Raw genomic sequence first — 144,179 nt, 5'->3', positions numbered from 1 at the left:
GCACCAAAATACGAAAAAAGTCAAGGGGGTGAATACTTTTGCAAGGCACTGTATGTAAGAAACCGACCCAAGCTGACAGCACTGGCACATGGCAGGCCTAGACATCAACGATGAGGTAACCAAACTGTACCATTAACTTCCTACCGGCCCAGGACAAGCTTGGGATCCCGTACCAGGTGTATGAACTCAATGGAGAAGAAAGGAGAAAGAACTCTCCTGACGAAACCAGGCCAACCTAGAACCCATCTGCCCGCATAGCTTCAAGGTCAGAGGCAGTCCTAAGGGTTTCACAAGATCTTAACATGGCACTAGCCAGGAGACACAGGGACTGAGAAGTGGCAAGAGATTAAAGGACCTGTGCAGCGTACATAGCCGCAGCTTATATGTGTGAGCCTGGCTGTAAGTGTGAATGTGGACAGAGGAACGCATCGTCTCTATTGCCGTTTTGTAGCTCCCTGGGTTGGCGTGCAGTGAGGGGAGTCTCCTTCCCAGTGGCGACAGAGGTGCCCTTGAGGGTATGGGTATTAGGTGCAATGAAGGCAGGGTGCCTAATGTTCATGACATCAGCACCATTAGATGCAAATAGATAGAATAGCATAGAAGAATTTAGTTGGGCATAAGTTGACTTTTAGTGAAAATCACTTGTCTTGAGGTAGATATACCAATTTATTACCATAGAAGGGATAGCTGTAATCCATACAAGAATTCACAGCCCAGATGGTGCTGCCTCCCACTATAAAGGGTCCATTCACAAGTCCGCAATTCTGTTCCGCATTTTGCGGAACGGAATTGCGGACCCATTCATTTCTATGGGTCCACACGATGTGCTGCCGTTTCTGAAAGTGTGGATCGCACTTCCGTTCCCGAAAAAAAAAGCGGATGTCCTATTCTATTGCAATTGCGGACAAGAATAGTTGAATTAGTCTTACCGGTAATTCCTTTTTCGCGAATCCTCCATGACGGCACCTTACTTGGAGATTATCCTCCTCCTCCAGCCAGGCAGGGACAGGAAGGTTCAAAAGGGCCCGCCTCCTCACTTATCTTCAGTGTCTTCTGGACTTGACAGGCCCTAAACTTACACACTCATTCGTGACCTTCACCAGTTACTTAACTATTCTCTGTTATACATATTAAATCTCATACATATAACTCTAGACTAATTATTTCATTTTATAACTAGTCTTCCTTTTTTTTTTTTTTGGGGAGGGAATATAAGTGGTGTCGTCATGGAGGATTCGCGAAAAAGGAATTACCGGTAAGACTAATTCAACTTTTCCCCTACCCTCCATGACGGCACCTTACTTGGAGAACTAACAGATTAGTCAATTAGGGAGGGACAACTGCTTGTAAAACTTTCTTAACGTAGGATAGGTCTCTTTTAGAATCAATATCTATCCTATAGTGTTTTACAAAGGTATGAGGACTCGACCAGGTTGTGTAACGGTCGCGTACACACACACACAGGGGGGAGGGAAGTGACCACTGCGCTCCACCCTTACCCCTGCCCCTGCCTACTTGCCTCGCGAGTCCTAATGACAGGGGACAACTGGACGGCAATCCCTAACTTGGAATAAGTGCAGGGATGACAGACAGACAAACAACAGGACGTGAACGGACCGAGTCAATACCAGGAAAGCTGCAAAGTACAAATGGAGCAAGCAGAGAATTGTCAGGAGAAGCCGGGGTCATAAATACCAGGAGAGCAGAGAAGTACAAGAGGAGTCCTAAGAGAGTAGTCAGGTGGGAGCCGAGGTCACAATACCAGGACGGATGCGCAGTACAGGAGGATCAGGCAAAAGGATGGTCAGGGAACAGGATCAGGTATGTATTCAGCAGTCCAACAAATATCCAGGAACCTAGAAATTAACAGGCAACCTGTAGCCAGCAGGCTGCCTGTATTTATAGTGGGGAGTGAGGGTCATGTGACGTGGCCAGCGTCACATGACCGACAGACCAACCAGTCGAGCACCGAGTGATCAGCTCGGCGCTCAAGGCAGACTAGGAGCAGGGAGCCACCCAGCTAGTAAAGCCGCCCTGGGAATGAGGTCAAACACAGAACCTCATTCCAAAAGCTAAGCAACAGGTCTGCGGGCAATGGGGGACCGAGTGCACCTTCGGAACCCTGTGACAGGTTGCTGCCCTACAGATCTGATCCAAGGAAGCGGATGCTTCTTCTGCCCATGAAGTCGATACTGCCCTTGTAGAATGAGCCTTGATATTTACCGGGGGTCGTTCTCCTATTGCTATGTAGGCTTCTGAAATGGCCGATTTTAACCAGCGTGTAATAGAAGGTTTGGACGCTTTTAATCCTTTCCTACCCCCTAAGAATTGGACAAATAGGTTATTAGATTTTCTCCAGTCTTTAGTTTCTGATATATACTTCAGAACACACCTTCTGACATCCAAAGTGTGAAAAACCTCTTCTTTTTTAGAACGAAGGGAGAACCACCTCCTCCATCCTATGAAACTCCGAAACCACCTTAGGTAGAAAGGAATTGTCGAATCTTAGAATTATTCTGTCGTCCCTGATCGTCATGAAGGGTTTTTTTTAACCGAGAAGGCCTGTATCTCATTAACCCTACGTGCAGAAGTAATGGCCACTAGAAATACTGTTTTAAGGGTCAGATATCTGATATTTGCTGACTCCAAGGGTTCAAAGGGGGGTTTAGTGAGACCGGAAAGGACAGAGGACAGAGTTTAAATCCCACGGAGCGACCAGAGGTCTGCTCCGGGGTCTGAGTCTGACGGTTCCCTTCATGAAGCGAATGATCCACGGATTAAGTGCTATTTTTTCATCTAAATAGGCACTTAATGCTTAAATCTGAACTCTAAGAGTGCTAGGTTTTAACCCTTTATTAAAACCTTCTTGAAGAAAATCTAGAATAGACAAAATACTCCCCGCGGAGTTAGAAGCATTTTCTGAACACCAGGAAACATATCTATTCCAGATTTTGCGGTAAATTCTATTAGTGACTTCTTTTTTGCTGGCTAGCATGGTATTAATTACTCTGTCCGATAGACCCTTAGATTTTAAGACTGCCCTTTCAGGATCCAAGCAGAGAGGTGCAGACTTTGTGTGGAGAACTGGCCCTTGACAGAGGAGGTCTTCTGACCAGGGTAGAATCCATGGATCCTTCTTGGACATCTTTGCCAGGAGAGGAAACCAGGATCTCCTCGGCCAGTTGGGAACAATTCAGATTACCTCGGTCCCATCTTCTTTTATTTTCCTGAGAACCCTTGGAATCAGAGGCAGAGGTGGGAAACAATATGCCAGTTGGAAATTCCAAGGAAGAGCTAGCGCATCTGTTCCTGCACTTCTCGGATCCAATGGATCGAGGGAAAAATAAGTTGGTAATTTTGCATTTATTTTGTTTGCAAAAAGGTCTATTTGGGGAAGACCCCACCTTTGTGTTAAGGTTTGAAAAATTTCCTCTTTTAAACTCCACTCCCCCGGATCTAATTTCCTGCGGCTGAGGAAATCCGCTTGGATGTTTTGCGTCCCTTTTAGAAAAACCGCTGATAGGGAGAGGAGATTCTCCTCCGCCCATAAGAAAATCTTGTTGGCTAGGGCTTGAAGTTGCTTGCTTTTTGTTCCTCCCTGGTGGGTTATATATGCTACCGCCGTCTTGTTGGATCTTATTTGTACATTGGACCTCTTTAACTCCTCTGAGAAGTAACTCAGAGCCCCCCACACTGCCAGAAGTTCCCGGTGATTTGATGAGAAATTCTTCTGGGATTGTGACCACTCCCCTTGGGCTGACACTGTTTGGAGATGTGCTCCCCAGCCCCATAGACTGGCATCCGTGGTGAGGATCAATTGATCTCTCACTATCCACGGAACTCCCCTCTGTAGATTTGAATTTAATTCTCACCATTTTAGTGAGGACCGAATGCGATCCGGAATTGTTATTAGACTGTCCAGGGAATCCTGTTTCCGGTTCCATATTTTTAACATAAATGTCTGAAGAGGACGGGAATGTATTTGCGCCCACTTCACTGCCGGGATACAAGCTGTAAAAGACCCTATCAGGGCCATAGTTTGTCTTATGGTGTGGGATTTTTGTTGTCTGAATTGTTTTACTTGGGATTGGATTTTTGTGATCTTCTCTGCTGGTAAAAAGCATTTTTGGCTCACCGAGTCTATGAGAATTCCCCAAAAAACTATTTTTTTGTGTGGGAACTAAGTGAGACTTCTCACGATTTAAAATCCAACCCAGTTCCTCCAGTCTGTCTATCGTTTTGGATAGATTGGTCTCTAGGTCTTTCTGGGAGTCCCCCACTATCAAAAGGTCGTCCAGATATGGAACTATATTTTTTCCTTTCTCAGAGGGGTTATTGCATCTAGCATAATTTTTGTAAAAAGCCTGGGGGCAGTCATTATCCCAAAGGGTAGTGCTTGAAACTGGAAATGTTTCAGATGCCCTTGGATCCATACCGCTATTCTCAAGAAAGGTTGTGACCCTGGATGAATGGGTACGTGAAAATACGCATCTTTTAAATCTATGGATGCTAGAAACACCCCTTCTTGTAGAACTTTGACCGTGGTTCTTATCGATTCCATCCTGAATTTCTTGTACTTTATGGACCTGTTCAGGGCTTTCATATTTATAATGAGACGCATTTTCCCCGTTTGTTTTTTTTACCAAGAAAACCCTGGAATAACAACCCAGACCGACTTGATCCGTTGGTACCGGAACTAAGACGTTCATCTGAACTAGCAGTTCGATTTCTTGCTCCATGCAAAGCTGGAGATGTTCAGAGCTCTGAACTGGAGTCTGAACAAAAAGAGAGGGGGGACTCTTGACAAAGGGAATACTGTACCCCTTGTGGAGGGTATTTAGTAACCAGTGGCTGCATGAGTATTTTTCCCAGCAATCCACAAACTTTCCCAGCCTTCCCCCCACTGGGGTTCTGGCGTCATTTTTTGGGAGTTTCCTCGGAACGGGGAGAGAACATAAAACCCTTCCCTTTCTGTCTTCCTGATCTCCAGTTTTCCGTCTTACTCCTTTTATTTTGAAAACGAACCTTTTTTTGGGGACGAAAAAAAAGGAGCTTTCCTCTTCTTTTTATCCTCTGGGAAGTTCTTTTTGGAATCAGAAGCTTTCTCTAGAATTTTATCTAAGTCCTGACCAAAGAGAAGGTTACCATAAAACGGGAGGTTACATAATTTTGCTTTGGAACCTGTGTCTCCGGACCAAGCTTTTAGCCAAAGTGCCCTTCTAGAATTATTGGCTAGAGCCGTAGCTCTTGCGGCCAGACTAACAGAATCCGCTGTTGTGTCTGCCAAAAAATCTACTGCTTTTAATAAGAGAGGGAAGGAGTCTGCAAAGTTTTCGTATGGGGTATTGGATTTTAATAGTATATCTAGTTGTTCCAACCAACTTTTTAGGGACCTAGCTACGGATGTGGCCGCGATATTAGGTTTAAATAAAGCCGCGACCACATCCCAGGTTCTTTTAAGGTTAGCATCCACTTTTTTGTCCATAGGATCACGCAATGATCCTGTATCTTCAAATGGTAAAGAAGACCCTTTAGCTAGTTTGGAGAGTGAAACATCAATTTTAGGACAATTCAAGAACGGGGATAATTCTTCTTCGTCGAAAGGAAGCCTTTTCCTAATTGTTCGGGGTAGGAAAACTTTCCTGTCTGGGTTTTTCCACTCCCTCAAGATAAGAGACTGTAGATTTTTGTGTACAGGAAATACCCTTTTTTTTCTTGGTTTCTAATACTGAAAACATTCTATCCTGGGCAGACCTATGTATTTTTTCTTCTTTCATTTCCATGGTATCCCTGACCGCTTTCAATAGATCGTTTATATCGTCAGATGAAAATAGATAATTTTTAAAATCTCCATCAGAGTCAGAATTATTACTGTCCTCATCGCTATCTGAAGAAACATCAGAGGAAGATGAAGAGGTTTTTAAGGGGGATTTTTTCCTGGGCCCCTGTTTTGATGTTGATGGAACGCTAGCAGCTGCAGAAAAATCTGAGAAAGCGGATTTTATTTCTTTCTTAATCAGGCACTGCAATTCCTGTTTTAAAGACGGGACTTCTTCCCTGACAATGCTATCAATGCATTTCCCACAAAGTTTTTTTTAGCATAGTTATCGGGGAGTTTGGCCGAACATACGCGACATCTAGGAATTTTAGATTTCTGCGTTATTTTAGGCCCTACAGAACTATCTTTGTCACTCTTCCATACAAAAAAGGGGAAAGATGAGAAAGGCTTAGTAACAGTGCAAGCAGCATTCCATACTCACAACCTGGATGTCACTCACAGCTACAGGTTGGTCCATAGCTTCCTCCTGATCCATATGTGCAGATATCTGAGGCTGCAGGAAAGCTTGCAATCTCTCTGGTCAGAGGCCGACATCCGACTTGACCAGGGCGCCAGTTTTTAAACCTACGTATGGCCGGAAGTCTCCCCAGGACCTCCGACGTCACCCAGGCCGGCAACTCTCCGGCTACAACAATTAGGCCCCCAGATGACGTCACCCACCGGAGCCGAGAATCTCGGGCAGCGGGCGGCATAGAAACCGGAAGTACTCCTTTGAGTGTCCGGTTTGCCGCGGTCTGCCACTACGCGCTGGCGCGCGCGAGTTTTGAACAGGAAGAGGACCGCGGCAGGCCTCCATGGAACGGACTTACTTGCCCAAGGTAAGACCGTGGCTGGCGCAATGCACCCGCCATCCGTGATAGCTCCCGACCGGAGAACGAACGTAGTTCCTATCTTCTGCCTGGCAGGGACAGGAAGACACTGAAGATAAGTGAGGCCCTTTTGAACCTTCCTGTCCCTGCCTGGCTGGAGGAGGAGGATAATCTCCAAGTAAGGTGCCGTCATGGAGGGCAAAAGGCATATTCTATTATAGTGCTGGCGATGTGCGGTCTGCAAAATGCGGAATGCACATTGCCGGTGTCCGTATTTTGCGGATTCGTAAAACACATACGAATGTGTGAATGGACCCTAACAGGTCTGGGTAGGATCTTAACTAAATTTCAGTTCTCTGGTCACACTAATGTTCCTTTAACTTGAGGCTGACCCATACTATCTCCAGGTGTAGAGTATACTATACCCTATAAATCACATGGCCCGTACACATATGTCTTGTACTCCTTGAGTTACATACAATTTCTATTAATATTGTCCACATTGTCCCTGGAGGAATGTGGCTCCAATACAGCTTTGCGCTAAACTGTATATCGTAAATAGGCACTGTAGGCTACTCCTATCACACTGGGTCCTTACCTGAGGTCTTCACCTTAGGACCCCTTTAGCTTCAACTTAACTTTCTGCCTCCTACCTTGTTACTTTTATGTAACATAGTATATAAGGCCGAAAAAAAACATTTGTCCATCCAGTTCAGCCTGTAATCCTGCAAGTTGATCCAGAGGAAGGCAAAAAAAAAAACTGAGGTAGAAGCCAATTTTCCCCACTTAAGGGGGGAAAAATTCCTTCCCTACTCCAATCAGATAACTCCCTGGATCGACCCCTCTCTAGTAGCTATAGCCTGTAATATTATTACACTCCAGAAATACATCCAGGCCCCTCTTGAACTTTTATTGTACTCACCATCAGCACCTCCTCAGGAAGAGAGTTCCATATTCTCACTGCTCTTACCGTAAAGAATCCTCTTCTATGTTTGTGTACAAACCTTCTTTCCTCCAGACGCAGATGATGTCCCCTTGTCACAGACACAGTCCTGGGGATAAATAGATGATGGGAGAGATCTCTGTACTGCCCCCTGATATATTTATACATAGTAATTAGATCTCCCCTCAGTCGTCTTTTTTCTAAAGTGAATAACCCTAATGTTGATAATCTTTCAGGGTACTGTAGTTGCCCCATTCGAGTTATTAGTTTAGTTGCCCTCCTCTGAACCCTCTCCAGCTCTGCTGTCTGCCTTGTTCACAGGAGCCCAGAACTGTACACAGTACTCCATGTGTGGTCTGGCTAGTGATTTGTAAAGTGGTAGGACTATGTTCTCATCACGGGCATCTATGCCCCTTTGGATGCAACCCATTATCTTATTGGCCTTGGCAGCAGCTGCCTGACACTGGTTTTTACTGCTTAGTTTGCGGTTTAATAAAATTCCTAGGTCCTTTTCCATGTCAGTGTTACCCAGTGTTTTTTTTGTTTTTTTTTATTCGCTTTATTGAACACTTAAAGCCAATTATAACGATTCTCATGTACAAATACTTCCATACATTATACATCAGCATAATAAAAGCGAGTTGTACAAGTGACATATACAGTTAAAATGAATAAAACATTTAACACTTGTGCCGTGTCGGTAAGTCAATCCATCCTCCAGAGGGAAGGCTCATATTGCCAATAGAGATATCAGCAGTAATAGCTAAAGGTGGCATATCTAGGTCTACAATATCCCATCTTACCCGTCCTGCCAAACTTTACAAGTGTCTGACTTGTTCCGCTTGCAGTGCTTCTGTCAATCTACGAGCTGAATACAGCGTTTGTGTTGATGAACACCATACCCCCCACACCTTTTGAAATTTAGACATACAGCCCCTGTTCTTAAACACAATATTTTCATATGGGATTACAATATTGACCAATAATTTCCATTGTGCTAGAGTAGGTGCTCTGTCTCCCATCCATCTAATGGCTATTGCTTTTCGTGCCAAAAATAGGGTTTCTCTCAAGAATATCCTTGTATGGTGAGAGTAAAGAATCTCATCCAATATTCCGAAAAGGCATATTTTAGGATAAAGTGGCACTGTACATCCCAATAAATCTGTGAGTAGAGTCACCACCTCCTCCCAAAACCTATTTATGTAGGGGCATGCCTATATAAGATGCCATAAATCAGCATTTTCTGCTGCACATCTATGGCATCCGGAATGGGCAAGCCTGCCCATCCTATGCAACCTTCGTGGAGACATATAACTTTGATGTATTATGCATAATTGTATAAACTTATTGTTTATGGCTGGTGACACTAATGTGGGGGATTCAAGTATTTCCTCATCATCTTCATTAGACAAATCCGGAATCATTGCCTTCCATTTTGACAATGCTTGCATCGGGTTACCTCTTAGCTTGACACATAGGAGATGGGTATAAAGTGCTGATATGAAGCCACGTGGACCTTGAGAACGTATAACTCCAATCATTGGAAATGTGGACAATAGGACTGGGGTATCTCTATAATGTGTTTGCATGGCATGCCTTAGCTGCAGAAACCTGTAGAATGTATTCCTGGGCAACTCATGTCTATGACTCAAGGACTCAAAATCATTGAAGACATTATTATTATATAGATTCCCCAGTGTGACACAACCCCATACTCCTTCCAGAACGCACCGCCCCGCAGTACCATCAGATCAGGAAACATGGGATTATCCCAAACTGGTGTCTCCATTACGTCTGACCCGATTTTATGAAGATGCTTACAAGCCGACCATATTTGGACAGCCACCCTATGAATCGGTAGCAACCTACGGGGAAATAGTTTAGGTTTTTCCAAAATTGGCCACAGATTAGTGAGATCTAGGTATTTTGCAAGATGTTTTTCTTGTCTGCACAGAGTGCCATTCGGCGATAGCCATGAGTTTATATTTCTCAATTGCCCAGATAAGTAATATAAGTGTATATCAGGCAGAGACATGCCACCTTCCTTTTTAAGACGTGTCAGATTTAATATAGACAGTTTCGGTCTATTCGTACCCCAAAAAAAAGGTGACATTAAGGATACAAGCTTCTGGAAAAATGCCTTTGGGACTACATAGGGGGCGTGTTGCAGTATATATAAACACTTGGGTAAAATAATCAATTTTATTAAATTGATTCTCCCGGGTACTGAAAGAGGTAATCCTTGCCACACTCTAAATTTATCTTTGCAATACTCTAGGAGAGGATGGATATTCAGAGTGTGGAAGGATGCGGCATCCCTGGTTATATATATACCTAGGTATTTATAGCTAGGCACCACAGGTAATTCTCCCTGGGGGAATGTATCATCTAGTGGGTATAAAAGACATAAGGTCGATTTGGACCAGTTTATCCTCAGTCCAGAATACTGACTGAATGTTTCGATTATAGTGATTGCTCTAGGCAGTGTGGCTTCCGTCTGTGACATGAATAACACCATGTCATCAGCGTATAAGCCTATCCTATCCTCCTGCTCTCCTATTTTAATTCCATGGAATTGTGAGTCCGCTCTAATTCGCATAGCTAATGGCTCTATAGCCAAGGCGAATAGTAGTGGAGACAGAGGGCATCCCTGTCGCGTACCCCGCCCCAAGCTGAAGCTATCTGACATCAACCCATTAACCATAATACCTGCTTTGGGATGTTTGTATAACATAGCTATCCATTGGATAAAATTAGGACCAAATCCGAATTTATGAAGAACCTGGAACAAATAGGGCCACTCAACGGAGTCGAACACCTTTGCAGTGTCCAAAGACGCTAAAGCCCAGCGCTCTCTTTTCTGCACTCCGATTTGGGTCACCACCTGCACCTGTCTGATATTATCAGTGGTAGATCTACCGGACAAAAATCCAGATTGATCCGGATGAACTAATGTACTAGCCACTTTTCCTAGGCGTATGGCCAATATCCTTGCTATAATTTAATAGTCGATATTCAATAAAGATATCGGCCGATACGACCCACAATCGTCTGGAACTTTGCCCGGCTTAAGGAGCACCACTATGGTGGCGTCGTACATTGATGGTTGTAAGCATCTTTTATGAAATGCATCTTCATACATACGGATTAGCAATGGGTTGATGTGGGTAGCATATTTAACATAAACCTCTAGGGGCAATCCATCGGGGCCGGAAGACTTACCCCTAGCTAGTTGTGCTATAGCTTCTTCCAATTCCTGAGCGGATAAAGGAGCTTCTAAACAGCCTATTGCCTCCTGTGACAATGTAGGAAATTCCAGGTCATCAAGATATTGCATGACGTCTTCAGTCTCATAGTTTACTTTGGTCTCATATAAGTCCTTATAGTATTCTTGAAATCTACCCGCTATGGGCTCAGGGTCTGACAATCTCTGACCATTTGAGGTTTTGATACGCAATACCGTCGGGGATGCCTGATTCTGTCTGACAATATGAGTGAGTAATTTGCTAGATTGGTTGCCCAATTCAAAGTATGATTGTTTTGTGAAAAACATTTTCAGTTGGGCCTTTTCTTTAAGTAGGGTCAAATACTGACTCCCTAGTGTTAACCAAGATTCTCTATTCATATCATTGGGGTCAGCAGCATAGGTTGCTTCTAGTCTAATGCATTCCGCCGCCATTCTATCATCCTGTCTAGCCGCTGATTTTTTTAATGAATGATATAGTAGACCTCAGGCATCCCCTAAGATATGCCTTCATGGTTTCCCAGAGTAATGAGTAGTCTATGACTTCTCCATGTCCCTCTATAAAAACCTTTAATTGGGTAGGAATGCGACCAGAAGGTCCAAACAGGGACAGCCAGAAAGGGTTAATCCGTGTTGAGCGTCTGATCCCACCCCCTTCCAGTCTCAACACTATTTGTATCGGCGAATGGTCAGAAATGCCCCTTGGTCCGTATTCTATACTGTATGTCAAAGAACACATAGCTGGGTTACCAAAGGCATAATCTATTCGTGATAGTGTGTTATGGCTAGTTGAATGACAAGAATACAGTCTAGTATCAGGGTATTTAAGTCGCCACATGTCTATCCAACCTACCTCTCCCATTAATGGAGCTAGAGATGTCATATTACTGGGGCGGCTGTCAGAAGCCTCAGCCAAGTGATGTCTATCTAGGTCCTTATCTAAGGTCGCATTAAAATCACCAAGACCTATTATACGGGCTGATGGATATGAAGTAGCAAAACTCACTGCCTGCTGAACAATCTGTAAGGAGAAAGGTGGCGGAATGTAGATGCCCAGGATAACATATAGTATACAGTTAATATATGCAGCTATAAATACAAATCTCCCAGCCGGGTATATTTGACTGGCTTCCATTTCCCATCTAAGGGACTTATGTACCAGTATCGATACCCCTCTGGACAGACTGGTGTGACACGTGTTGTGCCCATTGCACCCAAGGCTTCTGGGTACGCTTAGTAGTATCTGCCGTTAAATGGGTTTCCTGCAAACATGTGGGTTGAATCTTCTGATTGCAGAAAAGACCATGGTGCGTTTTCTGGTACTGCCCAGTCCCCTAACGTTCCAGGACATTATATGTATTTCAGACATATCAAACTCGTGAAAAGGACCTTGTTGCCCTCCTGTCTCCCTCTCTGTAATTTACCTTTCCTGATCCGGCATATAACATTTGAACAATCAGGTGTACCTTAATGTAGGTGACAAGTGCCTGCATGGTAGAACGTTAAACCAGCTATAACACTCCTAGCTGTTAAATACAAGACGCTTCACCAGTTGTGTGGCACTTCAAATAAACAGGGTGTGCATATGGTGAGTTACCAGTAGCACCATATAACTTGTATCTTACTTATAGAAGCTATATAACATAGTGACAATGGACCCAATCCCTAACTTCTAATGGTATCTAGACCCGAGTAAGTGGCCAACAGGGACACCCCCCTCGATAACACTATCTCCACTTTGCTCAGACAGGAGCTGTGACATAGAAGATCGTTACACGACAAATATAGTGCCCCTGCCAATCTCACATTTCCCTTCTTATCTAACTATGGGCTTTATCATTCTATCACTGGTGACGATTAGCCAAAAAGTGGGATCAATGTTAAACAGTGGTATTAGAAAATACTGATACTTAGTCAGTGTTAGTGTCCCCACAGGTCCCAGAGTCCAGATCCATAGATCTCTTCTCTGCCGATGGTGATGAAGAAATATGCGGTCTTTCATCTTGGAGGTCTGGTGTTCCTGCCCCTGCCATCCAGCCAGTTTGTGGCCTCTTCAGGATTATTGAAGAACCGGCTCACTTCCCCATCTACCACTCTTAATCGAGCAGGGTAAGCCATGGAGTAGGACAGGTTCTGCACCCGGAGTCTTCTTTTCACAGTGCTGAACGTTGCCCTGCGCTTCTGTAATTCGGATGAAAAGTCTGAGGGCTTTTGTGAGGGCTTTTGGTGGGACAATCTGTACTTTTTATGATTCTGGAGTGTGTAAGACTTTTTGAGCACTTTTTTATTAAAATTTTTTGTGGGAGGTGAAGTGACCATTTTGACTTTTCCGTTTCACTATATGGGATACATATTTTTATATTTTAATAGTACGGGCGGTTTTGCATGTGGCAATGTCAATGATGTTAATTTTTTAAAATTTATGGATTTTTATTTTAATTTTGGGGAAAAGGGGGTGATTTGAATATATATATATTTTTTTTATTTTTTTACACTTAACCCTTTCACTACCGGATTTTTTGTGTTTTCATTTTTCTTCCCGATCTTCCTTGAGCCATAACTTTTTTATATTTACGTTCACATTGCTGTATGAGGGCTTATTGTTTGCGGGACAAGTTACTTTCTAATGCCACCATTAATTATGGCATACAATGTAGTAGGAAGCGATAAAAAATTCCAAATGGGATGGAATTTGAAAAAAAAAAAAAAAAAAACACAATTCCTCCACCGTTTTACGAGTTCTGTTCCCATGGCATTTTGTTTGCAGCAAAACTGACTCGTGTCCTTCATTCTCTGGGCCAGTAGGATTACACTGATAACACATATGTATTGGTATTGAATTAGGGTTGTTTCAGGTATCGAACTTTCGATACCCAATCAATAGTTTTAGCCTGGTATCGATACAATACTGGGATTTGGCTTTTATCGATACTAGGCTGTGCTACTGCACAGCCAAGTATCAGAGTATATGGATCGCGCTGCTCTCAGCGTGCGCCATGTTCCCTCAGCAGCACAGAGAAGAAGGAAGCAGTCTCTCCCTCCTGCCCGTGCTGCCTCCAATGAGAGTGCAGAGGGGCGGAGGAGGGGAGGGGCTGTGGCCACTGCGCCACCAATGATAACTAACAATTAATACATTACAAATGCAGGCGGCAGCAGAAACACATTGCCGCACGTGAGGGGTTAACTGCCGCTAATCGCAGCGCCCTGTCAGAGGTCAGGTGCCGGCAATGTGTTTCTGCCGCCGGCTGTATTTGTATATTAAACATCAATTATCACTGGTGGCCTCCCCCCCCTGTATTAACCCCTTAAGGACTTAGGGCGTACTGGTACGCCCTATTTCCCGAATCCTTAAGGACTCAGGGCGTACCGGTACGTCCTAAGTTTAAATCGCGATTGCGGCGCCGCGGGGGTTAATCCGAACAGGATGCCGGCTGAAATCATTCAGCCGGCATCCTGTCAACGCAGGGGGGGGGGTCATGTGGCCCCCCCGTATCGGTGATCACCGCAGGTCAATTCAGACCTGCGGTTTGCTGCGCTTTCTGCAGTTTCTGATCCCCGCGGTCCCTGACCGCTGGGATCAGAAACTTTAAAATGCCCAAAATGTAGATTCTTCACCCCCCCCCCTGCACCCCTGAATGATTTTATGCCGGCGGGTGGTGCAGGTGGGGGGTGTTGCGGGCGGTGCGGGAGGCGCGGCAGGCGGGATCGCGATCCCCCGCCCGCCTCCTCTTGAATATTCATTGGTGGCCAGTGGTTATACCAGAGGGTCAGCACATTGCTGACACTCTGGTATAAACGGCTGACATCTGTGCAGATGTCAGCCGTTTAACCCTTTCCATACTGAGGTCCGTACAGACCGCTGTATGGAAAAGGTTAACAGTCAGGGCACAGCTCCCTCCCTCTCCCATCGGGGGGCTGCTGTGCCTTTGCAGCCCCCAGACAGGATGGGGTGACAGAGGGAGGGAGCCCCCAGACAGCCCCCCTCCTTACCCTTCCACGTCTGCTCAGTTGTGGCCACAACCGAGCAGACGGGGAAGGTTCCCATGGCAACAGGACGCCTTCTCAGGCATCCTGCTGTCCATGGTGCTGAACAGATCTATGCCTTTAGCAAAGTGTAAGTGAAATACACTGCAGTACACTATATAGTGTACTGTACTGTATTATACAGACATCAGACCCACTGGATCTTCAAGAACCAAGTGGGTCTGGGTCAAATTTATTTTTTTAAAAGTGAAAAAAGTAAAGATAAAAAAAAACACATTTATCACTGAATAAAAATAAAAAAAATAAAATACACTACACATATTAGGTATCGCCGCGTCCCTAACGACCTGATCTATAAAACGGTCATGTTACTTTCCCCGCACGGTGAACGCCATAAAAATAAAAAAATAAAAACTATAAGAAAATTGACATTTTGCCCACCTTACTTCCCAAAAACGTAATAAAAGTGATCAAAAAAGTCGCATGTACGCCAAAATAGTACCAATCAAACCGTCATCTCATCCCGCAAAAATCATACCCTAGCCAAGATAATCGCCCAAAAACTTAAAAAACTATGGCTCAGACTCTGGAAACACTAAAACATTATTTTTTTTGTGTAAAACTTAAATAAATAAAAAAAAGTATACATATTAGGTATCGCCGCGTCCGTATCGACTGGCTCTCTAAAAATATCACATGACCTATCGTGACCACCGTAATAAAATAAAAATGGTGTAAAAAAAAAGCCATTTTTTGTCATCTTACGTCACAAAAAGTGTATTAGCAAGCGATCAAAAAGTCATATGCACCCCAAAATAGTGCCAATCAAACCGTCATCTCATTCCACAAAAAATGAGACCCTACCTAAGATAATCGCCCAAAAACTGAAAAAACTATGGCTCTCAGACTATGGAGACACTAAAACATGACTTTTTTTGTTTCAAAAATGAAATCATTATGTAGAACTTACATAAATTAAAAAATTGTATACATATTAGGTATCGCCGCGTCCGTGACAACCTGCTCTATAAAAATACCACATGATCTAACCTGTCAGATGAATGTTGTAAATACCAAAAAAAACAAAAAACGGTGCCAAAAGTTATTTCTTGTTATCCTGCCTCACAAAAAGTGTAATATAGAGCGACCAAAAATCATATGTACCCTAAACTAGTACCAACAAAACTGCCACCCTATCCCGTAGTTTCTTTTGGAGTTTCTACTCTAGGGGTGCATCAGGGGGCTTCAAATGGGACATGGTGTCAAAAAAAACAGTCCAGCAAAATCTGCCTTCCAAAAGCCGTATGGCATTCCTTTCCTTCTGCGCCCTGCTGTGTGCCCGTACAGCAGTTTACGACCACATATGGGGTGTTTCTGTAAACTACAGAATCAGGGCCATAAATAATGAGTTTTGTTTGGCTGTTAACCCTTGCTTTGTAACTGGAAAAAAAAATATTAAAATGGAAAATCTGCCAAAAAAGTGAAATTTTGAAATTGTATATCTATTTTCCATTAAATCTTGTGCAACACCTAAAGGGTTAACAACGTTTGTAAAATCTGTTTTGAATACCTTGAGGGGTGTAGTTTCTTAGATGGGGTCACTTTTATGGAGTTTCTACTCTAGGGGTGCATCAGGGGGGCTTCAAATGGGACATGGTGTCAAATAAACCAGTCCAGCAAAATCTGCCTTCTAAAAACCATACGGCGCACCTTCCCTCTACGCCCTACTGTGTTCCCGTACAGTAGTTTACGGCCACATATGGGGTGTTTCTGCAAACTACAGAATCGGGGCAATAAATATAGCATTTTGTTTGGCTGTTAACCCTTGCTTTGTTACTGGAAAAAACGGAAAATTTGCCCAAAAAATCTAAATTCTGAAATTTTAAAACCATTTGCCACTAACTCTTGTGGAACACCTAAAGGGTTAACAAAGTTTGTAAAAATCAGTTTTGAATACCTTGAGGGGTGTAGTTTATAGAATGGGGTCATTTTTGGGTGGTTTCTATTATGTAAGCCTCGCAAAGTGACTTCAGACCTGAACTGGGCCATAAAAATTGGGTTTTTTAAAATTTCTGAAAAATTTCAAGATTTGCTTCTAAACTTCTAAGCCTTGTAACATCCCCAAAAAATAAAATATCATTGCCAAAATGATCCAAACATGAAGTAGACATATGGGGAATGTAAAGTAATAACTATTTTTGGAGGTATTACTATGTATTATAGAAGTAGAGAAATTGAAACTTGGAAATTTGCATTTATTTTTTTACAAATTTTGGGTAAATTTGGTATTTTTTTTATAAATAAAAATGAATTTTTTTGACTTCATTTTACCAGTGTCATGAAGTACACTATGTGACAAAAAAAAATCTCAGAATGGCCTGGATAAGTTAAAGCGTTTTAAAGTTATCAGCACTTAAAGTGACACTGCTCAGATTTGCAAAAAATGGCCAAGTCCTTAAGGTGAAATAGGGCTGAGTCCTTAAGGGGTTAAAAACATTGGTGGTGCAGTGTGCCCTCCCCAATATTAGAGTCATTGGTGGCAGTTCTGATTGGAGCCCCAGCAGTGTAATTGCGGGGCTCCGATCGGTTACCATGGCAGCCAGGACACTACTGAAGCCCTGGCTGCCATGGTAATCTCCCTGCTGCTGTGTGTACTATGCACAGGGCAGCAAGGAGAGTGTAAAGTCCTATTCACCCTAATAGAGCTCTATCAGAGTGAATAGGACAAGGGAAGAAAAGATCCCAGGTTCTAGCCCCTAAGGGGGAAAATAGTTATTAAACAAAAAAAAAACCACCAAAATATTAAACCCCTTTACCAATTTTACATATAAAATATATAAACAAAATATAAATAGAATATTTCATATCGCCACGTCCGAAAAGTGCAAACTATTAAAATATTAAAAAATATCTCCTATGCGGTGAACGCCGTAAAAGAAAAAATAAATAAAATAAAAACTGCGCGATTCGGCATTTTTTGTCACCTTGTCCACCCAAAAAATAGGATAGGACTTTTCGATTAGGGGTCGGACGTTCCATAAAAATGCGGAATGCATGCTGATTTTTTTGGCATTTAATTTTTTTCACGTGGTATCGAATATCACAATACTTTTTTATGGTATCGAAACCGAATCAAATTTTTGGTATCAAAACAACCCTATATTGTATGTCTAAATAGTGTAAAAATAAATCTAAAAACTTTGTAAAAAAAAAATACAAAATTATTCTTTTTTACATCACCATATTCTGACCCCCATAACTTTTTTATACTTGTGTCTACTGAGCTGTTTGGAGCCTCATTTTTTGCAGGACAATCTGTAGTTGTTATTGATACCATTTTGGAATGTATGTGACTTTTTGATCACATTTTATTTAAAAAAATTTGGGTAAGAGAAGCAATGAAAAAATTGCAAATCGCCTATTTTAACCCCTTAAGGACCCAGGACGTACCGGTACGCCCTATTTCCCGAGTCCTTAAGGACCCAGGACGTACCGGTACGTCCTGACTTAAAATCTGTATTCCGGCGCCCCAGGGGTTAATTGGAACGGGATTTCGGCTGAGCAGACGGGGAAGGTTCCCATGGCAACAGGACGCCTGCTCAGGCGTCCTGCTGTCCATGGTGCTGAACAGATCTGTGCTAAAAGCATAGATCTGTTCAGTGTAAGTAAAATACAGTACAGAACAATATATATTGTACTGTACTGTATTATACAGACATCAGACCCACTGGATCTTCAAGAACCAAGTGGGTCTGGGTCACAAAAATGTAAAAAAAAAGTGAAAAAAGTTAAGATAAAAAAAAACATTTATCACTGAATAAAAATAAAAAAAATAAAATACACTACACATATTAGGTATCGCCGCGTCCGTAACGACCTGATCTATAAAACGGTCATGTTACTTTCCCCGCACGGTGAACGCCATAAAAATAAAAAAAATAAAAACTATGAAAAAATTGAAATTTTGCCCACCTTACTTCCCAATAAAGGTAATAAAAGTGATCAAAAAAGTTGCATAGACGCCAAAATAGTACCAATCAAACCGTCATCTCATCCCGCAAAAAATCATACCCTACTCAAGATAATCACCCAAAAACTGAAAAAACTATGGCTCTTAGACTATGGAAACACTAAAACATGATTTTTTTTGTTTCAAAAATGAAATCATTGTGTAAAACTTACATAAATAAAATAAAAAGTATACATATTAGGTATCGCCGCGTCCGTATCGACCGGCTCTATAAAAATATCACATGACCTAACCCCTCAGGTGACCACCGTAAAAAAATAAAAACAAAAACGGTGTAAAAAAAGCCATTTTTTGCCATCTTACGTCACAAAAAGTGTAATAGCGAGCGATCAAAAAGTTATATGCACCCCAAAATAGTGCCAATCAAACCGTCATCTCCTCCCACAAAAAATGAGACCCTACTCAAGATAATCGCCCAAAAACTGAAAAAACTATGGCTCTTAGACTATGGAGATACTAAAACATTTTTTTGGTTTTAAAAATGAAGTTATTGTATAAAACTTACATAAATAAAAAAAATTGTATACATATTAGGTATCGCCGCGTCCGTGACAACCTGCTCTATAAAATTACCACATGATAAAACCTGTCAGATGAATGTTGTAAATAACAAAAAAAAAAAACGTGGCAAAAAAGCTATTTCTTGTTACCTTGCTGCACAAAAAGTGTAATATAGAGCAACCAAAAATCATATGTACCCTAAACTAGTACCAACAAAACTGCCACCCTATCCCGTAGTTTCTAAAATGGAGTCACTTTTTTGGAGTTTCTACTCTAGGGGTGCATCAGGGGGGCTTCAAATGGGACATGGTGTCAAAAAAACAGTCCAGCAAAACCTGCCTTCCAAAAACCGTATGGAATTCCTTTCCTTCTGCGCTCTGCCGTGTGCCCGTACAGCGGTTTACAACCACATATGGGGTGTTTCTGTAAACTACAGAATAAGGGCCATAAATATTGAGTTTTGTTTGGCTGTTAACCCTTGCTTTGTAACTGGAAAAAAAATATTAAAATGGAAAATCTGCCAAAAATGTGAAATTTTGAAATTGTGTCTCTATTTTCCATTAAATCTTGTGCAACACCTAAAGGGTTAACAAAGTTTGTAAAATCAGTTTTGAATAGCTTGAGGGGTGTAGTTTCTTAGATGGGGTCACTTTTATGGAATTTCTAATCTAGGGGTGCATCAGGGGGGCTTCAAATGGGACATGGTGTCAAAAAACCAGTCCAGCAAAATCTGGCTTCCAAAAACCAAACCGCGCACCTTTCACTCTACGCCCTACTGTGTGCCCGTACAGTAGTTTACGGCCACATATGGGGTGTTTCTGTAAACGGCAGAGTCAGGGCAATAAAGATACAATCTTGTTTGGCTGTTAACCCTTGCTTTGTTAGTGGAAAAAATGGGTTAAAATTGAAAATTAGGCAAAAAAATGAAATTCTCAAATTTCATCCCCATTTGCCAATTACTCTTGTGCAACACCTAAAGGGTTAAGGACGTATGTAAAATCAGTTTTGAATACCTTGAGGGGTGTAGTTTCTTAGATGGGGTCACTTTTAGGGAGTTTCTCCTCTAGGGGTGCATCAGGGGGCTTCAAATGGGACATGGTGTCAAAAAACCAGTCCATAAAAATCAGCCTTCCAAAAACCAAACGGCGCACCTTTCACTGTACGCCCCGCTGTGTGCCCGTACAGCAGTTTACGGCCACATATTGGGTGTTTCTGTAAACGGCAGAGTCAGGGCAATAAAGATACAATCTTGTTTGGCTGTTAACCCTTGCTTTGTTAGTGGAAAAAATGGGTTAAAATGAAAAATTTGACAAAAATATGAAATTCTCAAATTTCCTCCCCATTTGCCAATAACTCTTGTGCAACACCTAAAGGGTTAACAATGTATGCAAAATCAGTTTTGAATACCTTGAGGGGTGTAGTTTCTTAGATGGGGTCATTTTTGGGTGGTTTCTATTATGTAAGCCTCGCAAAGTGACTTCAGACCTGAACTGGTCGCTAAAAATTGAGTTTATGTAAATTTCTGAAAAATTTCAAGATTTGCTTCTAAACTTCTAAGCCTTATAACTAGGGATGTCCCGATACCAGTATCGGGACCGATACCGGGCATTTGCACAAGTACATGTACTCGTGCAAATGTCCCCGATACCACTGCCGATACCTGTGCGCCGCTTCTATGTGTCTGTGTCAGTCCGCAGCCTGCCCCTGCACCTCGCACAGCTAACAGCTTCAGAGGCAGCAGCAGGCACTGTGTAATAGGAGCCGACAGTGGAAGCTAGCTCCGCCCCGCCCTCCAACCAATCAGAGACTCACAGCACAGGGAGCATAGTGCAGGGACTCAGAGAATCGTCTGACAGTTTATTAGTTAAAAGAATCCAATGAGTCACAGACTGTGTCATCGAGTCCCTGCCAGGCCTCCTGCTCTGCGGCTCCCAGTAAGTCCGTCCGGGGGAAGGGGGGGGGGGAGCATTATTAGCATAGCATGTAGTGGAGCTGTGTGTGTACAGAGTGCATGTAGCAGAGCAGGAAGCCTGGCAGGGACTCGGTGACACAGTCTCTGACTCATTAGATTCTTTTAACTAATAAACTCTCAGACGATTCTCTGAGTCCCTGCAATAACTATACATTGTAATTATATCAGTCTGCTCCACTGCATTCACTGCAGCAGAGCTGTGTTTGCCAGGAGCAAGTCCCTGGTGATAGTGTCTGTCTTCTATGGCCCTGGTCCTTCCCTTCCTGCTTGCAAGCTGCACATTGATCTCTAAAAGCAGGCATTAGGGCAAGAAGAAATATACATTACTGTATGATGGCCACAAGACTATTATACTGAGGAGGGGGGCTTCAAAAATTGTTTTCCTGACTCCTTACAGTATGTCTCCTTGTGGCCGCCCCATACAGTGTAACGTCTCCTTGTGGCTGCCCCCATACAGTGTAACGTCTCCTTGTGGCCGTCCCATACAGTGTAACGTCTCCTTGTGGCCGTCCCATACAGTATAACGTCTCCTTGTGGCCGCCCCATACAGTATAACGTCTCCTTGTGGCCGCCCCATACAGTGTAACGTCTCCTTGTGGCTGCCCCCATACAGTATAACGTCTCCTTGTGGCTGCCCCCATACAGTATAACCTCTCCTTGTGGCTGCCCCCAATACAGTATAACGTCTCCTTGTGGCTGCCCCCATACAGTATAACATCTCCTTGTGGCTGCCCCATACAGTATAACGTCTCCTTGTGGCTGCCCCATACAGTATAACGTCTCCTTGTGGCTGCCCCCCATACAGTATAACGTCTCCTTGTGGCTGCCCCCCATACAGTATAACGTCTCCTTGTGGCTGCCCCCCATATAATATAACGTCTCCTTGTGGCTGCCCCCATACAGTGTAACGTCTCCTTGTAGCCGCCCCCATACAGTATAGCGTCTCCTTGTGGCCGCCCCCATACAGTATAACGTCTCCTTGTGGCCGCCCCCATACAGTATAACGTCTCCTTGTGGCCGCCCCCATACAGTATAACGTCTCCTTGTGGCTGCCCCCATACAGTATAACGTCTCCTTGTGGCCGTCCCATACAGTATAACGTCTCCTTGTGGCTGCCCCCATACAGTATAACATCTCCTTGTGGCTGCCCCCATACAGTATAACATCTCCTTGTGGCCCCCATACAGTGTAATGTCTCCTTGTGGTTGCCCCATACAGTATAATGTCCCCTTGTGGCTGCCCCATACAGTATAACATCTCCTTGTAGCTGCCCCCATACAGTATAACGTCTCCCTGCGGCTGCCCCCATACAGTATAATGTCTCCTTGTAGCTGCCCCCATACAGTATAACATCTCCTTGTGGCTGCCCCCATACAGTATAACGTCTCCTTGTGGCTGCCCCCATACAGTATAACCTCTCCTTGTGGCTGCCCCCATACAGTATAACGTCTCCTTGGAATGTTATAGTTCTGTTTTTGGGCCTTTTGGTTGGTCAGTGGTCAGAAAATACATGTGTGTGTATTTTATTGTTAAAATTATTATCGGTAATTGGCATCGGTGAGTACTTAAATAAAAGTATCGGTACTCGTACTCAGTCTTAAAAAAATGGTATCGGGACATCCCTACTTATAACATCCCCAAAAAATAAAATATCATTCCCAAAACAATTCAAACATGAAGTAGACATATGGGGAATGTAAAGTCATCACAATTTTTTGGGGTATTACTATGTATTACAGAAGTAGAGAAACTGAAACTTTGAAATTTGCTAATTTTTTTCAAATTTTTGGTAAATTAGGTATTTTTTTGTGCAAAAAAAATATTTTTTTTGACTTCATTTTACCAGTGTCATGAAGTACAATATGTGACGAAAAAAACAATCTCAGAATGGCCTGGATAAGTCAAAGCGTTTTAAAGTTATGAGCACTTAAAGTGACACTGGTCAGATTTGCAAAAAATGGCCTGGTCCTTAACCACCTCAGCCCCCAGTGCTTAAACACCCTGAAAGACCAGGCCACTTTTTACACTTCTGACCTACACTACTTTCACCGTTTATTGCTCGGTCATGCAACTTACCACCCAAATGAATTTTACCTCCTTTTCTTCTCACTAATAGAGCTTTCATTTGGTGGTATTTCATTGCTGCTGACATTTTTACTTTTTTTTGTTATTAATCGAAATTTAACGATTTTTTTTGCCAAAAAATGACATTTTTCACTTTCAGTTGTAAAATTTTGCAAAAAAAACGAGATCCATATAGAAATTTTGCTCTAAATTTATAGTTCTACATGTCTTTGATAAAAAAAAAATGTTTGGGTAAAAAAAAAATGGTTTGGGTAAAAGTTATAGCGTTTACAAACTATGGTACAAAAATGTGAATTTCCGCTTTTTGAAGCAGCTCTGACTTTCTGAGCACCTGTCATGTTTCCTGAGGTTCTACAATGGCCAGACAGTACAAACACCCCACAAATGACCCCATTTCGGAAAGTACACACCCTAAGGTATTCGCTGATGGGCATAGTGAGTTCATAGAACTTTTTATTTTTTGTCACAAGTTAGCGGAAAATGATGATTTTTTTTTCTTACAAAGTCTCATATTCCACTAACTTGTGACAAAAAATAAAAACTTCTATGAACTCACTATGCCCATCACGAAATACCTTGGGGTCTCTTCTTTCCAAAATGGGGTCACTTGTGGGGTAGTTATACTGCCCTGGCATTTTAGGGGCCCAAATGTGTGGTAAGGAGTTTGAAATCAAATTCTGTAAAAAATGACCTGTGAAATCCGAAAGGTGCTCTTTGGAATATGGGCCCCTTTGCCCACCTAGGCTGCAAAAAAGTGTCACACATCTGGTATCTCCGTACTCAGGAGAAGGTGGGGAATGTGTTTTGGGGTGTCTTTTTACATATACCCATGCTGGGTGAGATAAATATCTTGGTCAAATGCCAACTTTGTATAAAAAAATGGGAAAAGTTGTCTTTTGCCAAGATATTTCTCTCACCCAGCATGGGTATATGTAAAATGACACCCCAAAACACATTCCCCACCTTCTCCTGAGTACGGAGATACCAGATGTGTGACACTTTTTTGCAGCCTAGGTGGGCAAAGGGGCCCATATTCCAAAGAGCACCTTTCGGATTTCACAGGTCATTTTTTACAGAATTTGATTTCAAACTCCTTACCACACATTTGGGCCCCTAGAATGCCAGGGCAGTATAACTACCGCACAAGTGACCCCATTTTGGAAAGAAGAGACCCCAAGGTATTCGCTGATGGGCATAGTGAGTTCATGGAAGTTTTTATTTTTTGTCACAAGTTAGTGGAATATGAGACTTTGTATGAAAAAAAAAAAATCAGCATTTTCCACTAACTTGTGACAAAAAATAAAAAATTCTAGGAACTCGCCATGCCCCTCACGGAATACCTTGGGGTGTCTTCTTTCCAAAATGGGGTCACTTGTGGGGTAGTTATACTGCCCTGGCATTTTCCAGGGGCCCTAATGTGTGGTAAGTAGGTAAATGACCTGTGAAATCCTAAAGGTGCTCTTTGGAATGTGGGCCCCTTTTCCCACCTAGGCTGCAAAAAAGTGTCACACATGTGGTATCGCCGTATTCAGGAGAAGTTGGGGAATGTGTTTTGGGGTGTCATTTTACATATACCCTTGCTGGGTGAGAGAAATATCTTGGCAAAAGACAACTTTTCCCATTTTTTTATACAGAGTTGGCATTTGACCAAGATATTTCTCTCACCCAGCATGGGTATATGTAAAATGACACCCCAAAACACATTCCCCACCTTCTCCTGAGTACGGCGATACCAGATGCGTGACACTTTTTTGCAGCCTAGATGCGCAAAGGGGCCCAAATTCCTTTTAGGAGGGCATTTTTAGACATTTGGATACCAGACTTCTTCTCACGCTTTGGGGCCCCTAGAATGCCAGGGCAGTATAAATACCCCACATGTGACCCCATTTTGGAAAGAAGACACCCCAAGGTATTCAATGAGGGGCATGGCGAGTTCATAGAAATTTTTTTTTTTTGGCACAAGTTAGCGGAAATTGATATTTTTAATTTTTTTCTCACAAAGTCTCCCGTTCCGCTAACTTGGGACAAAAATTTCAATCTTTCATGGACTCAATATGCCCCTCACGGAATACCTGGGGGTGTCTTCTTTCCGAAATGGGGTCACATGTGGGGTATTTATACTGCCCTGGCATTCTAGGGGCCCTAAAGCGTGAGAAGAAGTCTGGAATATAAATGTCTAAAAAATTTTACGCATTTGGTTTCCGTGAGGGGTATGGTGAGTTCATGTGAGATTTTATTTTTTGACACAAGTTAGTGGAATATGAGACTTTGTAAGAAAAAAAAAAAAAATTCCGCTAACTTGGGCCAAAAAAAATGTCTGAATGGAGCCTTACAGAGGGGTGATCAATGACAGGGGGGTGATCAATGACAGGGGGGTTGATCAATGACAGGGGGGTTGATCAATGACAGGGGGGTGATCAGGGAGTCTATATGGGGTGATAACCACAGTCATTGATCACGCCCGTGTAAGGCGTCATTCAGACGTCCGTATGCGTTTTGCGGATCCGATCCATCTATCAGTGGATCCGTAAAAATCATGCGGACGTCTGAATGGAGCTTTACAGGGGGGTAATCAATGACAGGGGGGTAATCAATGACAGGGGGGTAATCAATGACAGGGGGGTGATCAGGGAGTCTATATGGGGTGATCACCACAGTCATTGATCACGCCCCTGTAAGGCTTCATTCAGACGTCCGTATGCGTTTTGCGGATCCGATCCATCTATCAGCGCATCCGTAAAAATCATGCGGACATCTGAATGGAGCTTTACAGGGGGGTAATCAATGACAGGGGGGTGATCAGGGAGTCTATATGGGGTGATCACCACAGTCATTGATCACGCCCCTGTAAGGCTTCATTCAGACGTCCGGATGCGTTTTGCGGATCCGATCCATCTATCAGTGCATCCGTAAAAATCATGCGGACATCTGAATGGAGCTTTACAGGGGGGTGATCAGGGAGTCATTGATCATGCCCCTGTAAGGCTTCATTCAGACGTCCGGATGCGTTTTGCGGATCCGATCCATCTATCAGTGGATCCGTAAAAATCATGCGGACGTCTGAATGGAGCTTTACAGGGGGGTAATCAATGACAGGGGGGTGATCAGGGAGTCTATATGGGGTGATCACTACAGTCATTGATCACGCCCCTGTAAGGCTTCATTCAGACGTCCGGATGCGTTTTGCGGATCCGATCCATCTATCAGTGGATCCGTAAAAATCATGCGGACATCTGAATGGAGCTTTACAGGGGGGTGATCTATGACAGGGGGGTAATCAATGACAGGGGGGTGATCAGGGAGTCTATATGGGGTGATCAGGGGCTAATAAGGGGTTAATAAGTGACGGGGGGGGGGGGGGGTGTAGTGTAGTGTAGTGTAGTGGTGCTTGGTGCTACTTTACTGAGCTACCTGTGTCCTCTGGTGGTCGATCCAAACAAAGGGGACCACCAGAGGACCAGGTAGCAGGTATATTAGACGCTGTTATCAAAACAGCGTCTAATATACCTGTTAGGGGTTAAAAAAAACACATCTCCAGCCTGCCAGCGAACGATCGCCGCTGGCAGGCTGGAGATCAACTCTCTTACCTTCCGTTCCTGTGTGCGCGCGTTCACAGGAAATCTCGGCCATCGCGAGATGACGCGTATATGCGTGACTGTGTGCAGCGCTGCCACCTCCGGAACGCGATCCTGCGTAGAGGACCTTTCACTTGTATAAACTATGTGAACTGAGTATGCTGCCATATAGAGCTGCGCCCGGGGATCTCACTGCACTTACTATTATCCCCGGGCGCCGCTCCGTTCTCCCGTTATAGGCTCCGGTACCTTTGCTCCTTAAGTTATAGTAGGCGGGTCTTCCCTTGTCCTGTGGGCGTCTCCTTCTCCTAGGCTGCAGCGCTGGCCAATCGCAGCGCACAGCTCACAGCCTGGGAGTTTTTTTTCTCCCAGGCTGTGAGCTGTGCGCTGCGATTGGCCAGCGCTGCAGCCTAGGAGAAGGAGACGCCCACAGGACAAGGGAAGACACGCCTACTATAACTTAAGGAGCAAAGGTACCGGAGCCTATAACGGGAGAACGGAGCGGCGCCCGGGGATAATAGTAAGTGCAGTGAGATCCCCGGGCGCAGCTCTATATGGCAGCATACTCAGTTCACATAGTTTATACAAGTGAAAGGTCCTCTTTAAGGTGAAAATGAGCCCGGTCCTTAAGGGGTTAAACCTTTTTTCCGTTACGCCATATTTCAATTTTTTTTTATATTTTAATAGTACGGGCGTTTTTGGATGCAGTGATACCTATGAGGTTTATATTTATTGTTATTTAGGTATTTATTTTTTCATTATACAGAAAGGGGGGGGGGGGGTGATTTCAACTTTTATATTTTTTTACTTTTTAAATTTTTTGTAATGATTTTGAAGCTCATATGAGCCTATAAATTCTGCTGCCGGTCCCGGTAATTAACAGCAGAGACTTGCCAGCCATGACACCCGCTGTACGTGCGAGCGGGCTCCATGTTCACACATCGCTCCAGCACCAAACATGTACGGCGCTAGTAGTGAAAGGGTTAATAGTTCACATAGGTAACTATTACAAGCTGCTCTAATACACTCCAGTGCATTAGCACTGGAGTCTATTAGAATTATGCCTCATTCATACACTCAGTGTTCGGTCAGTGATTTCCATCAGTGATTTTGAGCCAAAACCAGGGGCGGATCTAAACACAGAACAGGTGCAGATCTTTCCCTTATACCTTATGTCTGTGGAGGCTCCAATCCTGGTTTTGGCTCACAGTCACTGATGTGTGAATGAGGCTTTACACTGAGTTTCTATGGAGCCCTGCCACAGGCAGGCTCTCCATAGGAACTAATGTGCGTCAGCCCTGCACCACTCCTGAATACAGTGGCTCTCCCGATCCTCGCTGGGGAAGCCGAAGCACGTGCTCCTGGTCTTTAACTTCTCAGATGCCATGGTCACATTTGACCATGGCATCTGAGGGGTTAAATGTATATGATCGACGTTCTCGTTGATTGCATATATTAGTGCTGGGTGACTGCTGACATCAGCAGCTTTGCACCTATGACACTGGCTGACCTTGTGTTGGTCCCATGTTCCTATGTGCCCACATTGCTGAGAAAAATGATGTTTTAGTATATGCAAATGAGTCTCTAGGAGCAACCTGATCCTGTCAAAGTGCAGAGGACGTGGCATTTGCAGAGAGAACAGAGCCTATAGGTGTAACGGCAACCAACCTTTGCTCCTAGAGGCTCATTTGCATATATTAACACTTCATTTTTCTTAGCCATGTGTAACGCCCCAGAGGTGAATTACCACCTTCTGCACCCATCTACCATCTCCGATGGTTAACCTTATGTCATCCCCTGTCTTAATTTCCAGGGCCTACAAAATGTGTATTCCCGATTCCTTGTTTTGTAACTGTTTAAGGGTAATATACCTGGTTCACCAGCAGATGGCGGCATAAAGGGAGGAGACTAGCTAGTTAGCAGTCAGAATAGAGTACCCTCTGCTAGGGGAAGGCTGTGTCCAAGCCAGCCAGAGCACCTTCAGCTCTGCTGGACATGGAGGCCAAAGCTTGGAGCCTCTGAAGCCAGGAAGAAAGTTCCCTGGACAAAGTCAGAGACAGACCAGTCCACAGAAAGTTAAAGCGAACCTTTCACCTCATTTTCACTTTATAAACTAGCAACAGTACCTTATAGATTATCTTCAGTGTGTTCTTATACATGTTAGTGCCGCTTTCCTGCGCTGTTTATTCTTGAAAAAATCGTCTTATAAAGTTCACATTTCCTGCTCCAACAGTCACGCAACAAGTCAAGGGGGTATCCCTTCCCTCACCTCTGGCTGTACCTCCCCTGCCCTAACACCCCCTCTATGCTCTGTAATTGACAGCCGGCTCAGTCGCCGGGACCGCGCTTGTGAATCCTGCGCATGCGCCGTCCTCCTCATTTGCCGCGCGATCCCGTCTTTCTTGCGGACACAAGCGCGATCCTGTAACAGAATCGCGCATGCGCCATACGCGATGCCTGCCTGTCTGCTCTCCCTCCCGTGCGCTCCCCCCCTATCTTCAGGCTCCAAGTGCCCCACGTGATCACTGTAGACTTGCCGCAGATGAATCCTGCGCGGCGAATGAGGAGGACGGCGCATGCGCAGGATTTACAAGCGCGGTCCCGGCGACTGAGGCGGCTGTCAATTACAGAGCATAGAGGCGGGGTTAGGGCAGGGGAGGTACAGCCAGAGGTGAGGGAAGGGATACCCCCTTGACTTGTTGCGTGACTGTTGGAGCAGGAAATGTGAACTTTATAAGATGATTTTTTCAAGAATAAACAGCGCAGGAAAGCGGCACTAACATGTATAAGAACACACTGAAGATAATCTATAAGGTACTGTTGCTAGTTTATAAAGTGAAAATGAGGTGAAAGGTTCGCTTTAAGTACAGCAGAAAAGAAAGGAAAAGATTCCTATTTAAGCCTGTTAGCACAGCAGAGCCAGAGGGCAACTGATGTAGCAGTACCGAGTGTGTTTGCCTGCCAGAATTTATGCCAAAGCCTGCTGGTAACCAAGATAACGTTGGAAGATTGTTTCTGATGAACGTTATTGCAAGTAAAGCTGTTATCAACTTCAGCACAAAGTCTGGACTCAATTTATTTAATCATCCCCTTTTTCATTGCTGCAGAGCCCACACCTAGAGGCTCCAGCGTATCCATGTAGGAGCACCGTGACACGTGCACAACACCATTAAGGGACATTTAGGCCACCCTAAACCACTCTGGCATTCCTACCCTGGGTACCATTTTCTACATCACTAAAAGGGGTTCTATGCCCTTTTACTTCAGTGCAACTGGCGTCACGACAAAAAACATCACTTAAAGGGGTTGTCCGAGTTATTTGTTCTTTATATGTTTCTAACTAATCAAATGTAACAGCTTTGCCATGCACTTATGCATCTGTAGTTGCTCCTTTCTCAGATTTCACTGAGGGTCACATGACCTGTGATGTCAGCTTCTCTCCCTGCTCTGACAATGATTCCTGCACAAGCCTGAGAGCTCTGTACAGCAGAGGTCACTGCTGCTTATTGCTCTCTCCCTGGATTCTTAACCCCTTCAGCAGCACAGAGTCAGGGCTGAAGGCTTTACTGAGTAACTGCAGGCAGTAAGGAGACAAATGCTTGGCACAGGAGCTGACAGAGGAGTTCTGCAGAGCATTGCACAACAGGTAGAGGGAGGATCCTGTGTGTATCAGCAGTGTCATTGTACAGCTGGGACTTGTAGTCCTACACATACAACATGCCGCTGAGTCTCCCAGCAGGCAGACATGTCACTCAGGGCAGACTTATTCACTCCCTTTGCAGAGCAGGGGGAGGGGCAGAGATTGTTGTTGTTGCAGGTAAAGGAGCCAGAAAAGAACCAGGGAAATGAGGAAAAAAATGTTTGTTTGTTTTTTTACCTAAAACTTGCTTAACTCAGTTAGGCTACTTTCACACGAGCGTTCGGGTGTCCGCTCGTGCGCACCGTTTGAAGGGGCTCACGAGCAGCCCCGAACGCATCCGTCTGGCCCCAATGCATTCTTAGTGGAGGCGGATCCACTGAGAATGCATCCGCCTGCCAGCGTTCAGCCTCCGCTCCACTCAGTGAGCGGACACCTGAACGCTGCTTGCAGCGTTCGGGTGTCCGCCTGGCCGTGCGGATCCGTCCAGACTTACAATGTAAGTCAATGGGGGCGGATCCGCTTGAAGATGACACCATATGGCTCAATCTTCAAGCGGATCCGTTTCCCATTGACTTACATTGTAAAGTCTGAACGGATCCGCTCAGACAACTTTCACACTTAGAAAATTTTCTAAGTTTTAATGCAGACGGATCCGTTGAATTCACCTTAAAGGGTTTCTGTCACCTAAAAAATGTGTATTAAGCTGGCTGACATTAGCGATGTGCTAATGTCAGCTGAACAGAACTATATTAGTCCCATCTCACTGCCTAAAGCAGTTATTGAGAGAAACAAACTTTTAAAATATGCTAATTAACCTCTAGGAGCAGGAGGGGGGCGCGTTGCACCTGCTCCTACAGGCTCCGTTCGCCCATCTCTTTTCACGCTCTTCTTCTCTTGATTGACAGGGCAGCACTGCTCTCCTCCCACCGGCCATGTCTACTAAGAAAATCTCATGCCGTTCAGCATTCGGCGCAGTGAGGGAAGGACGCTCGGCGGCTGAACGGCACGAGATTGACACTGCAGACACAGCCGACGGGAGGAGAGCAGCGCTGAGTGGCCCTGTCAATCAAGAGAAGAAGGGCGTGAAAAGAGGTGGGTGAACGGAGCCTCTAGGAGCAGGTGCAACGCCCCCCCCTGCTCCTAGAGGCCAATTAGTATAAAAGTTTCTTTTTCTCAATAAAGGCTTTAGGCAGTGAGATGGCACTAACATAGTTCTGTTCAGCTGACATTAGCACAATGCCCATTTTTCAGGTGACAGAAGCCCTTTAATATTGCTTGCAGAAATCCATGTGCTTACCGCCCCATTCAAATGAATGGAATTGATTTTCAGTAGCGGAACTTTCTGCCACAAAATCTGCCGTGTGTGAAAGCACTCCTGTGGATAAACCAAAAAATAATAAAAACCTGGCCTGTAGTGCCCCCTATGCCCCTAAGATGGCATCATGGAGAAAAAAAAGAACATCTGCAAGACATGTGCGACAGATGTCAGGAAGGGGTTAAAGGGCTGGCATCTTGGCAGCATGAGGGGCCATATTACTGTGGTACTGGGCAGCAGGTTACTCTGAGGGGGGGAGGGATATTTTAGAAACTTTTCTAGGACCCTGGTATTTTCTATGGCCTTGGTCTAAGGGCCTAGAAAATACCAGGGTCCTCCAATGGCCTTGGAGACCCCTGCTCCCTAGCGTCTCCCGCGGCCTATGCATGGGGTTTAGCCCCGACAACCCGGAGAATAAGCCTTCCCCAGAAGCAGGGCGCACAAATTACTCCTAACTGCGTGTTCACACATAAATCGCATCACGGCGCTGAACACATACAGCTTTTCGAACTCCTCGTTGACTTGCATGGCGGTCAGTCAGGGCGCGCGCCCGCTGCAGCTAGGGTAGCGACTAAACTCCAGACACGAAACGGACCTTCTGACGTCACACTATCACGTGACCTTTCTAGGTCACGTGGGTCGGCAGCCAGCGCGCGCTTCTATTTCAGTGCTGCTATCATTACAGTAGGAAGGTTAGGCATGGCTGCTCTGCGCACCAGCGTCTTTAGCACTGACAGGGAAGAGTGTCTGCCTGAGAGCCGTACATTTGAAGCCTGTGGAGGGGGGCTGACAATTCTGTGAGGGGGCTCTATGGTGTGGGATTGTATGATGGGGGGGCTCTATGGTGTGGGATTGTATGATGGGGGGGCTCTATGGTGTGGGATTGTATGATGGGGGGGCTCTATGGTGTGGGATTGTATGATGGGGGGGCTCTATGGTGTGGGATTGTATGATGGGGGGGCTCTATGGTGTGGGATTGTATGATGGGGGGGCTCTATGGTGTGGGATTGTATGATGGGGGGGCTCTATGGTGTGGGATTGTATGATGGGGGGGCTCTATGGTGTGGGATTGTATGATGGGGGGGCTCTATGGTGTGGGATTGTATGATGGGGGGGGGGGGCTCTATGGTGTGGGATTGTATGATGGGGGGGGGCTCTATGGTGTGGGATTGTATGATGCGGGGGGGGGGCTGCCGTGTGGGATTGTATGGGGGGGGGGCTGCCGTGTGGGATTGTATGATGCGGGGGGGGGCTGCCGTGTGGGATTGTATGATGGGGGGGCTGCCGTGTGGGATTGTATGATGCGGGGGGGGGGCTGCCGTGTGGGATTGTATGATGGGGGGGCTGCCGTGTGGGATTGTATGATGCGGGGGGGGGGCTGCCGTGTGGGATTGTATGATGGGGGGGCTGCCGTGTGGGATTGTATGATGCGGGGGGGGGGGGGCTGCCGTGTGGGTTTGTATGGGGGGACAGACTGCAGTGTGGGATTTTAATGGGGTGGGGGGACTACGGTGTGAGAGGGGGGCTGCCATGTGGGATGGGGGGGGGGGGGACTGCCGTGTGAGATTGTATGATGGGGGGGACTGCCGTGTGAGATTGTATGATGGGGGGGTGGCTGCTGCTGTGTGGGATTGTATGATGGGGGGGGCTGCCATGGGGGGGGGACTATGGTGTGGGATCTTATGATGGGGCTGCCATGTGGGATGGGGGGCTACGGTGTGAGATTGTATGATGGGGGGGGGCTGCCATGGGGGGGACTATGGTGTGGGATGGGGGGCTACGGTGTGGGATTGTATGATGGGGGGGCTACAGTGTGGGATTGTATGATGGGGGGCTACAGTGTGGGATTGTATGATGGGGGGGCTACAGTGTGGGATTGTATGATGGGGGGGCTACAGTGTGGGATTGTATGATGGGGGGGCTACAGTGTGGGATTGTATGATGGGGGGGCTACAGTGTGGGATTGTATGATGGGGGGGGCTACAGTGTGGGATTGTATGATGGGGGGGGGCTACAGTGTGGGATTGTATGATGGGGGGGGGGGGGGCTACAGTGTGGGATTGTATGATGGGGGGGCTGCCGTGTGGGATTGTATGATGGGGGGGCTGCCGTGTGGGATTGTATGATGGGGGGGCTGCCGTGTGGGATTGTATGATGGGGGGGGGCTACAGTGTGGGATTGTATGATGGGGCTACAGTGTGGGATTGTATGATGGGGGGGCTGCCGTGTGGGATTGTATGATGGGGGGGCTGCCGTGTGGGATTGTATGATGGGGGGGCTGCCGTGTGGGATTGTATGATGGGGGGGCTGCCGTGTGGGATTGTATGATGGGGGGGCTGCCGTGTGGGATTGTATGATGGGGGGGCTGCCGTGTGGGATTGTATGATGGGGGGGCTGCCGTGTGGGATTGTATGATGGGGGGGCTGCTGTGTGGGATTGTATGATGGGGGGGCTGCCGTGTGGGATTGTATGATGGGGGGGCTGCCGTGTGGGATTGTATGATGGGGGGGCTGCCGTGTGGGATTGTATGATGGGGGGGCTGCCGTGTGGGATTGTATGATGGGGGGGCTGCCGTGTGGGATTGTATGATGGGGGGGCTGCCGTGTGGGATTGTATGATGGGGGGGCTGCCGTGTGGGATTGTATGATGGGGGGGCTGCCGTGTGGGATTGTATGATGGGGGGGCTGCCGTGTGGGATTGTATGATGGGGGGGGGGGGGGCTGCCGTGTGGGATTGTATGATGGGGGGGGAACTGCCGTGTGAGATGTATGATGGGGGGGCTGCCATGTGGGATATGGGGGGGACTGCTGTGTGAGATTGTATGATGGGGGGGCTGCCATGTGGGATGGGGGGGGACTACGGTGTGAGATTGTATTATGGGGGGCTGCCGTGTGGGATTGTATTCTTGGGGGGGGTTGTGTAATGTATGCGGGGGGGCCCCGTATAATATTGTATGCAGGGGGGGTGGTCCCGTATAATATTGTATGCAGGGGGGGTGGTCCCGTATAATATTGTATGCAGGGGGGGGCCCAGTATATTATTGTATGCAGGGGGGGGGCATTGTAATATTGGATGCAGGGGGGTTGCTGTGTGATTTGGTATGTGGGGGGGGGGGGGGGCAGTGTAATTTTGTTTGCGGGCTGCTATCTGGGGGGCCACGTTGTATGTCACATGTTTTACTAAATAGAACAGGTTTTCATCTTCTCCGCACCCGATATTTATTCTTATATATTTTCTACTGTACAAGTCGAAGTGAAAGCTGCAGGTTTTACTGTTTTTAATAAAAACTTATTGTTGAACCCAAAAAAATGTATTCTATATTTTTATGTTCATTTCTCTATTTTTTTTATTGCAGTTCTTCTGTATTCTCGGCGCTTGTAGCTGTGCATAGAGACGGACGCAGACGTAAATAATGGTCAGTGTTGAGTGAAGCTTCAGATGCTTCATTCAAAACTTGGGAATAATACTGTACAGTGATTTGTCTCTGTACAGTCTAAGGCTACATTCACACGTCCGTGGTGTGTTGCGGACCCGCAACACACCAGCCCGTCACCCCCATAGAAATGCCTATTCTTGTCCGCAAGCTGCGGACAAGAATAGGACATGCTCTACTGCGGAGCTGCGGACCCAAAATCGGGGCCGCGCTCTGCAATTGCGGCTGCAGACAGCACACTGTGTGCTGTCCGCATCCATTCCGTCCCCATAGAGAATGAATAGGTCCGCACCCATTCCGCAAAATTGCGGAAAGGATGCGGACCCATTTTGCGGACGTGTGAATGGAGCCTTACAATGTATGGGCTCCTCGGAGCCGAAGTAAGTTATTCACGAAGTTGCGCGAGACACTACTGAATAACTCAGGTAGTTGATTTTTAAAGTGGAAAAACACTTTAAAACTTTAATCAGAACTCTGCTTCGGTTCAGAGGTTCTAGAATGGACTGAAGCCGAGTTCGGTTTCAAGTTTTAAAGTGTTTTTCGACTTAAAAAATCAACTACCTGAGTTATTCAGTGGTGTCTCTCGCAACTTCATGAATAACTAACTTCGGCTCCTCGGAGCCCATACATTCTAAGACTACGTAGATTAAAGGGTTTCTATCACTTGGTATGACATAATTAGCTGTCAGACACTAGCGATCCGCTAGTGTCTGCTCTGGCCAACCATCCTACTATAATCACTTGTGGGGCAGCGGTTTTGCTAAAAAACGAACTTTTATAAATATGCTAATGAGCCTCTAGGTGCTATGTGGGCGTCATTAGCACCTAGAGGCTCCGTCTACCTTCATACACAGCCGCCGCCCAGCGCGTCCCTCCAGCCCGCCCATGTCCTCCTCCGTGTGACGCAGCGGACGAGTTCTCGCGCATGCGCCGTGCGCGGCTGTATTCGGCGCATTTGAGATGTGAGCTCGGAGCGGTCAGACATTCAATGTGCATGCGCCGAATACATCCGCGCATGCGCATTGAATGTCTGACCGCTCCGAGCTCAGACATCTCAAATGCGCCGAATACAGCCGCGCACGGCGCATGCGCGAGAATTCGGCCGCTGCGTCACACGGAGGAGGACATGGGCGGGCTGGAGGCACGCGCTGGGCGGCGGCTGTGTATGAAGGTAGACGGAGCCTCTAGGTGCTAATGACGCCCACATAGCACCTAGAGGCTCATTAGCATATTTATAAAAGTTCGTTTTTTAGCAAAACCGCTGCCCCACAAGTGATTATAGTAGGATGGTTGGCCAGAGCAGACACTAGCGGATCGCTAGTGTCTGACAGCTAATTATGTCATACCAAGTGATAGAAACCCTTTAATCACTGTACAGTATTAATCCGAAGTTTTAAACGAAGCGACTTCGGATGAAGCCTCCAACGCTCACTGCACTTGACACCAACAATGGCCTAACAGATGCACACATTACACCGCCCCACGGATCTGTGAGGAGCAGCATTTACCGCTACAAGGGGACTCCCTGTACAATGCTTTAACCCCTTTGTGACCACCCAACGTAAATATACAGTCCTGATCAAAAGATCACTTGAAAAATGGCAAAAAATCCTATGTATCATGGCTGGATCTTAACAAGGTTCCAAGTGGAGCTTCAACATGCAACAAGAAGAAATGGGAGGGAGACAAAACATTATATGAGCATTTAATTTAATGAAAACAATGAATAAACTGAAACAGGCTGTTTTTCAGCTGATCAAAAGTTTAGGACCACACCTCCAAAAAAAAAACTAACCCCCCCCCCCCCCCCCCCCCCCAAAAAAAAACAGAAATCCAACCTCCAAACATGAGCTCAGTAATGAGTAGCTCCGCCGTTATTGTTTCGGCATGTGCTTGATGCAAGCGTTTCCATGAGGTGAGTGGGAACATTTCTCCAAGTGGTGACGAAGGCCATCTACTGTCTGGAACTGTTGTCCCTTTTTGTAAACTTCCCTTGCCATCCATCCCCAAAGGTTCTCAATTGGATTTAGATCAGGGGAACACGCAGGATGGGCCAAAAGAGTGATGTTCTTCTCCTGGAAGAAGTCCCTTGTCCTGCGGGCATTGTGTACTGTAGGGTTGTCCTGTTACCACACAGATGAGGGCCCTCAGCCATGAGGAATGCTCTCTGCAACATCTGGACATAGCCAGCGGCCGTTTGACGCCCCTGACTTCCTGAAGCCGTTCACTTCGGCGCAGTGAGTGAAGGCCGCTCTCCTGATGCCGGCTTCCTCACTGTGACGTATCCGGCGCAGTGAGGAATCCAGCACCAGGATTGCATCATTCACTCACTGCGCCGAAGACAGAAGTGAACGGCGCGGGATTTCGTCAACGATGCGGTGGACTATGCCATCAATCAAGCGGGGCGGGCAGAACACTGGACCTGGGCGGGATAATGGGTGAGTGGACGGAGCCTCTAGTTGCTGATTTTACGCCCACATAGCACCTAGAGGCTCATTAGCATATAATAAAAGTGCTTTTTTTTTTACAAAAACGGCTGCAGGGACTAATGTTAGAAACATACTGTTATGTAGTGCTGACATTGGCGCATCGCTATATCAGTCAGCTACATAACAGTATTTCTGGTGGTAGAAGCCCTTTAAGAAGTTCCAAATGACTGTCTTACTGCGTCCCACCTCAGCAGCGATGGCGCGCTGTGAGACCCTGCTTATGCAGTTCAACAACCCGACCACGTTCAAAAAGGGAGAGGTTTTTTTGCCTTTGTCATCACAACGTGTGACTACCTGACAGAAAATGACAATGAATCCACATCTTTGCACAGATTTGGCCTTTTACAGGCATATGGTCCTAAACTTTGGATCAGCTGAAAAACAGCCTGTTTCAGTTTTATTTTCAATTAATTGAATGCTCAAAAAATGTTTTGTCTCACTCCCATTTCTTCTTGTTGCATGTTGAAGCTCTACTTGGAACCTTGTTAAGATCCAGCCATGATACATAGGATTTCTGATCAGGACTGTACCTCGGTGGGTGGGTATTTAAATATGGCAGCCGCTCTCAAGCACCATAGCTGCTGGGTGCTGTTTTAACCCCTTAAGGACCCATGACGTACATGTATGTCATATCTTGATGGGACTTAAAGACCCATGACGTACATGTACTTCATGAGGTCTGGGGGAAGATCGGGGTGGAATCGCTGCACCGTGGCTGCTCTTACCGGTAGGCAGCTATGCCGGGAAAGAGCAGCATGGTGCCGATCCACTCCCCTGCAGCTCCAAGCGCTGCGATTGGATGATCAATGTGTCGGTCACATCGCAGCACAGGAAGCTGTCAGCAGCTGCGGGGAGGGTCGGGAGGAGGTCAGGTGACAGTGGCTGGTGCTGAGCTGGTCAGCACCGGTCACATCCAAGGTGAGGCAGGGGACACCAGTGTTTTGGGTCCCCTGCCAGCGCTGCGGTTATCTAAAACAACGCTCCAGCCAATGGCAGCGCTATAGCTGCACAGGAAGAGGCAGAACGTCCCTGCATGCAGCCATTCTAGCTGGTGACTGCTTGCAGAGAGGTTCTGTGCTGCTGTGGCTTGCTGGGACTTGTGCTGCACCACCACTACGAATTTAACTCCTTTGCATGCTGAAAAGAAGAAAGAACAACAACATCTGGAATAGCTGCACAATTTTTTATTTTTTCATTTGCAGCTGTTCCAGATCCCTTTTGTTTCTGTCCCCCCCCCCCCCCCATCCTTTTTTTTTTACGGACACCATTTGGTCCGTGCACTTTTTTTGGTATTTTATTTAATTTTTTAACCATTTTCCAGCTCTGCATCACTTTTTCTGTGTGCGAGCTGTGACTGCCAAGTGCTTTTCAGTGCATATCTCCCTGATCAGCACCTGCGGATTATTTGTGCAGATTTTTTTGTAAATTTTTTTCATATTTTATTTTTTTGGGTTAAAAAAGAACTGGTAGTTAGGGCTTTATATAAATATATATAGAGTTATATATTTATATATATAATAGATATAAGTAACATTTTTAGCCAATGTAGTAATGTTTTATATGATCTGTGGTGCTCTGCAGCACGCACAATCAGTAGTGTGCTCAGTAGCATCTGCACATTTGAGTTTTTTTTTCCACATTTGTGTGTGAAAAAATAACTGCAGTTAGTGGTAGTTAGTTAGATTTATCTATCTATCTATCTCAATTTCAGTTAGTGTCAGTTTAGATTTCAGCATGAACGCACCATCTGCGTACGTGCCTTTTGCAACCACTGAGCACCGATCAGTAGTGTCCATTATTGATCGCGACTGCTCAGTTTGCGCTACAAGTAATTATTTTTTTTTTGCAGAAAATGTTTTGTTTTTTTTTAGAACTTTTCTTCTAATTTGAAATTTATTACAAGCCCCTTCACGTGTGAAAACACTACATACACTCCCCACACTAAATAAAGGTTTACACGTTTCACACGTCACACCCCAATAAAATAAAAATGTCCCATTCATCCCAACGACTATACTCAGCTGAAGAGGCACACGCCATGCTTGCCTCCGATACAGAGTCTGCCAGTGAGGGAGAAGAGGTTGCCACTTTCCTCTACTCCCTCATCATCATCCGCTGATGAGGGACCCTTTAGAACAGGCATGCTCAACCTGTGGCCCTCCAGCTGTTGTAAAACTACAACTCCCACAATGCCCTGCTGTAGACTGTTCGGGCTTGCTGGGAGTTGTAGTTTTTCAACAGTTGGAGGGCCGCAGGTTGAGCATGCCTGCTTTAGAAGGTGCCACAGGGTAGCAGCGGAGGCAGCCCCCCCCAGAGTGAGCCCACATGGACCCCACCCCCTGACGATTATCAGCCCCAAATTCTGGAGTTCATGGGTCACTCAGGATTTCTGATAGATTGTGCGGACTTCACTGAGCTTTTTTTTTCAAAATCTTCTCTGAAGATTTTGTAAATCTAATGGTGGCCCAAACCAACTTATACGCCCAACAATTCATTGCTCAGAAACCTAGTTCGCTATACGCTAGACCCCTAGGTTGGACCCCAGTAGATGCAGCAGAGATGATGAAGTTTTGGGGACTCGTGCTGCATATGGGCGTAGTAAAGAAGCCAAACGTCAGACAATATTGGAATTCTGACATTTTCTACCAGACTCCAATTTACAGTCAGACCATGAACCGGAAGCGGTTTAAAGGGTTTCTATCACTTTGTTTCACCTATTTAGCTTTCAGACACTAGCGATCCGCTAGTGTCTGCTCTATCTAACCATCCTAATATAAGAGCTTATTGTCCTGCCGTTTAGCTAAAAAAATAACTTATATAGATATGCAAATGAGCCTCTAGGTGCTATGGGGGCGTGATTAGCACCTAGAGGCTGCGTCTACCTTAACAAACTGCCGCCGCCCAGCGCGTCCCTCCAGCCCGCCCATCTCCAGCTGAAGCGATCCTCTCCGTGCGCGTCTCTGTTCTGCGCATGCGCAGTGAATGTCTGATGCTTCCCTGCTCAGACATCTCCACTGCGCCTGTTCCTCGGAGCACTATGACGTCATCGGCGCAGGCGCAGTGGAGATGTCTGAGCAGGGAAGCGATCAGACATTCACTGCGCATGCGCCGAATACGAGGAGCATCGCATTCCGGAGGAGATGGGCGGGCTGGAGGGACGCGCTGGGCGGCGGCAGTTTGTTAAGGTAGACGGAGCCTCTAGGTGCTAATCACGCCCCCATAGCACCTAGAGGCTCATTTGCATATCTATATAAGTTATTTTTTTAGCTAAACGGCAGGACAATAAGCTCTTATATTAGGATGGTTAGATAAAGCAGACACTAGCGGATCGCTAGTGTCTGAAAGCTAAATAGGTGAAACGAAGTGATAGAAACCCTTTAAATGGCAGCAAAAATCCATGTCTGCCAATTCAGGCCTGCAAAAACCATATTTTGCACTTTGCCTGTAGAGGCCTGCTGTGCGCCAATACAGCAGTCTACGAGCACATATGGGGTGTTCGCAAAATGGGGAACATATACTGGGGTGCATTTTCTCCTTTAACCCCTTGTGTAAGTGAAAAATTGGGGTCTGCTAGTAATTTTTCATTTTTACAAACGTGTGCTTCGAAATCCTCTCTAGTATTTCTGCCTTCTGTGAGACTCCTGTTTGGTAAAAAGTACCCTTTCCACCACTTAAAATGTTTGTACGGGGATGTATATTCTGGAATGGGGTCACTTTTAGGGGTTTCCACTCTAGGGCCACCTCTGGGTGTCTTCATATGCGACATAGCTCCCAATTACCATTCCAGCTAAATCCTCTCCTAACCGCCATATGGTGCTCCTTCCACTCTGAAGCCTGCCGTGCGGCCATACATCATGTGGGGTGCATTTTGTCCTGTTACCCCTTGTGAAAGTGAAAAATGTGTGTGTAAAGCAACTGTTTCTGGAAAAAATTGTGTGTGGTAGACAGAGGTAGATTTGGTTAGCAAATGTTTGGCAAAAGAAAATCATTTCTAGGTTCGTCCACTAGTAACATGTCCACTCCTGCCGGCACTGCAAACCCACCACAGCCAGACATCATCTCCTGCACCTTGTCCGTCATGTTCCACACCGTCACTGCTACAACCAACTGCTTCTTCAACTGCAAGGCCAGACATCTTCTGCACCTGTATTGCCGTCTGGTGTATGGGAAATAGACCGTTCACTGTGAGCAGGCTAAACTCCATGTCTGAAGAGGACCTCACCAGCAGGAGAACCTCTCTATAACACATAGAAAAGGTCCGTCTGGTGTATGGGAAATAGACCGTTCACTGTGAGCAGGCTAAACTCCATGTCTGAAGAGGACCTCACCAGCAGGAGAACCTCTCTGTATATAACACATAGAAAAGGTCCGTCTGGTGTATGGGAAATAGACAGTTCACTGTGAGCAGAAAAAACCCCATACCTGAAGAGGACCTCATCAGCAGGAGAATCTCTCTGTAGATAACACATAGAAAAGGTCCGTCTGGTGTATGGGAAATAGACAGTTCACTGTGAGCAGAATAAACTCCATACCTGAAGAGGACCTCACCAGCAGGAGGACACCTCTGTATATAACACATAGAAAAGGTCCGTCTGGGGTATGGGAAATAGACCGTTCACTGTGAGCAGGCTAAACTCCATGTCTGAAGAGGACCTCACCAGCAGGAGAACCTCTCTATATATAACACATAGAAAAGGTCCGTCTGGGGTATGGGAAATAGACATTACACTGTGAGCAGGCTAAACTCCATACCTGAAGAGGACCTCACCAGCAGGAGAACTTCTCTGTATATAACACATAGAAAAGGTCCGTCTGGTGTATGGGAAATAGACAGTTCACTGTGAGCAGGCTAAACTCCATACCTGAAGAAGACCTCATCAGCAGGAGAACCTCTCTGTAGATAACACATAGAAAAGGTCCGTCTGGTGTATGGGAAATAGACAGTTCACTGTGAGCAGGCTAAACTCCATGTCTGAAGAGGACCTCACCAGCAGGAGATCTGATGGGGCCACATGCTGAGCTTTCCGTTGACCATGATGACGGTGAGGTCACAGGTTACCGGCAGAGTATTGCAATCTGAATACTTTGATGGGAACATTTCACAGATAACTCTTGATGAGTAGAAAATTTGAGCCGATACTTTAGTTTTCTCGGACACTGGACGGCGGACATTTCTCCGTGATTAGAGCCTCCTCTGCAGCATCATCTGAGCTCAGACCCTGTTCTCACAGGACTCGGGGTGAAGTGCGTCCATGATACGGATTCATGTTTTATGGCGATATTAAACAGTTAGGCCCCCTGCACACAAACGTTTTTTGTTTCCGTTTGGCAGAACGCTTTTTCAATTCCATATATGGAACCATTCATTTCAATGGGTCCGCAAAAAAACGGAATGTACTCCGTATGCATTCAGTTTCCGTTTTTCAGTTCAAAGATAGAACAGGTCATATTATTGCCCGCAAATCATGTCCCGTGGCTCCATTCAAGTCAATGGGGCTGTAAAATGAATGGATACAGAATGTATCCGTATGTTTTCCGTATTTGTTCAATTTTTTTGCGGAACCGTCTATTGAAAATGTTATGCCCAGCCGAATTTTAGAATGTAATTACTGTATATGCCTTGTTTCCGTTTCCGTTCCTCAAAAAACGCAAACCAAATGGAAAAACGGAACGGAAGCTGAGACAGTACTGAAACAAAAAAAAAGTAAAAACGGATCCTTTTAAAACGGACCGCAAAACCATCCGGTCCTCTGCAGGAGGCCTTATAAGGATTAAAAATAAAAAAGAGATTTTCTACCATTCATCTGTTCATCTTTATTTGGCAAAATTAATTGTAATGGATCACATACCACAAAGGGTTAAGAAGGTCCTTACGGAGTATGGAGTTTAGCCAATTCACTTTGAATCTGCTAAATCCCATCATAGTTCCGGACCTGACCACCAGGGGGCTGAGAGGTCCGTACCGTGTATGGAGTTTAGCCAAATCACTGTGAGCTGGCTAAACACTAGCTCTGTTCCGGACCCGTCCACTAGGGGGCTAAGAGGTCCGTACCGTGTCTGGAGTTTAGACAGCTCTTAGAGACCTGGCTATTTCCCATACTGCAAAAGGACCAGGTCCGTTTGGTGTCTGGAGTTTAGACACAACCCTGCAGCTAGTGGAGGGAAACGGCTTGGCTGTCTCAGGTCCCGCCTCTGCTTCTCTGCCATTGGCTGCGCAACACGTCCATCCAGAGTAAGGGGTTTGGACACGCCCCTTGCTTGTATTGTCATGGAGACCAGAGGACAGCGTTGTTTCTCCTAGGAGACGCCGAGCTGAGCCCGAGACCCGTATGTCCTGCGGTAGACATGGCCGGCAAGAAGAAAGACATCGTTCTGCAGGTGAGACAGGACCTCCTGCGGCATTACACTGAGCAATATTCCATCATTGGCATAGCACTCCATACCACTGTATTTGCAATCCGTATATGGGCCGGATTTTATGTGCCGGAATCTGTGGGTACATTCACACTAGCGTTATTCTTTTCCGGTATTGAATTCCGTCACAGGGGCTCAATACCGGAAATAAACGCATTCTGAATGGAGAGCATTCCGTTCAGGATGCATCAGTTCAGTCCCTCTTACGTTTTTTTTGGACGGAGAAAATACCGCAGCATGCTGCAGTATTTTCTCCGGCCAAAATCCCAGAACACTTGAAATGTATTAATGCCAGATCCGGTACCCAGTGTTCTGCAAAACCGGATCCGGCTTTCCGGTCTGCGCATGTGCAGATTTTTAAAAATGCAAAAATAAATAAATACCGGATCTGTTTTTCCAGATGACACCGGAGAGACGGATCCGGAATTTCAATGCATTTGTCAGACAGATCCGCACCCGGATCCGTCTACAAATGATATCCGTTTGCATACAGATTTCCGGATCCAGCAGGCAGTTCCGGCAACTTAAGGCTACTTTCACACTCGCGTTTTGTCTTTCCGTTGGTGAGATCCGTTCAGAGCTTTCACAAGCGGTCCAAAACGGATCAGTTTTGCCCTAATGCATTCTGAATGGAAAAGGATCCGCTAAGAATGCATCAGTTTGCCTCCGTTCTGTCACCATTCCCCTCTGGAGGCTGCCTGCAGCATTTTTCTGTCCGTCCTGGGATGCGGAGCGAGACGGGTCCTGACACACAATGTAAGTCAATGGGGACGGATCCGTTTTCTCTGACACAATAGAAAACGGATCCGTCACCCATTGACTTTCAATGGTGTTCAAGACGGATCCGCCATGGCTATAGAAGAGATAATACATGACGGGTGCATGCGGTTGTATTATTGTAACAGAAGCTTTTTTGCAGATCCATGACGGATCCGCAAAAAAAGCTAGTGTGAAAGTAGCCTAACGTTAAAGGGGTTATCCAAACCCTATTATGACCCCGCTAATGCCTGGGCCCCTCCTATAGATGATACTTACCCGTGTCACTCCTGCTCCCCGCTCGTCCCTGTCGCAGCCTGCTATTGGATAATCCCTTTAATGAACAGAGCTTCCAAATGCGCACATTACAGTCTATGGGAGTTTATAAAAAATGCAGAGAGGAAAGAATACGCATGTAAATCTGTATGAAATCCTGAAGCAATACTGATGACAATCTGGATGATAGATTATCCAGAGGGGGGAGGCCAATAGCAGGCGGTGACGGGAACGAGCCTTCCTAGCATCGCGGGTGACACTAGGGAGGCTTGTCCCCATCACCGCCTGCTATTGGCTGGTCGCACCTGATGCCGGATGTTTTTATCTGCGCAACGGGGAGATGCAGCAGCGGCCGTGCGGGCGTAAGAAGCAACGTGAGGTAAGTACATTGTGTGTGTGTGAGGGGCCCGAGCATATGGGGGAGGGGAGAGGGCACTTCAGGGGTCGGATAACCCCTTTAAGGGTACATTCACACCACTGTACGTGTTTAGCAGTCAACAAATAGCGTTTCTTTAAAACATGGACACCGGCCGTGTGCGTTCCGCAAAATACAGAATGCATGCGGCCAGCCCTATGGTAGAAATGCCTATTCTTGTCTGCAATTGCCTGCGATCTTTTTTTGCATGGCCGCATAATGGACGTGCGAATGCGGACAGTACACAGTGTGCTGTCCGGAAGTTTTGCGGCCCCATTGAGATAAATGGGTCCGCATCCGGTCCGCAAAATTGTAGAACAGATGCGGACCCATAAATTCGGTCTTGTAAATGTACTCTAATACAGACGGTGACCACCCCTTCACCCCCACACAGTCAGATTGAGTCACAACCGTTACATGGGTGGCCCTTGCCAAGAGCTATCTCACCTCTTGGCATATTATTATCACTCTCCATGCACAGCTGGTCTCCTTAGACAGAGGGATTCATCTTGAAAAAATAAGGGTCATGTAACCTACTTTTTCCCACTTTAACCCATTTTAACTTTCTAATGTACTTTATTTACTGCAATGTCTGCATTATGAGACCTAAAGTCCAATCACGTCCACTGCTCCACACTGCGCTTCCACCATCAGGTCCATCACTGAGCTCTTCTCTCTTTTCCGATCCAAGCAGAGACACTGTGCATGTCACCTCCGGACTCTTGTGTCAGTGGATGGTAACATAATCCAGTCCCCAGTCTTGACACGTGCACATAAGAAAGGCTTTATAGCACTGCATGCGCCTGCACAAGCGCCAGGACTTGGGGATGACCCATGCCAAGCAGTTAGCTGGTGATGGCTTAGTGTCTCAAACTAGAAGAGCAATTGACATGACGAGCGCTGTGTGGAGTAGTGGACGTAGCTTGATAAAGACCTGTGGGTCGAAACGTTGCTATTTTTTCGATGCTAATAAATACAAGATTGGATTTAAGGCTACTTTCACACTAGCGTTCTGCTGTCCGCTCGTGAGCTCCGTTTGAAGGGGCTCACGAGCGGAGCAGAACGCTTCCGTCCAGCCCTGATGCAGTCTGAATGGATGCGGATCCGCTCAGACTGCATCAGTCTGGCGGCGTTCAGCCTCCGCTCCGCTCGCCTCCGCACGGCCAGGCGGACAGCTGAACGCTGCTTGCAGCGTTCGGGTGTCCGCCTGGCCGTGCGGAGGCGTGCGGATCCGTCCAGACTTACAATGTAAGTCAATGGGAACGGATCCGCTTGAAGATGACACCATATGGCTCAATCTTCAAGCGGATCCGTCCCCCATTGACTTTACATTGAAAGTCTGAACGGATCCGCTCAGGCTACTTTCGCACTTAGAAATTTTTCTAAGTTATTAATGCAGACGGATCCGTACTGAACGGAGCCTCCGTCTGCATTAATATGATCGGATCCGTTCAGAACGGATCCGATCAAGCGCAAGTGTGAAAGTAGCCTAAGAAAAGCTGTGGGCAACGCGGGTCTCATTACTCTAAGGGTCCATTCACACGTCCGCAAGTGTTTTGCAGTCTGGAAATTGCGGATCCGCAAAACATGGACTCCGACTATGTACATTCTGCATTTTGCAGACCGCACAAGGCCGACGCTATGATAGAAATGCCTATTCTTTCCCGTGGCTGTGGACAAGAATAGGACATGCTCTATATTTTTGGCGGGGCCGTGAAACGGAACTATGGATGCGGACAGGCCCTTTAAGGAGAGTCAATGCCTCCTGGTAGGTGGGCGCTCATTGACTTCTATGAGCACCATGTCAGCCAGCGTAAAAGGGGAGTAAAAGACCGGCGTAAAAGAAAAAAAAACGGTCTTTGTAAATGACCCCCAATGAGTTTTATTTGTAGTTCTCTCCTAGTTGAGAGAAGGACTGTTCCAGACATAAGTAAGAGTTCCAGAGACCTCCAAATGATATACCAGACTCCAAAAGGAGGGTGAGGGGTCTACATGGTGGATGAGTGCCTGGAGTTTTGCACTATAATTTGTGTAAGACAGACCAAGCCCGCCGGACAAGGCGCGCCAGGGACTTATGCACGGAGCTATGGCTTCTACATCATGTTTCTCTAATCAGTATGCTATCATGTGACCATATTAGTAATAGTAACATCCATTTTTGCAATTTTCAGATAACCATAAATAATCAGGAACAATGGGAAGAGGTGCTGTCATCCAAAGGACTTCTAGGTAAGATGGAGAGAATACACATTTTAGAAAATCCTCTTTGTTGTTTTCAGAAGTGCTAAACGGAAAAATGATGCCATGTGCCATGTCACAAGCGCTGTATTTTTGGCAAACTTTGTCTATTCACCGTAAAAGACAAAGATACAGAGGTGCAGGCTGTAATGACTATGATCCGACAGCCGGCCCTAGATCTCGGAGCACGCACAGAGAAAAGAGCGATGAGACGCTGATCTGTACCAGATTTCAGTAGTTACAATCATGGGAAACCTGGAGATTTTTACTGTCAGCCCTTTGGCCTTGGAGACTAAGGGTAGGTTCACACTTGCGTTAAACGGGTCCGGCAGGCTGTTCCGGCAGAGAGACAGCCTGTTGGAGATCATTGGCTCCAACCTAGCTGGATACTGCCTTTCACCTCTGGATACTGCCTTTCACCGCTAGACCCCATTGATTATAATGGGATCCGGCCACTTTACAGCAAAAACTGTTGCATACACTCATGCTGGAAAGCGACCCAATCCCATTATAGTCAATGGGGTCTGTCGGTGAACGGCAGTATCAGGCTAGGCCAGATCCAGTGAGCTCCAGCAGGCTGTTCTTCGCCAGAACAGCCTGCCATATTTGTTTAAGGCAAGCGTGAACCTACCCTTAAAGGGGCAGATGAAGGCATAGCTGTAATTCATTCTGGTCCATTGCCGAGCCTCGAGATATTAAGAGTACCCAGTCACTCTCAGATACTTAGAGTCTCTGGACAGTTATTGAACACTAAGTGTACTTTCACACTTGCGGCAGGCAGTTCCGTCGCCAGCAATCTGGACGCAAACTGATGGCATTTGTCATCTGGATTCGTCTGACAAATGCATTGAAATACCGGATCCATCTCTCCGGTGTCATCTGGAAAAACGGATCCGGTATTAATTTTTTTTTTGCATTTTTAAAGGTCTGCGCATGCGCAGACTGGAGAGCCGGATCCGTTTTGCCGGAACACTTAATGCCAGATCCGGCACTAATACACTTCAATGTAAATTAATGCCGGATCCGGCATTCCGGCAAGTGTTCAGTAATTTTGGCCGGAGAGAAAACTGCAGCATGATGCAGTATTTTCTCCGTCCAAAAAACGTAAGAGGGACTGAACTGATGCATCCTGAACGGATTGCTCTCCATTCAGAATTAGAGATGGCCCGAACTATCCGACGGCGAACAGTTCCCGGCGAACATAGCTTGTTCGCGTTCGCCTCTGCCGGGCGAACACATGCGATGTTCGGTCCGCCCCCTATACATCATCATTGAGCAAACTTTGACCCTGTATCTCACAGTCAGCAGACACATTCCAGCCAATCAGCAGCATACCCTCCCTCCCAGACCCTCCCACCTCCTGCACAGCATCCATTTTAGATTCATTCTGAAGCTGCAGTCTTAGTGAGAGGAGGGAGACTGTAACTGCTGCTGATTTAATTGGGAAATCGATAGCTAGGCTAGTGAATTCAGTGTCCACTCCAGTCCTGAAAGACTCATCTGATCTCTGCTGTAAGGACAGCGTCCTGACAGCACCCCAAAAAGCCCTTTTTAGGGCTGCAACATTAGTCTGCTTTTTTTTTTTCCTTTATATACATATTGCAGTTGCCTGGCCTGCCTGTGTGTGAGGAGCTGCAGGCCCACAGACTGTAGTGTGCCCACTGCCAGTGCTCACCCCTGTCATTCCGTGTGGCACAGGACTTTGCTTAAAAAAAGGCACTTAATTTTTACACTTTAATCTAAGGTTAGTTGCCTGCCAGTGTGTGTCAGGCTGACTTCCACTGACTGTAGTGTGCCCACTGCCAGTGCCCACCACTCATACCGGCTGGCACAGGACTTTGCATAAAAAAGGCATTTAATTTTTACACTTTAGTGTAATTTCAGCTGCTTGCCTGCTGCTAGTGTGTGTCAGGCCGACTTCAACTGACTGTAGTGTGCCCACTGCCAGTGCCCACCCCTGTCATCCCGTGTGGCACAGGACTTTGCTTAAAAAAAAGGCACTTCATTTTTACACTTTAATCTAAGGTTAGTTGCCTGCCAGTGTGTGTCAGGCCGACTTCAACTGACTGTAGTGTGCCCACTGCCAGTGCCCACCCCTGTCATCCCGAGTGGCACAGGACTTTGCTTAAAAAATAGGCACTTAATTTTTACACTTTAATCTAAGGTTAGTTGCCTGCCAGTGTGTGTCAGGCTGACTTCCACTGACTGTAGTGTGCCCACTGCCAGTGCCCACCACTCATACCGGCTGGCACAGGACTTTGCTTAAAAAAGGCATTTAATTTTTACACTTTAATGTAATTTCAGCTGCTTGCCTGCTGCTAGTGTGTGTCAGGCCGACTTCAACTGACTGTAGTGTGCCCACTGCCAGTGCCCACCCCTGTCATACCGAGTGGCACAGGACTTTGCTTAAAAAATAGGCACTTAATTTTTACACTTTAATCTAAGGTTAGTTGCCTGCCAGTGTGTGTCAGGCTGACTTCCACTGACTGTAGTGTGCCCACTGCCAGTGCCCACCACTCATACCGGCTGGCACAGGACTTTGCTTAAAAAAGGCATTTAATTTTTACACTTTAATGTAATTTCAGCTGCTTGCCTGCTGCTAGTGTGTGTCAGGCCGACTTCAACTGACTGTAGTGTGCCCACTGCCAGTGCCCACCCCTGTCATACCGAGTGGCACAGGACTTTGCTTAAAAAATAGGCACTTAATTTTTACACTTTAATCTAAGGTTAGTTGCCTGCCAGTGTGTGTCAGGCTGACTTCCACTGACTGTAGTGTGCCCACTGCCAGTGCCCACCACTCATACCGGCTGGCACAGGACTTTGCTTAAAAAAGGCATTTAATTTTTACACTTTAATGTAATTTCAGCTGCTTGCCTGCTGCTAGTGTGTGTCAGGCCGACTTCAACTGACTGTAGTGTGCCCACTGCCAGTGCCCACCCCTGTCATACCGAGTGGCACAGGACTTTGCTTAAAAAATAGGCACTTAATTTTTACACTTTAATCTAAGGTTAGTTGCCTGCCAGTGTGTGTCAGGCTGACTTCCACTGACTGTAGTGTGCCCACTGCCAGTGCCCACCACTCATACCGGCTGGCACAGGACTTTGCATAAAAAAGGCATTTAATTTTTACACTTTAGTGTAATTTCAGCTGCTTGCCTGCTGCTAGTGTGTGTCAGGCCGACTTCAACTGACTGTAGTGTGCCCACTGCCAGTGCCCACCCCTGTCATACCGAGTGGCACAGGACTTTGCTTAAAAAATAGGCACTTAATTTTTACACTTTAATCTAAGGTTAGTTGCCTGCCAGTGTGTGTCAGGCTGACTTCCACTGACTGTAGTGTGCCCACTGCCAGTGCCCACCACTCATACCGGCTGGCACAGGACTTTGCTTAAAAAAGGCATTTAATTTTTACACTTTAATGTAATTTCAGCTGCTTGCCTGCTGCTAGTGTGTGTCAGGCCGACTTCAACTGACTGTAGTGTGCCCACTGCCAGTGCCAACCACTGATACCGGGTGGCACAGTAGCTTGCCGATAAATAAGGCATTTAATTTTTAGACAGTAGTCTAAATTCAGTTGCTTGCCTGCTGCCAGTGTGTGTCAGGCCCGCTTCCACTGACTGTAGTGTGCCCACTGCCAGTGCCAACCACTGATACCGGGTGGCACAGTAGCTTGCCGATAAATAAGGCATTTAATTTTTAGACAGTAGTCTAAATTCAGTTGCTTGCCTGCTGCCAGTGTGTGTCAGGCCCTCTTCCACTGACTGTAGTGTGCCCACTGCCAGTGCCAACCACTCATACCGGGTGGCACAGTAGCTTGCCGATAAATAAGGCATTTAATTTTTACACTTTAGTGTAATTTCAGTTGCTTGCCTGCTGCCAGTGTGTGTCAGGCCCGCTTCCACTGACTGTAGTGTGCCCACTGCCAGTGCCAACCACTGATACCGGGTGGCACAGTAGCTTGCCGATAAATAAGGCATTTAATTTTTAGACAGTAGTCTAAATTCAGTTGCTTGCCTGCTGCCAGTCAGTGTGTCAGGCCCTCTTCCACTGACTGTAGTGTGCCCACTGCCAGTGCCAACCACTCATACCGGGTGGCACAGTAGCTTGCCGATAAATAAGGCATTTAATTTTTACACTTTAGTGTAATTTCAGTTGCTTGCCTGCTGCCAGTGTGTGTCAGGCCCGCTTCTACTGACTGTAGTGTGCCCACTGCCAGTGCCAACCACTGATACCGGGTGGCACAGTAGCTTGCCGATAAATAAGGCATTTAATTTTTAGACAGTAGTCTAAATTCAGTTGCTTGCCTGCTGCCAGTGTGTGTCAGGCCCGCTTCCACTGACTGTAGTGTGCCCACTGCCAGTGCCAACCACTGATACCGGGTGGCACAGTAGCTTGTCGATAAATAAGGCATTTAATTTTTACACTTTAGTGTAATTTCAGTTGCTTGCCTGCTGCCAGTGTGTGTCAGGCCCGCTTCCACTGACTGTAGTGTGCCCACTGCCAGTGCCAACCACTGATACCGGGTGGCACAGTAGCTTGCCGATAAATAAGGCATTTAATTTTTAGACAGTAGTCTAAATTCAGTTGCTTGCCTGCTGCCAGTGTGTGTCAGGCCCGCTTCCACTGACTGTAGTGTGCCCACTGCCAGTGCCAACCACTGATACCGGGTGGCACAGTAGCTTGCCGATAAATAAGGCATTTAATTTTTAGACAGTAGTCTAAATTCAGTTGCTTGCCTGCTGCCAGTGTGTGTCAGGCCCTCTTCCACTGACTGTAGTGTGCCCACTGCCAGTGCCAACCACTGATACCGGGTGGCACAGTAGCTTGCCGATAAATAAGGCATTTAATTTTTAGACAGTAGTCTAAATTCAGTTGCTTGCCTGCTGCCAGTGTGTGTCAGGCCCGCTTCCACTGACTGTAGTGTGCCCACTGCCAGTGCCAACCACTGATACCGGGTGGCACAGTAGCTTGCCGATAAATAAGGCATTTAATTTTTAGACAGTAGTCTAAATTCAGTTGCTTGCCTGCTGCCAGTGTGTGTCAGGCCCTCTTCCACTGACTGTAGTGTGCCCACTGCCAGTGCCAACCACTCATACCGGGTGGCACAGTAGCTTGCCGATAAATAAGGCATTTAATTTTTACACTTTAGTGTAATTTCAGTTGCTTGCCTGCTGCCAGTGTGTGTCAGGCCCGCTTCTACTGACTGTAGTGTGCCCACTGCCAGTGCCAACCACTGATACCGGGTGGCACAGTAGCTTGCCGATAAATAAGGCATTTAATTTTTACACTTTAGTGTAATTTCAGTTGCTTGCCTGCTGCCAGTGTGTGTCAGGCCCGCTTCCACTGACTGTAGTGTGCCCACTGCCAGTGCCAACCACTGATACCGGGTGGCACAGTAGCTTGCCGATAAATAAGGCATTTAATTTTTAGACAGTAGTCTAAATTCAGTTGCTTGCCTGCTGCCAGTCAGTGTGTCAGGTCCTCTTCCACTGACTGTAGTGTGCCCACTGCCAGTGCCAACCACTCATACCGGGTGGCACAGTAGCTTGCCGATAAATAAGGCATTTAATTTTTACACTTTAGTGTAATTTCAGTTGCTTGCCTGCTGCCAGTGTGTGTCAGGCCCGCTTCTACTGACTGTAGTGTGCCCACTGCCAGTGCCAACCACTGATACCGGGTGGCACAGTAGCTTGCCGATAAATAAGGCATTTAATTTTTAGACAGTAGTCTAAATTCAGTTGCTTGCCTGCTGCCAGTGTGTGTCAGGCCCGCTTCCACTGACTGTAGTGTGCCCACTGCCAGTGCCAACCACTGATACCGGGTGGCACAGTAGCTTGTCGATAAATAAGGCATTTAATTTTTACACTTTAGTGTAATTTCAGTTGCTTGCCTGCTGCCAGTGTGTGTCAGGCCCGCTTCCACTGACTGTAGTGTGCCCACTGCCAGTGCCAACCACTGATACCGGGTGGCACAGTAGCTTGCCGATAAATAAGGCATTTAATTTTTAGACAGTAGTCTAAATTCAGTTGCTTGCCTGCTGCCAGTGTGTGTCAGGCCCTCTTCCACTGACTGTAGTGTGCCCACTGCCAGTGCCAACCATTCATACCGGGTGGCACAGTAGCTTGCCGATAAATAAGGCATTTAATTTTTACACTTTAGTGTAATTTCAGTTGCTTGCCTGCTGCCAGTGTGTGTCAGGCCCTCTTCCACTGACTGTAGTGTGCCCACTGCCAGTGCCAACCACTGATACCGGGTGGCACAGTAGCTTGCCGATAAATAAGGCATTTAATTTTTAGACAGTAGTCTAAATTCAGTTGCTTGCCTGCTGCCAGTGTGTGTCAGGCCCGCTTCCACTGACTGTAGTGTGCCCACTGCCAGTGCCAACCACTGATACCGGGTGGCACAGTAGCTTGCCGATAAATAAGGCATTTAATTTTTAGACAGTAGTCTAAATTCAGTTGCTTGCCTGCTGCCAGTGTGTGTCAGGCCCTCTTCCACTGACTGTAGTGTGCCCACTGCCAGTGCCAACCACTGATACCGGGTGGCACAGTAGCTTGCCGATAAATAAGGCATTTAATTTTTAGACAGTAGTCTAAATTCAGTTGCTTGCCTGCTGCCAGTGTGTGTCAGGCCCTCTTCCACTGACTGTAGTGTGCCCACTGCCAGTGCCAACCATTCATACCGGGTGGCACAGTAGCTTGCCGATAAATAAGGCATTTAATTTTTACACTTTAGTGTAATTTCAGTTGCTTGCCTGCTGCCAGTGTGTGTCAGGCCCTCTTCCACTGACTGTAGTGTGCCCACTGCCAGTGCCAACCACTGATACCGGGTGGCACAGTAGCTTGCCGATACATAAGGCATTTAATTTTTAGACAGTAGTCTAAATTCAGTTGCTTGCCTGCTGCCAGTGTGTGTCAGGCCCGCTTCCACTGACTGTAGTGTGCCCACTGCCAGTGCCAACCACTGATACCGGGTGGCACAGTAGCTTGCCGATAAATAAGGCATTTAATTTTTAGACAGTAGTCTAAATTCAGTTGCTTGCCTGCTGCCAGTGTGTGTCAGGCCCTCTTCCACTGACTGTAGTGTGCCCACTGCCAGTGCCAACCACTCATACCGGGTGGCACAGTAGCTTGCCGATAAATAAGGCATTTAATTTTTACACTTTAGTGTAATTTCAGTTGCTTGCCTGCTGCCAGTGTGTGTCAGGCCCGCTTCTACTGACTGTAGTGTGCCCACTGCCAGTGCCAACCACTGATACCGGGTGGCACAGTAGCTTGCCGATAAATAAGGCATTTAATTTTTACACTTTAGTGTAATTTCAGTTGCTTGCCTGCTGCCAGTGTGTGTCAGGCCCGCTTCCACTGACTGTAGTGTGCCCACTGCCAGTGCCAACCACTGATACCGGGTGGCACAGTAGCTTGCCGATAAATAAGGCATTTAATTTTTAGACAGTAGTCTAAATTCAGTTGCTTGCCTGCTGCCAGTGTGTGTCAGGCCCTCTTCCACTGACTGTAGTGTGCCCACTGCCAGTGCCAACCATTCATACCGGGTGGCACAGTAGCTTGCCGATAAATAAGGCATTTAATTTTTACACTTTAGTGTAATTTCAGTTGCTTGCCTGCTGCCAGTGTGTGTCAGGCCCTCTTCCACTGACTGTAGTGTGCCCACTGCCAGTGCCAACCACTGATACCGGGTGGCACAGTAGCTTGCCGATAAATAAGGCATTTAATTTTTAGACAGTAGTCTAAATTCAGTTGCTTGCCTGCTGCCAGTGTGTGTCAGGCCCACTTCCACAGACTGTAGTGTGCCCACTGCCAGTGCCAACCACTCATACCGGGTGGCACAGTACCTAGCACGCGTAGTACCACTTATCTAAAAAAAAAATGACAGGCAGAGGCAGGCCACCCCGCAGGGGCCGTCGTGGTCGTGGTGCTGTGATTTCCACTGTCCCTGGAATAATGCCCAGTTTTCAGAGGCCACGTACCCTGAACCCGAAAAATTCAGAGGACGTAGTTGACTGGCTTAGACAGGACACCCAATCTTCAACAGCTTCCGCTAAGAACCTTGACGCACCATCCTCCTCCAACTCAGCTTCGGTCACCTGCTCTCAAGTTACCACGCACCCGCCCGTCGCCACTACCACCACAGCCACCACAGCCGCTTCACTTGATCCGTCAGAGGAGTTATTTACACATCAGTTGGATGCAATTAGTGATGCGCAACCATTATTGCCAGATGATGTAGATTACGGGGATATGTCTCAGTCAGGCAGGATTACACACATGGACGTACAGTGTGATGATGATGATGTTGTACCCGCTGCTGCTTCCTTTGCTGAGGTGTCAGATACAAGTGAAGCGGTTGATGATGACGATGTGTCCACGGATGCCACGTGGGTGCCTGCTCGAAGAGAAGAAGAGGGGGAAAGTTCTGAAGGGGAGACAGAGAGAATGAGGAGACGAGTTGGAAGCAGGGGGAGGTCGTCGCAAGGAGTTAGTGGCACAGTCAGACAGCATGTATCGGCACCTGGGGTCAGCCAGACAGCACGCCAGTCAACGCATGCTGTTGCCACCACTAGAATGCCGTCATTGCAAAGCTCAGCAGTGTGGCATTTTTTTTGTGTGTCTGCCTCTGATAAAAGCAATGCCATTTGCAACCTGTGCCAAAAGAAACTGAGTCGTGGGAAGTCCAACACCCACCTTGGTACAACTGCTTTGCGAAGGCACATGATCTCACATCACAAACGCCTATGGGATCAACACATGAGTACAAGCAGCACACAAACTCAAAGCCACCATGCTCCTCCTGGTCCTGCATCTTCAGCCACGTCAACCACTGCTGTCCTCCCTGCCCCCTCTCAACCACCCGCCACTCCATCTCTCACCTTCAGCAGTTCCTGCTCATCTGCCCACAGTCAGGTGTCTGTCAAGGACATGTTTGAGCATAAGAAGCCAATGTCACAAAGTCACCCCCTTGCCCGGCGACTGACAGCTGGCTTGACGGAACTCTTAGCCCGCCAGCTTTTACCATACCAGCTGGTAGAGTCTGAGGCCTTCAAAAAATTTGTCGCTATTGGGACACCACAGTGGAAGGTACCCGGACGAATTTTTTTTTCAAAAAAGGCAATCCCAAACCTCTACCATGTCATTGAAAAGGAAGTCATGGCATCTCTGGCATACAGTGTTGGGGCAAGGGTCCATCTGACCACTGATACCTGGTCTGCAAAGCACGGTCAGGGCAGGTATATCACGTATACTGCGCATTGGGTCAACCTGCTGACGGCTGACAAGCATGGAATGCGTGGCTCTGCAGCGGAGTTGGTGACACCACCACGACTTGCAGGCAGACCTACTGCCACCTCCTCTACTCCTACTCCATCCTCTTTAATTTCCTCCTCGGCTGAGTCCTCTTCTGCTGCGGCGTCTGGCTGCACATCAACTGATTCCCCCCAGCTCCCCAGGGGCTATTCCACATCCCGGATACGACAGTGTAACGCTATCTTGGGGTTGACTTGCCTGAAAGCAGAGAGCCACACAGGACCAGCACTCCTGTCCGCCCTGAACGCACAGGTGGATCAGTGGCTGACCCCGCACCAACTGGAGATCGGCAAAGTGGTGTGTGACAATGGAAGCAATCTGTTGGCGGCATTAAATTTGGGCAAGTTGTCACATGTGCCGTGCATGGCACATGTGTTGAATCTCATCGTACAACGTTTTGTGTCTAAGTACCCAGGCTTACAGGACGTCCTCAAGCAGGCCAGGAAGGTGTGTGGCCATTTCAGGCGTTCCTACACGGCCATGGCGCACTTTTCCGATATTCAGCGGCGAAACAACATGCCAGTGAGGCGCTTGATATGCGACAGCCCGACACGTTGGAATTCAACACTCCTAATGTTCGACCGCCTGCTCCAACAAGAAAAAGCCGTCAACGAGTATTTGTATGACCGGGGTGCTAGGACAGCCTCTGCGGAGCTGGGAATCTTTTTGCCACGTTACTGGACACTCATGCGCAATGCCTGTAGGCTTATGCGTCCTTTTGAGGAGGTGACAAACCTAGTCAGTCGCACCGAAGGCACCATCAGCGACCTCATCCCATTTGTTTTCTTCCTGGAGCGTGCCCTGCGAAGAGTTCTGGATCAGGCTGTAGATGAGCGTGAAGAGGAAGAGGAAGAGTTGTGGTCACCATCACCACCAGAAACAGCCTTGTCATCATCGCTTGCCGGACCTGCAGCAACGCTGGAAGAGGAGTATGAGGAAGAGGAGTCAGAGGAGGAATGTGGCGGCTTTGAGGAGGAGGAAGACCAACCACAGCAGGCACCCCAGGGTGCTCGTTGTTGTCACCTATCTGGGACCCATGGTGTTGTACGTGGCTGGGGGGAAGAACAGACCGTCAATGACATCAGTGAGGACGAGGAACGGGAAATGAGAAGCTCTGCATCCAACCTTGTTCAAATGGGGTCTTTCATGCTGTCATGTCTGTTGAGGGACCCACGTATAAAAAGGATAAAGGAGAACGATCTGTACTGGGTGACCACGCTACTAGACCCCCGGTATAAGCAGAAAGTGGCAGAAATGTTACCAAATTACCGAAAGTCGGAAAGGATGCAGCAGTTCAAAACCAAACTAAAAAATATGCTTTACACAGCTTATAAGGGAGATGTCACAGCACAACGGGAATCTAACAGGGGAAGAGGTGAGTGTAATCCTCCTCCTACCACGGCGGCAAGGACTGGACGATTTACAGATGTGTTGTTGATGGAGGACATGCGGAGCTTTTTCAGTCCTACTCATCGCCACAGCCCTTCGGGATCCAGCCTTAGAGAACGACTCGACCGACAGGTAGCAGACTACCTCGCCTTAACAGCAGATATCGACACTCTGAGGAGCAATGAACCCCTTCACTACTGGGTGTGCAGGCTTGACCTGTGGCCTGAGCTATCCCAGTTTGCGATAGAACTTCTGGCCTGCCCTGCTTCAAGTGTCCTGTCAGAAAGGAGCTTCAGTGCAGCAGGAGGCATTGTCACTGACAAGAGAAGTCGCCTCGGTCAAAAAAGTGTTGATTACCTCACCTTCATAAAGATGAATGAGGCATGGATCCCGAAGGGACTGACAGTGGGGGATACGTTTGACTAACAAAAGGCCTGATTACATGCCTTGGCCTCAAAATGGTCCCCACGCTGCTGTATTTAATGTCTGCATACCGGATGACTTTCGTGAATTCTCCACCACCAACTAGGGTTCAAGCCGTAATGTTTTAGTCACTTTTCTGCCTGGAAAACATAAATTTTTCCGGCCGCTGCTACAATAGCGTCTGCAACAGTGCCATTATTTTTCAGGCATGTGTACATGCCTAATTTTTCTGTCCTATGGTGCAGCACTGTGGCTGCAAAAACAAACCAAAAAAAAAAGGCACATACAAGTGTCAATTCCCCTTCGTGATCGTTACCTTGTTGTGGTGAAGGGGCTTGCGTATCACAATGAAGCAATCATCATCACCTCTATAAAAGTGTGTTGGCAATGTTGCCACACCCCAGATGATAAGGCCGTTGCTTCATTATGGTCAGACCAAAAGCGATCGGGTGGCCACGCTACTAGACCCCCGGTATAAGCAGAAAGTGGCAGAAATGTTACCAAATTACCAAAAGTCGGAAAGGATGCAGCAGTTCAAAACCAAACTAAAAAATATGCTTTACACAGCTTATAAGGGGGATGTCAATGGGGGATTCGACAATGGTTAATCAATTCGACCGGATAGGGTCCGTAACAGGGATTAAACTGATAGCAATAGTACTAGTTAAGACACCACTCATATAGGGTGTCACAGCACATTGCTCTGTGCACGCGCAGTGCCCCAATTTGGGAGTAAGAGGACCGACCAAGCTGCTTTTTCCATCTCCCGGTTCCTGAAATCAATTCAGTTTAGTGTATGAGAGTTTGGTCTGTCACTGTGAAGGCAGTCGAAGGTACCCGGCCTAAATTTTTTTTCATAAAAGGCAATTCCTGATATGGGACGTAACAGGGATTAAACTGATGAGAATAATACTACAGAAAATACCACTCATATCGGTGGAGGGAGCCAGCGTTTTTTTAACCATCTCCCCGTTCAAAAAATCTATTTAATAAATGGCCCCCAGATTGGGGATGTTAGAGGGATTAAACTGATGAGAATAGTACTACAGAAAATACCACTCATATCGGGTGTGACAGTAAATTGCACGGCGCAGATGCAGTCACCGTGGTTTAAAACAGAGTGGAGGGAGCCAGCGTTTTTTTAACCATCTCCCCGTTCGAAAAATCTATTCAATAAATGGCACCCAGATTGGGGACGTTAGAGGGATTAAACTGATGAGAATAGTACTACAGAAAATACCACTCATATCGGGTGTGACAGTAAATTGCACGGCGCAGACGCAGTCACCGTGGTTTAAAACAGAGTGGAGGGAGCCAGTTTTTTTTTAACCATCTCCCCGTTCGAAAAATCTATTCAATAAATGGCACCCAGATTGGGGACGTTAGAGGGATTAAACTGATGAGAATAGTACTACAGAAAATACCACTCATATCGGGTGTGACAGTAAATTGCACGGCGCAGACGCAGTCACCGTGGATTAAAACAGAGTGGAGGGAGCCAGCGTTTTTTTAACCATCTCCCCGTCCGAAAAATCTGTTTAATAAATGGCCCCCAGATTGGGGAGTCGGGGACGTTAGAGGGATTAAACTGATGAGAATAGTACTACAGAAAATACCACTCATATCGGGTGTGACAGTAAATTGCACGGCGCAGACGCAGTCACCGTGGATAAAAACAAAGGGGAGGGAGCCAGCGTTTTTTTAACCATCTCCCCGTTCGAAAAATCTATTCAATAAATGGCACCCAGATTGGGGACGTTAGAGGGATTAAACTGATGAGAATAGTACTACAGAAAATACCACTCATATCGGGTGTGACAGTAAATTGCACGGCGCAGACGCAGTCACCGTGGATTAAAACAGAGTGGAGGGAGCCAGCGTTTTTTTAACCATCTCCCCGTCCGAAAAATCTGTTTAATAAATGGCCCCCAGATTGGGGAGTCGGGGACGTTAGAGGGATTAAACTGATGAGAATAGTACTACAGAAAATACCACTCATATCGGGTGTGACAGTAAATTGCACGGCGCAGACGCAGTCACCGTGGATAAAAACAAAGGGGAGGGAGCCAGCGTTTTTTTAACCATCTCCCCGTTCGAAAAATCTATTCAATAAATGGCACCCAGATTGGGGACGTTAGAGGGATTAAACTGATGAGAATAGTACTACAGAAAATACCACTCATATCGGGTGTGACAGTAAATTGCACGGCGCAGACGCAGTCACCGTGGATTAAAACAGAGTGGAGGGAGCCAGCGTTTTTTTAACCATCTCCCCGTCCGAAAAATCTGTTTAATAAATGGCCCCCAGATTGGGGAGTCGGGGACGTTAGAGGGATTAAACTGATGAGAATAGTACTACAGAAAATACCACTCATATCGGGTGTGACAGTAAATTGCACGGCGCAGACGCAGTCACCGTGGATAAAAACAAAGGGGAGGGAGCCAGCGTTTTTTTAACCATCTCCCCGTTCGAAAAATCTATTCAATAAATGGCACCCAGATTGGGGACGTTAGAGGGATTAAACTGATGAGAATAGTACTACAGAAAATACCACTCATATCGGGTGTGACAGTAAATTGCACGGCGCAGACGCAGTCACCGTGGATTAAAACAGAGTGGAGGGAGCCAGCGTTTTTTTAACCATCTCCCCGTCCGAAAAATCTGTTTAATAAATGGCCCCCAGATTGGGGAGTCGGGGACGTTAGAGGGATTAAACTGATGAGAATAGTACTACAGAAAATACCACTCATATCGGGTGTGACAGTAAATTGCACGGCGCAGACGCAGTCACCGTGGATAAAAACAAAGGGGAGGGAGCCAGCGTTTTTTTAACCATCTCCCCGTTCGAAAAATCAATTCAATTGACCTTTCGGGGACCCTTGGTGTTGTACGTGGCTGGGTGGAGGAAGAAACCTTCAATGACATCACCGGGACGTGGCTAGCTTGGTATCCAACCTTGTGCAAATGGGGAGTTTGCGGTTGTGCAAATGAACTGTTTGCGGTGCATTAAAAGGGGAGTTTGGTCTGTCAATGTCTGTGATGCGGGCGTAACCCTTACACTACCTGATCGATACAACATCATACCTGATCGTATACACACACTGGATGTTTTAAAGCACGTTATTCCAAACAATTTAGGAATGTTAGTTGATTTATGCCCTTTATGGATTAAAACCCGACTCTGCGTCCACTACGTAATTTTCCATGGGAGTTTTGCCATAGATCCCCCTCCGGCATGCCACAGTCCAGGTGTTAGACCACTTGAAACAACTTTCTCATCACTATTGTGGCCAGAAAGAGTCCCTGTGGGTTTTAAAATTCGCCTGTCTATTGAAGTCTATGGCGGTTCGCCCGGTTCGCCAGTTCGCGAACATTTGCGGAAGTTCGCGTTCGCTGTTCGCGAACTGAAAATTTTATGTTCGCGACATCACTATTCAGAATGCGTTAGGATAAAACTGATCATTTTTTTTCCGGTATTGAGCCCCTGTGACGGAACTTGATACCGTAAAAAAAAAAAAACACTAGTGTGAAAGTACCCTTAACTATAACTGGGCCAATTATTGGGGGAGAGTAAATCACTCGTTCCCGTTAATTGGCCTTTGTAAAGTGCCAGCGATTAACCAATTAGGTGATCATGCCATTTGTGTGGCATTAAAAATCATTGTTTCTGTGCAGCACATCACCGTGTGTAAACTGTCATCCGCTGCCCAGGCCAGAAGCAATGATTACCTATGGGGAAGAGCGATCACAGTAGAGCGCATTTGTCCCCATACACAGAAGATGATTGCTTCATGTAAACACAGCTCTCATCTTGTTTGACTAGCAGGCAATTATCAGAAACAGATGGTTTCTCCCCGTCTATTGCCTGTAACATCGGTCACAAAGGTGGATTGGCCATAAACCCTAAAGGGAAATTTCCCGGTGGGCCGATGCTCAGGGGGCCACCCGAGCCCTCTTCACAGCCGCCAGCCAGGAACATAACGATCTGATGCTCTAAGCATTAATTATTGCTAGAACCATCAGGCACTTATGCATCTGGTCAACCTCCGCAGGCGCCTTCATCAGGATGGTGATGCAGTTGAATACTGTGGCGAGGGAGGCAGTATTTTGTGTTGCACTGTGCTATTTGGTTCTGCTGGGGTGGTATTTAGTGCTGCACTACAGTATTTCAGGCCACGCCTACTTTTGCTATCCATGGCTACTTGTGTTGCCCCTCCTTCTGTCAATTTGGACCCACCTGCAACATAGGGCCACTTTTTTTATTTTTTTTCCAATTCCCCTTTAAGTTCCCGATCTGCCCATGTTGGTCCATTAAAAAGGACCGTTACTGCTAGATTTCCCGACAGATTCAGCCTATTGGTGTAGGTCCCTGTAGAGGGATATCCTGACCCTCTGATCAGTGTCGGCTGTGTCCACATTTTCATTGTGGTTACCATTATGTGCTGAATCCGTCACACGGCAGACACCAGCGGCACCAGATAGACCCCAATGATTTATAATGGGGTCTGCCTGGATTCTCTCATGGTGTCTATTGCTTGGACAGCTCTACATACTGCGCTGTTCACCTTCTCAAATATGACAGTACCAGCCACAGATGTGAACATAGCATTAGGGCATGTTCGCGTGGAGTTTTATGCAGGCAGAAAAAACCTAATGCATAAAAAAGTGCAAAAGAAGTTTTTGATGCAGTTTTCAATAAACGCGCAGTTTGTGATGCAGATTCTGATATGGTTTTTAGCCCCCCCCCTTATTGATTACAGTGGGAAATTTCCATGCAGAATCCAAGCCAACAATAAACATGTCCCTTTTGTTTTTCCAAGTCACAGATTTGCAGTCTACGTATGGAATAAATTATGCACCAAATGAACTATGGCGCAGTTTTCCTATTAAATCCATACTGGAATCCATGTAGAAAAAAACCTCAGTGTGAACACAGCCTTATTGTCAGGGTTTTCTTCTAACAGTAAGAGATTGTACAGTGTAGACAACCTAACCAATGGAAAGAGGCTGGATTGTGTTTCTTCTTACTGTCTCGCTGGTTTTCTTATTAGTGGTGGACGTCTATCAGGCCTGGTGTGGTCCATGCAAAACAACTGTGAGTCTGTTCCGAAAAATCAAAAATGAACTGGGGGATGACCTCCTGCAGTTTGCTGTGGTAAGAACTGCACCATGAGATGAATTCAAAGCATTATCATTATAATAATTTTAAAATCTAAAGCAGTATTACCTGTGAATATATCAGACACTGGCCTCATGCACATGACCATATTAAAGAAGATCTCCGGGAATTAAGAAAATGAAAATACTTAAATATTACTTTATTATAAATATATTTCCAAATACCTTTCATTATTTATAATGGCTCGTTTTGTCTCGGGAAATAAAATGTCCACCATCCTGTTGGTACATACAAAACCTGTCCTAATCACACAGCAAGACAAGTTACTTCAGAACACTGAGGTAAAGAGCTGCCTCATCCTCCTCTCTGCTCTGCTTGTCAGGGATTATGATCCTGAATACAGTTTTATATGATGAGGTGAGGATGTGGGTAATGAGCAGCCTTTCTGTACTTCATGTCTCCTCATGTACTCCATTCCTACAGAGATTCCGCTGGAGATTTTATCAGCTGTATTCAGGATCATAATCTCTGACAAGTAGAGCAGAGAGGAGGATTAGGCGGCTCTTTACCTCAGTGTTCTGCAGTGACTTGTCCTCCTGTGTGGTTAGGACAGGTTTTGTGTGTACTAATAGGACGGCGGCCAAATTAATTTCTCCCAATGAGAAATTAGGAGCCATTATAACTAATGAAAGCTATTTGGGAATATAGTTATAATAAAGTAAATGCTAAGAAGTCTCCAAAAGTCAGGAAGAGGGGGATGCAGCCGCACAGTTGCTCTCTTTTTCTCCATTCAAAGGCATTTAAAAGATAGAGGGGTAAAACAAAGACCTAAAAACCCAGGTTAGACATACAACGGTACAGCTATGTACAGATGCAGAAGGAATGATTTAGGCTACTTTCACACTTACGTTGTTAATTCTCGTATTGAGATCCGGCAGTGATTTTGCACTTCAGGATGCATCCGTTCCGTTAGGATGTGGTTGTGTGAAATCAAAATGGAAAAAAATGCATCTGTCACTAAATACATTGAAGGTCAATGGGTGACAGATCCGTTTTTTTTAGGCTCCTCTGCTGGATCTCAATACCGGAAAACAACAACGCAAGTGTGAAAGTAGCATTAGGTTTTTATTTTCCTGTAACATTTGTTTGCATCCTTGTAGAATTGAGCTTTTTGTAACAATTATTGCATCCTGTTGACTAGGCTGAAGCTGATGGCATCGATGCCCTTGAGAAATACAGAGGCAACTGCGAACCAACCTTCCTTTTCTTTGCGGTAAGTTCTTTTTTCTACTTTCTTTCTTCTTTTTTTTATGCAGATTTGCTCTGCCAGAAAAATGACTGTTTCTCCTTGCCGTATGATACCCTCCACACTACTTAGCTGGGTGCAGGACCTGGTACCTTTACCCTGCACGACGCCAGGTAATGTTAGGACCCGCACTGCATGGTTAACTAGGTAAGCATGCTGTGTGCCAGTTAGTTCAAGTGCTCCCCTCATGAACACAGAGGACTATGTGGTCCGCCATATTCTGTGTTCTCTGTTACCACAGCAAGTAGCAAGGTCTTCTATAGTGTATGTTTAAATCACAGTATATCCGTTATTTGTAAATCTCAATGATTATGGCACATTTTGGGGAATTATGTACATATTTTTATGGAAGTCTTCAAGTAAGAATGCAAAAGGTGTATATTTAGTTATGTATTTAAAGGGGTTGTTCGGCCTCGGATCTAACTTAATCCGTGCTGTCAAATAAAAGAAACTGCACTCACTTGTCCACGGGCCCATTGTTTTAGTGCTGCCGCTCTCTTCCTTGTAATATCCAAAATTAAGCAGCACTACCGTTAAGTCCATGAAGTGGCGGTGCCAGCAGTGTTAGGCCTCAGCCCAGCAGGCCCCTGATAATCAAGGGTTTGGGAGAAATACTGCAGCACTCGATGCCTTCAATGCAATTCCTAATTTATTCACCAAGAATGCGACATTTTGACTACAATGAGTATTTTTCAGGCAGAGGGACCACCTATCTTCTGCACCTATCTGACATTGGTGGCATATCCTAGCAATATGACACCAATGTTTGAGGTGGGACAACCCCTTTAAGTAAAGATGCTCTAGACTTGTAGTTTTATGGAGGATGAATATATTTGCAAAAAAAACAAAACATGTCAGCAGAGACGGCAGGTCCTTTTTAAATAGGACTGCCTACCCAGGGGACAGACTTTAAATTGTGACCAACCTGTAGGGCACCTTCCCTTACCAATGCAGGAGACAAGTCCGCGAATGAAGCAGCGCTGTTAGGGCTCATTCAGACGACCGGATCCACAAAACACAGATACGCATTTTGCGGATCGGACCATCCTTCCCTATGATAGAAATGCCTATTCTTGTCCACAAAAATGGACAAGAATAGGATATGTTCTGTCTTTTTTTTTTTTGCGGGGCCGCGGAACGGAGGCACGGATGTGGACAGCACACGATGAAATGAATGGGTCCGCATCCATTCTGCAAAATTGCAGTAAAAGATGCGGACACAAATATACGGTCGTCTGAATGAGCCCTTATTATCTAAATTTGCAAAGAAGATAACATCAGTGAAGTTTTTATGTGTTCGGATTTTCTACTTTCCCCTTTACTAATGTGCATTGTATCTTGGAAGGGAGGAGATCTGGTTGCGGTAGTCAGAGGTGCCAATGGTCCATTGCTGCAAAAAACTATCCTTGATCAGCTTGAAGCAGAGAAGAAAGTGTTAAATCATGGCCTGGAACGTAATGTGGTGAGAGGTCTTACTGTTTTTAAATGATAACAGATAGTGCTGTACAAATGATGATTTGTGTCACATAAGAATAAAGCATCCCCAGGGTCCAGCTTGGTCTCATGCTGTATATATAGTTTCAGGATGGGGACTTCGAGATCAAGTTTACATTTCTAATTTTGAAACAGACAAAGGCTTCATTCACACATCCGTGATAATGGGTCCTCATCCGTTCCGCAAATTGAGGAACGGGTGCGGACCCATTCATTCTCTATGTGGACGGAGCACGCTGACAATCTTCCGGTCCGCGGCTCCCAAAAAAAATAAAACATGTTCTATTCTTGTCCGCAATTGCATACAAGAATAGGCATTTCTATGGGGTGCAGGCCGGGGGTATTGCGGATCCGCAATGCACTACGGATGTGTGAATGGACCCTAAAGTTAAGGGTACTTTCACACTAGCCGTTTTCTTTTCCGGCATAGAGTTCCGTCCTAGGGGCTCTATACCAGAAAAGAACTGATCAGGTATATCCCCATGCATTCTGAATAGAGAGAAATCCATTCAGGATGCATCAGGAGGTCTTCAGTTCAGTCTTTTTGACTGATCAGGACAAATATAAAACTGCAGCATGCTACGGTTTTATCTCCGGCCAAAAAAACTGAAGACTTGCCTGAATGTAATTCAAAATACCAGAATGCCGGATCCGTCCTTCCAGTCTGCGCATGCGCAGATCGGTAAAAATGTGAGAAATATATATAACGGATCAGTTTCTCCGGATGACAAACGGAGAGACGGATCCGTTCTTGCAATGCATTTGTGAGACGGATCCGCTTCCGGATCCGTCTACAAATGCTTTTCGTTTGCATGCAGATTGCTGGATTCGGCAGGCAGTTCCGGCGACTGAACTGCTTGCCGGATCACTCTGCCGCAAGTGTGAAAGTAGCCTAATATGTGTATTTTATTTCTTAAATAGTGTGGTCAGAAATGCTGACTGTTTCCTCCCATTTCATAGTCTCAGTAAATGTACAGTTTTTATCTCCATGCTTACTGAGTTTGCCGTTTTGATGATAGCAGTGTGTGGTGTGCTCCAATCAGACCACTTCCCCATGCTGCGCCTCTTACCCCTCTAGAAGCTGCAGCGGCATCCGTCTTCCTCTTTTCTTCTATTTAGGGCTCATGCACATGACCGTGGTTTTGGTCCACCTCCGAGCCGCATTTTTTGCAGGTCGGATGTGAAGCCATTCACTTCAATGGGGCTGCAAAAGATACGGACAGCGTTCTGCACGTTCTTTCCGTGGCCCACAAAAAGTAGAACATGTCCTATTCTTGTCCATATAACAGACAAGGATAGGACTGCTCTATTGAGGGCCGGACGTTCAGTTCCATAAAATGTGGAATGCACACGGCTGGCATCTGTGTTTTGTGGATCTGCATTTTGCAGACCGCAAAACAGACACAGTTTTACACTAGAAGGGTTTTTTGGGGACTGAGGAGATGTCTACATATATGTATGATGCATGATGAAAACCAGACCTAAAATAGTGTTTATTCCTCACTATACTGGTCCTGAATTACTAGATAAAAGATGAGACACTTCTGGAGGAGGAGGAAGAAGAGTTATCCCCTCTCCCTGCTCAGAATGAAGATGAAGAACTGGGTGAGTGAATATAAGGAGTCGATATGTATTATATACTGTATACCCCACTATCTGGTGAGCATGTAGAGTACAGCAGTGCTGGTTCCTGGATGCAATGGTATGCCCTTGTATTGTCTCTAAAAGGTTGGCCTGGTAATTAGTTACTAAAATAACTAATGGTAATGTGTTCTACATGCCGGAAATTGGAAAGCAAAATTTACTTCACTATAATTTAGTGATTCTGTTTCGATTTCCATTCCATCTTCATTCCCAGCACTTTGCAGTGACCTGGCATCACATGATAACAGCATATTCCATCATTTTATTTATAATTGGGAATTATGATGATAAATATAGATATATACAGTGTGTATATATATATATATATATATATATATATATATATATTAGAAGAAAATTCACAGCACTCCCAAAAAATGTTCAATAGTAGTGGCCTTTGTCCACCAGCACAACGTTTCAGTCCTTTTAGGCTACTTTCACATCTGCACTTCTTCCTATTTCCATTCTTTTGCTCTGTTATAGTAGCAGAAGAATGAGAATAACGGAAGTCATGCATATCTGAAGCATAACTGCATAACTGAAGCAAACAAAGCCTAACAGACCCCATAAACTGTAATGGGATCCGTTAGGTCTCCATTCAGAAGAGCATATTTGTAGTGGAGAAAAAAGTCCTGGTTTAGGCCTCATGCACACGACCGTTTTTTTTTAAGGTCCGCAAAAACGGGGTCCGTAGGTCCGTGATCCGTGTACGTTTTTTCTTCCGTGGGTCTTCCTTGATTTTTGGAGGATCCACGGACATGAAGAAAAAGTCGTTTTGGTGTCCGCCTGGCCGTGCGGAGCCAAACGGATCCGTCCTGACTTACAATGCAAGTCAATGGGGACGGATCCGTTTGACGTTGACACAATATGGTGCAATTGCAAACGGATCCGTCCCCCATTGACTTTCAATGTAAAGTCAGGAGTTAATATACCATAGGATCGGAGTTTTCTCCAATCCGATGGTATATTTTAACTTGAAGCGTCCCCATCACCATGGGAACGTCTCTATGTTAGAATATACCATCGGATTTGAGTTAGATCGTCAAAACTCAGATCCGACAGTGTATGCTAACACAGAGGCGTTCCCATAGTGATGGGGACGCTTCAAGTTAGAATATACTAAGAACTGTGTACATGACTGCCCCCTGCTGCCTGGCAGCACCCGATCTCTTACAGGGGGCTGTGATCAGCACAATAAACCCCTCAGGTGCCGCACCTGAGGGTTTAATTGTGCGTATCATACCCCCCTGTAAGAGATCAGGTGCTGCCAGGCAGGAGGGGGCAGACCCCCCTCCCCTGTGATTAACTCATTAGTGGCCAGTGCTCCCCCTCTCCCTCCCTCCCCTGTATTTAAATCATTGGTGGCCAGTGCAGCCTCCCCTCTCCCCCCCCCCCTAATTATAATCACCTTCCCCCATCATTGGTGGCAGCGGAGAGTTCCGATCGGAGTCCCAGTTTAATCGCTGGGGCTCCGATATGTAACCATGGCAACCAGGACGCTACTGCAGTCCTGGTTGCCATGGTTACTTAGCAATTTTAGAAGCATTATACTTACCTTTGCTGTCTGTGACCGGCCAGGCGCTCCTCCTACTGGTAAGTGAAAGGTCTGTGCGGCGCATTGCCTATAGCACAGACCTGTCACTTACCAGTAGGAGGAGCGCCTGGAGGTAAGTATAATGCTTCTAAAAATTGCTAAGTAACCATGGCAACCAGGACTGCAGTAGCGTCCTGTTGCCATGGTTACCGATCGGAGCCCCAGCGATTAAACTGGGACTCCGATCGGAACTCTCCGCTGCCACCAATGATGGGGGAAGGTGATTTTAATTAGGAGGGGGGAGAGGGGAGGCCGCACTGGCCACCAATGATGGGGGGGTGATTTTAATTAGGGGGGGGGGGAGAGGGGAGGCCGCACTGGCCACCAATGATGGCGGGGGTGATTTTAATTAGGGAGGGGGGGAGAGGGGAGGGCGCACTGGCCACCAATGATGGCGGGGATGATTTTAATTAGGGGGGGGAAGAGGGGAGGCCGCACTGGCCACCGATGAGTTAAATACAGGGGAGGGGGGTCTGCCCCCTCCTGCCTGGCAGCACCTGATCTCTTACAGGGGGGTATGATACGCACAATTAACCTCTCAGGTGCGGCACCTGAGGGGTTAATTGTGCGGATCACACCCCCTCTGTAAGAGATCGGGTGCTGCCAGGCAGCAGGGGGCAGTCATGTACAAAATTCTTAGTATATTCTAACTTGAAGCGTCCCCATCACCATGGGAACGCCTCTGTGTTAGAATATACTGTCGGATTTGAGTTTTCACTAAGTGAAAACTCAGCTCTGAAAAAGCTTTCCGTCTGTGTGAAAGTAGCCTACGGCCACGGACGCGGATGCCAATCTTGTGTGCATCCGTGTTTTTTCACGGACCTATTGACTTGAATGGGTCCGTGAACCGTTGTCCATCAAAAAAATAGGACCGGTCATATTTTTATGACGGACAGGAAACACGGATCACGGCCGCGGATGAACAACAGTGCATTTTCCGAGTTTTCAACGGACCCATTGAAAGTCAATGGGTCCGCAGAAAATCACGGAAAACGGAACAACGGCCACGGATGCACACAACGGTTGTGTGCATGAGGCCTTAGGCGTAGAAAATGGTCTAAATGTAAGGCAGCTAGGAAGCTGTCTTACATTTAGAATTGGCGGTAGATACACCGAAGTTATGTAGAGGCCAGGCCAGCGTGTCTAAAACGCGGGTCTTAATAAATGTGCCCCATAGTGTATAACCTATATGCATAATAGAACCACATTTATCTATCTCATGCCCACTATAAAAGTGACTGAATTGAAATATACTGTTTTAAACTGTAATAAACAGTGCTCGGGGCATTATTGCTCTTATTGCTTAAGAGATCCTTTGTGGTATTAGGTGTGCGTTATGTACATACATGCTGATGTTCCGATGCACGGTCGTGGTGTGCATAATTGAATGCCGGGCCACACGCAGGCCTCTTACATGTGTGACTGCCTGATTCTCTACTGTTACTTGTTTGATACATATAAAAATGATGGGTGATGTGTGCTCTACGTTTGGCTGACATCCATGGAGTTTTCGCCTATTCTCTTTAGCAATAAGAAAATAAAAATGTGCAATAATTTTGTCTTTAAAAAATGCTATGTATTAAGCCACCCTTAAAGTGATGAAAATGATTAATCCCCTGTGAGACACAAAGTTTTAAATTTATTTGTACATGAGACTGGCATAAATACACTGTTTCATCTCCTCCTGTGAGCTCCAAATTCGCTGCTTTCTTTCCCATTGTAAATGATGGAACTCTCGATGCCTGCAGCCACCACTAGGGGGAGCTATGTACATATAAATTTATACAGCCCTGATTGAACTCTATAGTAACTGTATAAATCCCAATGCGGTATGCTCCCACTAGTGGTGGCTGCAAGAAAACCTTTTGACTGTGTCAGGAAGCTTTTAAAGCAGCTAAATGCCAGGCCCTTCTAGGCTTTATACCAGTCGCATGTTCTGTCTCTATAGAAGGTAGACCATTTACCGTCATGTTAATCTTATGAAGCTTATTCCACATACTGGGAAATACCTTTATGAAAAATAAATACTTACCGGTATTTCCCTTTTTACACTAATATTCTGAAATAAAAAATGTGATTTGTATATACACATTATGAGTTTTAACATGGAAGGTCAATTACATATACTATAACACATGGTGATTTCAGGATGCATACACCCTATTAAGTCATGTGTATTATAGATGTATCTGCTATAGAATTACATTTCTTCTTTTCCCGCTCCTATCGCAGTTCCATCAGGAAAATCTTACACAGTAGCCATCATTAAACCTGATGCTGTTGCTCATGGGAAGGCAGATGAAATGATTATGAAGGTAAGGATTGTCAGGTTGAAATGTTCCATTGATAGGTGAGTTATGATAATATGATATGATTATTTGGCATATTCGAAGCCCTGTACAGGGTAGGAGCATTAGTGGCCCTGATGAAGTGTTGTGACAATGTGTACTCCTCTGGCCGTTGTTCCTTGGGGATTGGTGCAGTGGAAATGCAATATTAAATAATGAGGTCAGAATTAAACGCATAAAAGTCTCTTGTACTGAATGCAACGTAGAGCTTCAAATACAACCAGTAGCAGCTGACTTCAAGTGCAATTTTCTGGCACCAGCAAGGATTATGGAGGCAGGTTTGATGGATGAAATTTAGCACTTGTATAGTATTGGCTTAATAGTATTCTGGTTGATAGGTGTCTTAACCGTAGTCCCTTACCTCACAGCAGTGCCTTTAATGCTGGTTGTTGCTGTTCACTCCACTGTCTGTCTTCTCAGAGATTAACTTGAGGCACAATTAAGTTGATCTCTCTGGAGAATCTGTAAAGAATCTGTAAGCAGGAGCTCTGGCACATGCTTCCTCTCCTTTCTGTGTCAGGGCAGGAACTCCCCCTCCTGGCAGGAAGCAGGGCCAGCCCACTCCTACCAAGAGGGGGGGAACAGGGTGGTTAGCCCTGTTCCTTGCCAACCATTTACTATCATTCCCTTAACTGGAAAGAATGGCCAGATGTCTGGGACCCACACCTACACCGAGAACGGAACAGGGAAAAGTGGTGGTATGCACAGCCGCCCTACATTCATTTCTATGGGGCCGCCAAAAATAGCCGAGCACTGGCTCGGGTATTTCCGTCGGCTCCATAGAAATAATTAGGAGTGGTGGCCGCGCAAGTGTGGTGCGCTCCTATTCACTTGTGTGAGTAGAGAGATTGGCAGCGGCTGGACCCCATGAAAACCCAGCCACCGCTCTTCCCGCTCTGTTCTTGGTGTATGCCCCTATTGTCTGTGATGGGAATACCCCTTTAAGCTTTTTAATTATTTGCACGGAGTTAGCAAAATGACTGCTTTACAACTTGCAATTTTCAGATACAAGAAGCCGGGTTTGAGATCTTGGCCAATGAAGAAAGAACTATGACAGAGTCTGAAGCCAGAGACTTTTATAAACACAGAGCAGGAGAGGTAAGTGCTCGATACAGCAAGTCAAGACTTGGTTTATACACTTAAGGCCCTTTACACTGCCCGATCGTCAGGCAGATTATCTGGGGCAAATGTTCTCTCCTAAACACTCATCCCCGATAATCTGCACGTGTAATGGTGCCGCCGATGAGCAGTGTAGCATTTATTCATCAGGTGAAACAGTAGATGTCGAGTGGACCCCTGAATTATCATTTGTGGGCAGCAGATCATGCTATGTGAACAACGATCTGCTGCCTAGAAAAAATGAATCTGCATGGGGATGAGCAATGGCGTTAGTGGTGGCCTTTCCCCATACAGTGGAGGGAATTGCTACATGTAAATGCAGCTTCTGCCTCCACTGACCCGCAGGCAGTTGTCGGGAAGGAAGGCTTCGTTCCTGACAATCGCCTGCTCCATCAGTTTGTGTACATCGGCCTTTACTCGTTTCTCATATATTACAGATGCCAGAAGTCCTTGCTCTGATGTGCCGGGGCCTGGCATGTATACTGCCTGCAGTGTGCGATTCTGGTTCCTGCACAATTTGAATGCTACATGTTTACAACAGCCATGTGAGAGATCGGAAAATACTTCAATGTGAACGTGTGGAGACTGATTAATTAATTAGGCCATGTACATTCACTTCAAGGCCTATTCTTCAATGGTAGAGAAGATTGTCATATGCTGTTTATTTTCATCATGGTCATAGCTACAAGTGTAGCAGACATAGCAGCATCTATGGGGTCAACAATTAAAAGGGTTTTCTGAGATTTTAATACTGAAGACCTATCCTGGATAGGTCATCAGTATCTAATTGGTGGGGGCCCGACACCCGGGACCTCCGCCGATCAGCTGCTTCTCGCAGCTCACCAAGCACAGCTCAGGTACATTCTATAGCGGCTATGCTTTGTATCACACTCAGCCGCATTCACTTGAATGGGGCTGGGCTGCTCCTAGGCCACGTGACACATAAACGTGTCGTCACTCAGCCTAGAAAAAGCAGAGAGAAGGCCACGGCACTCACAGGAGAGAACATCTGATTGTCAGGGGTCCCAGGTATAAAAATCTTGGAAAACCCCTTTAAGGGAGGTATCTTCAAACAGAGGTTGTTGCACTTAGTGGTGACTATGGATGATGGAAGGGTGCGGGCCCTATTTCAAGTTTTGTTGTGGAGCTCCACAATTGCCTGCTGCATTCTTGCTCTGTGTATTATCCTTCCTCTGCTCTACTGCAACTGTATTTGCATTATTACTTTACTGCGACCAGTGGCTTAACTATAGGGGTTGCAGCTGTCACAATCGGGCCATTAAGGTGTGGTTGTCTGTACCGTTACTTCTTTAATGCAGCTCTTTCTTTATCTGATGGGTGGGGTCTGACACCCGGGACCCCCGCCTATCAGCTGTTCAAGAAGGCACCTGCGCTCCTGTGAGTGCCGTGGTCTTCTCTCTGCTTTTCCTACAGACTGGCCATAGTCAAAGGGCAGGAAGAGGGCACAACATGAGCAGCAAGGTCTGTGAACCTTTGGCTACGACCTCTAGTGTGGTATCACTGAATGTGGCATACTTGCATGGTGATATCATTTACGTTTTGGTTTTCCTTTTGATGTGATGTCACCATGCATTGCATTCTCATGGTGACAGGTTCCCTTTAATATCGTTAGGATCAGCTGTACTTGTCAAATTGATTTATTTCTTTTCTATGTATTTCTTGTTTGGCTAGGAGAAGTTCCAGGAGCTGGTGCAGTTCATGTCCAGTGGTCCGTGCCATGTCCTCATTATTTCGAAGTTGGGAGATGAAGATGTGATCCCTGCATGGAGAGAATTCATTGGCCCAACTGATGTGGAAATTGCTAAGAAAGAGAAACCTGAAAGGTCAGTTGATGGTAAATGTAAGATTATGCAACTGAACACATCATGTGCAGGAAATGGGGGCAGTCAGTTTGGCTTAACCAATACATATGGCACTAATACTACTTTTTATTCTCAAACATCAGTTTAGAAATTTAGGGGGTCATTTATTAAGACCGGGGTTTTATTTTATACCTGGCGGTGGATGCTCCAGAGTTATAAAGAGGCACATCCACCTCTGCTTCTTAGGCCTCATGCACACGGCCGTTGGGCCCGCAATTCCGGAGTCGCAGAACGGAACACCGGAAGCACTACAGAGTCTTTCCGTTGTTCCGCACCGCAAATAAAATGACATGTCATATTTTTTTGCAGTGCAGACAGACCACAAACCCATTCAAGTTGAATGGGTCCGGCCCGCTGCACGGATGTTGCCCGTGCATTGGGGACCGCAATTGCGGTCCCCAATGCACAGAACGGCCGCACAACGGCCGTGTGCATGCGGCCTTAATGTAAGACAGTTTCCTAGCTGTCTTGCATTTAGACTATTTTCTATGCAGGCATAGAAAATGGTAAACGAGACGGGCCGACCTGGCGGGGAGAGCAGGGAGAAATAACAGATTGCGGCACAATCTGCGGCAGAAATATGCCTAATTTAGGTATATTTCTGTTTAATGAATGACATAGTGTAAATGATATGTAGATGCTAGAACACAGCTCTGCATCCTGATAACTAGGGGAGGGGGTGTGTGCAGAGCACAGGGGGTGTTACATAGCAGTGCTCAAAGGATTCAGCCCCTCCTCCTGGTGCTCCAATTGACCATGTGCATATAAATAAAAACACTGATTTTTCTACAGCTATTTATCATACAGACAAAAGAAAAGTATTATTTTAATCAGCAGGATGAGCCCTACCAGCCAGTATGTCTGATGTAAGGGCTCATTAACACGACCGTATGTCTTTTTCAGTGTTTTGCGGGCCGTTTTTTCCGGATCCGCTTTTCATTTATTTTTTTTCTGTGGTGTTTGCGGTTCCGTTCTGTTTTTCAGTTCCATTTTTCCGTATGACATATACAGTATACAGGAATTACATAGAAAAAATTGGGCTGGGCATAAAATTTTCAATAGATGGTTCTGCAAAAACGGAACGGATACGGAAGACATACGGAGTACATTCCGTAAGTGTTTCATATTTTTTTGCAAACCCATTGACTTGAATGGAGCTACGAAACGTGATTTGCGGGCAATAATAGGACATGTTCTATCTTTCAACGGAATGGAAAAAACGGAAATACGAAAACGGAATGCATATGGAGTATGTTACATTTTTTTGCGGAACCATTGAAATGAATGGTTCCGTATACGGAACGCAAAAAACGTTCGTGTGAACGAGCTCTAATAGGGTTGATCCAATGACAGAGCCTCCTGCAGCGCCAAACTTCCGGCTACTTCTCTTCTGGTTCCCACTGGACAAGAAGTGTTATAATCTATCTACATGCATGTCACTACTACCAGCCAATCAATGGCCTCTGTAGTGGCAGCGGTCACATGCCATGGATGCAGAAGTCACTGCTGAGGGCATTGATTGACTGGCAGCAGTGATATGCATGTAGACAATGGGGGAGATTCATCAAAACTAGTGTAAAGGGAAACTGGTTAACTTGCCCATAGCAACCAATCAGATTCCAAATTTCATTTTTAAAAGAAGCTTTTAAAAAATAAAAGGTGGAATCTGATTGGTTACTAAACCCTTTTCACCGTTTTTGATTAATATCCTTTATAATGTCACACTTTTGGTCCAGCAAGGGCCAGAAGCAGAGAAGAAGGGAGCCAAATCTGTTTAAACTTGCTATTACTGTGGATATGCTGGTCTTGGTGTTAGTTATGCATTTTTGTGTCAATGGAAAACTCTTCTTGACTCATCAAATGTATTGGCATGTACTGCTCATTCAGCTTGATATTTGAGCTCTTACGGTATTGTCCTCCCTTTGTATGCCAAGCTCTATTCTGAATAACACCAGACATATCATTTACACAACACACTCAATTATGTTGGATGCAAAGTACCTTCCATGTAACACCAATTTTATTTTTTTGTATTAGCTATATTGATAATGCGTACAATTTCTTTATAAGCATATTTTAAAATGAAATACTAAAATTGCATGTTTAAAAGTTAGATCTTGTTTCTTTTAGCTTGCGAGCCCAGTATGGCACCGAAGTTCTGTATAATGCAGTCCATGGAAGTAATGACGGGGATCAAGCTAGCAGGGAATTGGCTTTCTTCTTCCCAAGTTTTAAACTTCAACAGCAACACACAGAGGAATCGGCCTCAAGGACTCCAGAAAGGACCTTAGCATTGATCAGACCAGAGGTCTTGAAGGACAGGAGAGGTAGGGATGCTGTACCTTGTATTTAAAGTTCTTAAATGCTAAATAGTAATATATTACGAATTTACATTTAAGAGGTTGTCCAGCTGGTGTAATTTTTTAAAAGCTTTAAGAGTACCTCACCTTTCAACAAACTCTGCATTATTAATAGGCCAGTATGTGTGCATGAGAAATAACAATATTTCTGGCCACTGTATCCCTTGTATATGGCACTTTTTAGCAGTTTTCCTCTCAATATCTTAGTTTGCAGTTCCTCCAGAGCTGGTGGGTGGAGACTGTTTGCCATCCACTACACACAGAAAGTAGAGGAGAATATGCTTCCTAAGCTTCTTTTACTCACTTACTATTGATTTATGTAAAGTTGTGAGAAAGTACATTGACTCTTTAAAATAATAAAATAAGTCAAACTGGTCCCTGCTTACTGATTTCTCTCAATACAGAAATTTGACCACTCAACCAATCACTGACTGAGGCTGTTAAATGTGCATATTCTTAAAGCCATTTTGACCATTTATTTTCTTTAAATGGTCACTCTGGGCCAACAACTCCTTTTAAAATGAATTCAACTCCTAGTGACCATATTGATTATTCGTGGACCCTAAGCTACAATAAAGTCTTCTTACATCATTGTCATAAGGTTTTTGCTATAGACTAAGGGTCCACTCACACATCCGCAAAATGGGTCCGCATCCGTTCCGCAATTTTGCGGAACACGTGCGGACCCATTCATTTTCAATGGGGCCGGAATGTGCTGTGCGGATACGCACTTCCGTTCCGCAAAGAAATAGAACATGTCTTATTCTTGTCCGCAATTGCGACAAAAAAAGGCATTTTCTATGAGAGTGCTGGCAATGTGCGGTCCGCAAAATGTGGAACGCACATTGCCGGTGTCTGTGTTTTGTGGATCCGCAAAACACATACGGACGTCTGAATGGACCCTTAGTGATGTTAATACTCCCTGTCTTTACTATATTTTTATTTCAGACGAGGTTCTGCAAAGTATTCGCGATGCCGGTTTCTCTATAGCAATGCAAAAGGAGATAATGTTGACTGAGCAGCAAGTTGAGCAGTTCTACCAGGAGCATGCCGATCAAGAGTATTTTCCAGCCCTAAAGCAGCAAATGACAAGGTGAATTAACCATCTAGAACCAAATAACTAAATTTCTTATCTCACAAGTGCTTGTTAAAGTTATTTTAATATGTTTTTATCTTGTTATTCTGTCAGTGGCCCTGTTCTAGCCCTAGCACTGGTAAAGGAACATGCCGTCAAACACTGGAGAAACATGTTAGGCCCTGCCGACCTGAATGAAGCCTTGAACACAGCACCAGACAGGTTGGTAAAAGATTTGGCTTAAAGGGGTTTTCCAAGTCTTTAGAACTGATGACCTATCCTCAGAATAGGTTATCAGTATCTGATCGGTGGGGGTCTGACACACGGACCCCTGCTGTTCAGCTGTTTGAGAGGGCATCGGTGCTCCTGCTTACCAAGCACAGCGCCATACATAGTATAGTGGCTGTGCTTGGTATTGCAGTCAGCCCCATTCACCTCAATGGGGCTGACCTGTGCCTAGGCCACGTGACCAATGAACGTGACGCCAAGGCCTAGGAAAAGCTTAGAGCCAGCGGTGCTACTGTGAGTGCCAATGTTTTCTCAAACAGCTGATTGGTGGGGGTCTGAAACCCGGCCCCCGCCAATCAGATACTGATGACTGAACAGAAAAATGGGAATGCAGAGGTGAACAAAACCTTAGGAAACTGTAATTTATGCAGTTTCATAATAATGCATGTTCTTATAGGTTTATTAATGATAGGTTTCATTAGAGGCTTCGTCAGGAGTCTACTTTCAGTTATTTGTGACGGGAAGAACAGTGCAGCATGCAGTGCTATCTTTCCCATCAAAATAATATACACTCCAGCAGAAGCAATTTTCAGTTACCAACACTATAGAGTTTGAATGTGGTGCCTGCTCAGGTGCCGAGTTCTCGACATATCTGTCCATGATCAGAGAACTTGTGCAAGCTTAACTCCTCAGACACTGGAGTCAATAGCAACCTTGGCATCTGAACAGTTAGGCCCCCTTCACATGACCGTATTTTTTCTCCCCATCCAATCTGCATATTTGCGGATTGGATGAAGACCCATTCATTTCAATGGGACCGCAAAAAATGAGGACATCACACCGTCTGCTGTCCGCATCCGTATGTCCATTCCGCAGCCCCACAAAAAAGATAGAACATGTCATATATTTGTCCATTTCGTGGACAAGAATTGGCATTGTTACAATGGGTCCGCAAAAAAAAACTGATGCAACATGGACTTTATCCGTATTTTTTGCAAAATACATACGGTGATGTGAATGCACCCTTAGCCAAAGAGATGGGCATGCTCTGATCCCCGATCAAACAGCAACACCAAGGGGTTATAAATGAGTGGGGTCCGTCAGGTGCTCTTAGTGTTAGCCATAATATAATGGGGTCTGTCACTCCATTATTTTAGTTTATCTGCTCCTCTAACAGAACAGCAAACTTGATGGAAGTGTGAACAGAGCTTTAAATGGAGTCTGTCACCTCCAAAATCAGTGTCAAAGAAAGCTCACTGCCATTTATGGTAACTATACCTTTCTTGTTAAAATGTGGTCTGCTAATGCTGAGAAATAGTGATGGACGAACATCGGCCGTGGCGGTTCGAGAACGCGATCGCAAGAACGCAATCAAATGTTCGCAAACAGCAAGTTTGCGGCGGCCCCGATTCACTTTAATGGCAGGCGAACCTGAAAAACCTTCAGCTCATATTTGCAGCCACCAAATACTCACTAGAAGGGCACAAATAGTCCCACAACATGGACAGTGACATGCCAGAGGGGGGTCAATGACCAAAATTCCAACAAAAAATATGTATCTTAATCAGGGGACATTTTTATGCGTCTTAAAGGGAAATTCTCTGAAGTGTGCCCTATTGTGGCCTAGAAAATTATTTTAGGCCACGGGAGTACGGGCCTTAAAAATTAGGCATTCACCTGACATAAAAGAAATTCTGATTATGTGGCTCGAGGTACATTATGCAGTCAATGGATAAAAAGTTTACTGTAGGCCACTGGACTACAGGCCCCAAACATTAGGCATTCACCGGACAGAAAAGATCAAGTGATTATGTGGCCGGAGGTATATTACACGGTCAATGGATATAAATTTTACTGAAGGCCAGTAAAAATACAGGTCAAATACATATGCTTAAAAGAACAAAAAATCTAAAATTGGATTAAAAACATGGCTAACGAAATCCCCCTTCTTGAAAAAAACCCTAATGATAATAGTTAAAATTCGATGATAACACGTGGTCGTCACTGGTGTTGAATTTCTGCAACAATTATTCATTCAACGTACATAAAAGAACAAGTAAGTGTGTGGCTCGAGGTAGATTATACAGTCATTGGATATCAATTTTACAGCAGGCCAGTGGACTACAGGCCCCAAAAATTATGCATTCAGCATACAGAAAAGAGCAAGTAAGTAGCTGAGGTAACGCAGCAAAACCGCAAACAAATGCTGCACTACCCAAATGCACTATATAGAAAGTATATAATTGGTATATAACACCCCTGCTTCAATCAGTTTTTTTGGGGGCAACTGGTAAACTACACCAGTAGAAATTATTTGTTCCAATAGCGTTTGGCACTCTGTGTAGCTGGGGTATTGCAGCAGAACCGCACACAACTGCTGCACAATACAAATGCACTATAATATACTCTGTTAGAAAGTATATTATAAGTATATCACTGTCACGGCGGGGAGTGGGGGAAACCCCCCACCGTGCGGTGTCAAAGGGTAAAAAGGGGATCAGCCTGGCCAAAAGGAGTAATAAGGGAGCAGGTCACCTCCTACAGCATCCCTAATCCTCTCCCTGACTCCTCACCGTATGAGCGGACCCTGATGGTAGGACGACTCATACTCAGGATTCCTAGAAACCCTAAGTCGCCCTGGTAATCCCTCACCAAGGAGCAGGGAAGAGACGACCTGTTCATCCCGGTCATGGAGGAACAGGTGTCTCTATCTGAGGCCAGGCTGCAAGGAGAGGGGAACACATACAGCATAAGGAGATGACAGGTAAGCGAGACCAGTAGCACACTTACCTGCCACAGACACACTGACTGGAACCCGTGCACAAGTGCTGCTGTCCACACCAACATTAGAGGACACAGCACACACCACAAACCACACAGGAACCCAGGACAACCATAGCTGCAATAAACATGAGACAGGGGAATGTCAAGCAAACATGCTGGACACCAAACACCACCAGACATGTAACACCAAACTAGACATACAAACATGAAAACCAACTAAAAGGAATGGGTCAATTAGGTACAAAAACACTTATAGTACTGAAGTATTCAAAAAATAACATGAATTTATTGAGAATCACAAAAGGACATAATTGGCACAAGTCACAAAACACATTTAACCCAGGTCACAATACATAAAAGTATTAAAAACCAAGGGGACCGATGGTGGACTGTTGGTATATATTTATAAAGTGCAAGTGCAATAATTATGATTGGTCACTAGTAGAAAGGTAGATTACACCAAACCACTATGGCTCAAAATACATAGTACAAAAAAACTCATATGCATATTTGTACAACAGACACCAAAGCATGTGGGTGATAATACACACCACAAGGGCTGACTGAGGCAATAGAGCAACTAAAAATGTAGTAGGCACATAGAAAAATACTGACCAACCAACCTAGTATACCACACACAAACACCACCGGTACACTCCCCAACACACGTTTCGCGTTTAGCTTTTTCAAGGGGTACTGGCTGATGTGGTGAGGATGGTCTCTTAAATAGATGGAGTGGCTATACCTTGTTTGCTGATAGGTTTACATTGATTCCCTTGCTAATGTTATTGGCTGGCCTGTCGTCTATCCATTTCAACTCACCTGAATTATATAAAGTGGTGAGTGCTCATTATGTGGCGCCCGGAACTCCGCCATGAACGCCGAACTTGCAGTCACGCCAAGCCAGTCCGGAGGAGGAGAGTCACGCAATTACTGTGTGACGATCATCCAGGAGCGGCGGGGGCGGGGCCCGAGTCCGGCGCATTAGCGGACAGTCGGGCGCTCCGCAACCACCATATTAGGTGAGGGCAATCTGGATTAGCGACAACTATCAATGCAGGCAATGGGGTTATTTTACCAAATCTCAACCCCAATACAATTGGGGCATAAAACGCCATCCTATACATATATAACACCACAATTAAGCAAGTTTTGAATGCAAATTCAGATGTATAAATGCAGCACCCAGGGAGCAAAAAAGGAGCAGAGACAACAAGGCGGGAAGAAAAAGACAAGGGAGGGGAGAAGAGCATAATAAAACGAGAATAGACAAATATTGTCTATCCTGCTTAGAGGGCGATCATATTTTAGAAAAAACACCAATGTGATATATGTGTGCATAATGCAAATACATTACGCGCACAACATATAACACCAAATTAAGATGACAATTATCTATGTGATGATACCCAATAGCATGGTGTATGTAGATTAATTTGTCAATTATTTGATGACTAAAATAAAATACCAAAAAAAGAAAGCCTGGCTATGAGCTGAGCGCTGCGATTGGCCAGCGCTACAGCATAGGAGAAGGAGACCGCGGCAGGCTCAACTGGGTGGAGCCTAACTACAAACATACCGGAGGTTATAACCGGAGAACGGAGCGGCCCTGGGGATAACAGTAAGTGCAGGGGGATCCCTGGGCGCCGCTCTACACGTCTTTATGGTGAGTTTACATACTTTCTTCGGGTGAAAGGTCCTCTCTAAGCCCATATGGTACTAGGGTCTAGACATACAAACACCCTGAACATAACCCACTCCATACAAATAGGGACAGGAAGGGAAGGAGACACCGGAATGACATTGATGACCACAAGGGTGGCCCTCACTGAACAGATGGAACACCCTGGACTGGAGCAGAGCTCCAGCACCAACCACAGCTGAAGTACAACTATCTCCAGCCCGGAAACCACAGAACATAAAAGCCAAGTGACCACACCCAGTCAGGGAGTTAACCCTTACACACCAGACAGAGGGAGGCTACAACTTAAAGGGGAATTGCACACACAAGCATACTAAACCACACGTTACCACCGGCAACAGCATGCGTGGCAACCATGTCACGGCAATCACCCAGAAGGCCGAGATACTGCCCACACATGCTCTCACAGCAACACATTGCCGCGGGCAACCACAAGTGTGGCAACAGTGTCACAGCGCAAACCAAGGGCCGTGACAATCACACCCCTCAGTAAGTCACACCTATCGATAGCACACCTATACCAGTCCTTAAAAGGACTTTTGTGGCCCTATTAGCTAGCGTTTGGTGTCCCTAACAGCCTGTCCCTGCTCCACACAGCAACCTCTCCCTACACTGGCAAAAGACTGAATGTAAAATGGCGGCCAGATCAGGTTTATTTTTAAGGTAGGGGGTATGTCCATGTGCTGAAACGTCTCAATTGGCTTTCCTGTACCACCTGATGGATGTGTCATGGGTCAAAGTTCTTCACAATGTAAAAGAATATGGCGCCGGCGGACATCTCTACTGAGAAATGTTTATTTTTATGCAAGTAAGTATTTGGTGCACTGTGGGTGGGGGGCACTCCGTTTGGTGCACCTGATCGCTACCAGTTCTGAATCTCACAAACTATCATTCAAAGAAGAGGGTCAGGCACTGGGTCATGGTACACCAAACATAGTGGCCCCGTCTGCAGTCTCATATGTTCTAGGAGGATGACCTTAGTATATGCCAAACAATTCTATAATAAACTCATTCATTTCTACACAACAGTAGTTTCTACACAACCACAGACCTGGTCTCTGTACCTGGGATATTCCAGATATATACAAATTTGCATATTGTCCATATTTTATATTTTTACCCTACTATTAAAAGTCCATCCAAGCTACGTAACCGTAAAATGTATTTTGACAAACCTAAAACTGTGATACTGCAGCTTTTCTTAACATTGTAACCAGTTCATTTCAGAACTGTGGGAGCTTTGTGCTTTGCTTACAGACTAATGCTACTTCATTTACGTATGGCCTTACAGCTTGCGGGCTCGGTTTACTCCCAAAGAAACTACAATTAACCAACTGCATGGAAGCTCAAGCACCGACGAGGCAGAAAATGAACTCAACTTCTTTTTCCCTGTAGAGCAAACCTTAGCAACTATTAAACCAGATGCATTGGAAGAACATAGAGGTAAGAAGCAGAAAGTTGTACTAAAGTTTGTAATTCTAGAATTGTCATCTGTCAGTAGATTATTAGTATTATTATTCCCGTTCGTGACCAGACACATTTTTGGCCTTTTTAATACATGCGGCTTCAAAAGCAATAACCTTTTGGTTTGTTCAGTCTTTGGCCTCATGCACACGACCGTTCCGTTTTTTGCGGTCCGCAAACCACAGATCTGCAAAAAACGGAAGCCGCCCGTGTTGCCTTCCGCAATTTGCGGAACGGAACGGGCGCCGGCAATATAAATGCCTATTCTTGTCCGCAAAGTGCGGACAAGAATAGGACATGTTATATTTTTTTAGCGGGGCCGCGGAACAGAGCCACGGATGCGGACAGCACACGGAGTGCTGTTCGCATCTTTTGTGGCCCCATTGAAGTGAATGGGTCCGCATCAGAGCCGCCAAAACGGCGGCTCATATGCGGACCCAAACAATGGTCGTGTGCAAGAGGCCTTTTTCAGTGATACATGATGCTTCTATCTTTATGTAATTTTTATTTTAGTCTTTTTCGTTTGTATTTTGCAGACCTGGCAAAATGTAAAATATAAAAATATACTGTATAAAATGCCTTTTTTAAATTGTGTTTCCCTTTGCTATTACAGTCATTTTTATATAGAGGATATACAGTTTATGGTCTATGGGGGCAGGGCTATAAGCTTTGTTGTGCCCCTGTGGTGATGTTCTTTTTTTTTTATTGCGAACATTCTTTATTTTTATTTTACACATAATAGACCTTTGGGGACATTCTTACAATTGACATTTTTTTTGCAGATTTCCTAAACTTTTAGCCCCATTTACAGGTGGAATACAGTTTTCAAAGCCTCAATGCCTCATTCACACAACCGTATGTGTTTTTCAGTCCACAAACTGTGGATTTGCAAAGCATGGATACTGGCCGTGTGCATGCCGCCATTTTGTTTTTCCCTTCTATAGAAATGTCCAATGCGGTTCGGTGCAGAACATCTGACTGACAGTTCTGGCAGGCTGCTCCTCTGCTGGATGGTTTTAACGCTAGCGTGAAACTAGTCTAACTGTGGCAAATTATTTTGCGCTATATAGCAATATTTATTTTGCTTGTTTTTTGGATTGCCCATTTTAGAAGGAAGAGCTCCTAGGTCTTTTGCCACTCCCTAGCTATTCATTGATTGGAGAAGAACACAAAAACTCAATGGATCTGATCTGAGCCTATGGATTTATAGTGACAACTACCAACTAACCTTTTAGTAGTATTAGTCATTTTCTGCCATTATATTTCTGCAGATGAAATCATGGAAAGGATTCAAGGTGCTGGTTTTAATATCTCTCAAATAAAGGAGACTCAATTAAGTCAAGAGATGGCTGAAGAATTTTACAAAGAACACAAGGGAAAACCCTTTTTTGATCAGCTTATTAACTATATGTGCAGGTGGGTTCAACATGGACATTGTACAGGCCATTGTTCACAAGGTGGTGGGTGGAGATATTGTTGCACTCTTTATGTGTCCTCTCCTGGTTTAGCTGATCATTGCAAGAGCAGCTTTGTAAACTCTCTGCGATAAGGGTACGACCACACGGCACAGTTGCGACGCGGCCGTACAGGCCACAGGGGGCTGCCGTTAGACTAATGAAGACAGAACTGTCCAGTGTGTCTGCACTGTTAATGGCCAAACAGTATTGAAGGTGCCTCACGGCCATCAACAGTACTGACCCACCGAACAGTGCAGTCTTTATTAGTTTAATTAGACCCCGCTGCGGCCGCTTGGCTCTCAAACTCAGAGCGGCCATTTCACAACCGTGACGCAACCACGCCATGGGAATCCAGTGCATGAAAAAAAGTAGCAATGCATGTTGGCCAATCAAATGAATGTCTCACCTTGTAATTTATATGCAGGCAGTTATATCTGCCAGAGCAAAACCTGATCTCTCCTTTCTGGCTCAGGCCAGGGTTACTAGCCTGAGAACCCCCTCTATGACAATTATATGTTTTAACAGGGTTAAAAAGGGGTTCTTGAAATTAGAGAAACTATATGACAAGGGCTGATAGGCTGCGTTCACATCTACGGCAGCAGATCTTGCATACTGTTTCGGCAGAGAGCATCCTGATGGATTTTTGCCGGCATTGCCATATTCTAAAGACCACCACTGGATCCCCATTGACTGTAATGAGATCCATCAGTGATCCGGCCGCTTTACAGCATAAATGCTGGGTTCTAGCCGGACAACAAAGCATCGCATGCACCGGTTTTTGGTCCGGCCAACAGTTGGCATTTGTGCCGGATCAGCTTGCAGCAGATGTGAACACGGACTAAATTAGCCATGTTCCGTCCTTTAAAATTGTACGATTTTTCTTCCATGTGGAATCCGTCCATTTTTTCAATCTATGAAAAATGGAACACACCCAAATGCCGTCTGTGTGCTGTCAGTTTTTTTTTTTTTCTCGGACCGACTTACTTTTATTCTACACTCGAATAGCACATGGATGTGACCATCACTCATCTGAATGAGCCCTAATTATAGGAAATAACAGTCATATAAGCCTACTGTTTTTCCATTTTTATCTCTGTCATTGTGTTTGCTTTCAGAGGTCCTTGCTTAATGATGATTCTCAGTAAAGAGAACGCAGTGCAAGAGTGGAGGTCACTAATGGGTCCTACAGACCCAACTGAAGCACAGATATCATCTCCCGAGTCCTTGAGAAGCTTGTTTGCAAAGAGTGTGCTGCAGAATGCAGTCCACGGTTCCTCAAACTTAAATCAAGCCATGGAAAAAATGAAGTTCATATTTGGTGATATTGACGAGGAGAGAGAAAATAATGGTAAAGCGGAAAATAAACTGTCACATCATTTTCTTCCCAATCTGACAGCTGTACTAGCCACAGCATAAACTAAGAATTCTAACTCATAAACTCATAGGGCCAGATTTATCATGACTCAGAGCTCACTCCACTTTCACATATGGCTAAAGTCAGTTTTAGCCAAGTCAGATTTATGATCGGCCCTTTAAGACAGTAATAAATGTGGTTTGACGGTAGCAGTTTATCCGTCAGTAAGCAGCTTTACAAAAGTTGCACATCTTTATAAAAGAGTCGCACGTCTTTACGAAAAAGTCGCATGTTCTATTAAAAAGTCTCATAAGATAAGCATGGTCCTCACTGGAGTGAAATTGCGCATTTTTTTGCGACTTTTTTGCGACTTTTTAAATAGTCGCAATAGTAAATCTGTCTAGAGATTCATTTACATAGGAAAACACGCCCACTTTCAGAAAACTGGCGAGCATAGTGCAGAGCAGAAAAAAGTTGCACATTTTTGCACAGTTTTAGCGTTTGCGCAAAAATTTGCGACATTTTCACTCCATTATTCTGACTTGAGCTAATGATAAATCTGGCCCATAGTCTGTACATTGTGGTAAAAAAAACTGTCACTTACATTGTTTCTCTCTACGGAAACCTCATTTTTAGATGATGCTACAAATGATGTCAAGCAAAGTGAGGAGAACAGTGAAAACACGGCACCAGAAGGTAACAGCATAGGAAAATTAAGATGTACTATGCGCATAACCACTTCTGGGGGAGGGTATCTGTTGTTATGGTTAGGTGCATGACAGTGAGTAAATATATTTTTGGTGGTTGAATTCTTAGATTCGTCAGTATAAGGGCTCATGCACACCACTGTAAGTGTTTTGCGTTCCGTGAATCGCATATCCGCAAAACACGGATCCCGGCCGAATGCATGCCACCATTTTTTTTTTTTTTAACTTCATTAGAAATGTCCTATCCTTGTCTGTGAAATGGACAAAAATAAAACATGTTCTATGTTTTTTGGTGGGACACTTTTGCTGTCCCATTGAAATGAATGTGTCCACATCCGATCTGCAAAAAATGCGAATTGAATGCATGCAAAACATACGGTCGTGTGCATGAGCCCTAATGCATTTCTCTGCTATTTGTATAACCTGTTTAAAAAGAGTATTACAAAGTAGGAAAATGTTTGGAATCTACAGATTCCTCTCTATAGATATATACCGTACATTGTAAGGTTGTGTTTCTATTTTTTTTTAAATAGTTTAATTGTCCAAAAGAAATTACACAGAACCATCCATTATACAGTTACAGGGTTAGCATATTTTAAAAGTCTTTATTTTAAGAGAACGGCGGCAGGCAGGGAGTTATAAAGCATACTGTTATGTACAGCTGACATTAGCACATCGTTAATGTCAGTCAGCTACATAACGTTATTTCTCATGACAGAAACCCTTTAAAATAATGGAAGTGGCATTTCGGTCAAATAATGAAAATGAATGCCACCTGACTGACCACACTGACTATGATGGGAATTGGTTTCTACACTGAGCAAAAATATAAACGCAACACTTTCGGTTTTGCTCCAATTTTGCATGAGCTGAACTCAAAGATCTGAAACATTTTCTACATACACAAAAAAAACATTAGGGCTCGCTCACACGAACGTTTTTTTGCGTTCTGTATACAGGCCGTTTTTTGTGTTCCGTATACGGTCCATATACGGAACCATTCATTTCAATGGTTCCGCAAAAAAAAGGAATGTACTCCGTATGCATTCAGTTTCCGTATTTCCGTTTTTCAGTTCCGTTGAAAGATAGAACATGTCCTATTATTGCCCACAAATCACGTTCCGTGGCTCCATTCAAGTCAATGGGTCCGCAAAAAAAACGGAACACATACGGAAATGCATCCATATGTCTTCCGTATCCATTCCGTTTTTGCGGAACCATCTATTGAAAATGTTATGCCCAGTCCAATTTTTTCTATGTAATTACTGTATACTGTATATAACATACGGAAAAACTGAACAGAAACGGAAACACAACAGAAACAAAAAACTGAACAACGGATCTGTGAAAAACGGACTGCAAAACACTGAAAAAGACATACGGTTGTGTGAACGAGCCCTTACACTTAAATATTGTTCACAAATCTGTCTAAATCTGTGTTAGTGAGCACTTCTCCTTTGCCGAGATAATCCATCCCACCTTACAGGTGTGGCATATCAAGGTGCTTATTAGACAGAATGAATATTGCACAGTTGTGCCTTAGACTTCCCACAATAAAAGGCCACTCTGAAATGTGCAGTTTGATCACACAGCACAATGCCACAGATGTCGCAACATTTGAGGGAGCGTGCAATTGCCATGCTGACTGCAGGAATGTCTACCAGAGATGTTGCCCGTGCAATGAATGTTAATTTCTCTACCATAAGCCGTCTCCAAAGGCGTTTCAGAGAATTTGGCAGTACATCCAACCGGCCTCACAACAGCAGACCACGTGTAACCACACCAGCCCAGGACCCTCCACATCCAGCATGTTCACCTCCATGATCGTCTGAGACCAGCCACCCGGACAGCTGCAGCAACAATCGGTTTGTATAACCAAAGAATTCCTGCACAAACTGTCAGAAACCGTCTCAGGGAAGCTCATCTGCATGCTCGTCGTCCTCATCGGGGTCTGGACCTGACTGCAGTTCGTCGTCGTAAACCGACTTGAGTGGACAAATGCTCACATTCGTTGGCATCTGGCAAGTTGGAGAGGCGTTCTGTTCACGGATAAGTTGCGTTTTTCACTGTTCAGGGCAGATGGCAGACAGCGTGTGTGGCATCGTGTGGGTGAGAGGTTCGCTGACGTCAACGTTGTGGGTTGAGTGGCCCCTGGTGGCGGTGGGGTTATGGTATGGACAGGCGTATGTTATGGACAACGAACACAGGTGCATTTTATTGATGGCATTTTGAATGCACAGAGATACCGTGACAAGATACTGAGGCCCATTGTTGTGCCATTCAGCCCACAACCATCACCTCATGTTTCAGCATGATAATGCACGACCCCATATTGCAAGGATCTGTACACAATTCCTGGAAGCTGAAAACATCCCAGTTCTTGTCTGGCCAGCATACTCACCGAACATGTCACCCATTGAGCATGTTTGGGATGCTCTGGATCGGCGTATACGACAGCGTGTTCCAGTTCCTGCCAATATTCTGCAACTTCGCACAGCTATTGAAGAGGAGTGGACCAACATTCCACAGGCCACAATCAACAACCTGATCAACTCTATGTGACGGAGATGTGTTGCACTTCGTGAGGCAAATGGTGGCCACACCAGATACTGACTGGTTTTCTGACCACCCCTCCCCACCCCCCAGTAAGGCAAAACTGTACACATTTCAGAGTGGCATTTTATTGTGGGCAGTCCAAGGCACACCTGTGCAATATTCATGCTGTCTAATCAGTACCTTAATATGCCACACCTGTGAGGTGGGATGGATTATCTCAGCAAAAGAGAAGTGCTCACTAACACAGATTTAGACAGATTTGTGAACAATATTTGAGAGTAATGGGTCTTTTGTGTATGTAGAAAATGTTTCAGATCTTTGAGTTCAGCTCATGCAAAATGGGAGCAAAAACAAAAGTGTTGAGTTTATATTTTTGCTCAGTGTATTAAAAAAAAGACGAAATTTTACTGGACAAGAAAGCTCAGCATGCTGCACTGTTCTGTCCTGTATTTTTGACAGAATCTGTAATGGAGGGTCCTGACAGATCATTCAGTGCAGATGTGGGTCAAACCTAACAGACTTCTGTGCATGTAATCAGTCCCCCCATCAGTCAGAGCATACAGGGACTTTTTTTTTTTTAGAAAAGGAGAGAAGATGATCACTCACCCATCTAATCCCATCTGTGCTGAATTAGGCTGTTTTATTGACGCCACGATGAGACATTTACTAGTGTCAGATTAGTCGCACCAAATACACAAATATCAGTAAGGGCTCGTGCACACAAATGTTTTTTGCGTTACATATAAGGGCCGTTTTTTGCGTTCAGTGTACGGTCCGTATACAGAACCATTCATTTCAATGGTTCTGCAAAAACTTAATGTATTCCGTATGAATTCCGTTTCCGTATTTCTGTTTTTCCGTTCCGTTGAAAGATAGAACAAGTCCTATTATTGCCAACAAATCACGTTCCGTGGCTCCATTCAAGTCAATGGGTCCGCAAAAAAAAAACGGAACACATATGGAATGTACTCTGTATGTCTTTCATATCCGATCCGTTTTTGCGGAACCATCTATTGAAAATTTTATGCCCAGCCCAATTTTTTTAATGTAATTACTGTATACTGTATATGCCATACGGAAAAACAGAAGGGAAAAACGGAACAGAATTGGAAACACTACTGGAAAAAAACCCTGAAAAACGGCCCATAAAAAACGGCCCTGAAAAAGACATACGGTCGTGTGAACGACCCCTAAAGGGTACATTACAGTTCCTTTTGTCCACACCCAAACTTTTGTGTAATGTCTTTAGCAATACCCCTTACATGCTGCGGTAATAATAACGGCTATCACTAGAGAGGAAGGTCTGATAGATTTCTTACAGATGGAGAAACTTTCCATCCATCAGAACAGACAACAGAAACCATTATCATCTATTAGTTTTACAGAACAAACCAGTATGATAAACCAGGACAAATGGGGCTCCTGCAATTGTGGATGGATTTTTTCTGCCTTTTTGGTTCTTTGCATCTCCTTAAGAGCTCATTCATTACACTGGTCACACATGAGGCCGGGGCAGTATTTTATATTTAAAACGACCGGAAAAAGACCCAAATATTATCAAACCATTGGTATCAAATAACACCCCATGTTAAAGCATGCCCCCAAAACCTCAACTTATTTTTGTTGGGAAAGGTGGCAACCCTAACTGTATATGAATTACAACTGTGAAAGTGTGCAAGTGAAAGATATCATTACTTTCAGCTGAGTCTAGCTCTAAAAGGCATTGTGCCTGGTTTAATGCCTTATTCACATAGTCATTGTTTGGTCAATGATTTCCATCAGTAATTGTGAGCCAAAACCAGGAGTAGAGGCTACACAGAGATCTATAACTACAGTTTATGAAGCAATTATCTGAAGCCCAGACCTAGTTTTTCCAACCAGCAGCAAGGAGTTCACTCTCTGGTGCCCATTGACTCCACAGTGCTGAAGAACTCATCATCAGCTATTGAGATGATACTTGACCCAGGGAAGTTGAGGTTTTAAGATGTATACCAGTCCCTTTCTCTGTAGGCCTTAATATGGATAAATTTATACTCCTGCTTCTGTATGTTCCACCCAGTTTTGCACAGTTGGCCATTGCAAAGGTGGAGCTGATCAGCTGATGAATGAGCCAACGCTGTGGACACCAAATCATCATTCCTGGGCAGCAGATTGTTAGCTATCAGTTTCCACATGTACAGTTGTGTTCAAAATAATAGCAGTCAGACATCACTAACCTGATAAATCACTGTTTTTGGTAGAAATGATATTTCTACATGGCAAATAATTTACTAATAGGTGTAGTAGAGTAATAGAAACCCAACAGACCCGACAGTCATGACATACATGCTGCTGATTCTCTGTAATTCAATCACTTATTGAAATGGGCATGTTCAGAATAATAGCAGTGTGGAGTTCAATGAGTGAGGTCATTCATTGAAAAACAGGTGGCAATTATTGCCCTTATTTAAGGAAGTAAGGCAGCAAATGTTGTACATGCTGGTTAAGGTGCAATTCTCTCTGAAAGGCCTCATGCACACGACCGTTGTTTTGGTCTGCATCCGAGTCGCAGTTTTGGCGGCTCGGATGGGGACCCATTCACTTCAATGGGGCCGCAAAAGATGGCGGCAGCACTCCATGTGCTGTCCGCATCCGTTGCTCCGTTCCATGGTCCGCAAAAACTTGTCCGCGCTTTGCGGACAAGAATAGACAGTTATATTAAAGGCTGTCCATGCCGTTCCACAAATTGCGGAACACACACGGACGCCATCCGTGTTTTGCGGATTTGCGGACCGCAAAACACACAACAGTCGTGTGCATGAGGCCTTATTCTGAGGAAAATGGGTCTTCCAGACATTGTTCAGAAGAACAACGTACCTTAATTAAAAAGTTGATTGGAGAGGGGGAAACATATAAAGAAGTGCAGAGAATGATCGCAAATGCTTTAAAATGGCAACCAAAACCTGAAAGACATGGGAGAAAGTAAAAAACTACTATTCGAATGGATAGAAGAATAGCCAAAATGGCAAGGACTCGGCCAACAATCAGCTCCAGGAAGATCAAAGAAGGTCTAAAGTTACCTGTGAGTACTGTTACAATTAGAAGACACCTATGTGAAGCCAAGCTATCTGCAAGAAGCCCCCGCAAAGTCCCACTGTTGAAAAAAAAGACATGTGCTGAAGAGGTTACAATTTGCCAAAGAGCACATTGACTGGCCTAAAGAGACATTCTGTGGACTGATAAAAGTAAGATTGTTCTTTTTGGGTCTAGTGGCCGGAGACAGTTTGTCAGACGACCCACAAACACTGAATTCAAGCCACAGTACACTGTGAAGACAGTGAAGAATGGTGGCACAAGCACCATGATACGGGGATGTTTCTCATACTAAGGTGTTGGGCCTATTTATCGCATACCAGGGATCATGAATCCGTTTGAATACAGCAGCATACTTGAAGAGGTCATGCTGCCTTATGCTGAAGAGGAAATGTAACACAGATGTACAGCAGTTCTCAGAAACAGTGGTTATACAACTAAATATTAGTTAAGTGATTCAAAGGAAAGCAAAATCTTCAAACATTTTTCAGTTTTATATAGTGAATGTTTGAGTTTGTAAAAAAGAATACACTTTTCTTCAATTTTTTTAGAGGAACAACACATATTTGATATATTTTTCTTCATGTTTTGATTTGGAATATAATGTTTAGTGTTCCCAATGCATTTGTGTGTATGGAAATAAAAGCTATTAGAAGGATTCTGAGCTTTATTCACTTTTTTAAACACACTGCTATTATTTTGAACACAACTGTACCTAATGAGCCTGAACAGTCAGTTAAAATAAATTGCAGTCTCGGTGCAGTCGAAAGCAATGAATTTGTATTACTTAGTGTGCCAATATTTGCAGATAGCTTTTAGGTGCTAATTACAAATTTATTTATTTTATTTACAGAAAGTGAAGCAGAACCTCCTGAAGAAAACAGCTAATTAACAGCCAGTTCACTTCCATTGCGGTAGATATTGCGGTAAATAAAAGGAAACAAAATACAGTATAATAAAGAGCTGCTCATTGTTACCTTGAAATGGACACAAAAAAGGCTGAAAGACATGCAGTATTTTCTTAGGCTTCTTTCCCCTTTGCGTTTGCTGATCTGGCAGGCTGTTCCTGAACAGGCCTTTGGCCGTGTGAAACAAGTCTACTCTGATATATTTTTTTGTAGTGCTACTGATTTTATCGACAGCTGCAGTCAAAGGAACACATTACATTGTATGCAATCCTGTGGACTGGAATTCTCACTTGAAAGTTAAAGGGGTGTCCAGTGAGAAAGAAAAGTAATTTTGCAGATGGTAGCTATTATCAATATATACATTTTACTAAAGCACCTTTTAATAAACGTTTCCATGAATTTCATGACTTCTTGCCCCTTCTTCCTTAATTAGAAGTGTTGTAGTTCTAGATAGGAAACAGGCCCCACCTTCCTTCTGTGTCAAGACATCAGATCAGTGGACTAAAGGGGTTTGCTGCTCTTCCATACTGCATTCTAAGCTGCACCCCATCAGACCTGCCCCCTCAGCATTATCATCCTCTTTGGATTTGTACTGCCCTCCTATATGTGACTGTCAATTGTTGTATAAGGTGATTGCGCTGCCACAGTGGACAAATTGCATCAAATTACATCAAGAGACTTCAACAGTCTTTTTAGATACAATCAAACACCAGAGTATCCTACAGGGATAGCTTTTTCCAAAACGATCCTTCTGTGGAAGTTAGAGGTTTGCGCACATAGTGAAGTATCATGAAGATTGCGATCATTAAAAAGATTTTTTATACTCACAAAGGAAGTTTGACATCAAGCGTAAAATAAATGCATTCAGCCGCATAAAATCTGCACGACCTAGGTTTCGCCTTCTGCTTCTCCCCTGAAAAAGCAAAAGGCGAAACCTAGGTCGGGCAGATTTTATATGGCTGAATGCAATTATTTTACGCTTGATGTCATACTTCCTTTGTGAGTATAATAAATCTTTTTAATTATCACAGTCTTGGTGGTATTCGAGGAAGAAATGTGGCAGGAAAAAAATCCTGAATGATCGTGATCGGCGATCACTTAAACGTTTGGTGAAATCAAATCGAAGAAAAACAACAGTAGAACTCAGGGCTATGTCTAATAGTGAAAGTAAGAGCATTTCCACACGCACAATGCGAAGGGAATTCAAGGGATTGTGACTGAACAGCTGTGTAGCCGTAAGAAAACCACTAAGCAGTGAGGCAAGCCAGAAAAAGCTTCAGTTTGCTAGGGAGCATAAAGATTGGACTCTGGAGCAATGGAAGAAGGTCACGTTGTCTGATGAGTCAAGATTTACCCTGTTCCAGAGTGATGGGCGCATCAGAGTAAGAAGAGAGGCAGATGAAGTGATGCACCCATCATGCCTAGCACCTACTGTACAAGCCTGTGGGGGCAGTGCTATGATCTGAGGTTGCTGCAGTTGGTCAGGTCTAGGTTTAGCAACAGTATGTGCTCCAAGAATGAGGTCAACTGACTACCTGAACATACTGAATGACCAGGTTATTCCATCAATGGATTTTTTCTTCACTGATGGCACGGGCATATTCCAAGATGACAATGCCAGGATTCATCAGGCTCAAATTGTGAAAGAGTGGTTCAGGGAGCATGAGACATCATTTTCACATATGGATTGGCCACCACAGTGTCCAGCCCTTAACCCCATTGAGAATCTTTGGGATGTGCTGGAGAAGGCTTTGTGCAGCAGTCAGACTCTACCATCATCAATGCAAGATCTTTTTAATGCAACACTGGATGGAAGCAGAAGCTTATCGAAACAATGCCTCAGCGAATGCGTGCCGTAATCAAAGCTAAAGGCGGTCCAACAAAATATTTTTGGTGGCGACTTTTTTTTGGGACTGGCAGTGTATGTGACCATAGCTGCCCAACACTTGAACTGTCTCCCCACAGTATGATGTTACTGCTCCCTAGCAGTTCCTTGTATTCATATATCAAAATTCACTATAAAATCTGCTTGTGTTTCATTGCAGATATTAGTGTGGATTCAGTCATAGGACATGGTGTGCATTTGGGGTTTGTAAAAATGTAATGTACATTAGGGTGCATTCACATGACCGTATGGTCAAGGGAAAGCTCGTATGCTACATTACCCTTACAGCACAGCCCAGACAGCTCCTGTGTTTCTAGTGTGAGAAGAGAACGCTCAGCTGCTACATTACCCCTACAGCACAGCCCAGACAGCTCCTGTTTCCAGCATGAAAAGAGAAAGCTCAGCAACTGCATTAACTCTTCAGCACAGCCCAGACAGCTCCTGTGTTTCCAGTGAAAGAAAAAAAAGCTCAGATGCTACATTACCCCTACAGCACAGTCCTGACAGCTCCTGTGTTTCCAGTATGAGAAGAGAAAGCTCAGCTGCTGCAATAATCTTTCAGCAGAGCCCAGACAGCTCCAGTGTTTCCAGTGTGAGAAGGGAAAGCTCAGCTGCTACATTACTGCTTTAGCACAGCCCAGATAGTTACTGTGTTTCCAGTGTGAGAAGGGAAGGCTCAGCTGCTGCATTAACCCTACAGCACAGTCCAGATCCAGTGTGAGAAGAGAAAGCTCAGTTGCTACATTAACCCTTCAGCACAGCCCAGGCAGCTCCTGTGTTTTCAGTGTGAGAAGATAAAGCTCAAATGCTGCATTACCCCTACAGCACAGTTCTGACAGCTCCTGTGTATCCAGTGTGAGAAGAGAAAGCTCAGCTGCTGCATTACCCCTACAGCAGAGCCCAGACAGCTCCTGCGTTTCTAGTGTGAGAAGAGAAAGCTCAGCTGCTGCATTAATTCTTCAGTATAGCCCAGACAGCTCCTGTGTTTCCAGTAGGAGAAGGGAAAGCTCCGCTGCTGCATTAACCCTACAGCACAGTCCAGACAGCTTCTGTTTCCAGTGTGAGAAGGGAAAGCTCAACTGCTGCATTACCCCTACAGCACAGTCCTGACAGCTTCTGTGTTTCCAGTGTTAGTACGACGGCGGGGAGTCGGGGTAACGGGTAAAAGGGGATCAGCCTGGCCAAAAGGAGCAATAAGGGAGCAGGTCACCTCCTACCGCGTCCCTAATCCTCTCCCTGACTCCTCACCGTATGAGCGGACCCCGATGGTAGGACGACTCATACACAGGATTCCTAGAGACCCTAAGTCGCCCTGGTAATCCCTCACCAAGGAACAGGGAAAAGATGACCTGTTCATCCCAGTCAAGGAGGAACAGGAGTCCCTATCTGAGGCCCGGCTGCAAGGAGAGGGGAACACATACAGCTATTGAGATGGCAGGTAAGCGAAACCCATAACACACTTACCTGCCACAGACACACTGACTGGAACCCGTGCACAAGTGCTGGTGTCCACACCACAAACCACACAGGGACCCAGGACACCCATAGCTGCAATAAACATAAGACAGGGGAATGTCTAGCAAATATGACACCAAACACCACCAGACATGTAACACCAAATTAGACATACAAACACCCTGAACTTAACCCACTCCATACAAATAGGGACAGGAAGGGAAGGAGACACTGGGAGAACATTGATGACCACAAGGGTGGCCCTTACTGGACAGATGGTAAAAGCCTGGAACAGAGAACCACCAGCATACGCCAAGGCTGGAGGAACCCTCAGCTTCAGGCATCCAGCAGAGGCTAAATAGCCCAAGCAGCCACACACACACACAAACCCAGTGTTCACAAAACACTAGGAAGGGAGTTAACCCTTACAACACCAGACAGAGGAGGGAAGTCACTTAAAGGGGAAGTGCACACACAAGCATGCCAAACCACACGTTACCACCGGCAACAGCATGCGTGGCAACCATGTCACGGCAATCACCCAGAAGGCCAAGACACTGCCAAAGTGTGGCAACCGTGTCACAGCGTACACCATAGGCCGTGACACTCCCACCCCTGAAAGCCCCCCCCCCCAAAAAAAAAGGGGAACTAAACAGAACACCCAAAAAACAACAGGGCGGGGGGGGGGGGGGGATAACAGAATCATCATCAGTGCAAGCAGGTCTCTAAAAGACTGCTGCCAGCCCCTGGAACCACCTAGAAACCAGCCAGCCAGCCACCATACAGCTCAGAGAGACCGCACTGAATACTGAGTCCACCTCAGACCCAGTTCACACAAGGTTGCTGCGAGCAAGCATTGCCAACCAGCACACTACAGGAATGCAGCCAGCACCCAACACAAGTGACAAAACCACTGAGACATGGACAAGGGGAAGTAAGAAGATTCAGCGTCAGAGCAAGGACGTCTCTCTAAGACTGCCGCCAGCCCCTGGAGCAACACAAGAACCCTGGCACCAGCCACCAAACAGCCCAGAGAAACCGCACTGAACGCTGCATCCACCTCAGACACGGTTCACACCAGGTCACTGCCAGCATGCATCCCCAACCAGCACACAGCCAGTACACCAAAGGAATGCATCTGGCACGCAACACAAGCACCTGAACCACTGAGAAATGGACGAGGAGAAACGGAAACACCAGTGCCGGTTCACACCAACTGCAACCAACTGTCACAGGGAACCGCACTGTTAACAGCGTCTCACCTTTCACCCTCCCTCCGGAGGATAAGCATGTGCACCAGAAAATGGCAGGCGACACATGCTGGACCCTCTTCCGAAGGCTCCAAGCAAGGAGCCTTTGTGGTCATACTGCCATGGCGGGGAGTCGGGGAAACCCCCCACCGTGCGGTGTCAAAGGGTAAAAGGGGATCAGCCTGGCCAAAAGGAGCAATAAGGGAGCAGGTCACCTCCTACCGCGTCCCTAATCCTCTCCCTGACTCCTCACCGTCTGAGCGGACCCCGATGGTAGGACGACTCATACACAGGATTCCTAGAGACCCTAAGTCACCCTGGTAATCCCTCACCAAGGAGCAGGGAAGAGACGACCTGTTCATCCCAGCCATGGAGGAACAGGAGTCTCTATCTGAGGCCAGGCTGCAAGGAGAGGGGAACACATACAGTTATTGAGATTGCAGGTAAGCGAAACCCATAACACACTTACCTGCCACAGACACACTGACTGGAACCCGTGCACAAGTGCTGGTGTCCACACCAACATTAGAGGACACAGCACACACCACAAACCACACAGGGACGCAGGACACCCATAGCTGCAATAAACATAAGACAGGGGAATGTCTAGCAAACATGACACCAAACACCACCAGACATGTAACACCAAACTAGACATACAAACACCCTGAACTTAACCCACTCCATACAAATAGGGACAGGAAGGGAAGGAGACACTGGGATAACATTGATGACCACAAGGGTAGCCCTCACTGGACAGAAGGTAAAAGCCAGGAACAGAGAACCACCAGCATACACCAAGGCTGGAGGAACCCTCAGCTTCAGGCATCCAGCAGAGGCTAAATAGCCCAAGCAGACACACACACACACAAACCCAGGGTTCACAAAACACTAGGAAGGGAGTTAACCCTTCCAACACCAGACAGAGGAAGGAAGCCACTTAAAGGGGAAGTGCACACACAAGCATGCCAAACCACACGTTACCACCGGCAACAACATGCGTGGCAACCATGTCACGGCAATCACCCAGAAGGCCAAGACACTGCCACCGCATGCTCTCACAGCAACACGTTGCCGCGGGCAACCGCAAGTGTGGCAACAGTGTCACAGTGTACACCATAGGCTGTGACAGTTAGAAGAGAAAGCTAAGATGCTGCATTACCCCTATAGCATAGCACTGCCAGACCCCTGCAGTGATCGGGTGCGCACCGCTCTAGTGGCCGCCCGATCACCATAATGTACTATTACGTCAATATGCGGGAAGTCACTGACTTCCATGACGTAATAGTACGTAATGTGTCGGGAAGGGGTTAAGGGTGACTGTCTTTGATTCAGCTTTTTTGAGCTAATGTCAGGAGTGGATCCAAAAGCAATGGAGAATATAAAGGAAGGACCTGTACTTTCCTGTCTGGGTACACTTCTGGCTTTAGCTCTAAAAATGCATAAAAACTGCAGTGTTTGTAAAAAAAAGCAGTGTGTGGAGGAGCCATCCGAAGGCTAGAATGAATCACATAAGCAGTTTTGTTTTTTGTGGTAGCCAAATGCAGTTCTGAAAAGTCACCTGTCCTGAATCCTAATAAAACAGTTAAAACTCCAGGTTTCTTTGGGCTTGGCTTCACCTGTTATGCTGTCTTCTGCAGCTGCTCAGCTCCACCTCTGACCCTGTGATCCTTCCACGGTCCTCCTCCTCCGAATGCAATCTGTGTGAGTCTGACAGTTGGGTCCCACTCTGGCCACTATACTCACGCGCATTGATGCTCCAGAGGCCTGGAGATCCTGTGAGATGGCAGCAGCACTGCGCAGCAGCACTGCGCAGCAGCGTATGTCAAAATGTAATTAAAGGGTTTCTGTCACCAGATTTAACCCAATTAAGCTAGCTGACATTAGCGATGTGCTAATGTCAGCTAAACCTAACTAGCCTATTCCTACTTTTATCTATGCCCCCGTTATGCCAGAAATATAACTTTTATAATATGCTAATTAGCCTCTAGGAGCAGGCAGGGCGTTGTTCCTGCTCCTAGAGGCTCCGTTCTCCCACCTTTGTCGCCTCCCTCCAAGTCCTGATTGACAGGACCAGGCAGCGCTCGCATCTGTCTGCCAGCCCTGTGCTCAGGTGAAATATCGCGCTGTTCAGCATTCGGAGCAGGAGCGGTGAGGGAAAGACGCTCGCAGGCTTCCAGCTTCCTCACCGCGCCTGCGCAGAATACTGAGCGGCGCGAGATTTTACCAGAGCACAGGGCTGGCAGACAGATGCCAGAGCTGCCTGGCCCTGTCAATCAGGACTTGAAGGGAGGCGACAAAGGTGGGAGAACGGAGCCTCTAGGAGCAGGAACAACGCCTCCCTGCTCCTAGAGGCTAATTAGCATATTATAAAAGTTTGATTTCTGGCGTAACGGGGGCATAGAATAAAGTCGGAATAGGCTAGTTAGGTTTAGCTGACATTAGCACATCGCTAATGTCAGCTAGCTTAATAGGGTTAAATCTGGTGACAGAAACCCTACAAAGGGACCGGAGAAACAAGTGGGCCCCCTAAGGAACAGTGCCCTGCCTACAGCACAGCCCAGACAGCTTCTGTGTTTCCAGTATGAGAAGAGAAAGCTCAGCTGCTGCATTACTCATTCAGCACAGCCCAGTCAGCTCCTGTGTTTCCAGTGTGAGAAGAGAAAGCTCAAATGCTGTATTACCCTTACAGCACAGCCCAGACAGCTTCTGTGTTTCCAGTGTAAGAAGGGAAAGCTCAAATGCTGCATTACCCCTACAACACAGCCCAGACAGCTTGTCATGAAACAGTGGGTGCAAACCCACCGTGCCACGCGTCCTACCTCCTCTAAGGATGTTGTCTAAGTGAACCCCTCGTTCTTCACAGTACCCCTGATGGTCAGGGCAGGCATCATAGGTACAGGTCAGGCAGTCAGGGTCGGCAACAGGAGAGTCAAGGCAAGCAGGCAGGGATCAAACAGGTAGCGGAGTCCAGAAACACAAGCATGGGTCAGGTACGCAGGAACACAAGCAGAGAAATCAGCAACCTTTGCATGACACAAGGACCTTGACACTCAGGCATCTGGGAAGGGGGCTGAGCCACTTATATACATGCAGGAGGGCTAGGATTGGTCAGCGTGGTCACATGATCTAACCCATAAAGAACAGGAAGTTACACGGGCCGGCCCTTAAGGAAGTGCTGCAGGAAAGAAGCAGCAAGCATGCTCTGGCCAGGGCTGAAAGGAAACTGTAGAGTGGATCCTAGAACAAACAATACCTGCAAGGACAGAACCCAGGACTGCAGCAGTGAATGGGAAAGCACAGGCAGCAGATCACCGCTGAACACAGTGCCCAGGACCGCGGCACACAGCAGCCGCTGTTACATAGCTCCTGTGTTTCCTGTGTAAGAAGAGAAAGCTAAGATGCTACATTACCCCTACAGCACGGCCCAGACATCTCCTGTGTTTCCTATGTGAGAAGAGAAAGCTCAGCTGCTGCACTAACACTTCAGCACAGTCCAGAGAGCTCCTGTGTTTCCAGTGTGAGAAGAGAAAGCTCAGCTGCTGCATTAATCCGTCAGGACAGCCCAGACAGCTCCTGTGTTTCCAGTGTGAGAAGGGGAAGCTCAGGGGCTGCATTACCCCTACAGCCCAGCCCAGACAGCTCCTGTGTTTCCAGTGTGAGAAGGGAAAGCTCAGGGGCTGCATTACCCCTACACAGGGCTGCCATCAGAAAGCTAATTTTGCCGCCCCCCCCCCCTTGACTCAGCCCATTGACCACACCCTTTAACCCGCCCAATTTTGTTGGCCACCTATTAAATGATTGTTTCATGGAACATTTTACTTGACCAGTTAATTTTAGATATTCTAGATATTCTTAGTGGTCATCTGTGCCATTTTGGCCTCAAGACATTACATGGCCCCCTACACTACATTACGTTATTGACAACTGTAAGTTTTTACCTTGACTGGTGGTGGCCTAGGTGTGTTTATCAGCAGGTCTGCTCCAGTCACTGTTATGGGGGGATCTGTGGATGGCACTGTTATGGGGGATCTGTGGATGACACACTGTTATGGGGGATCTGTGGATGACACTTATGGGGGATCTGTGGATGACACTGTTATGGGGGAATCTGTGGATGGCACTGTTATGGAGGGGGATCTGTGTGTGACCACCATCACTGCTTACTGTTACAGATAGACTATCCCCTTCACCATCAATCTGTGCTTTGTTTCTGTTATTGCATTATATTTATGTTCTTCACTAGGGATGAGCGAATCGATGGATGTTTTTTTGCAACTGTCGTGTCGCAGTGCAACATTATAAACCATTATAAAAAATGTTTCGCAACTTTATCCAATAGTTACAAGACGCTCTTAAAAGGCAGGCTCTTCTAGACACACGAATCACCCATGCTATGCCCAAGTGATTCATGTCCATTGCTCTGTACATCCAACATCATTCACAGTAATACAGTAAGGACAAACACTTACAAACTGCTTTTACTGCATTTATCATTGGGAAATGTGTGAACACTGCAAAGGAACAACCTTGCAGTTTAAATTGGACTTTTTAGCGGAAATTCTATCCAAATGAACAGCACCCTTCCCGCCTCTACGTTCACATGTTGCAGAAAACAGCATAATTTTTGGACTTGTTCTTTGCAGAAAGCTGCATATGACACTAGCTTTGGTGGTCACTGGTCACTAGTGAAGAAGTTAATGGGGAAATCCCTGGTGGTGTGAGGAAGTGAAAGGGTTAATGGATACCTAATGTTCAGTAATTTACTCAACTCCTCAAGCTCCAGCTGTCTGGTGCCCCAATCACTGGTTCACTGTTTCTGAGAGTGCAGGGATCACCCATTTGGGTAGCCAGGGACAGGCATAGAGTGACTAATACTCATACAGACAGGTGTACATTCACCAACACAAGTGCACACATATACACGTACTTGCCATACCTTCCTACTTCTGTATAATAAGAGTATATAGATAGTACCACTGCACTCGTAAGTTTATATTAGCAAAGAGCTTTTATTGGTGCATATAATCACAACAAGTCCGGCCAAAAGTAGATTTATAATTGCCAGAAATACTCATTACAATTGGACATTTCGGTTGTAAGACCTTCATCAGCACAATGAGTCTTAAGCAGAAATGCAACTGGAACTGTTGATGCCTTTCTGCTTAAGACTCTGTGCTGATGAATGTCTTATGACCGAAACATCCAATTCTAATGAGTATTTCTGGCAATTACCTATCTACTTTTGTCTGGACATTTTGTGACTATATGCACCAATAAATGCTCTTTGCTATCTATATCAGGCATCCTCAAACTGCGGCCCTCCAGCTGTTGCAAAACTACAACTCCCAGCATGCCTGAACAGCCTACAGGTATCAGCCTACAGCAGGGCATTGTGGGAGTTGCAGTTTTACAACAGCTGGAGGGCCGCAGTTTGAGGATGCCTGATCTATATGATATTGTGAACGTTCAACTACCACTGGCACCATACTTTCTAAAGTGCAGGTGTCAACGTATCACTACTTCTGTATAGAAACATCAGAGAGATTCAGAGAAATGGTGTGCGAAGCGATGAACAAAAATGTTTAACCTATGCCAATCCTTCAAAATATTGCCAATTTAATGTAGCACATCTGACACATTCATTATATACCAAAACAAATATGTGCATCCATACAGACCCCAACATAAATTTAGATGACAAATTAGAAGATCCCAGACTAAGGTTGAGTGAATCGATTCTGAACTAACCCGATTCTGACCAAATTTCCCCAAAGCTTCGGATTCTAACAAACCCTTTTGAGACTAGTATGCCACGTTGAGTTTCTCAGCAGTATACAGTAGCATGCAAACGTTTAGGCACCCCTGGTCAAATTACGGTTACTGTGAACAGTTAAGCAAGTTGAAGATGAAATGATCTCCAAAAGGCATAAGGTTAAAAATGAACACACTTTTCAACATTTTAAAGAGGACCTTTCATCAGCATCAAGTATGTAAACTGAATATACATACATGGAGAGCGGCGCCCAGGGATCCCCCTGCACTTACTATTATCCCCGGGCGCCGCTCCGTTCTTCGGTTATAGGCTCCGGTAAAGTCATAGTTAGGCTCCACCCATTTGAGCCTGCCGGCGTCTCTTTTTCCTATGTTGTAGCGCTGGCCAATCGCAGCGCTCAGCTCATAGCATGGCTAAGAGCTGAGCGCTGCGATTGGCCAGCGCTACAGCATAGGAGAAGGAGACCGCGGCAGGCTCAAATAGGTGGAGCCTAACTATGACTTTACCGGAGCCTGTAACCGGAGAACGGAGCGGCGCCCGGGGATAATAGTAAGTGCAGGGGGATCCCTGGGCGCCGCTCTCCATGTATGTATATTCAGTTTACATACTTGATGCTGATGAAAGGTCCACTTTAAGCAATATCAGTGTATTATTTCGGTTTTGTACAATTTTAGAGTGAAAAATGGAAAGGACTACTTTGCAAAAATAAGGGAACCCAAGAAGAATTGAGCTCTTAGATAACTTTGACCAAGGTCTCAGACCTTAAATAGCCTGTTAGGCTTGTTCACAATCATCGTTAGGAAAGGCCAGGTGGTGCAAATTTCAAAGCTTTATAAATACCCAGACTCCTCTAACCTTGTTCCAAAAAACAGTCCCTAGTAAGGGCTCCCCTGTAACGTTCAGCGGAGTATACTGGCCAGAAAATCGAGGTCATGTGCATCCATGGAGACTTAAAAGACTATCCCACCACCCTGGAGTCTCTAACCACAGGGGCTGGCAGATGGACTCACGAAGTGGCAGTTGCCCCAAATTTACACTACGAACTTATAATAGGGAGAGACTTCCCGGGGCTTCCCGGCACTGTGGCCTGAGAGTGACTGATACCCATGAGACAGGGGTAACCCTAGCAGAGTGGCCCAGCTCAGGGGGGATACCAGAACCCTGTGAACCTGAGACCGAAGGGCCAGCGGTAGGGGTGACCGCTACTTCGGTGGAAGAGGTGGAGACAACCCCGCTAAGTGCGATGGTGGGAGACGTGGAGGACTTGCCGCCGAGTCCTGAATTGGCAGACCTCAATGTCTCCGGGGATAATTTTGGTACCGCCCAACGTCGGGACTCAACCCTATCCCACGCCTGGAAAAATGTGTTAATAGTAGATGGTGAACCACAACAACCTAGGGCAGAGTCAGTGTTTCACCGTTTTGTGGTTCATCAGGATATGTTGTATCTAGTAAACCAACTACGGGGTGAGCCTACTGAACAGTTGGTGGTCCCCAAGGCTTATCGCAAGCTTGTGTTTGATCTAGCCCACCAACATGTTCTCGGGGGTGACCTGGGGCTGCAGAAAACTCAGGATCGTATTCTACAGTGGTTTTACTGGCCCGGCATATTCAAAGAAGTGGAAGAGTTTTGTAAGTCTTGCCCGACCTGCCAGATAACTAGCCCCCAGTCACATTTCTGTAGTCCCCTAGTACTTCTCTCGATTATCAAAGTACTGTTTGGACCGCATAGCTATGGACCTCATAGGCACAGTACCAAAGTCCGCCAGAGGGCATCAACACATCTTAGTCTACTTTCACACTCGCGTTTTGGCTTTCCGTTTATGAGATCCGTTCAGGGCTCTCACAAGCGGTCCAAAACGGATCAGTTTGCATTCTAATTCATTCTGAATGGAAAAGGATCCGCTCAGAATGCATCAGTTTGCATCAGTTCAGTCTCCATTCTGCTTTGGAGACGGACCAGCGTTTTGGTGTCCGGCTGATGAAACTGAGCCAAACTGATTTATACACAATATAAGTCAATGGGGACGTTCCTCCGTGACTGCACTACTGCTGGGATATAAACAGTACTTGATTTGCGAGATAGTTCCTTTCTTACTTCACATATATATGAAAATTGGTTTACTCACACTTTGTCTGTCTCCATGTGTGGCGTCCCATACTTTTTCACCAAACATGTTTCAGAGCATAAACTTGCTCCTTCCTCAGTGGCCACTGAGGAAGGAGCAAGTTTATGCTCCGAAACATGTTTGGTGAAAAAGTATACCAGAATTTATCAATTTAAAACAACATCTACGGTGGAGCGCTCCAATAAGAATATAGTTACATCTACAGCTACCCGACTCCATTCCCGGTTTACAACACGTGGAATGCCGGCAGCGCACTGAGGAGGCGAACCCATAAACAACCTGTGGGTGAGTGGAGGAATCCGGAGAAACACGGAGACGCCGCCAGAACATGTGGGGCACTAAGTATGGATGACATCTGCAATCGGAGGTTCTAAACATAACGGGATACGGGTAAGTCTGTTCTCTCAAACTGTGTGGGACGCCACACATGGAGACAAACTGAGTAAACCAATTTTCATATATCTGTAAAGTAAGAAAGGAACTATATCACAAATCAAGTACTGTTTATATCCCAGCAGTATTGCAGTCACGGAGGAACTGCAATCACTGAGGAACTGCTGTGGTTCTGTCTCCAAACGCCGCCACCTATTACTATTGATATTGAGAATTAAGGGACTAATCCCATTGCGGCTATATAAGTGCTGCACTATACTTCACCATACCATTATTGCTGCTATCATTGCCGATATTGCCAAAATATTGTTTCCATTTTTGCCAAGACAGTACTGCTGGAATATTGCTGCTATTTTTGCCTAGACACTGTTGCTAATGTACTGCTAGAATATTGCTGCTTTATTGATAAAACACTGCTGTCAAGATATTGCTAGAATACCGCACTGTTAGAACACCGCACTACTTATATTAATTTTTTACTAGCAGATTATCGAGCTAGCAGGATTTTATATGTTATTTTTATCGGTTTGTTTATATTGATCGAATAAATATATTTTTAAGAAATGTATCCTTACTTAATAGTTTTTCTATGACCCCATAAATAGAGTGCCTGCCCGCTACTACTACTATATACAAAAGTCCGATTAAAACCATACCGGGTACCCGAGGCTCGGCGACAAGCCATATCGGAGGAGGTGCAGCTAATGTTGCAGCTAGACGTCATTGAGGAGTCAAAAAGTGAGAGGGCCAGTTCTATAGTATTGATACTCAAGTCAGAGTATTTTTTCGAAAACAAGGTTTCCAAATTCTATGCGTATCCCATGCCCCGGGTGGATGAGCTCATGGAGAGGTTAGAACAATCTCTGTATTTTTCTGTTTTGGACCTCACAAAAGGGTACTGGCAGGTTCCCTTAATGGAGACTGCCAAAGAGAAAACTGCCTTCATCACGCCTGAGGGACTGTATCAATATAAGGTCTTACCCTTTGGTCTGCATGGCGCTCCCGCCACTTTTCAGCAACTAATGGACATTGTGCTTCGTCCACATTGTCGGTACGCTTCGTCTTACCTGGACGATATTGTCATCCATAGTACCCACTGGGAAAGTCACCTACTCAAAGTAAAGGCTGTAGTGGACTCCCTTCGGAAAACTGGCCTAACCGCTAACCCAAAAAATTGTGCGATGGGGTTAGAAGAGACTAAGTACCTGGGGTATGTCATTGGACGTGGAGTCATCAAACCCCAAGTGAACAAAATAGAGGCGATACGGAATTGGCTCCGACCTGTCACCACTAGGCAAATAAAGTAATTCCTGGGAATGGTGGGCTATTACATGAGGTTTGTTCCCCACTTTGCTACTCTAGACGCGCCCTTGACAGGGCTCTTAATGGGACGAAAATCAGTGATGGTTTGCTGGGATGATCGGGCGGAAGAGGGTTTTGCCGCTTTGAAGTCGGCCCTGTTTGGGTCACCGGTTTTGGTGACACCCGACTTCAAGAGAGAGTTTGTGGTACAAACGGATGTCTCCAAAGTAGGCCTCGGTGCTGTACTGTCTCAGGAAGTTAATGGGGAGGACCATCCCGTTGTCTTCCTAAGCCGCAAACTCACCCCAGCCGAAACCAGGTACAGTATAGTGGAGAGAGCCTGGCTATCAAATGGGCACTCGAGTCTCTCTACTACTATTTGTTGGAGAGAAAGTTTCGCCTGGTGACTGACCATTCCCCTCTCAAGTGGATGAGCCAGGCCAAAGACAGGAATGCCCGGGTCACCAGATGTTTTTTGTCTCTGCAGAACTTTAAGTTCTCGGTAGAACACAGAGCAGGCTGGTTGCAAGTAAATGCGGATGCCTGGTCCCGGGTGCATTGTCTGGCGTGTGTCCACCCCCTCAGGGTTGAACCAAGGGGGGGGGGGTATGTGACACAGTAAGGGGTTGTGTCTAGCAAGGCAGGTATTTTCCTCCCAGCATGTGCGGCTGGGCTGGTTTCCAGCCAGGTGAGGTCAAATACTGGACCAGAGTTTAACCCCTTAAGGACACGGCCATATTTCACCTTAAAGGGACACTGACAGGCCCAATAAGCATAATTAGCTATATATATGCATGCACGGGTCTTGTATTGTGTATTAAAAACATATAAGTCTAACTCCTGTCCACCTTATTAACACTGGAAACTGATGTTTTAAACCTGATGTAATCGGTCTTCTTTCTGCCCAAGGGGCGGCGTTTCAGCTTCACTTCTGACCAGCCAGCCGCCCCCCAACCGCCGTTTTTAAGCGCCGCCCAGCTCATCAATATTCACTTCGCTGAGCGGCTTCTGCTGTCCCCGACGTTCTGAGATCCCGCGCATGCCCAATAGAAAGCTATGGGCATCGGACTCACTTTCAGCTTCTGCGCATGTGCCCGGCACCCATAGCTTTCTATTGGGCATGCGCCGGATCTCGCAACGTCGGGGACAGCAGAAGCCGCCCAGCGAAGTGAATATTGATGAGTTGGGCGGCGCTTTAAATTGGCGTTTGGGGGGCGGCTGGCTTGGCAGAAGTGAAGCTGAAACACCGCCCCTTGGGCAGAAAGAAGACCTATTACATCAGGTTATTGTAACGGGTTTCCGAAGGTGCACTCGGTCTCCCATTAGCCGCAGACCTGCTGCTTAGCTTCAGGAGCGAGGATCTGTGTTTGACCTCGTTACCAGGGCGGCTTTGCTAGCTGGGAGGTCCCCTGCTCCTAAGTCTGCCTTGAGCGCCGAGCTGATCACTCGGTGCTCGACTGGTTGGTCTGTCGGTCATGTGACGCTGGCCACGTTACATGACCCTCACTCCCCACTATAAATACAGGCAGCCTGCTGGCTGTTAATTTAGGTTCCACCTGTGATTTGGTCTTTCCTGGCGTACTTACCTCCTGCTGAATTCCTGACGATCCTCTGCCTGCTCCTTGTGTACTTTGCTGCTCTCCTGGTATTCTGACCCCGGCCTCCTCCTGACGATCCTCTGCTGACTCCTTTGGTACTTCACTACTCTCCTGATATTTATGACCCCGGCTTCTTCTGATAATTCTCTGCTTGCTCCATTTGTACTTTGTAGCTTTCCTGGTATTGACTCGGTCCGTTCACGTTCTGTTGTTTGTCTGTCTGTCATCCCTGCACTTATTCTAAGCTAGGGATTGCCATCCAGTTGTCCCCTGTCATTAGGACTCGCGAGGCAAGTAGGCAGGGCCAGGGGTAAGGGTGGAGCGCAGTGGTCACTTCCCTCCCCCCTGTGTGTGTGTGTGTACGCGACCGTTACAGTTATAAAACATCAGTTTGCAGTGTTCATAAGGTGGACAGGAGTTAGACTTATATGTTTTTAATACACAATACAAGACCTGTGCATGCATATATATAGCTAATTATGCTTATTGGGCCTGTCAGTGTCCCTTTAAGGACCAGGCCATTTTTTGCAAATCTGGCCAGTGTCACTTTATGTGGTGATAACTTTAAAACGCTTTGACTTATCCAGGCCATTCTGAGAAAGTTTTTTCGTCACATATTGTACTTCATGACACTGGTAAAATGGAGTAAAAAAAATTCATTTTTATTTATAAAAAAATACCAAATTTACCAAAAATTTAGAAAAATTAGCAAATTTCCAAGTTTTCATTTCTCTACTTCTATAATACATAGTAATAGCTACAAAAATAGTTATTACTTTACACTCCCCATATGTCTACTTCATGTTTGGATCATTTTGGGAATGAAATTTTATTTTTTGGGGATGTTAGAAGGCTTAGAAGTTTAGAAGCAAATCTTGAAATCTTTCAGAAATTTCAAAAACCCACTTTTTAAGGACCAGTTTAGGTCTGAAGTCACTTTGTGAGGCTTACATAATAAAAAACCACCCAAAAATGACCCCATTCTAGAAACTACACCTCTCAAGGTATTCAAAACTGATTTTACAAACTTTGTTAACCCTTTAGGTGTTCCACAAGAATTAATGGAAAATAGAGATAAAATGTCAAAATTTCACTTTTTTGGCAGATGTTCCATTTTAATAATTTTTTTTCCAGTTATAAAGCAAGGGTTAACAGCCAAACAAAAGTCAATATTTATGGCTCTGATTCTGCAGTTTACAGAAACACACCATATGTGGTTGTAAACTACTGTACAGGCACACGGCATTGCGCAGAAGGAAAGGAATGCCTTACGGTTTTTGGAAGGCAGATTTTGCTGGACTGGTTTTTTGACACCATGTCCCATTTGAAGCCCCCCTGATGCACCCCTAGAGTAGAAACTCCAAAAAAGTGACCCCATTTTAGAAACTACGGGATAGGGTGGCAGTTTTGTTGGTACTATTTTAGGGTGCATATGATTTTTGGTTGCTCTATATTACACTTTTTGTGAGGCAAGGTAACAAGAAATAGCTGTTTTGGCACCGTTTTTTGTTATTTACAACATTCATCTGACAGGTTAGATCATATGGTATTTTTATAGAGCAGGTTGTCACGGACGCGACAATACCAAATATGACAACTTTTTTTGGTTGTTTGTATCAGTTTTACATAACAAAGCATTTATTTTTTTAAATGATTCTTTAGTGTCTCCACATTCTGAAAGCCATAGTTTTATTTTTTTTGGGCGACTGTCCTGTGTAGGGGCTAATTTTTTTCAGGATGAGATGACGGTTTGATTGGCACTATTTTGGGGTGCGTATGACTTTTTGATCGCTTGCTATTACACTTTTTGTGATGTAAGGTGACAAAAAATTTCTTTTTTTACACCGTTTTTATTTTTTTACGGTATTCACCTGAGGGGTTAGGTCATGTGATATTTTTATAGAGCAGGTTATTATGGACACTGCGATACCTAATATGTATACTTTTTTTTATTTATGTAAGTTTTACACAATGATTTCATTTTTGAAGCAAAAAAAATCATGTTTTAGTGTCTCCATAGTCTAAGAGCCATAGTTTTTTCAGTTTTTGGGCGATTATCTTGGGTAGGGTATGATTTTTGCGGGATGAGATGACTGTTTGATTGGCACTATTTTGGGGTGTGTATGACTTTTTGATCGCTTGCTATTACACTTTTTGTGATGTAAGGTGACAAAAAATTGCTTTTTTTACACACCGTTTTAATTTAAAAAAATTACGGTATTCACCTGAAGGGTTAGGTCATGTGATATTTTTATAGAGCATGTTATTACGGATGCGGCGATACCTAATATGTATACATTTTTTTATTTACTTAAGTTTTATACAATAACATTCTGAGGCATAGTTGTTTTTTTTGGCTATTGTCTTAGGTAGGGGCAAATTTTTTGCGGGATGTGGTGACGTTAGATTGGTACTATTTGGTGTTGATCTGAGGGGTTAGGTCATGTGAAATGTTTATAGAGCCGGTCGATACGGACGCGGCGATACCTAATATGTCAATTTTTTTTTTCCCATGCTGGAGGGCTGAGAGCCGCATGCTAGGGAAACAGGCCCCCTAAAACCTGCTGTGGACTACTGGAGGCAGAACTGCCAGCAAGGTGACTTGTGTTATATGAACTTTCCATTGTGTGTGAATTAACATCAAGACTGCAAAGTTACGTGTTGTTTTGTGCAATTGCCTCAAGTGTGAATAAACACTGACGTTTTGAGTTAAGAACTTGTATTTTGCCTCTGTACTGCGCCTGCTTACCCTATCTACCAGAGCGAAACCTCACAATATATAATCCTCATACTTTGCGTCAACTTTGAACAAGGGATTATCAAGCTCCTCAAAACAGTCTTGTTCTATGAGTGACAATAAAAAAAGAATTATAAAAAATATAATTCTATAATCCATCCCTTTTAGCCACAATAAATAAAATGTAACAAACTTTTCGTGGCTAAACGGGATGGATTATAGAAATATACTATTCACAGAAATTTTAAAACTGTAAAATACCAGTGTCCCCATAACCATACATTTGTTACATGTTAATTTATGAAGATTACTTTCCATGGTATAGTAATGTTGCAAAGCTAGAAAGATCTTTTCTTCTCCCTCTTGCTATTAGGCAGGGGTGGAAAAAAATGCTGCAAAGTAAGAATGCTTTCCAAAATAGAATTGTTAATAACTGAACAGGGAGGTTGTTCCAGGCATATCAGAGAACTAACCAAAGATTTCCTGTGGATGTAGGCTTGCTCAAATCCTTCTTACTCCTCTAGTAATCCCAGTCACTCTATGATGTTGAGATCAGGGCTCTTTAGATCCATAAAGGGCATAAATCCCCTAACATTCCTAAATTGTTTGGAATAACGTGCTTTAAAACATTAGGTATGGTGTTGTATCGATCAGGTAGTGTAAGGGTTACGCCCGCTTCACAGTGACAGACCAAACTCCCCGTTTCACGCACCGCAAACAACCGCAAACAGTCCATTTGCACAACCGCAAACTCCCCATTTGCACAAGGTTGGATACCAAGCTAGCCATGTCCCGTTCCTTGTCCTCACTGATGTCATTGAAGGTCTCTTCCTCCACCCAGCCACGTACAACACCAAGGGTCCCCGAAAAGTGACAACAAGCCCCCTGGGACGCCTGCTGTGTTTGGTCTTCCACCTCCTCAAAGCCACCTTCCTCCTCTGACTCCTCTTCTTCAGAATCCTCTCTCTGCGTTGCCTCTCTCTGCGTTATTATAAGGTGTGTTAAGTAGGACTATTCCTATCAGTTTAATCCCTGTTACGTCCACTAGTATTATTATTATTATTATTATTATTATAAGGTGTGTTAAGTAGTACTATTCCTATCAGTCTAATCCCTGTTACGTCCCCTATCAGGGGACGTGTATATGGCATCGATTTTAGGAACCAGGAGATGGAAAAAGATGCTTGGTCAGTCCTCCTACTTCAAATTTGGGGCACTGCGCGTGCAATCTAATGTGCCACCAGATATGAGTGGTGTGTTAAGTAGTTCTATTCTTATCAGTTTAATCCCTGTTACATCCCCTATCAGGGGACGTGTATATGGCATCGATTTTAGGAACGGGGAGATGGAAAAAGATGCTTGGTCGGTCCTCCTACTTCAAATTTGGGGCACTGCGCGTGCAATCTAATGTGCCACCAGATAGTTGTGGTGTGTTATGTTGTTCTATTCTTATCAGTTTAATCCCTGTTACAATAATGTTACAGAGATCCGCTCACCCCTGCTCTTTCAAGGTAGGTGCACCAACCAAAATTTGAGACACCCCTCAAAATTTGAATAAATGTAAGAGACAATATGGATGGGCACTCATATATGGGAATATAGGACAGATTTATTATAACATATATTTAAAAGGTTGTAATACAAGACAATAATAAAATAAAATAATGATAATAAAATATGTAAAAAAAGAGATGCCTTTTGGACATAGGTCGCCGATCCAAAAAATCCTCACTGATCCAAAAAATCCTCACTGGGGTGTACCCCAATACAATTTGAGTGGGGGGAGGATATATTGTATGGGCAGCCTTCGCCAAAGTGATTAGGTATCTTCTATATCATATCATTCTAAAAGGAAGGTGAATGTAACCAATCCGCTAAAAATACATTAAACAATATGACTCAATCCTATGTCCAAATGAGAAAGCACACACATGAGTATTAGATGCCGCTAAATGTCCTTAGTGAATATACTGTGTATCCAATTCTGAGTATACAAGTAGCGCTATGTATAAATAACTTCTCCTATCCAGTTAATAATCTTCGTAAAAAGTATCCAGTCTCTGTAGTATCAACAAGATGAAATTGTGATTTGTTCAGTTTTTTTCAATAGCTGGAAAAAGTTCTTAACAAATAACCGGGTGCAGTTCATCAATTTCTCCGTCTTATTAGTTTGATCTATTGCCTCATGAGTTTTTACCCACTATGTGGGTTTACCTTTGCCTGGTTATCAGATTCGCTGGGGCTGGTAAATCGACCTTTACTCTGTACTGAAAGCCGACGTCCCGGCTATGGAGTCCATCGCGTCCCACGTGTATTTCGCAGCTGCTTCCGACAGCTGACTTGGTAGGAGAGTTACGTACTTGTAGCTTCAGGCGCAGGTTAATGACGTATTTGAGGTCTTTCTGAGATAGAGAAAATCCTGATTCTTCTTCTTTATAGTGCACTTTTATCCATGGAGAGCGGGGTATTTTTCAAGTATTCACCAGATGGGTAAAAATTCATGAGGCAATAGATCAAACTAATAAGACGGAGAAATTGATGAACTGCACCCGGTTGTTAAGAACTTTTTCCAGCTATTGAACAAAACTGAACGAATCACAATTTCATCTTGTTGATACTACAGAGACTGGATACTTTTTACGAAGATTATTAACTGGATAGGAGAAGTTATTTATACATAGCGCTACTTGTATACTCAGAATTGGATACACAGTATATTAACTAAGGACATTTAGCGGCATCTAATACTCATGTGTGTGCTTTCTCATTTGGACATAGGATTGAGTCATATTGTTTAATGTATTTTTAGCGGATTGGTTACATTCACCTTCCTTTTAGAATGATATGATATAGAAGATACCTAATCACTTTGGCGAAGGCTGCCCATACAATATATCCTCCCCCCTCTCAAATTGTATTGCGGTACACCCCAGTGAGGATTTTTTGGATCAGTGAGGATTTTTTGGATCGGCGACCTCTGTCCAAAAGGCATCTCTTTTTTACATATTTTATTATCATTATTTTATTTTATTATTGTCTTGTATTACAACCTTTTAAATATATGTTATAATAAATCTGTCCTATATTCCCATATATGAGTGCCCATCCATATTGTCTCTTACATTTAATCCCTGTTACGTCCCCTATCAGGGGACGTGTATATGGCATTGATTTTAGGAACGGGGAGATGGAAAAAGATGCTTGGTCGGTCCTCCTACTTCAAATTTGGGGCACTGCGCGTGCAATCTAAAGTGCCACCAGATAGGAGTGGTGTGTTAAGTAGTTCTATTCCTATCAGTTTAATCCCTGTTACGTCCCCTATCAGGGAACGTGTATATGGCATTGATTTTAGGAACGGGGAGATGGAAAAAGATGCTTGGTCGGTCCTCCTACTTCAAATTTGGGGCACTGCGCGTGCAATCTAATGTGCCACCAGATATGAGTGGTGTGTTAAGTAGTTCTATTCTTATCAGTTTAATCCCTGTTACGTCCCCTATCAGGGGACGTGTATGGAATAGATTTTAGACAACCGCAAAGAGTTGTCAATAGTTGACACACTCAAGGGGGTGACTTTGTGACATTGGCTTCTTACGCTCAAACATGTCCTTGACAGACACCTGACTGTGGGCAGATGAGCAGGAACTGCTCAAGGCGAGAGACGGAGTGGCGGATGGTTGAGAGGGGGCAAGGAGGACAGCAGTGGTTGACGTGGCTGAAGATGCTGGACCAGGAGGAGGATGGCGGCTTTGAGTTTGTGTGCTGCTTGTACTCATGTGTTGATCCCATAGGCGTTTGTGATGTGCAATCATGTGCCTTCGCAAAGCAGTTGTACCTAGGTGGGTGTTGGACTTCCCACGACTCAGTTTCTTTTGGCACAGGTTGCAAATGGCATCGCTGTTGTCAGAGGCAGACACACACAAAAAATGCCACACTGCTGAGCTCTGCAATGACGGCATTCTGGTGGTGGCAACAGCATGCGTTGATTGGCGTCCTGTCTGGCTGACCCCGGGTGCCGATGCATGCTGTCTGACTGTGCCACTAGCTCCTTGCGACGACCTCCCCCTGCTTCCAACTCGTCTCCTCCTCCTCTCTGTCTCCCCATCTGAACTTTCCCCCTGTTCTTCTTCTCTTCGAGCGGGCACCCACGTGACATCCACGGACACATCGTCATCATCAACCGCTTCACTTGTATCTGACAACTCAGCAAAGGAAGCAGCAGCGGGTACAACATCATCATCATCATCATCATCATCACACCGTACGTCCATGTGTGTAATGCTGCCTGACTTATCTACATCCTCTGGCAATAATGGTTGCGCATCACTCATTTCTTCCAACTGATATGTAAATAACTCCTCTGACAGATCAAGTGAAGCGGCTGTGGTGCTAGTGTTGGTGGTGGCGGCAGGCGGGCGAGTGGTAACTTGAGAGGTGCCCGAAGCTAAGCTGGAGGAGGATGGTGCGTCAAGGTTCCGAGCAGAAGCTGTAGAAGATTGGGTGTCCTGTGTTAGCCAGTCAACTATGTCCTCAGAACTTTTCGAGTTCAGGGTACGTGGCCTCTGAACACTGGGCATTATTCTAGGGCCAAAGGGAATCACAGCACCACGACCACGACGGCCCCTGCGGGGTAGCCTGCCTCTGCCTGTCATTTTTTTTTAAATTAGTTAAGTTGTACTATGCGTGCAAGCTACTGTGACATCAGATATGAGTGGCACTGTGCACTGGCAGAAGTTGGCAGAGTAGACGCTGTAGGCCTGACACACACGCTTGCAGACAACTAACTGCTATTCAATCTATTACAGTAAAAAAAAATTTTTTTTTTAAATGTGCACTACTGTTACACCAGATATGAGTTGCACTGGTGTGACACTGTGCCCTGGCAGGCCCTGAAACGCAACACGTGTGAAGGAAAATGACTGCTATTATTTCACAGTCCAAAAAGTTTTTATTTTTTTAAATGCAAGCTATTGTGACACCAGATATGAGTGGTGGCACTGGGCAAGTGGGTATGGTATACGCTGTGAGCCTGACACACACGCTGGCAGGCAGGCAACTGCAATTAGATTACACAGGGGGAAAAAAAGCAGACTGATTATTACAGTCAAAAAAGTTTTGTTTTTTTTAAATGCAAGCTATTGTGACACCAGATATGAGTGGTGGCACTGGGCAAGTGGGCACGGTATACGCTGTGAGCCTGACACACATGCTGGCAGGCAGGCAACTGCAATTAGATTACACCGGGAAAAAAAAAGCAGACTGATTATTACAGTCAAAAAATGTATTTCTTTTTTTAAATGCAAGCTATTGTGACACCAGATACGAGTGGTGGCACTGGGCAAGTGGGCACGGTATACGCTGTGAGCCTGACACACATGCTGTCAGGCAGGCAACTGCAATTAGATTACACCGGGAAAAAAAAAGCAGACTGATTATTACAGTCAAAAAAGTTTATTTTTTTTTAAATGCAAGCTATTGTGACACCAGATATGAGTGGTGGCACTGGGCAAGTGGGCACGGTATACGCTGTGAGCCTGACACACATGCTGGCAGGCAGGCAACTGCAATTAGATTACACCGGGGAAAAAAAAGCAGACTGATTATTACAGTCAAAAAATGTATTTCTTTTTTTAAATGCAAGCTATTGTGACACCAGATACGAGTGGTGGCACTGGGCAAGTGGGCACGGTATACGCTGTGAGCCTGACACACATGCTGTCAGGCAGGCAACTGCAATTAGATTACACTGGGAAAAAAAAAGCAGACTGATTATTACAGTCAAAAAATGTATTTTTTTTTTTAAATGCAAGCTATTGTGACACCAGATATGAGTGGTGGCACTGGGCAAGTGGGCACGGTATACGCTGTGAGCCTGACACACACGCTGGCAGGCAGGCAACTGCAATTAGATTACACAGGAAAAAAAAATTCCTATTCGGGACATCTCTAGTGGGCACCCACGTGACATCCATCGTCAAGTCATCATCGTCACCTTCACCACCACTGACATTAGAAATCTTGGAGTAGGCAGCAACAGAGGGAACCACCCTCCTTGGGCTGATCTGGGTACTGTCATTAGACCACTGGGTGGCAGCCTTTGCTACCTCCTCATCCGATGCCAAGAATGGCTGCACATTGGTAAGGTCTGGGAATGGATGGGAAAATAATTCCTCTGACTCGAGTGGAGGGGCTATTATGGTGGTGGTGGTGTCTTTGTGGGTGAACACAGCAGAGAGTGAGGAGGATACAGATACAGAGGATGAGGAGGGTGCAGAAGTGGAAGGCTGAGTGAGCCACTCAACCAACTCTGGTGTGTCCTTTGACGTAATCGCACGCACCTTCTCCAACTTCCCACTTAGACTCTGGCCTGGTGCACCTGCCCGACCCCTACCACCCCTGCGGAACAGCCTGCCTCTTCCTCTGCCTGTCATTTTTATAATGACCCTGTGCTAAAGTCCCTAGAGAAGAGCAGTATTTGTGGAAGCAGGTATATCGCAGGCCTCAATCAGAATTTGTTGGAAGCAGGCATATAGAACCCCTTAATCAGTATTGTGTAGAAGCAGGTATATCGCACCCCTCAATCAGTATTTTGTGGAAACAGGTATATAGAACACCTGAATCAATATTTAGTGGAAGCAGAGATATCGCACCCCTCAATCAGTATTTTGTGGCAGCAGGTATATCAAACCCCTCAATCAATATTTTGTGGAAGCAGGTATATCGCACCCCTCAATCAGTATTTTGTGGAAACGGGTATATAGAACACCTGATTCAATATTTGGTGGAAGCAGGTATATCGCACCCCTCAATCTGTATTTTGTGGAAGCAAGTATATCAAACCCCTTAATCAGTATTTTGTGGAAACAGGTATAGCAAACCCCTTAATCAGTATTTTGTGGAAGCAGGTATATCGCACTTGTGACGGACTGAACCGTCACTGGGGCTGCTGGAGAAGCCTGTGGGCCAGCCTCCTTCCTACAGACTATGGACCAAGAACTATGGAGACCCCCTAAGACCTTTTGGGGTTACAAGGGACTATGAACCCTGATTTATGTGTGTAATTTATATGCCACATATTTCCTATTGCCCATTAAAAAGGCATGGTGTGGATTCAGCAACACAAAAAGGGTTAACTCTGCACTGAGACTCCCACTCATTGTGTTAGTGATGGGATTAAGATAGTGGATTATAACAGCAGCCGAATCCTAGATGAGTAGATCACCCTATGATACACTCAGGAGATAATCCCATCACATGTGTCTCCTCTCTTCCTATTCATTCATTATGGAGGGGGTGAAGATGTCTGTTTGCATGTTGTTCATGGTTGATTGCATTATGTTTTTAGACTTCTTGAACTGTATATATACTGAGTTGATCTTCAATAAAGTGAGTTCCTGTTTTACCCTTCATCATGTTGAGGCTGGTGTTTGGGTAACTGATCGACACTGGGGATTGCTATACGCTGAAGATTTGCTATTCTCCCCTGGCTATAACTACTAGCTCTTGTAAGAGCTGTTCCTGCTCTCTGGATTTAGGAGAGGTTCACCCACTGGAGCCTTGAGCCTTGTCGTAGGTCCAGGGTGGGTAGGAGATGGCGAGACCTCTTTCAAGCTTCGGCGGTTCGTGGGGTCTGCAGTGCTTACTGTGTCAAGTGGAGTGTTTGGAGTTCTCAGGAAGCACTAAGAGCATCCATCGACGGAGGTATCCGGTCGGGGTGCCAGGAGATCCGTTACATTGGTGGCAAGCAGTGGGATGGCGTTCTAGTGCGAGGAGAAGCAGCTTGGAGACACAGTTCATGGAACATATTGAGGGCAACGCTAGTATCCGTACAGCTCCCCTGGCTACAGCAGGATGGAATCGGCTAGTCTTCGGACAGCGTTACACTACGATGAGGAGGATTACATGGACTGGAGGGATACAGTCCGGAAAGGTGTCTGGCACGAGGCCCTGGAAGATGTACAGCGTCTGCGGGGCGAGAGTCTTCCCAGTTAGAAGCAGCGGTTGCAGATGCGAGTGGCCCTGCAAATGCCCCTTCTGGGAGATCAGCCCCTGGATGAGTGGGTGACAAAACTCGAGAGCCTGGTATGGAAGAAGCTTTGGCTAGACGATTTCTACCAGGCACTCTGGTGGTATGTGATTCGGCACTCCCCCTGGATGGCTGAGCACGACAGACCCGAGGGGGAGGATTATGATGGCCCTAGCCTGTTGTTTGATTCCTTGGCCGAACCGGAGTTTGGAGATGCTGGAGAGTCCCGGTTCTGGGATATCTATGACTACAGGGAGGCTATGCATGATTGGGCTACAGCAAGAGAGATGAGACAAGACCTGGCATCTCTAGTGACAACGGAGTGGGAGCTGGAGCAGGATTACCAATACTTCCTCAGCTAATTCAGCCTCAATATACACTGCCAGAGAACTGGGTGGCAGTCCCAGACCTACAGCCCTACAGCTGGGAAGACCCGACTGAAGTATCCCCTGCTTCAGTGCCAGCTCCCGAGGTAGGGGACCTCATGGACTGGTCCTGGGGGAACCCCCATATGACAGGTGGAGATGGGACCGAGATCTTTCCACTGGCTCTACAGGGATGCTGGGCAGTCGGCCCAGATACCCAACGGCACCCGGAGTTTCAGGGAGTAGGGACAGTTGGTGGGTAGGAGACGGCGAGACCTTTTCCAAGCTTCGGCGGTTCGTGGGGTCTGCAGTGCTTACGGTGTCAAGTGGAGTGCTTGGAGTTCTCGGGAAGCACTAAGAGCATCCATCGACGGAGGTACCCGGGCGGGGTGCCAGGAGATCCGTTACAGCACTCCTCAATCAGCATTTTGTGGAAGCAGGTATATAGAACCCCTTAATCAGTATTTTGTAGAATTAGGTATATCGCACCCCTCAATCAGTATTTTGTGGAAGCAGGTATATCGCACCCCTCAATCAGTTTTTTTGGGGGGCAACAGGTATATCACACTCGTTGCAAATAGTTGTTCCAATAACGCTTATCCCTCTATATACCTGCTGCACAATGCAAATCCACTATAATATACTTTCTATGTTAGAAAGTAGAGGTGGGACGAATCCAAATTTTTTCGAATCCGAATCCGAATAGGTTCTCGAATATATCGAATCTTTCGAATCTCGAATCCTACGAATCCTGTACATAATTCTGTGAACGCACGGTGTAAGAAACAAAGTAAGACCGCGTCAGTTTGTCTGAACCTCCCAGTCACGGTCGCACCCTATATGACCGCGATGACCCCTGCTCCTATCACTACAGAACATACAGGGTAATACAGCCTCATACCTCTTACATCCAGTGACGTCTCCTTTGATGTAGATGTTCTCTTTCCTCATCTTCTCCTTTCAGACCTTCAGACCAGACACCAGTTTTCAGCCATTTTTCGTCTCTGCAGCTTGACAAAAAAAAATTAATCTTAGTTTACTACTTTTCCATCATCCTCCCATCTTCTGGACAAATCATCCTAACACCCCCAATACTGTGCCGCTGTGCTCCCCAATACTATACTGCAGAAACAGATAATACCCCTGATAATACTAGTACCACACAGAGCCCCCCATATAAAATACCCCTTCTTTGTGGCCTCAGTAGATGCCCCTACAGTGCCACCCAATAATGTGCCAGTAAGTGTCCCCATAGATGCCCCTCTAATCATGTGCCAGTATCAAGTGCGGAGTGCCTCTCTCCTCCCCCCCATGTGCCGGTATCATAGTGCCATCTCCCCCCCAATGTGCCCGTATCATAGTGCCACCTCCCCCCCTAATGTGCCCGTATCATAGTGCCACCTCCCCCCATAATGTGCCCGTATCATAGTGCCATCTCCCCCCATAATGTGCCCGTATCATAGTGCCTCCCCCCAATGTGCCAGTAGTATCATAGTGCCTCCCCCCAATGTGCCAGTAGTATCATAGTGCCTCTCACCTCTCCCCCTGGCATTCACAGACCCCCCCACCCCATAACAGTGCCATCCACAGACCCCCCCACCCCATAACAGTGCCATCCACAGACCCCCCCCCACCCCATAACAGTGCCATCCACAGACCCCCCCCCACCCCATAACAGTGCCATCCACAGACCCCCCCACCCCATAACAGTGCCATCCACAGACCCCCCCACCCCATAACAGTGCCATCCACAGACCCCCCCACCCCATAACAGTGCCATCCACAGACCCCCCCACCCCATAACAGTGCCATCCACAGACCCCCCCACCCCATAACAGTGCCATCCACAGACCCCCCCACCCCATAACAGTGCCATCCACAGACCCCCCACCCCATAACAGTGCCATCCACAGACCCCCCCCACCCCATAACAGTGCCATCCACAGACCCCCCATCCTATAACAGTGCCATCCACACCCCATAACAGTGCCATCCACAGACCCCCCCCACCCCATAACAGTGCCATCCACAGACCCCCCCCACCCCATAACAGTGCCATCCACAGACCCACCCCCATCCTATAACAGTGCCATCCACAGACCCCCCCATTGCCGCTCCAGTAGTTATATAATGTGTAATTGTGATTAATAATCATGCTGCCCCCTCTGTGTGTAGTATTACATTCAATAAATCTTACTTACAGCCGGCTACTGCTATCGTAACAGGACGGCCGGGCAGACGAGCGGCAGCGTCACTGACTGACGTCACCTGCTTGCGCCGCTTCATTCATAAAGCAGGCGGCTCAGGCAGGTGACGTCAGTCAGTGACGCTGCCGCTCGTCTGCCCGGCCGTCCTGTTACGATAGCAGTAGCCGGCTGTAAGTAAGATTTATTGAATGTAATACTACACACAGAGGGGGCAGCATGATTATTAATCACAATTATACATTATATAACTACTGGAGCAGAGGGGCCGGAGCACAGTGAACGCACCGGCCCCCAGCTCCGCCTCCCAGTCCCTCCCACCGGATTCGTCGGATTCGTTTCAGGCAAATTACGTCTGGATTCGAGTCCACGAATCCCACGAATCCAGCAAGATTCGAGGGATTCGTGGATTCGACGAATCCCCCGTCCCATCTCTATTAGAAAGTATATTATAGGTATATCACACCCCTATGTATATCACACCTATCGATAGCACACCTATACCAGTACTTAAAAGGACTTTTGTGGCCCTATTAGCTAGCATTTGGGGTCCCTAACAGTCTGTACCTGCTCCACATAGCAACCTCTCTCTACACTGGCAAAACACAGAATGTAAAATGGCTGCCAGATCAGGTTCTGTTATAGGGTGGGGGTGTGTCCATGTGCTGCATAATTGGCTGTCCTGTCCCACCTGATGGATGTGTCATGGGTCAAAATTTGGCGCAATGCAAAAGAATATGGCGCATGCGAACCGCCATATGTTCGCATGTTCAGCGAATCGCGAACGAAGAAAGTTTGCTGTGAAACGACCACCGGGCGAACCGTAAGGCCATCTCTATTTAGCAGTTCGTCCCCTGTGTGGCTCTTTTCGCCTTGGCTGACCAAGTGTAGAACCACGTGACACCAATATGCTTTGCATAGGTGGTATTCTGGAGGACCACTCAGAACTTACAGAGGAGGCTGAGGAAAACCCGGAAGAAAAGAAGGCAGAGGAGAAGATTGGCGCCGAAATCACAGCATGAGAATGCAGAGGCAACGTTTCCATCACCTGGCCAAATTGCTGGTGTGCCTGGGTAGGAACCAAATTTACCCAGTGGGCCGTAAAGGACATATATTGTCCTTGACCATAGTTACAGCTCCACATGTCTGTGCTGGGCTAGTCCTTGAACGAACAGGTTCAAGGACTGGTTCACCTTCTGCTGTATGTATGAATGCAGGGCTGTTACAACTTTTTTAGAGAAGTAGTGATGGCTTGGACTCTCCACCTTGACTCGGCACAAGCCGTCAGTTCTCTGAAATGTTCAGAGTCAACAACCAGCAACTTGGCCAGGAGCACATTCAGCTTCTGCGCCGTTGGATGAGTGCATGCATATTGTTGTCTTTTTGCAATTGCCTCGGTGATTGATTGCTGGTGGAAAGAGTGGGGAACAAGGAGGAGGAGCATCAGGACCAGTAGATGATAGGAAGGAAACACAGCTCCCTTCTGCTGAGGTGGTGGAGCCTTGACTGCTGGAGAAAGGGTGTGAACCTCTGGGAGATATTTCAGGCTGCACCACTACATTAGCACCATGGTTTTTCCAGGCCACTTTATGGTGACTCTCTGTAACGGTCGCGTACACACACACACAGGGGGAAGGCAAGTGACCACTGCGCTCCACCCTTACCCCTGGCCCTGCCTACTTGCCTCTCGAGTCCTAATGACAGGGGACAACTGGACGGCAATCCCTAACTTGGAATAAGTGCAGGGATGACAGACAGACAAACAACAGGACGTAATCGGACCGAGTCAATACCAGGAAAGCTACAAAGTACAAAGGGAGCAAGCAGAGAATTGTCAGGAGAAGCCGGGGTCATAAATACCAGGAGAGCAGCAAAGTACACTAGGAGCAGGCAGAGGATCGTCAGGAATTCAGCAGGAGGTAAGTACGCCAGGAAAGACCAAATCACAGGTGGAACCTAAATTAACAGGCAACCTGTGGCCAGCAGGCTGCCTGTATTTATAGTGGGGAGTGAGGGTCATGTGACGTGGCCAGCGTCACATGACCGACAGACCAACCAGTCGAGCACCGAGTGATCAGCTCGGCGCTCAAGGCAGACTAGGAGCAGGGAGCCACCCAGCTAGTAAAGCCGCCCTGGGAATGAGGTCAAACACAGATCCTCATTCCCAAAGCTAAGCAACAGGTCTGCGGGCAATGGGGGACCGAGTGCACCCTCGGAACCCCGTCACACTCTCCAAGTGTTGATGCATGGCCGTGATGCCAACATTTTCACCCTTGTCCGCACTTCATCTTCTGCCCAAAGGATCCTATATACGGCCACACTGACGTCCTCCAGCAACTTGATGAAAAATTCCCACTCTGCCGAGAATGGCATTTTACCCCCACTGCTCTGTGCTGACTATGTGACGCTGCCTCTATGAAGACGTGTACAGCTAGTTGTTTTTGTGGACAGGTAGACTCCTGAGTAGCAGATGGTCTACCCTGGGAACGTTTGGCTCCAGAACTCACACTGCTGCCATCCTGCTGACTCACGGCCATGCTACCACCTTGCAGGCTCAACCTCTGTCTCACGCGAAAGCTGCCACACTCACCTCCTGATGATTATGATGGAGCCCCCTGTTCACCCGGCTCCTACTTGCAATTGGCTACATCATCATCCACTGCTTTATGCTCTTCACTTATGTCACCCTCAACACTCTCATGGATGCGTTCCTGACCACTCGCAACACCTGTTCCCACGTGACTGTTTTCGTCGCTACTTGTGTGCCTACAGGAGGAAGCAGCAGACCTCTCCACCTAATCTGGGCTTGCCAGTAACTGCTGACTATTCTCAATAAGCTGGTCCTCGCTGAAAAGTGGAGCAGAGCCAGCGGCATACTGTACAATACTTGCCTGGCAGAAGGAGCAGCAAAGGAAAGAGGCAGGTTCAGGACAGGTGAGGGCACAGAGGTTGTTCCTGGACTATGCCAACTAAGTGTGGTGTCAGAGGAACCCACTGAATCCTGGCTGCCTGTGTCTGATGTCAACCATTCAAAGACAGCAGGATTGGTCATCAAAACATGACCGCTGGATGACAGTGGCAGTTGTGGCCTCCTGCTGCTGCCACTGCTTTCACCCCCTCTCTTCTTCTTCTGCTACTTTTTCTGGCTATAGCAACATTTTTGCCACTGCCCGTTACTTTGGAGGGCCCTGGAAACTGCCTGTTGGACATACTGTACAGTAACACTTACTGTATGTAAAATAAGCTATTAATTGTGAATGTGGACACCCCAATGATAGTTGAAGGAGACAGGTGTATCACCCCAATTTGAGAATCAAGGCCTAATGGAATTGCTTATCTATAAAACAAGGTGGACACCATTCAGTTAGATAGCTCTGTGCCCTACACAGGGATTGTTGCAAACCGCACTGTTTCCTGTGAATCCCTTCATAGAAACATAGAAACATAGAAACATAGAAACATAGAAACATAGAATGTGTCGGCAGATAAGAACCATTTGGCCCATCTAGTCTGCCCAATATACTGAATACTATGGATAGCCCCCGGCCCTATCTTATATGAAGGATGGCCTTATGCCTATCCCATGCATGCTTAAACCCCTTCACTGTATTTGCAGCTACCACTTCTGCAGGAAGGCTATTCCATGCATCCACTACTCTCTCAGTAAAGTAATACTTCCTTATATTACTTTTAAACCTTTGCCCCTCTAATTTAAAACTGTGTCCTCTTGTGGTAGTTTTTCTTCTTTTAAATATGCTCTCTTCCTTTACCGAGTTGATTCCCTTTATGTATTTAAAAGTTTCTATCATATCCCCTCTGTCTCTTCTTTCTTCCAAGCTATACATATTAAGGTCCTTTAACCTTTCCTGGTAAGTTTTATCCTGCAATCCATGTACTAGTTTAGTAGCTCTTCTCTGAACTCTCTCTAGAGTATCTATATCCTTCTGGAGATATGGTCTCCAGTACTGCGCACAATACTCCAAGTGAGGTCTCACCAGTGTTCTGTACAGCGGCATAAGCACTTCACTCTTTCTACTGCTTATACCTCTCCCTATACATCCAAGCATTCTGCTGGCATTTCGTGCTGCTCTATTACATTGTCTTCCCACCTTTAAGTCTTCTGAAATAATTACTCCTAAATCCCTTTCCTCAGATACTGAGGTCAGGACTGTGTCAAATATTCTATATTCTGCCCTTGGGTTTTTTACGCCCCAGGTGCATTATCTTGCACTTATCCACATTAAATTTCAGTTTCCAGAGTTCTGACCATTCTTCTAGTTTTCCTAAATCCTTTTCCGTTTGGCGTTTCCCTCCAGGAACATCAACCCTGTTACATATCTTTGTGTCATCAGCAAAAAGACAAACCTTACCAGCGAGGCCTTTTGCAATATCACTTATGAAGATATTAAACAAAATCGGTCCCAGTACAGATCCCTGTGGAACCCCACTGGTAACATTACCTTGTTTTGAATGTTCTCCATTGACTACAACCCTCTGTTGTCTGTCACTCAGCCACTGCCTAATCCACTCAACAATATGGGAGTCCATGCTCAATGACTGCAGTTTATTGATAAGTCTTCTATGTGGGACAGTGTCAAAAGCCTTACTAAAATCTAGATATGCGATGTCTACTGCACCTCCACCGTCTATTATTTTATTCACCCAGTCAAAAAAATCTATAAGATTTGTTTGACATGATCTCCCTGAAGTAAACCCATGTTGTTTTTCATCTTGCAATCCATGGGATTTTAGATGTTCCACAATCCTATCCTTTAATAGGGTTTCCATTAATTTGCCTACTATTGATGTCAGACTCACTGGTCTATAGTTGCTCGATTCCTCCCTACTACCTTTCTTGTGAATGGGTACGACATTCAGCTCCAGATTATATTCCCTGCACAGTCCCTGAAGTCTTCCTATGATCTCCCTATGCTGTGTTTAACCCATAGGATACCAGCGCCGTAACTGTACGGCGTTCCAGATTGTGACTTAAATCCCAGCACCGTATAGCTACCCGATCAGCAACAGGGGTCCAGCTGGAACAGCTCTCCAGCTGTTCCTGTTAGCCATGCCCCTGCTGTATGTGCTGGCATTGGTGAAAACACTGATGCCGCACATTAAACCTAGCTTTGCCACGGTCAGCGCTGACCCCTGCATGTGCGATGTGTGTGGAGGGAGCTCCCTCCCTCCCTATTCCCATCTGGTCCGAGCGCTGCAGTGACGGGGATCCAATGGCTGGGAAGGCAGCCCCATGTATTTCATAAGCATTGTGCTGCCTTCCATGTAAGCCTATGAGACCCAGCCCCCTGGGTCTCTTTATGCAAGCAGGCTGTAAGCGTATTACACTGTGTAATACACTTACAGCAAATGCAGTACAATAAAGATGTATTGTAATGCATTGTAGAGGGGATCAGACCCCCAAAAGCTGAATTCCCATAGTGGGACAAAAAAGTTTTACATAATAAAAAAAAAAAATGTTTCACAGCGCCCTTTTCCCATAATTACGTTTTAAAAAATTGTAAAAAAAAGTTAAAAAAAGAAAAGTAGACATATTAGGTATTGCCGCACCCGTATCAACAGGCTCTATAAAAATATCACATGATACAAAAAAGTCGTATATACCCCAAAAAGGTACCAATCAAACTATCATCTCATCCCACAAAAAATGATACCCTACCTAAGACAATCACCGGAAAAATTTTAAAAAATTGCTCTCTGAACAAGGCAACACAGAAACAAGATTTTATGCAACTCAAAAATGCTTTTACTGTGTAAAACTTAACAAAAATAAAAATAGTAGACACATTAGTTATCACCGCGTCCTTAACAACCTGCTCTATAAAAATATCACATGATATGCCCCCTTAGGCGAATGCTGTAAAAAAAATAAAAATAATAACTGTGCCATTTTTTTGTCACCTTGGTTCACAAAAAGTGTAATACCGAGTGATCAAAAAATCATATGTATTCCAAATGGTACCAATCAAACCATCTCATCCTGCTAAAAATGAGAACCTACCTAAGACAATCACCAGAAAAAACTAAATAAATATGGCAACACAAAAACAAGATTTGTTCTGTTTAAAAATGCTTTGACTGTGTAAAATGTAGCAAAAATATCTATAATACATTAGATATCGACATGTCCATAGCAACCTGGTCTACAAAAATATCACTTGATATACTCTGTCAGGTGAACGCTGTAAAAGTAAAATAAATAAAAACTATGCCAGAACTGCAATTTTTTTTGTCACCTACCTTACAAAATGCATAATATCGAGTGATCAAAAAGTCATGTGTACCTCTATATGGTATCAATGAAAATGTCACCTCATCCCACAAAAAATGAACCCTCACATAAGACAATCACTCAAACAATAAAAACCAATGGCACCTTTAAACCAATCCATCAAAATCTGAGCTGCAAAAACCACATGGTGCTCCTTCCTTTCTGAGTCCTGTCATGTGCCACCACAGCAGTTTACCACCACATATGGGGTCTTGCCATATTCAGGAGAAAATGGGTAACAAATTATGGGGTGCTTTTTCTTCTGTTACCCCTTGTGAAAATTCTAGATTTGGGGCTGAACAACATTTTATTGAAAGAAATGAAACGATTCATTTTCACAGCCAAGGGTTTCCAAATTCCGTAAAATGCTTAAGGAGTCAAAGTGCTCAGTGCACCCCTTAATATATTCTTTGAGAGGTGTAGTTTCCAAAATGGGGTCACTTTTTGAGGGTTTCCATTGTAGGGGTACATAAGGGTCTCTTCAAATTCAAAATTGTGCCCAAAAATCATTTTAGCAAAATCTTCCTCCAAAAACCATATGGCGCTTCTTTCCTTCTGACCACTGCCATTTGCTCCTAAAGCAGTTTACCACAGCAGTTTATTTCTGTAAACTGCATAATCAGAGTACTGTATATTAAGGTTTATTTTGCTGTTAACCCTTGCTGTGTTACAAGAAAATAATTTATTAACCTAAAAAATCGAGAGAAAAAAAGAAATTTTGAAATTTCACCTCCATTTTCCTTTAAAGGGGTTGTCTGGGATTGGTGACATTTGTTTAAGTGGACTTTAGTCACCTAAATAGTCCCCACATGCGTGTGTTACCTTTATTTTCCCTTTGTCATGCCCCGTTTTCTAATCTGAAAATTGTGTGCCGGAAGTGCAGATTTTCTTCAAGTCAGTGACGTACCGGGACCCTTCGTGGAGAGTGAAGGCTTTTCTTCCGCTTTGTAAGGAGCCTGGTGACGTCTCCAGCAGCCACAGACATTATTCAGAGCCCAGTGAGGGCAGTTAGTAAGCGGCAACATGCAAATCTAAGTAACGCCCCTCTGGTCCGGTGATGTCACCGACACACAGGATAATTATGCAAAGCACATGAATGGAGGGTTGTAGGCAACAAGGGAGCTATATGTAACGCCCTGCTGGTCCGGTGATGTCACCGGGCACTGCGCAGAGTTATCTATGAAGCGGAAGGTGGAATATCAATGTCTACTTTAATCATTTTGTATATGTAATTTAATTTTTTTAGGACATTAGAAGGCTTAGGGTAGGGTATCATTTTTGTGGGATAAGATGACGGTTTAATTGGTACCATTTTGGGGTGCATATGACTTTTTGATCGCTTGCTATTACACTTTTTGTGATGTAAGGTGACAAAAAATGGCTTTATTGGCCCTCTTTTTTACGGTGTTTACCTGAGGGGTTAGGTAATGTGTTATTTTTTTTAGAGCAAGTTGTTACGGATGCGGTGATACCTAATATGTCCATTTTATTTTTATTTTTTACATTTAACGCAATAAAAGCATTTTTGAAACAAAAAAAATCATGTTTTTGTGTCTCCATAGTCTGAGAGCCATAGTTTTTTTATTTTTTGGGTGATTGTTTTAGGTAGGGGCTCATTTTTTGCGGGATGAGGTGATGGTTAGATTGATTGGTATTGTTTTGGTGGACATACTCTTTTTGGATTGCTTGGTGTTGCACTTTTAGTGATGTAAGGTGACAAAAAAAAGTTTTTTTAACACAGTTTTTATATTATTTTTTTCACAGTGTTCACCTGAGGGGTTAGGTAATTTGATACTTTTATAGAGCCGGTTGATACGGACGCGTCGCTACCTAATATGTCAACTCCCCCCCCCCCCCCCCCTATTTTTATTTAGGAAAAAGGAAACTTTTTTTAATTTGAAAATTTAAGTTTTACCCCAAAAATTTAATTTATTTAACTTCTTTTTTCACTTTATTTTTTGTCCCAATTCTGGACTTCAACTTTTGGGGCTCTGATCCCCTTTACAATGCATTATAATACTTCTGTATTGTAATGCATTGGCTATAAGTGTATTACAAACTGTAATACATTTACAGCTTCCTGTCTATGAGATCCAGGGGGCTGGATCTCATAGGCTGTCACGGAAGGCAGCCACGATGCCTAATGAAGGCATCAGGCTGCCTTCACTTCCATCGGGTCCCCGTCACAGCAGCACGGGGACACAATAGCCACCTGCACCCGACAGAATCCCACACGTGCCACGGTCAGCGCTGTTTTCACGGATGCCAGCGCATACAGCAGGGTCCGGCTATCAGTGACTGCCGGACCCCTGCAGGTGATCTGGCAGGTGCTGTATGGCGCTAGGATTTCAGACCCAGATATCAGCGCCGTACATGTACAGCGCTGGTATCCTACGGGCTAAGGTGTTTTACAGGATTTTTTAACTGATGACCTATCCTTTGGATAAGTTATCAGTATCTGATCGGTGGGGTTCTACACCAGGACCCCAACTGATCAGCTGTTTAAGAAGGAAACGTCACTCATTGTAGCGCTGCGGCCTTCTTACAGATTTCCCTAGGCCACGGGATGTCACTTTCATCGGTCACATGGCCTAGACACAGCTCAGCCCCATAGAAGTGAGTGGGGCTGAGCTGCTTACTAAGCACAGCCAGTATACAAGGTACAGTGCTGTGCTTGGTGAGCAAAGTGAAGGTCGCGGTGCTACTGCAAGTGCCATTGCCTTCTTAAACAGCTGATATTTAAATAAAAATCCCCCAAATCTCCTCTGAGTAGTGTTGATCGAGCACCATAGTGCTCGTGTGCTCGGGGGCTTGGGCCGAACACATTGGGATGCTCGGGTGCTCTACCCTATGACGGCAACGATCCATTCGGATGTCTGGCCTATCAACTTTCAATGTTATTTTCAGCCCAAACCATGTAGACTATGGGTAACGGGGGAATCATGGTTTGAATTTGGTGAGGGAGCCTGAGAAACAGCTACGGCTACCACATCCAAGCAAGGCAGCATGCGTGCAAATTACCTATTAGGTATAATCAGGTGAGGGCCTGCAGGTGAGCTGACCCTGTTAAAGATTTTAGGTGCGGGCCTACAGGTGAGCTGACCCTGTAAAAGATTTTAGGTGTGGGCCTGCAGGTGAGCTGACCCTGTAAAGGATTTTAGGTGTGGGCCTGCAGGTGAGCTGACCCTCTAAAAAATTATATGTGAGGGTCTTCAGTTGAGCTGACCCTGTAAAAGATTGTAGGTGAAGGCCTGCTGGTGAGTTGACCTTGTAAAAAATTATGGTTGAGGGCCTGCTGCTGAGCAACCCATTGAAAAAATTTACAGTTTTCAAAGCAGGCCGGGTCACTTGAATACTTAAGCTAGAAATAATGGAATAGGACTCCGATTCTATTTTGTAGGTTTTCGGAACTGGGGCCATGAATAAGAGGGACGGCCGGGGGCATCCCTATTGCGCCACTAGAGGTGAAATTCTTGGACCGGCGCAAGATGAACCAAAGCGACAGCATTTGCCAAGAATATTTTCATTAATCAAAAACGAAAGTCGTAGGTTCGAAGACGATCAGATACCGTCGAAGTTCCGACCATAATCGATGACGACCGCCGATCTGGCGGCGTATTCCCATGACCCGCCGAGCTGCTTCCGGGAAACCAAAGTCTTTGCATTCCGGGGGGAGTATGGTTGCAAAGCTGACAAAGTACAGTGTATGTCACAGAAATTTTTTAGAAGCGCACACGTTACACAGCAGATGTGGCCCTGGTAAGGTCACTGTCAGAAGAGGACACCGTCTACGGAAAAATAGCATTTTATGTCACAGAAATTTTTTGGAAGTGCACACATTACATAGCAGATGTGGCCCTGGTAAGGCCACTGTCAGAAGCGGACACCGTCTATGAAAAAATTGAATTTTATGTAACAGAAATTTTTTTGAAGAGCACACGTTACACAGCAGATGTGGCCCTGGTAAGTCCACTGTCAGAAGCGGACACCGTCTATGAAAAAATTACATTTTATGTAACAGAATTTTTTTTTGAAGCGCACACGTTACACAGCAGATGTGGCCCTGGTAAGGTCACTGTCAGAAGCGGACACCGTCTACGGAAAAAGTACACTGGATGTCACTGATATTTTAGGGATGCGCACACTTTAAACAGGAGATGTGGCACGGATAATTTAACTGTCCGCAGTGGCTTATTACACAATATTTAGCACAGGATACACTAAAAATATATATTGCTGCTGTCACACACAATAGTCCTTAAAAGGACTTTTGAGTCTCTGAAAAGTTTTTTGTATAAAAATATTCCTATTACACTCCCTACACACTGTCTGTCCCTTCCTATGCACAGCTCTCCCTAACACTGAGCAATTTAGCGCAGGTGGCGCTACAAACATATTGCTGCTGTCACATACAATAGTCCTTACAAGGACTTTTGGGTCTCTGAAACGTTTTTGCACAAAAATAATATTCAATTACACTCCCTACACTCTCTGTCCCTTCCTATGCTCAGCTCTCCCTGACTACGAATGAACCGAACATGCGTCATCGGGTGCTATATAGCACCCAATGAAGCGTTCCGGTCAGCCAATCACTGTAATGCCAGTAACCAACATGGCTACTGGCATTACAGTCGGGGCAGTACTTACCTGCACGTTTATTGGCTGCTTAGCAGCAGCGAAACGTGCGGGGAGGAGACTCGAGCATTGCACTCAAGCACATGCGGTACTCGGCCGAATACCGCCATGTGCCGAGCATAGCGATGCTCGAGCCGAACTGGTATTCGGCCGAGCATGCTCGCTCAACACTACCTTTGAGGTATCCTTGAGGGGTTACAACTGATCCAAGATAAGCCCTTTAGATACTTAATATAAATATATTTTAAATGTAAAGTATTTAAAAAGTAACTGTCATTAATTTTTTTTTGTAATGTGTAAGGGCAGTGATCACTGCTGCTGGATTGCAGGGTGGTCGTAACCATGGAAACGAGCGGTGTATAATGTGATGAAAATTTTTTATCCAGCCAGCAAAGGAAGCAATACGGACAATCACACTACATTAGTAAGCGCCTTGTATTAACTTTATCTACATGATAAATACAATTTGCTGAAGTGAGACAAGTCCTATAAGTAAAGGGAACATTGTTTTAGAGCTATTTTTCGCAAAAAAAAAGAATGACAATTATATACATTTTTTTATATTAACATAACCAGAGATGTGTATTAAAATCTGTATTTATTTCAGAATAAAAACATAATGATGTTTACAGAACTCTGTAAATAGTGAATTTCCCTAGGATATATTACTACTATGCCTCTCCTAGGCTTCTCTCTTCAGTTGATGACATCACAGCTGATGGAATGTTAAGGCATTGTGATGTGTCTTGTTCATACAGTAGCACCTGCTGCAGCAACTCATTTGAGAAGGCCAGTCTTCATGCGATCAGACATCTCCTTTTAGTTCTTAGAGAAGACACAGACATGGAGAAAGTACTGAAGAGGTCAAATAATCATCCCAGGCTCTGTAAGAAAATCTGACCCTGAAGTAGCAGGTAAGGATCAATCCAATTCTGTATTCTTTTTGCTTGAGTGTGGTTTCACACATAGGTTTTATTGGCGTTTTGTGCACTTTTGCTGAGCTACAATGTGCTATGCTTTCTGTTATTCTGGCGAACCCCAGCCAGGACTTACTGAGATTATTCCCATCTTGGCCTTTCAAAACCTATATAAAATCTAGTTTTTTTTTCAAGCCTGAAAAAAAAGTTAACTGCCATAAAGTGATTTGTACAAACAAAAAGTGGTGCCTATTCTTATCTTTAGTGACCAGTACGAAAACTGCAGTATTTTATTGTTTGTGTTTTATTATAGATATTAAAATGGAAAATTAAAACTAACATAATCAAAAATTCTTCAAAATTATGTTAAACATAAAAACCTGATTTAAAGAGCAGGCCATTTTCTGATGACACATTCCCTTTAAGGCATCCATAAAAAGTTTACAACTGGTCCAGGATAGGCTTTTTCAGATGCTTAGAAATATTTACATAACCACAAGAGCAGTGATTCTGGGGTAAATCACCCTAATGCCTTGTTATTTTTGTTCTTATACTGAGTTGCCTCAAAATCCATATTTATTTCAATTTAAAACTAAGACATGTTTTCTGCGCACTGAAAATAATGAATTCCTCTAGGATGCATTGCTAGGCTTCTCCCTCCTTATGACATCACAGCTGATGGAATGTTAAGGCATTGTGATGTGTCTTTTTCATACAGTAGCACCTGCTGCAACTCATTTGAGTGGGCCAGTCCTCATGCGATCAGACATGTCTTTTATTTCTTAGAGAAGATCAGCATTTTCACCAGCTCTGTAAGACTGTCAATTAGTCATCCCAGGCTCTGGCTGAAGTAGCAGGTAAGGATCAATCACACATAGGTTTATAGTGACGTTTTGTGAACTTTTGCTTTGTTAGTGACTAGTGCTAAGCAAATCGAAGTATCCTAAGTAGACTTCAGTACGAATTTCAGGAAAAATCTGATTTGTCACTAAGCCGAATTTCTGTGCGCTTCGTGGTAACAAATCAATTTTTCTTAAAATAGTGGCTGAAAGTAAAATTATACTGATGTTAACTGACTATAACTGACACTCAAAATAATGGATGTCTTTTTTTTCTGTTCTTCTGACAGATCAGGAGAATGGAAAGCTAAATAGTGAATTCAGCCTGACTATTGCAGTTTTTTTGTTGTAGTTGTGCCATTTTTGGATAAATAGTATGTTTGAGCACAGAGTATTTGCTTCTTTTTATTTTTTAATATGTCTTATATTTTCATAGAGGACAGCATATGCCCCAATGTAAGGCTAGAGCTACACAACGACGTGTCATGCAAGAAAAAGGGTACAACTACATTGCAAAATGTGTCACGCGACATTCATGTCACACCAATGTTGTGCAACATTTATTGTAATCATAGTCTATGGTATTGCACTGAGGCATGTGACATGCTGCAACTGGAACACGGCAGTCACACAAAAATCCAACTTGGATGGATTTTTTGCAACTGTCGTGTGACAGTTTAATTTTTTGCTACTGTCATGTCACACCATAGGCTATCATTCCAATAAATGTCCTGCTACATATGTCACTTCCTCTGTAGAGAGGAGTATGCAAAAAATGCATTGGCAAAAAAAAAAAAAAGTCAAAACAGCAAGCACAATTAAAAATGAAACAGACACTTGCATGTGTATTTTTTTTAAGTGGGCAAAAACTATGGCTGTATATGGGTCAAAAACATCTGAAGACTAAGTAAAAAAAAAAAAATGCCACAACCAGAGCATGATGTGATTGAAAGAGAAATAACACTTACCGTAATTTTTCACCCTATAAGACACACCAGCCCATAAGACGCACCTTAGGCTTTTGAGTAAGGAAACAAAATATAAAAATTTTTGAACCAAAAGGTGTGCTTTTGGTGGGTTTTGAACTAAGTCTACTTTCACACTACCGTTCAGAGCGGGTCCGTCTGATGTCTGCTCAGACGGATCCGCTCCTATAATGCAGACGTTTGGATCCGTTCAGAACGGATCCGTCTGCATTATAGTTAAAAAAAAATTCTAAGTGTGAAAGTAGCCTGAACGGATCCGTTCAGACTTTACATTGAAAGTCAATGGGGGACGGATCCGTTTGAAGATTGAGCCATATTGTTTCATCTTCAAACGGATCTGTCCCCATTGACTTACATTGTAAGTCTGGACGGATCCGCTTGCCTCCGCACGGCCAGGCGGACACCCGAACGCTGCAAGCAGCGTTCAGGTGTCCGCTTGCTGAGCGGAGCGGAGGCTGAACGCTGCCAGACTGATGCATTCTGAGCGGATCCGCGTCCACTCAGAATGCATTAGGGCAGTACGGATGCATTCGGGGCCGCTTGTGAGCCCCCTCAAACGGAGCTCACAAGCGGACACCCGAACGCTAGTGTGAAAGTAGCCTAATGGTGGTCTGTGGATGACACTGTTATGGGGGCATCTGTGGATGGCACTGTTATGGGGCATCTGTGGATGGCACTGTTATGGGGGCATCTGTGGATGGCATGACACTGCTATGGGGGGATCTGAGGATGACACATATATAGCATCTTATGCTATGTGTCATCCACAGATCCCCCCATAACAGTGTCCCTGTGTAGTGAATGACCCCCAATACAGGGGGTGGGGGTCAGCATCTGGTTTTGTAATGGCAGCGGGGCCTGGTGCAGTCACACTGGGCCCCGCTCGCTGTAGTAATCATATCTAACCTGTAGGCAATGTAAACTATAGAAATCATGTGCAATCCAGCCTGTAGTACTTACTACAATCTTCCGTAGCAGGCAGGGCGGGCGGCAATCTTCCAGGCGGGCGGCAGCGTAACTCACTACAGCACGCGCCTGGCCGCCTGCTTCATTCATAAAGTGGGAGGAGCAGGCGCGTGACGTAGTGAGTTACGCTGCCGCCCGCCCGACCTCCTGCCTGCTACGGAAGATTGTAGTAAGTACTACAGGCTGGATTGCACATGATTTCTATAGTTTAAAATTGACTACAGGTTAGATATGATTACTACAGTGAGTGGGGCCCGGTGTAATAGAATACAGTGACTGCATCGGGCCACGCTGCTATTACAAAACCAGATGCCGGCCCCCAGCCCCTCCTCCCTCCCCGCTGATACACCCGCTGGCCGCACTGTGCAGCATCACGGCAGCGATGTATCAGTATAAATTGCGGAATTCACCCCATATTACGCACTGCCATTTTGACTCCACTTTTGGGGGGGGAAAGTGCGTCTTATAGGGCGAAAAATACGGTAGGTGGTTTTCAAGTGTTAACAGACTCCACTCCCATTTTTTGCTGTATTTAATATTTCCTATAGACTTCCATGTAACATTTGGAACTGGTGTTTGTCCTATATTTAATTTGCATCTCATTAATTATCCCTAAATAAATACATTTTTTCGATTTTTGTTTTGTCTGACATCTAGTGGTTGTTTTCTTGTAAGGCAGGTTCAAATTTACTTGTTTAGTGGTTTGTGTATGAAAAAAAAAGCTCCCCCTCAAAACAGACTAGAAAAATAAGACTGGTCAGGAGTGGAGTAGAAATAAGACACTGTTTATGCATCTAATTCAGGTACAAAAAAGGAGCAGCTACATAAAAAGGTCTGAAAAAAGTTGCAAAAGTTTGAAAACTGTTGAATTTGTCTAATAACTCAAAATACCTCCAAACAGGAGCAAAATCAGTAAATGAGACTTAAAAAATTAGAAAAACTGGAAACAGGTTTTTTACTCAGGAAAACAGGCACATACTGTAACGGGGTTCCGAAGGTGCACTCGGTTCCCCATTACCCGCAGACCTGTTGCTTACCTTTGGGAATGAGGATCTGTGTTTGACCTCATTCCCAGGGCGGCGTTACTAGCTGGGTGGCTCCCTGCTCCTAAGTCTGCCTTGAGCGCCGAGCTGATCACTCGGTGCTCGACTGGTTGGTCTGTCGGTCATGTGACGCTGGCCACGTCACATGACCCTCACTCCCCACTATAAATACAGGCAGCCTGCTGGCCACAGGTTGCCTGTTAATTTAGGTTCCACCTGTGATTTGGTCTTTCCTGGCGTACTTACCTCCTGCTGAATTCCTGACGATCCTCTGCCTGCTCCTTGTGTACTTTGCTGCTCTCCTGGTATTTATGACCCCGGCTTCTCCTGACAATTCTCTGCTTGCTCCCTTTGTAATTTGTAGCTTTCCTGGTATTGACTCAGTCCGTTCACGTCCTGTTGTTTGTCTGTCTGTCATCCCTGCACTTATTCCAAGTTAGGGATTGCCGTCCAGTTGTCCCCTGTCATTAGGACTCGCGAGGCAATTAGGCAGGGCCAGGGGTAAGGGTGGAGCGCAGTGGTCACTTCCCTTCCCCCTGTGTGTGTGTGTACGCGACCGTTACGCATACACTATAGTAAAGGTTCCCCAGAGTCCTTCTCTTTTAGCTTATATGATCTTCATTTACTGACACAAGGCTTGAAATGACTGTGAGCAGGAAGCCTTCCCTTTTCACGCATGCCTATGGTGCCTTCCTGTACCAGACTGGGTGTAATCACCGCTTTCCTTTTGTTGATTGGTAGAAAGCTGGACTTTCAGCCATTCAGTTCTTCAGGAAAAGTTATTGCTGGGAGATTGACATACAGTGTCAGAGTGGCCTCTGAGAAGCTTTATGAGAGATCTCAGCCCTGTCTAAGGATATTTTCACACTGGTGTTAACATCTTCTGGCAGGTTGTGTTGGCTGAGGAACAGCCTGGAGGAGTTCAATATATCCAGCATTAGCCAGAAAGAATCAGAGCACCGCTAGGACCGATTGACTATAATAGGACCTGGGTGCCCCATTGACTATAATGGGGCCCAGCCTGTTTCTGGCATTAGTGCTGGGATTCAGCTGGACAAAAACCAGTGCTCTGGCGGGGAAAGGCAGTATCTGTCTATGGCGGATATAATGAACTGTGGCAGGGCCAGGGCCATCAGCCATGACAAATTCACCAAGATTTTCACCTGTTTCCCGGCGTAAATTATTGAAATCTACTTCAGTCCAGGGACTAGAGTATATTCCTCTATAGGCGGACGGAATTCTGGAGCTTGTACCTAATTTCATAGGCTTCACATAGCCATGTGAATGTAGCCTTAAAGGGGTTTGCCACTTTCTGACTTACTAATATAGCCTTTGTTGAAATTCTTTACCATTTTCTATATTTCATAAGCTATGCCCCCTTGTTTACACAGTCTTTTGTGCGGTCCACACAGTGGTTCTGTCCATAAGATGGCTGCTGATGGAGGGTCATGTGACCAGGCAAATTATCTGTGTTTGATGTCTCCTCAGGTTCAAATACACTGCATCTGCACTAAACTCCCAACAGAACAAGAGAATATCAAAGGTACAATGTATTTGAATGGAGGATACATCACACACAGATGATTTGTCTGGTCACATGATCTTCCATTAGTGGCCATCTTATGAACAGGACCTATGTGTGGACAGCACAAAAAACTTGACAAACAAGATACATTGTTGAAATTCTGCATAATTTTCTATATTTCATGAAGGCTATATTAGTAAGTGCAATTTAATCGTCTCACAAACACATTAATCAACAGTGATGAGCGGCAGGGGCAATATTTGAATTTGCAATATTTCGTGACTATTTGGGCAAATATTCGTCATATATTCGCGAATTCAAGAATTCGTGATCTCTAATCATTATTTTCTTGATTGCAAAAATCGGCAATCGGAAAATTTGTTATAAAAATTTGCAATACAAAAATCCGCGATCAACTCCACTCCTAAAGTCAAAGATTTGCAGCCTTCTCATTGGCCCACAAGTAAGAAGAAGTGAGGGATCATGGGTACTGATGAAATCTAGAATATTCGCGATTATGAAGACATAGCAATATATTCTAGATATTCGCGAATTCTCGAAGTGCCAATATTCATGATAAAAATTTGCGATTAAAATATTTGCGATCAGGGGCGGAGCTTGCCGATGGCGGAGTGAGCAGCACGCTGCCTGAGCTCCTGAACACCGCCGGCATTTAACAGCGTCACATAGCACCCAGAAGTTCGCGGATTTTTCATGGGTCGCAAGAGGGGCACGTCTAGCACCCCTGCACCCGCATCGCGTGACTCGGGGGACATTACAAGGTTTTTCTGCCCGTCCAGCCAGCCTGAAAACCCGAGCTCCGGTGCCACCACCTCCAAGATGGCGGAGCAGGCGCGGGAATCAAGCGCTTCCACTCCTCTGACCAGAGGGAAAACTGCTGCCCTCAGCTCCCGCAACCAGGGGGAACATCTCACCGGAGGACCTCCGGTTTCATATGCAGCAGCGGTGAGTCCTGCCTTAGGGTCCGTGCCTACCTCGCCGACCTCTAGGGGATCAGAGGCCTATCCAGGCCCGCAGCTCTCCCACCACAGCTCCCCTGCCCTGTCAGCTGCGTCAAGCAGATCGCCCACGGCTCACTCCCATGAGGATGATTGGGACTGGAAGCTTCACCTGAAATCCCTTCCCACTACTGCAGAGGTAGATGCTTTGCTCAGCAGGATGGAGGCATCCCACAAGCAAGATATGGCGGCCTTACATCAAGATATCAGGCATGTGGGGCAGAGGGTAGAAGATGTGGAGAACAAACAGGAGCAGATCTTGAATACTCTAGATTGCCACCGTGCAGTCATTAATGAACACGCTGCTCAAATGCAGGACATTTTAACCCACATGGACGATATTGAAAACCGCAATCGGAGGAACAACCTCCGGATCAGGGGGGTTCCTGAATCTGTGGAGGATTTGCCTACCTGGGCGCAACGCCATTTTGCTGCACTACTAAAAGTGAATCCTGACACGATCATTGAGATAGATCGGATCCATCGAGCACTTGGTCCAAAATCAACTGACCTGAAACGCCCCAGGAACATTATTTGTCGCATACACTTCTACAAGGAGTCCATCCTTAAAGCAGCCCGGGCTGCGGCTTGCCCTGACTCGGACCCGAACACCATTCAGATCCTCCTAGACCTAGCACGCCGCACCTTGCAACTTAGAAAGGCCCTGAAGCCTCTCTTATCCACACTCAGGGACAATGAGATCCTGTATAGATGGGGGTATCCCTTTCAGCTCTCTGCTAGGAGAAATGGGAAATCTGCTACCTTCAAATCTCTTGATGACCTGCCCAGATTCCTGGCTACGCTCGATCTCCCCTCGGTGGAGCTTCCTGACTGGCCCAGACCCCTCCTGGTACCGCCCGTCAGTGATCGTGAAGAATGGCAAGAGGCGATACCGAAACCTCAGAGGCACTCCAGACGCCATCCCAGACCACCTGTTTGAGCCAGATAGGCTACCGCGGGACTTCACATATTCTTATATACGCTTGTTCAGTGTATAATACTCATGTTTTAATGTTTCATGCTATGTGTTCTACATTATTGATATTCCTATTTACATGCCGGGGGTCAGTAGGGCTGCTGTCTTGCCCTTGACCTCTCCTCCCCTCGTTAGGGATACCGACACCTGGTGTCGAACGTGACTACAGTCACTTACTAGTCTACCTCGGAGCCATAGTTTTTGGCTCTCTCTCATAGGAGGTTTTTTTTGTTTTTCTTTTGTTGTTTCAACCGAGTGTTACTTGTCTGTCCTTGTCTCCTTCCTTCTGTTTTAGTCCCCGTGTCATCTTTCCCCTTTAAACCTATCCTGTTTTTTTTAGAGGTGGGCTAGATGACCCCTCTTTCTTTTTGTACGTACAATGCCAGGGGCCTGAATAAGCCAGAAAAGCGTAGCCAGATTTTATATCGCTTTCATCGGAAGCGGGTTATGCTTATCATGTTTCAGGAGACCCACTTTAAGCATGCCTCGGTTCCCAGGTGCGACCGTGGGTACTACACGACTTGGTTCCATAGTCCTAATCCTGTCAAAAAAGCAGGAGGTGTATCTATAGCCTTTCACAAATCTTTCCGTCCTACGGTTTTGTCTTC

General features: G+C 45.4%; 1 protein-coding gene across 1 annotated transcript; it reads left to right on the top strand.

The window, feature by feature from the left end:
- The first annotated feature begins 44,148 nt into the window (after positions 1 to 44,148).
- NME9 (NME/NM23 family member 9) lies at positions 44,149 to 95,629 on the top strand. Its single transcript, XM_040439661.1, has 17 exons — positions 44,149 to 44,237; positions 47,892 to 47,949; positions 64,138 to 64,241; positions 65,407 to 65,478; positions 66,857 to 66,973; positions 68,532 to 68,610; positions 72,476 to 72,558; positions 73,597 to 73,689; positions 75,403 to 75,554; positions 77,724 to 77,920; positions 78,902 to 79,046; positions 79,143 to 79,250; positions 85,034 to 85,185; positions 86,478 to 86,622; positions 87,779 to 88,011; positions 88,654 to 88,713; positions 95,206 to 95,629. Exons 1-17 carry the CDS (start codon positions 44,205 to 44,207, stop codon positions 95,238 to 95,240), a joined length of 1,866 nt encoding a protein of 621 aa, XP_040295595.1. The 5' UTR covers positions 44,149 to 44,204; the 3' UTR covers positions 95,241 to 95,629.
- The last annotated feature ends 48,550 nt before the right edge of the window (positions 95,630 to 144,179 follow it).

This window comes from Bufo bufo, chromosome 7, assembly GCF_905171765.1.
Source record: "Bufo bufo chromosome 7, aBufBuf1.1, whole genome shotgun sequence".
In the NCBI taxonomy this organism is placed as follows: domain Eukaryota; kingdom Metazoa; phylum Chordata; class Amphibia; order Anura; family Bufonidae; genus Bufo; species Bufo bufo.
Note: the sequence above shows the minus strand (reverse complement) of the source record. Positions and strands in the feature narration are given on the sequence as shown.

Excerpts from the sequence above, each read along its gene's own strand:
- NME9 (XM_040439661.1), top strand. The coding sequence starts at position 44,205 with ATGGCCGGCAAGAAGAAAGACATCGTTCTGCAG. Across the intron at positions 65,479-66,856 it reads CAACCTTCCTTTTCTTTGCG|GGAGGAGATCTGGTTGCGGT; the intron begins GTAAGTTCTTTT and ends GTATCTTGGAAG. Across the intron at positions 85,186-86,477 it reads TGCATTGGAAGAACATAGAG|ATGAAATCATGGAAAGGATT; the intron begins GTAAGAAGCAGA and ends ATATTTCTGCAG.